General features: G+C 54.9%; 5 protein-coding genes and 1 non-coding gene across 12 annotated transcripts; 3 read left to right on the top strand and 3 right to left on the bottom strand.

Moving 5' to 3' along the window:
- The first annotated feature begins 2,673 nt into the window (after window positions 1-2,673).
- Window positions 2,674-58,447, top strand: SBNO2 (strawberry notch homolog 2). 6 transcript variants are annotated; one of them, XM_037042329.1, is made up of 33 exons: window positions 2,674-2,751; window positions 6,513-6,686; window positions 20,395-20,592; window positions 28,444-28,517; window positions 29,125-29,233; window positions 42,692-42,853; window positions 44,502-44,585; window positions 44,880-44,976; window positions 45,414-45,568; window positions 45,828-45,961; window positions 46,038-46,128; window positions 46,211-46,353; window positions 48,432-48,550; window positions 48,925-49,030; window positions 49,470-49,623; window positions 50,508-50,684; window positions 51,142-51,239; window positions 51,879-51,961; window positions 52,360-52,551; window positions 52,832-53,001; window positions 53,484-53,615; window positions 54,099-54,234; window positions 54,364-54,476; window positions 54,604-54,675; window positions 54,757-54,865; window positions 55,045-55,119; window positions 55,205-55,348; window positions 55,821-55,915; window positions 55,992-56,084; window positions 56,244-56,375; window positions 56,620-56,696; window positions 56,981-57,171; window positions 57,258-58,447. In XM_037042329.1, exons 3-33 carry the CDS (start codon window positions 20,473-20,475, stop codon window positions 57,761-57,763), a joined length of 4,143 nt encoding a protein of 1,380 aa, XP_036898224.1. In that variant the 5' UTR covers window positions 2,674-2,751; window positions 6,513-6,686; window positions 20,395-20,472; the 3' UTR covers window positions 57,764-58,447. The 6 variants fall into 6 exon arrangements, with proteins under 6 accessions (XP_036898224.1, XP_036898222.1, XP_036898221.1 ...); XM_037042327.1 differs by having other exon boundaries at window positions 2,679-2,751; window positions 6,513-6,679; window positions 55,788-55,915; XM_037042326.1 differs by having other exon boundaries at window positions 2,679-2,751; window positions 55,788-55,915.
- A 1,125-nt stretch (window positions 58,448-59,572) lies between these two features.
- Window positions 59,573-61,951, bottom strand: GPX4 (glutathione peroxidase 4). Of its 2 annotated transcripts, none has more exons than XM_037042334.1 (7): window positions 61,844-61,951; window positions 60,765-60,859; window positions 60,550-60,694; window positions 60,271-60,422; window positions 60,143-60,167; window positions 59,901-59,960; window positions 59,573-59,825 (listed from the first exon to the last, which is right to left on the bottom strand). In XM_037042334.1, exons 1-7 carry the CDS (start codon window positions 61,925-61,927, stop codon window positions 59,793-59,795), a joined length of 594 nt encoding a protein of 197 aa, XP_036898229.1. In that variant the 5' UTR covers window positions 61,928-61,951; the 3' UTR covers window positions 59,573-59,792. The 2 variants fall into 2 exon arrangements, with proteins under 2 accessions (XP_036898229.1, XP_036898228.1); XM_037042333.1 differs by lacking the exon at window positions 61,844-61,951 and adding an exon at window positions 61,140-61,462.
- Window positions 61,952-66,662: 4,711 nt separating this feature from the next.
- Window positions 66,663-72,850, top strand: POLR2E (RNA polymerase II, I and III subunit E). The gene is made up of 8 exons (XM_037042335.1): window positions 66,663-66,779; window positions 68,329-68,503; window positions 70,463-70,578; window positions 71,254-71,334; window positions 71,681-71,739; window positions 71,833-71,911; window positions 72,141-72,225; window positions 72,553-72,850. The coding sequence occupies exons 1-7, from the start codon at window positions 66,723-66,725 to the stop codon at window positions 72,204-72,206; spliced, it is 633 nt and encodes a 210-aa protein (XP_036898230.1). The 5' UTR covers window positions 66,663-66,722; the 3' UTR covers window positions 72,207-72,225; window positions 72,553-72,850.
- Window positions 72,851-75,665: 2,815 nt separating this feature from the next.
- LOC118984672 (small nucleolar RNA U13) lies at window positions 75,666-75,767 on the top strand. Its single transcript, XR_005065968.1, has one exon. It is a non-coding gene; the product is annotated as a small nucleolar RNA U13 (small nucleolar RNA).
- Window positions 75,768-83,213: 7,446 nt separating this feature from the next.
- On the bottom strand, window positions 83,214-94,954 carry ARHGAP45 (Rho GTPase activating protein 45). Its single transcript, XM_037042324.1, has 23 exons — window positions 94,619-94,954; window positions 93,416-93,746; window positions 90,926-91,069; window positions 90,642-90,726; window positions 90,487-90,559; window positions 90,310-90,376; window positions 90,061-90,198; window positions 89,892-89,956; window positions 89,612-89,722; window positions 89,457-89,537; window positions 87,825-88,013; window positions 87,479-87,616; window positions 87,193-87,383; window positions 86,972-87,078; window positions 86,779-86,862; window positions 86,531-86,638; window positions 86,250-86,422; window positions 85,889-86,077; window positions 85,660-85,797; window positions 85,183-85,409; window positions 84,884-85,094; window positions 84,181-84,286; window positions 83,214-84,058 (listed from the first exon to the last, which is right to left on the bottom strand). The coding sequence occupies exons 1-23, from the start codon at window positions 94,706-94,708 to the stop codon at window positions 83,856-83,858; spliced, it is 3,249 nt and encodes a 1,082-aa protein (XP_036898219.1). The 5' UTR covers window positions 94,709-94,954; the 3' UTR covers window positions 83,214-83,855.
- Window positions 94,955-95,594: 640 nt separating this feature from the next.
- Window positions 95,595-110,049, bottom strand: ABCA7 (ATP binding cassette subfamily A member 7). Its single transcript, XM_037042762.1, is given in 50 exon segments — window positions 95,595-96,460; window positions 96,463-96,507; window positions 96,580-96,694; window positions 96,696-96,788; window positions 96,790-96,865; window positions 97,537-97,561; window positions 97,564-97,600; window positions 99,032-99,151; window positions 99,237-99,495; window positions 101,108-101,187; window positions 101,241-101,361; window positions 101,413-101,482; window positions 101,485-101,527; window positions 101,922-102,029; window positions 102,092-102,162; window positions 102,165-102,229; window positions 102,536-102,587; window positions 102,590-102,656; window positions 102,889-103,066; window positions 103,409-103,550; window positions 103,553-103,582; window positions 103,585-103,597; window positions 103,684-103,864; window positions 103,984-104,013; window positions 104,151-104,154; window positions 104,223-104,323; window positions 104,325-104,588; window positions 104,643-104,698; window positions 104,800-104,959; window positions 105,098-105,184; window positions 105,186-105,218; window positions 105,303-105,405; window positions 105,595-105,935; window positions 105,937-105,968; window positions 105,970-106,049; window positions 106,420-106,452; window positions 106,531-106,713; window positions 106,938-107,042; window positions 107,147-107,166; window positions 107,213-107,375; window positions 107,378-107,388; window positions 107,735-107,828; window positions 107,831-107,942; window positions 108,103-108,275; window positions 108,510-108,630; window positions 108,823-109,048; window positions 109,198-109,372; window positions 109,553-109,603; window positions 109,606-109,639; window positions 109,737-110,049. Coding segments are annotated over 50 exon segments (4,920 nt in total). The 5' UTR covers window positions 109,809-110,049; the 3' UTR covers window positions 95,595-96,395.
- Window positions 110,050-110,709: the final 660 nt, after the last annotated feature.

The raw sequence follows: 110,709 nt of genomic DNA, 5'->3' as shown, positions 1-110,709 counted from the left end.
TACGGAAAAGTTCTAAAAAATATGGAAAAATATCTGGCACACCCTTTGCCCTGTTAACATCTCATGTCAGTGTGGACATCTGCCATCAGAACATTATTACTATTACCTGGAGTCCTCAGTGTTTTCAAATGTCTTCAGTCTTCCCTTAATGTCCCATTTCTGCCTCAGGACCCCACCCAACATTTCCTTGTTGTGTCACCTTAGGCCCCTCTGGGCTATCATGGTGTCTCAGACCGGCCTTGTTTTTGATGATCTGGACAGTCTTGAGGACTGCTTCAATAGTTTCTAGAAAGTCCCTCAGTTAAGATTTGTCTGTCGTTTGTCTTAGGGTTAGTTAGACGAGGTGATGAACTTTGAGGACAAGACCGCAGAGGTGAGGTGCCTTTCTCATTCCGTCAGAACCAAGGTCCCTGCTGTCCACATAGCTGATCACACATAGTCAATGGCCCCGGAACCTCGCGAGTGTGGAGCCTGCTGATCAGAGCCAGGACCACGACTTTGAACATTAGCAGGTCTGCAACTTTAGTCTTAGACGTGAGGAGGAACCGTCTGTGACATCTGTCACTCCTTTAATGCCCAGGGTTAATTTGTGTGTGTGTGTGTGTGAAATTCTCATACAATGAATCATTTTAAAGTATACAGTTTAGTGCCATTCAGCACATTCACAATGTTGTACAGCCAAAACCTCCCTCTACTTCCAGAACATTCCATCACCCTAAAAAGAACCCCACCCCCATTAGCAGTCATCCCAATTCCCGTCCCCCAGCTCCTGACAAACTCTAGCCCACTTTCTGTCTCTGTGGATGTGCCTGTTCTGGACATTTCACGTAAATGGAATCACACGCTCTGTGGCCTTTTGTGTCCGGCTTCTCTCACTTTGCATCATGTGTTCAAAGTCCATCCATGCTGTAGCGAGTGTCAGAGCTTTGCTCCTTTTCATGGCTGAGTAATATTTCCGTGTGTGGCTGGAAAGACTGTGTTTTTCTGTTCATCTCCTGAAGTGTATTTGGGTTGTTTGCACTCCTTGGCTGTTATGAATCCTGCTTCTCTTAACTTGTCTTTTTAAACATTTTACCATAAACTTCTCACTACATCCCAAGCCCCACTTCAAACACTTAACACATACTGGGTTAAGTATGTGTTAACAAAATTCTGACAAAAACCCTCCAAGGGAATTATTATAACTGTCCCCATTTTGTAGGTGGGAAAAAGAGAAGTTAAGTAACTTGCCTGGGTCACACAGCTACTAGGCGGCAGAGCCAGGATTTGAACCCCGGTGCTCTGATGCTGAAGCTCCACTTGGCTGGTCCTACTTGCAGCCCTGGGACACAGAGATGACCCATAGGGGAGCAAAAAAACCACTCCAGACCAACTCCAATTCTTGCCCCCAGTTTCTCCCCTGTTGAAACTCAGACTCTGGCCTTTGCTCTGCAGGCTGTGATGGGGATGCCCTAACTGCGGCTGGGGCGTCCAGTTTCCTCCACAGCCACTGGGACCTGACATGACTCACCCAGCTGCTGCCCTGGAAGTTCCCTGTGGGGCAGAGCAGATCCAAGGTGAAGGTTCAGGAAGTCCCAGTACAGGTGACATCAGTGCTCAAGGGGGAGGGGGTACAGCCTGGAGGAGGGTGGGGGCTCTATTCACCTTCTCAGACCCTCACCTGACAATCATTTATATAGACCAGTCAAGACATCAATGGAAGGTCCAGGAAGGACAAACACATGTGGCCCACTCCTTGTGGCCTGGGAGCATCATGGGGTAGGCTCTGTTCTCCATGGTTTCCCTGGGGCCTGGCCCCAAAGGTGTGCAGTAAAGCTTCTCAGATGGATGTGTAGCCTCCCCCCACCTTTCATCTCACCTCCTCCTGTGGTCACCTGTACCCCCACACACAACCCGCCCTAGCTGCATCTCCCCTGGTACTCTAAGTCTTCCAATAACTCTCCATCACTGAGGGACAAAGCCAAGCCAAGTCCCTCTCTGGCATGGGGTTGGGGCGAGGGGGCATCCTAAGGGTTCTCCCCCCTCCCTCACTTCAACTCTTCTCCACTTCTGTCCTGACTCACAACGGGCCCTTGACAGAAAGGAACCCAAAGTCTGACTCCTTTTCTTGGCTTCTGGCAGCAGATCAACCTCCATGGCCTCAGTCTGGCCCCCAGATGAGCTTCAGAGATGCGGCCCCTCGGCACAACCCTGTCCAGCCCATGTGGGCAGATCCAGTGACCTCCAGCTCCACACTTACCATACCACTCCATAGCTCCATCACCTTCTGTAACTCTCTACTGCCTCCAGGATAAATGCTCTGCCCTAGTTCTCTGGGGGTCCCTATGATTCCCACCACCTCCTCCCCAGTCTCTGCTTCCTGCTTCCTGATATTTCCCCCTATAACTCCCTGTTCCTAACAGTCCTTCCACTCTGGGCTTGACAGATGGACAGCTGGTCTTCCTTCTCTTTCATGCCAGCACCCCACCCTCAGGGACCAGCCCTGACCCAGCCTGGGGGTACTCTGTTAGGTGTCACACTTAATTTCCAGCAGCTTGAGTGCCTCAGCCTCAGCCAGAGGCAGGAAGGCCTGTCTGGGGCGGATCTCAAACCCGTCGGACAAGTTCAATGTTCCCTGAAGTTGCCCTGGCTCAGAGAGTTGGCCAGGCCCAGCAGAATCCTGCTCGGGCCTCAGGCCAGGCCAGGACGGTACCAAGGGAGCTGCAACCAGCCAGCCAGAACTACCTGAGGACACCTCGGGGCAAGTAGCAGGTGGGCCAAGATAAAGGAAGGGGAGGGTGGCTAACCGGAGACAGAGGTAGAGGTTTGGACAAACTGACAGAGATGGAAAGGGCCCGGTGGGCAGTGGGAGGAGGGAAAGGAGGAGAGTGACTGGGACAGTGAGGCCAGGGGTAAGGGAACGGATTGTGTAACCTGGGCAGACCCTGTTGCTGTTGTCTCAGTCCCCTCTCCTGCACCATGGGAAGGGCCTGATAGAGGTTAGAGAGGGAGAGAAAAGAGGGGCATGAGAGAAGGGATAGGAAAGAAGGGAGGAGAAAGAGAAGCAGGAAGAGCAAGGGCAGGAATGGAGCCACTAGCCTGGGTAAGGGGGGGCGCAGTGAGGGGAAGTGGGTGTGGAAAGGAGAAGTGGTGAGGGACCCAGGCCCGGGAGTGGCCAGGAGGGAGGTGCTCCAGCTGATCAGGAACGCCAGGGGCTTTCCAGAATGTGGAGAAACAGGAAGTGGCTTTGTCCCCGCCCCTGGTTGCTAGGGCTTTGCCCACCTGCCTGGCCTCACCTGCCCAGGTCTGAGAGTCCTGCCTCCCTGGGTGTGCCCTCTCCTTGCCTCTGTCTCCTTGACTGCAAAATGGGCATAGCCCGGAGACCTTCCCAGGAGGGAAACTGAGGCTGGAACCTCAGTGGCACCTCACAGATGGAAAACTGAGGATAGCCCCCAAATCTCCTGAGTTCACAGGGAAGACCCCAGGGGATGTCACCTCCTGGTCTGTTTTAAGTTCTCCGCTCTTCCAAGTAATTAAAAGAGCTGACCCTCACTTCGAGCTCACTGCACACCCTCTTTTGTCCGTGTGTTGGGTCTTATGACCATGTCCCTTTAGCAGGGGAGATGATGAGGCTCAGAGAGAGGCAGATGCCCCCCCCCAGGCCTCCCCTGGTCTTGCTCTGGGACCCCATTTCTGTCTGTGATCTCCCCTTATTGGGTCTCCCAATTTCAGTAATAAAAATATAGCACTCCTGGGATGTGTGAGTTTCAGATAGATATATGGAGGCTACTTCAATGTAAGTATGTTCCAAATATTGCCTGGGATGTACTTATGCTAAAAAAATTACTCTTTGTATACCTGTAATTCAAATGTAACTGGGCTTCTTGTATTTTATCTGGCAACCCCACTTCCACAAGTCTGGTCGTGGAGTCTGGGGGGAACCCTGGCCATGTGTGAGCACTGTCCCCACTGCAGAGGGGACCTGGGGAACATGTGACCATTGAATGTTCACTTAGGTGACCCTGTAGTCCAGAACTATCACCAACAGACATACTAATGGGTAAATACTAGGCACTGGTCATTTAGCTGTTTGAACAACTTAAAAGGCAGCCGCTATTTTCATCACCATCCTCACTTTACAGGTGGGGAAAAAGAGGCACAGAAAGGTTAAGTAACTTTGTAGGAGTTACATAGCACGCAGATACCGCTGGACTGGGGCTGGGTCTAGAGATCCAGAACCATGTCCCTTCTGCTCTCCCAGGCTGCCTCTTTTGGTTCCCTGGAAATCCCCAAATCTGACTAATTCCCTAGACATCTCCAGACTTGGCAGATTCCTCCATGCTGAGATGGCTGGACCTACCCTGGCCTGGGCAAACTGCCCCCACTTCAGGAGAAATTACCCATAAAGACCTTGTGGTTTCCTAAGGTGGACGTGGCAGAGGCTAAGTCCACATCTCCCCACCACTTGTGGTGACCTCAGGCCAGCTACTGACCAGTTCTGCGCCTTGGTTTCCCCACCAGAAAAATGCAGGTAACACTGGTCCCTGCCTCCAAGGACCATTGGGAGCAGGGCTGGCCTTGTGCATTGTGACTGGGGCTTCACCTAGGCCCCTTGCTCAGGGGTCAGGAAACTCTGCTTGTTTCTTTTCTTTTCTTTTTTTTAATTGATTTGCGAGGGAGAGAGGAAGGTAGGGGAAGAAAGGCAGAGAGAGACAGAAACATCGATTTGTTGTTTCACTTATTTATGGATTCATTGGTTGATATCGGTTGATTCTTGTACGTGCCCTCACTAGGAATCAAGTCTGCAATGTCGGCTTGTCAAGACAACACTTGTAGCTCAGGACTGCCCCAGAAATTGGTTCAATTTCTGCTGTCACCATCTTGAAATTCTGAACCCTTTTTAAACAAGGGGCCTCACATTGTCATTCCTCATTTTTCCCTGCAAATTGGGCGGCTGTTGGTGTGTGCAAGAAACTGGGAAAATGCCACCATAACTGGATACCAAGTTGGCTTTAAAAATTTTTTTTTAATTTATCTTTAGAGGGGAAGGGAAGGAGAGAGGGAGAGAAATATCAACGTATGGTTGCCTCTTGTGCGTCCCCTACCCCGAATGGGAATTGAACCGCGTTTGTCTGGTTCGCAGGCCCGTGCTCCGTCCACTGAGCTACACCAGCCAGGCCAAATTGGCTTTTTCAGCCTTTTGAATCTTCAGTGTCTGTTACTTAATTTGATTTCTTTTCATTAGTTCTGAAAAATAGTTTCAAAGTTAAGGTTATAACCCGGATTGCCAAAACAATACTCACTCTGGATAAAGCACTTCTCTCTGGATCTCAGTTTCCCTGTCTGCTGTCTTGTGCTTGTGGGTTTGGGTACAGGGGGTCTTTGGCCTGAATTTTGTAGGACAAGAAATTTCTAAACATGCTCTTTCCCTTACTAAATCAGTCCTTTGAACAGCTTTTATACTTTGCCTGGACTGCCTTTCCTATGCTTGTCTGGCAAATTCCTCTTAAACTTTAAAGCCCCAGTGTCAATATCCCCTCCTCCCTCCAGCCCTCCATGATGCCTTAGGTAGAGACATCACTCCTTCCTGGGACTCAGGCATGATCTTGCAGATGAGAGTGTGGTCCTGTTTTGTCTACCCTAGACTGGGGGCTTCCTGAGGGCAGGGCTGAGAACCGAGCTCTCTCTGGGGCCCCGGCTTTGCTCACTTCAAGGTCAGGAACAGAGTGGCACCCGTAAAAGTTCGCCAAATGAATAAATAAGCACGTGGGGAGATGACCTGTAATTTCCTGGGGTTGGAATGGGTGGCAGCACCTTCATTGTCGATAACCAGGCTGGGGAGGGAGTTGTGCCTCCTACACTGGATCTGTCCCTGAACCAGCCAACCCACCCCATGGTGGGTCCTGTGGGCCCAAGTCACAAGAAAACGGCTTTCTATGCCAGGCAGTTCCATGGCCCTGCCCTCTTCCTGGCAAGTGTTGCAAATCCAGTCTGCATCATGCTCCTGGAAGCCATAGTGGGGAAGAAGCCAGCAGGGATCCACACAGATCCCTGTGGCCCTGCACCCTGCAGGACAGGATACTGCTCTCTCTCCTGGTACTTACCAGGGCCCCCACCATGTGCCAGGCTCCATGTCGGGGGGCCCACGGTTCTAGAACTCCAGTCCTAGAACTCCAGTTCGTCTAGGATCCAGATTAATGAGCCAATTACTATTGGTGGAGAAGCAAGCAAGGGGGGAAGCGTGACCGAATGGGTGGTTAAAGACCACTTCAGATGGTTGCAAGAGTCTCTCTGAGGAGGGGGCTTTAGAGGCAAGATCCGGGTTTCACAAGAACCCTATAGTGGTTTATGGTCAAGGGTGAGAGTACACTAGGAGAGGGCACAGCCCGTGCAAAGGCCTGGAGGTCGAAGTGGTTTGTTCTATACTCATGTTGCAGAGGAGGAAACTGAGGTTAGCAAGAGTAAGCTACATGCCAGGGTCTCCACAGTAGGTGGTGGGATCAGAATGCAAATCCGAGCCCCTGGATTCCCAGCCCCTCACCCGGCTCTGGAACCCAAGTCGGTACCACGCCCACCGCCCGCCCACTGAGGCCCCGCCTCGAAGCATGACCGGAAGTGCGAGAGTTCCCAAGATGTCGCCCGAAACCCGGAAGTAGCGCGCCTGAAGAGAAACTCAGAGAAACGGAGGCGGCAGGACCGGGTACGAGGTGAGGCGCGTCCGGCCCGACCCCCGCCCCGACTCCGCTGCCCCCGCTGGGCCGGAGCCTCTCTCCCCGGCCCGCGTGGGCCCAGGTTCCCTGAGCCGGGGTTTCCGGGATTCCGGGGCCGCGGGCGGGGGGAGCGCGGCGGCTTGTCCCCGCCTTTCCCGGCGACCCCCGACCCTGGGCTGCGCTCTGACCCTTGTCCAACGCATCTAAGCGGCGAACCCTCATCCAGCTTGTCAGCGATTCCCTGACCCCTCCCTTCTCCGTGACCCCATATCCCGCGCTTTTTGCTGACCTGAAGAACTTTACTTTTTTGGTGACCCTTTACTCCGCTGTTCTCGGTGACACCTTGTGACACCCGCTACACACTTCCTAACAGCTCCTCCGCGATTTCTCCATCCCTCCCTTCAACCTTGTGAACCTCAACTTCTGTGACTCCTGCTCCTCCCCTTTTGGGGGGCTCCTGATTTCTCCTATGTTGGTGACTCTTGAACCCAGTCTTTTTAGGATTTCCTTCGCTTTTCTCCTCAGTGTCTCTCCGCCAGGACCCCTCCTTCCCTGGCTCCTGTCCCCAGCGCTTCAAGAAGGGCAGACACCCTTGGTTTTGGGATGGGGCCTTGCTGGTGTCAGCTGACCTAGGAGAGCATGTTGGGGTGGGAATGCCACCCAGAGTTGGCAATGCAACCTGGCAGCCAATTCGGGCTGGAGGTGGGATGGGGGTGGTGGTGCAGGGATGGCCCCCACCCCAGAAGTGGGCGGAGAAGCAGCCTGTGTGGGTGGATGGGGAAGGTAAGGCTGCCAGGCCGGTCCTGCCCACCAGAGCGTCTTTCTAGCACCCCAGAACCCTATAGCAGGAGACTGGAGGGCCCTGGAGGGACTGGGTGTGGACAGCCAGGCTGAAGCCAGGGAGATGGTGGAGCGTCATTATTAACATTAATAGCATTAATATTAATACATAACATTAACATTATTAAGATTCTAGAAAGGGAAAAAGAACTGAGTAAAAGGTGTGTCTGGGGCAACCCTGGCTTTTGCTTCCCTGAATGTGCCTTGGACCCACCTGCCCTAGTCCTTCCTGCCTGTCCATGGCCCCTCTAGGCTGGGTTTAGGGCCATGTGTTTGCATTGAGTATAGGAGAATGCCTTGTTGGAAGTCAGCTGTGATGAAGCTTCCTGGCAGTTGGGGGGGGGGGGCGGTGAGATTTCAGGGTGTGACAAGGGAACTGGTATTGGACTGAGTTTAGCTGGTAACCTGCCTGCCTGCTGCAGGGCATGGTTGCGTCTGCCCGGTAGGAGTTGGAAAGGTCCAAGGAAGTGGGGCTGTGGCCCCAGAGGCTGCAGACCCTGAGGGAAGAACGGCTACCTGTCACAGGCACTGAAGCCCCAGAGATGGTCAGAGACTGGCCCTTCCTCCAAGCTAGGTAGTCCAGGGCTGACCCTGACCCAGCAGTGGCTTTTCCCTGCCTTGGGCTCTGGGTGCCTGGCTGCTGGGTGGCACATGTTCTTGTGGTACCTGTGAGCAAAGGAATGGCCCCTTCTTCAAGGCTGAGACCTGGGGCCCAAGTGGCTAGCCCACCTGTGTCCTTTCTTCCATGTACCCTGGGTTTTCCCAGGAGAGGCCCCAGAGGAGGGTGATGGCTGCTCAGAGATGTCTGCTTGGGTGCCACCGTCTCTGTAGTGCCACCTCCCTTGAGTCCTCTTGGAGAACACTGAATGTGTAATCTGGGCCACTGGATGGGTGGGCCAGGGAAGGCAGGACAGGCTGTGGAGGGGAGGGCCCCTGTGGTGAGGGAAACACGTGGTTCCTGGCAGACCCTGAGGAGCCCTGTGAATGCTAGACGCTTTCCCCAGGGACAAGCCTGTGCTGGGACCCAGAGGAAGGCACTTTGGGGTTTTGGAAGGCATGAGGTTTTAACTCTTAAGTGTGTGAGCAGATGTCTGCCCACACCTGCTTGGAGCCAGGACCCACCTGGTGTGTGTGTGTATGTGTTGCAGGGAGATGTCTGTGCTCAGGCAGAGGGGTGAGGGAGTCCTGGGGCCAGAAGAGGGTTTCCAGTGGAGGCCCTTGCTTTTGAAATTGAGGCTGGCTAGACGGGCCACAGGTCCGTCCACGGGCAAGTGGGTAACCAGCTTTGTGACCTTGGATCAGTCACGCCTTCCCCNGGGACAAGCCTGTGCTGGGACCCAGAGGAAGGCACTTGGGGGTTTTGGAAGGCATGAGGTTTTAACTCTTAAGTGTGTGAGCAGATGTCTGCCCACACCTGCTTGGAGCCAGGACCCACCTGGTGTGTGTGTGTATGTGTTGCAGGGAGATGTCTGTGCTCAGGCAGAGGGGTGAGGGAGTCCTGGGGCCAGAAGAGGGTTTCCAATGGAGGCCCTTGCTTTTGAAATTGAGGCTGGCTAGACGGGCCACAGGTCCGTCCACGGGCAAGTGGGTAACCAGCTTTGTGACCTTGGATCAGTCACTGCCTTCCCCTGGGGGGAACTGCAGCCAGACCCCCGCATCCCACACTCCTGTTCTCCACCAGAGTGTGACCAACATGGACAGGCCCACTTTGGTTCTAGCAAAGTCTTAGATGCCCCTCCAGCTGGGCCGTCTGGAAACGCTGACCCAGCACAGGGCTCTGGCCACGTGAGCGAGCTTAGTTGGAATAAAGAAGCAACTGTGTCCAGTCCCCAGAGGCCACCTCCCCCCAGGATGGCCTCTCTCTGATGAAGCCTTTACTGCCAGCATAGGGGGTAATGTAATATCAGAGCGTAAACACAGCCTGAGGCCGACATGGCTGAGTGGGGAGGCAGCTTCCCATGGTATCCACACAGTCCCAGGGTCTGCATGTGTGTCTATGTATGCATGAGTGCAGGAATGCAGGGTTTGTGTGTAGATGTGTACAACATGTGTATGTGCCATGTTTGAGCATGTAGGAGTGTTTTGTACTCACAAGTGCATGCATGTTTGTGTCCATGTATCGAGTGTGTATATAGTAAGTGGGCTTCTGTGTATGTGACCATGAGTGTATTTACATGTGCATGTGGGATTCATGTGTACGTTTGAGAGTGTGATCATGTGTGTTATGTACCAGTGTGCACACACATATGTGTGTACCTGTCCTGTGTGTGCAGTTCATTGCGGACAGGCTTGGGGCATCTCCAGCCACTTTTTTCCGGGACAGGGCGTTGTGGTCAGCCTGCAGGGAGGCTGGGCATGGCAGGCTGCCAGAGAATGTGGTCACCCAGACCTGGTCCAGGCCTGGCCTGGTTACTGCTCTGTCCCTTCTTTTCGTTCTGCCTACGCCCAGGCGAGGCTTCAAGTCCTGGTGTCTCTGGGGTACTTGGCAAGCCTAAATCTCTTCTCTCCTGAGTGAACCCTCCAGTCCCTGTCCTTTGGAATCACCCTCTCTCTCCTCCTGCCATTGGCAGGTCTGTCCTACATGAGTGACCAGAGTAGGACTGAGACAGAAAGCAAACTTCCTTTATCATTCTGCTGATTGTGACAACTGCCCTGAGATCTTCTCTCACTGGGAGGTTTGGCTGCCCTGCCGGCAGGCAGGTGACTCAGGTGAGGGCCTGAACTATGGTTTCTGATGCTGGGGCTTCATCCCTAGCTGCCCTGAGGTTGCCAGGCCCCCTGGGGTGGCAGAGATAAGACCTGTTTGTTTATGTTCTAAAATGTGGGTGAATCTTCAAAATGGTGCTCAGTGAGAAGCCTACACAAAAGGCCACACAGTAGGAGATCTCATTAATGTGAAATGTCCAGAACAGGCAAGTCCACAGAGATAGGAAGTGGATTCATAGTTGTCAGGGACTGGGAAGGGGATGGGGGTGACTGCGGATGGGTTTACACTTCTTTTGGGAGTGATGGAATGTTCTGGAAATAGAAATGATGCCAGTTGCACAACCCTGTGAATGCACTAGAAAGTTCTGAAGTTTACACCATAATGGGTGAGGTGTGTGGCATGTGAATTTTATCTTCATAAAACAAAGTGTGAAAAGGGGAAAAGGAAGAAAGCAGGGCCTGTCCTTGCCCCTCCAGTGCCCGCATGCTGTGGCATGGAGGTGGGTTGAGTGTGGCTCCCTGCTGCCAGCTCACATGCAGGCGTTGGGTGGTTTGTCAGGTGTCTTTCCCTGTCCTCATGGGGAGGACAGAGGAAGTGCTATCTTCTGTTTTATGGAAGATGAACAAGGCTTCCCAGGTGCTCCTCACTAAGCCCCTGCTCTGCCCCAAACCAGTGCATCCCTTGAGAGGTGGTCCTGGGGGATCTGGACTCCTGGTGCAGAGATGCCTTGGGTGGGATGTGAGTAGGTAGGGGCCTGGGGGTGGGAGGCCCAGAGAACAGCTCCTCCCTAAAGTCAACTCAGTGGGAGGTGGTGCGCTGGGCGCTGGCACTTCCCTGGGCATCCTGCAGGTTCCCCTGATTGTCTGGGACTCCTTTGCAGTGAGGCAAGGTGACAGCGGGAAGGAGAGTGACCCCAGAGAGTGATGCAGAGCGTCCCTCCCCCAATTCACCCATTTACACATAACTCTTCCTGGGTCAGCTGTGGGCAGGAAGGTTCCCTCCTCCTGTGCTGCCCACAGGGCAGAAAGAGTGTCCGCAGTGTGTGTGACAGGGACACAGCCCAGGGAGGCCAATGAGGCTGTTAAGGAAAGGCCCACTCACAGTCTCTGATGTTTCTGATGCCTCCATTGAGCCTGTCACCTGCAGTGGGGGACCTCGCCAGGCTTGCTGTAGCTGCACAGGGTTCTCTCTACTCCCAAAACATGCTTGGGCGCTGACCTCCAGCCATGTTATGCTCTTCCCAGTCAGCATGCAGAGCAGGCCCCCAGGTTCCTGTCAAGACTGGCCTCCATCCCCTTAGAGGATAAATAACAAGTGAAACTGAAAGAGCCCTCGATCCTTTTGCTCCAAGGTCTCACAAACAGTGCCTGGAAGGCTGTCACCCATTTCCTGGGAGTCCACCCCAAGGGTGAAAGGCCAATGACACAGGATGCTGGGAAGGCAGGAAGGAGCGGGTGTCTGGTTGGGGTCCCAGCAGGCAGTAAACTTGTCTTTTAAAGATTTTATTTATTTATTTTTTAGAGAGAAGGCTAGGGAGGAAGTAAGAGAGGGAGAGAAGTGTGGATGCAAGAGAGAAACATCAATCAGTTACCTCTCACACATACCCCAACTGGGATGGAACCCACCACTCAGGCATGTGCCCTGACCAGGAATTGAACCGGTGCCCTTTCACTTTGTGGAACAACGCCCAACCAACTGAGCCACACCAGTCACAGCTGGGCAGTAAATTTTTATGACTCTAACTCACATGCAGAGATGGCCCCATAAGTGCAGGGCATGTGCTTTTCCTCCCAGCCTGTAGCCCTCTTGAGTCTGGCCATGGTGAGAAGGCATCTCCTTCCACACATGAGGTAAAGCGAGGAAAGGGTCACCCCCAGGACCTGGGGCAACACAGGGTTGGGTGGGGAAGCCATACTCATGCCACCTTGTGCCCTCGGCTCTTCCAGTGGCCAGGTCTGTATGGCCAGAGCTTAGCAGGGCTACTCCAGGGTCCAGGATGGTCTTGGCGGTTTGGGGGTATTATTCTGTCCTGTAGGCTGTGAAGTGGGGGCATAGGGCCACTTCCCACCCCCACCCAATCCAGGGTGGGTCTGAGCTTGGCACTGGTGACAAACTGTGAGAGCCTCTCATAGTGTCACTAGGGAATAAATGAGCTAGCCTGGCCAGTGGTATTTGACCCACTGTTTTGGGGGGACTCAGGGTTAATGAGATCTCAGGTGGATGTGGAAAACTATCAGGGACAGCCCTGAAGGGTGCTGGTTGGTAACGGGGGCTAAGCAGCTCTGTCCCCAGCACCTGGAGGAAGGCACCCCATAGGGAGGGTTGGGCATGTCGGCTGGACTGCCAGCTTTGAGAAATCAGGGACTGCCACCTCCAAATCCAGACCTGCCACTTCTCTTGAAAAACCAGCCCTTCTGGAAACCTGGACCACATTCTTGCACCTGCCAGCCCCCCACTGCCTGGCCCCTTCAAGGGCCCTGAAGAGGTTTCTAGGAGAGGAAGCTGTGTGGGCTTTGCTGGTCTAGGCATCTATGGGGAGCAGGACCTGTGTCCCCAGAGCCTGTCACTGAGTGAGGCCAGGGGTCCTCCCTGCCTGGTGCTCTACTTGCAAGCTGTGTCCTATTTCAGTAACAGCCCAGAGCGATCCCTGTCCTAGTCCTGGGACCTGTGGACATATCACCTCACATGGCAGAGGGGTTTTGCAGACAGAGAAGAATTTGGCAGACAGGGTTAAGCTGAGGATTCGGATATGGGGGGTGATCCTGGATTCCCAGGAGGCATGGTGTCATCACAGGGTCCCCATAGGCAGAGAACTTTCTTTACTGGAGGCTGAAGGGAAGTGAGAGACTTGAAGGTTGAAGAGGCACATGCACTTCTCTGGCTGTGAAGATGGGGAGCAGAACTTGATGGGGACATGGGCAGGCAGCCTCTAGAAGCCAAGGCCCAGCCCTGCTGGCATCTGTGTGAGCTTGGAAACAGCTTCTCCTCAGAGGACGCAGCACAGTGCCTGGCCTGGGAGCCTCAGGGCCGAGGTGGCAGGCTGGCCTGGACTTTCAGCCCACAAGACTATGGGACGGCACACTGTGCCATTTCAAGCTTCCAAGTTTGTAGTCACTTGTTACGGTAGGAGANGGGCAGGCAGCCTCTAGAAGCCAAGGCCCAGCCCTGCTGGCATCTGTGTGAGCTTGGAAACAGCTTCTCCTCAGAGGACGCAGCACAGTGCCTGGCCTGGGAGCCTCAGGGCTGAGGTGGCAGGCTGGCCTGGACTTTCAGCCCACAAGACTATGGGACGGCACACTGTGCCATTTCAAGCTTCCAAGTTTGTAGTCACTTGTTACGGTAGGAGAAATGGTTCCATGTTCTGTTGGTAGGTCTTAGGGTCCCTGCTGTCGTGATTTGGAGGCCTCCGCCTTTTTCTGAAACCAGGATGGGCCTCCTCTTCCTTTGTCCTTCAGGCTGGGGCAAAGGCCCCTTATGATGTTCTTGGCACCAGGCTGGACAGAAGGAGACCAAGGAGGTGCTGACTGCTCACGCCACTCAACTAGGACTAGCGTGGCCTGGCTGTGGGCAGCACCAGCCACTATCCTTCTTGCAATCCTCTGAGAGGTTGGGTAGGGAGAGCTGGCATGCTGTACCAGGAGGGACAGTCTACCCTCCACATGAACACCAGACAGACTATGGAAGTTCGTGTCAAAGGACCAAGAAGTCAGGGCCAGGGGGATTTGGCTTCACATTCACTCGGGGGAAGGAGACCTGAGGGTCAGAGACCACAAGCTCAGTGTGTCTAACGCTTTTTAAAGACCACAAGTAAACACAAGAACTGAGCAGGCACTTCCCAGAAAAGGACGCCTGCACAGAAGATGCTTGGCCTCCTGAAGGCTGCACAACTCTGCTGTGTCCTTACAAACTCAGAGGCTGCCCTGGGGTCCAAGTTGTTTTATAAAGCACCCACCTTCACCCTCACTGAATAGCTGTCAGAGCATTATCATTTTGCTATGTCCTGCTTGGAGGCATCACAGTGGCCCCCTGGTCTGTCCTGGACAAGTAGACTGGTCTGTGAGCATGCAGTTGGCAGATGCATTGGCCAGAGACAGCCAGCCAAGGTGACCCCTAATTGGTGCACCTGGAACCTATCCCACAGGGCCTCCCTTTCTGTTTGTTTCATCAAATATCACTCCCTGAATGTGGGCTCGGTTCTGTTTCCCCAGGTGTGGTTTCTCCTAATGGGCTTCCTTTCCCTCCTGGCAGTTGTCAGAGGTGTGTGTGCGGAGGGGGAGCACCAACACTCGCTGCACATTGTACCTGCTGTGGCCATCCTCAGGCATGTACCTCCCTCTCGTGCCAGGCTCCTACACCACTAGCATCGTCCCTCGGGTGGCATGTGGGGTCACCGTCTGTGCTCCCCTTTGTTGGCCCTGGGAGGCCCGGCTCTGCTGCTTTCACTCTAGGGAGTCAGGCTGAGGTGATAAACTGGGCGGTCACTACTGGCCAGGGCCTCTTCCATTCACTGTCTGCTGACTGGTCCCCCTGTCTGGCCAGGTGTTGACAAGTGCCAGGATCAGGGTATCAGTTGAACAACACCCCCTGCTTGGCCCTGCAGAGGAGCTGTGGGGTCCCTGTACAACCAGCTGGCCACCCGGTGCCTCAGCCTGGAGCACAGGGGCAGGGGCTTTGAGTCCAGCAGGTTGGAAGGTTTTGCAAAAGATGGCTTCATGAGTTCACACACCCTCTGTGGATGACAAGTGTGAGCTTGGTCCAGGTGGGGGACCTTGGGGTACTGTAGCCCACCTTTTACCTCACTGGGTACGGAACTGCAAGTTCAACCCCTGGCCACCTACACTCTCAGATGGGGCTTCCAAGTAGCCCATCTCGTCATCCTTGTCCCCACTCCTACCCTGCCCATTGTGTGCACGGGGCCCTTGCCATCTTTGGCTTTCCAGAGCCATTGAGTTCCAACGCCTCTTTGGGGCATTTTAGAAATTTGAGGTCACACACTTGGTGCCAGCCTGACCCATCAGTGGAGTTCCTGGTCACCCAGGCATCATAGGGATTCAGGCCAAGGGTCAGGGTGGCCCCAGCTGGGTTTTGCCTCCTGCTCCTGCCCAGGTGTCCTGGGACAACTATACTGACCACACACTGGGCAGCGGAAAGCACAGAGATTTCTGCCCTCCCAGTTCTGGAGACCAGAAGTCCAAGATCAAAGTGTTGCAGGGCTGTGCTCATACTGTAGCCCAGCCCTGGCCTCTCCCAGCTTCTAGGTGCTCCAGGGGTCCCTTGCTTGGGGCTGCATCACCCCAATCTCTGCCTCCATCTTCACGTGGCTTTTCTCCCCCATGTCTATCTGGGAAGGGGGTAAGATACCAGTTTTTATTAGGCCCACTCTGATCCAGCATGACTCCATCTTAACTAATTTCATCTACAAAGACCTGATTTCCAGATAAGGGCCCATTAACAGGTTCCCAGTGGATGTGAGTTTGGGGAACACCAGTTACCCCAATATGCCCCCTCTGTCCCCCATTTTCTTCTGAACCATGGGCCTTCTACCAAATCCTCCATCCTCCATTGCTCCCAGCTGGCGTCCATCCTCCTTTTGGCCCCTGGGCCCTGGGATCTCACCCTGGCCCTGTGGTCCTCCCCTCTTTGTTGCCTGTCCCCTTTGCATCCCACCCAAGTACCCCCATCCTCAGTAGTCAATAGAGGAGGAATGGACTCCTGAGGCTTTCAGGAAGGAAAGGGCCAGCACTGTCATGTCCTTCAGGAACCCCCACAGCTTCCTTTGGCCCTTGGTTCTAGCTCACCCAGGGAGGTGGCTCTCTAGGGGCAAGTACCCCCTTGGCGGTCCTAGAAGAGCTGAGCTGTGCCCATAAGCCCAGGAAGGACCTTAGTGCAGAGCTGGTGCCACCAAGAACAAGCTGTTCAGTCTCACCTAATGCTGAGCTCTGTCAGCTTGGCCTCTCCACCTGCAGCTGCCTATCTCTGTCCCCAACTCCAGCATGCCCTGTCTTGGCCCAGCACCTTCATCTAGGAGTAGAACAGCCTCTCCAGGATACCACTACTCCTTTCCCTTCTGGGTCCCTCACTGGGGACTTACCCAGACTGGCCCTGACCTGTAAGGTGAGGAGGGGGATCCCTACACGTGGCTCTGTGGACTTCACAGGTAGCCCTTCCCCCAGACAGTCCTGGTCAGCCAAGTCGGGCCTGGCCGGGCCTGAGGAACCATCCAGGGCCCCTCTCCTATTAGCTGAGCCTCATGGAGTCCCACTCCTCTCCCACCTGGATCCTGGGGCCCTCATTTGGAGCCTGAGGAAGGGCTGGCTGGAATGGCTGCCACCCACAGATGGTGCTCCAGGGGGCACAGCCTTGTCCTGGCCTGATGAGATATGGAAGAAGTAATGAGTAGCCAGCAGGGTCCAGACATCACCAGATGGAGGGTCCAGGTGGCTGGATCAGAGTTTGTTTGGGGGCTAAGCTGACAGAGGCCCATGTGGAGTGAGATCTATGGCCTGTCCCTGGGGATCAGGCTCCCTAAAACCTTTCAATCCCAGTGGTCCTGTCTGGACCACTGATTTCTTGATCTTTGTCTTTTGTGATGACTCATTTGAAAAAACTTGATCTCGAAAGGAAATCATGTGAAAATAAACCATGATGGTGACTGCAGGCCCTACCTGCCGAGAGCACCCACGCTTCTGTCATGAGACTCACATCTAAAAATACTCAGCAGGCCCACCCAGCTCTGACCTCCACGCCCTGTGGCTCCGTGCTGTGCCCCTCTGAGGTGAATCCCTTCTGGGCTGTGACGCATTCACCCTCTGGAGCTTGGGGCTGGCAGCTGGGTCCAGGAAGTGAGGGGATAATGATACATGCTGTGTATAGGGGGGTGGGAGAATATGAAGCCTGAGGCTGTGGAGGCACTGGGGCAGTGAGAGGTGATGTTGGACTTGGGTACTGGAGGAAGGGGCACCATAGGGGTGGCCTCTGGGGGCATTAACGATGGTAATGGCATAGTGCCCCTCCCTTTTTCCTAGTCTCCTCTCCCACAGCCTGGCGCCCTCTAAGCCACTTCCTGTTTCTGTGGGTTTCCCTGTTCTGGACATGTCACATAGATGGAATCACACACTCTGTGGCCGTCTGTGTCTGGCTTCTCTCCCTGAACATCGTGTGTTCCAGGCCCATCCATGTAGTAGCGAGTGTTGGTTGGTCCTTCACTCCTTTTGATGGCTGAGTGATATTCCAGTGCAGCGATTTTCAACCTATTCCCCCTCATAGCATACATAAACTAATTATTAAAATTCTGTGGTACACCAAAATAGAATTTTTATTGATCTGACAAAAAGTAGGTATAACTTTGATTCACACTGGATGGCTATTGTTGTGTTGGCTGTTGTCATTTTTTATTTGGCAGTCTAAGGGAGAAGAGGTTGGTGCCCCTGACTAAATAGACAGGTATTGCATGTTTTAAAAATCATTATGGCACCCTGGTCAAGTGGCTCAGTTGCTTGGAGCATTGTTCTATACACCAGAAGTTTGTGGATTTGGTCCCCAGTCAGGGTACATATCTAGGTTATGGGTTCAATCCCCTGTATGGGTGCGTATAGGAAATAACTGATTGATTTTTCTTCGTATCCTTGGGTAAGGAGTAGAAAAAAGTAAAAGTTCTTGTGGCACATTAATAGAAAATCACTGTTCTAGTGTGTGGATGGGTCATGTTGTATTTGTTCATTCATTAGCTGGTGGACACTTCAGTTTTGGCTGTTGTGAGTTGTGCTGCTGTGCACATCTGTGTACAAGTTTTGTGCGAACATGTGTTTTCCTTTCTTTCGGGCTGACACCAAGGAGCAAAATTGCTGGATCTGTGGCCATACCACATTACACTCCCACCTGCCTCACGTTCCATGCGCCCTAACCCTGGCTTCTAAGGCACAGCCTCTCCCCCATCACCATTCCATGTCTGTGAAAGAAGAGGGTGCACATGCTCCCCAGGGTGTCAGCCCTCTGGGTCTCAGCCCTCTGAGCCTTGACTCCCAGCAGGGTCTGAAGCCCTCCCTGTAGGTGACAAACCTCTTACTATGAAGGAATGTGATGGTTGGACCTTGGGTGAGGACACAGTGTCTGAGCCTTCTGGGGCTGCCACTCAGACAGGGGTGTTTGTGGACACAGTCAACCTTGGTTTCCGGGACAGGGACCATCAGGAATCCTTGGGAGTCACCCACAAGCTCTGAACAGTGCTTTCCAAGGGAGCAGCCAGGCCTTGTGGCTGCAGAGCCCAGAAGTACCCTGTGTTGGATGGGGTCTGCTTTGTTTGGGGACATGACTGCTGCGAAGGGGAGCTGGTGGGGGAGGGGCTCAGGCAGGGGTCATGTCCTGTTCTGAGTGTTTGCTGCAGAGAAGGGATGAGAGCGAGCCAACCAGTGCTCGCAGTCAGCTCTGTGACCCTTCTCGGTTGAGTAGAGGTGGTTTCCACTTGCTTGCTGTCCTGGGTGCTGGGAGTAGACCTTCTTCAAAGGATATCCCCCCAATTCATGGTGCTTCCTGGGGCCTTGGTGAAGACAGCAATCACTTAAATGGCTACTGGTTTGCAGAGGCCCCTGGCTCTACCAAGGCCTCACGAGCCTTGTCTATAAAGCCCCGACCAACTCATTCTCCAGATAAGCAAGCAAAGGCTCAAGGGGCTAAGGTACCCTAAGCTGACTGATTATCTAGTCATTTAAATCTTTGACCTGTCTTCCTGACCCCAAAATTTTCATGAGGACTGACCAAACCACATTCACAGAGTAAATATGTGTTCATCACGGGTGATCCCAGGGCCTCCCATTTGCAGTGTATAAGCCTGTGTTCAACCATGTCTGGCCTGTGGGAGCTTGGAGGTGCATTCAGGAAGTGACCAGCACCTCCAAGGGTCCAGGCCTCTGGGGGGCGTGGGAAGGGTTGTTCTACCAGCAGGCACGAGCCTGATAAGTAGATGGGTGGAGACTGGAGTGGGTTGTAGAATGAGGGGTGCATGGCCAGTAGGGCGCAGAGTGAAGCCACCCCACACCCCCCGAGTATTGCACAAGCAGCTCTTGCAACTGTGATTACTGGAAGTCCTGAGAATTTCTTCACTCAGGGCTTGGCTGGGAGTGGCGGCTGCCTCCCCTTCCTGCCTCCCTGGGTGATTAACGTCCTTGGGTGGTCCCTTTCCTGAGGAGCATGCTAGCCTGCTTGGGGTCCCTGCTCATAGTGGGGGGGTGGGGCACAGGGTGGGGATGCTCAGTCACAGGCCACAGGGCAGATGGAAGGCATGGGGGGCTGCAGGCACCCTGGTGACTTTTTCCTGGAGAACAAGGACATTCTCAGTGGGAATGCTGTGTGTCCCTGTTCCAAACCAGGTCTGGGAACTTTTCCTGGCTCTGCTAGGCCCTGACTCCCCCAGATACCCTCTGGTAAGCCTCTCCTAGGTGGGTACCTCCAACTCAGAGGGGCCAGCTGATTGAACTCTGCCTTCCAGCCAGATGCCCTGGTCACAGAACCAGGTGCCCACAGGTCACCCCTCACACCAGGGGTCCTAGAGCTTATGGCTCTCTTGAGGGTATCAGGAGCACCCTTTGAGATCCACATATTTACCACTTCTCGGTCTTTTGGCTAAGATCAAGTAAGACCCACATATTTGTTATTTGTTGAGCCAGGCAGCCTGAGACACTGCTGTGACCTGCAGGGAGGTGGGGTTAGCCAGCCATGCTGATAGGCTGCCCTTATCCTGGAGGTCCAGGCCCATAGTTCCCAGGAGGGGGCCCGGGCAGTGGGTGGGACCTCCTGTGGACTTGGAGCATGGAGACCAAGTAGGAGTGCTCCCCTGGGGCCTGAAGGGCCCCCTCCCCAAAATAGCTGCTGAAGAGAGGCCCAGGAACTTAGAGGGGCCCCTGGCAGCGCTGTGGAGTTTGGGGAGCCTCAGCTTATATTCCCCACATTGAGGTGGTACAGTCAGGGTGGGTGGGGGGCATGTGGTACGTGTCCATGGGGTCCTGCAGTTGAGGCAGAGCCTGTTGGGGGGTGCCCTGACCCTCTTCCCTTTGTGTAAGCCCAGCCTAGCTTTCCCTCACCACCTGTCCCCTGCCCCCAAGGAGAGGGTCTTTGCCCATTGGGTCAGAGGGTGACCTTAGGACATTTCTTATCTCTTCCCAGGTCATGATGCCTCCACCTCGTAGCAAGAAGCCCAGATAGACACAGACATCCCCGTGGCCCGGGTCAAGGAGCTGCCTGATGCTGGCAGTGGGGCCCGCCATGGACGGGGAGTTCCCACAACATGAGGCCCCACCAGCTGGCAGTATCCTGTACAGTGCCCCACCGCTACCAAGCCCGCATAGCGGACTCGGTGTCCAGGTGAGCCCGGCCCACAAAGTTGGCCCTGGGGTGGGTTGGTGCCCTCATGGGGGAAACCTACCTGCCACCAAGATCCTCAGCTATGAGCCACTAGGTTTTTTTGCAAAGGCCATAACTGGCCCTCAGGGAGCCACCTGGGCCTAGCCGCCGCCTTCACCTGGAAGCTGGGACCCCTGTAATGGGTCGTGGTTGTTTACTTTTCTTCGGTATTTCTTCCTTTGTCATTTAATATACTTTTTTCTTTTTAATGAAAATACGCAAAACTTTTTTTAAATTTACTGATTTTTAGAGAGAGACAGGAAGGGGGAGAGAGGAAGAGAAAGTAAAACACCTATTTGTTGTTCTCATTGTTTAGCATTCATTGGTTGCTTCTTGTGTGGGATCGAATCCACACCCTTGGTGTATTGGGACAATGTTTTAACCAACTGAGCTACCTGGCTAGGGCCAACAGACGTAATTTCTTAAAGATTTATAGGAAAATTGCACAGAAAGTTCCCATATATCCCTCCCCCACATCCTTGTGTTGTCAATGTCTTGGTTAATGAGTGAGCTACATTGTTACAACAGGGGAGCCAGTATTGATATGTTGTTAGTCACTGAAGTTCAGTGGACATCAGGGTTCTCATCTCTCCATGCCAGACACTGTGGGTTTATACAAATGCACCGTGACATGTACCCACCACTACAGCACCACAGCATCATACAGAGTTGTGTCACTGTCCTGATACCTTCTGTGCTCTGCCTGTGTACCCCTCCCCAAGTCTGGGACCCACAGATCCTTTTCCCGTCTCCACAGTTTTGCTTTTTCAAAATGTCCTAGAATTAGGATCATACAGTATGCAGCTTTTCACATTGGCTTCCTTCACTCAGTAACATGCATTTAAGGTTCCTCCATGACTTTTTGTGGCAGGGTAGTTCATTCTTTTTTACTTTTTAAGGTTTTTTTTTTTTTAGATTTTAAATTTACTTTTAGAGAGAAGGGAAAGGAGGGAGAGAGAAAGAGAGAGAAACAGCAATATGCAAGAGATACATCATTTGATTGCCTCTCACACACCCCCAGCTGGGGACATGGCCCGCAACCTAGGCAGGTGTCCCAACCTGGAATCAAACCAGGGACCTTTCAGTTTGCAGGCCGGCACTCATTCCACTGAGCCACAGCAGCCAGGACTGGATAGTTCATCCTTTTTAGCACTGAGTAACATCCCATAGTCTGGATGGACCACAGTTTATCCATCACCTCCTGAAGGGTGTCTTGGTTGCTCCCAGGTTTTGATGACAGTAATGAGTATCATAAGTAACAAAACCACCATAGGAGCCAGCCTCATGTGAAAGAGGCACAAGTAGCCCCAGGAGAAGTGTCAGAATTCTCCAGTGAGTCAGCCCGGCACCTCCTGTCCTGGGTAGAAGCAGGGCTCCTCTTCCACTGTAGAAAGAAAAACTGCATTTTTCAGTGGGCAGACTGGAGCTTCTGGGGGCCCGGGGGAGAGCAGGTGGGGTGTTGGGTACCAGAAAAGAGCTTGGGAAGCAGCAGGGATGCGTGGAAGGCCAGGTGGGCAGAGGGAGGGAGAATCAAGATCAGGGTTAAGAGGAGTTGGGATATGGGCCCCAGGTCAGGTGGAGCTCAGCTTCCAGTGCTGGGAACCACCCATGAGGCACCAACCCATAACCAGAGCATCAAAAGGGCTAGGAGGATTCAGACTCTATTCTCTCCATGCCCACCTGTGCCTACATGGTGTCCTAACATGACAGGGCACGAGATCTGAACTTACTCACAGTCAGCCTCGAGCACTGGCTAGGCAGCGAGTCAGCTCTGAGTTGAGATCACCACCTGCAGCACAAAGCCTGCCTAAGGTCTGGCTGAGGTCCAGCAGGGCCTCTAGCAGGTCCAGGCACCGCCATGCATTGGTTCAGCCTCCTTTCTCTTTCCTATTGAAACTATGTCCATACATCCCCTGACCTACCCAAGCCTCTGCTCGTGTCGTCACGGCTGATACCTTCCCATTCCCCCTCTAGTCCCCTTCATGTCCCTGTGTGCTGTCCCACAAGTGGCAGCATGATTGTTCCTGTGGTTCCAGTATGCCTTGTTTCACAGGCTCAGAGTGTGAACTTGCTGTTCTTACAATGCACAGGATTCTTCCTTCTCAGCATCCTGTAATTTCCCTAATTATTTCCGTAATGTTGGGCCTTTGGGGTGGTTCCAATTTTCCGCTGCTATAAATAAGGTTCTGTGTTTTCCTCCCTCTTGTGGATTTGTCCCCCAGCTGTTTCTGGAATAAATTCCTGGGTCAGAACATGCGCTGAGAGAGTAGCCAAGGACTACTTCCCCCTTATGGTGACCTAGGAAGCCAGTGGAGGGCCAGGATGGAGCTCCTCCTGAACAGCTTGTAAAGACCTGAGGGGCTCAGAAACTGGGACATTGGGCAGCGACAGGGGACCCTGATACAAGGAAGGTGCCAGTCAAGCCCTGGCTTTGGATCAGGCTCCCCTGTGGGTAGTCGGAGCCCAGCTGACCAAGGCTGAGCTGCCCCTCCCCAGGCTGTGCACTCAGCCTGTTTCTGTAGGGCCACAGATTGTGGGGGTCACCCCTCAGGCCACACCAGATCTGGCCAGGGAGCTGTGGGCAGCCCCTGTAGTCCGCGCAGGCTGAGTCTGTGCTGGTCAATGTGGGCGCCATGCTCCTTCTGCCTTCCAGCTGGGCAGAACCAAGCCCAGGAAGGGGAACCAGAGTGGACCAGGCAGGAGGTGGAACTGAATCCAGGATTTTCAGTGTCACTGAAGTGGCTGGATTTAGCAAATAAAAACATAGCCGTCCAGTGAAATTTAAGTTTCTCATAAGATTTTTAAAGATTTTTTATTTATTTATCTTTAGAAGGGAAGGGAAGGGAAGGGAAGGAGAGAGGGAGAGAAATATCAATGTGTGGTTGCCTCTCATGCATCCCCTGCTAGGAACTGGCCTGCAGCCCAGGTGTGTGCCCTGACTAGGAATCAAACTGTGATCCTCTGGTTCACAGGTCTGCACTCAATCCACTGAGCTATACCAGCCAGGGAAGGTTCTCATCTCATAGATTTTATTTTACCATGTGTGTCCCATGTAATACTTACACTAAAAATTATTTTTGCCCAGCAGAAATTCCAGTTTCACTAGATGGTCCTATATGTGTGTGTGTGTGTTTGTTTTTGTTTTTAGAGACAGAGGGGAAGGGAAGGAGAAAGAGTGGGAGAGAAACATCAATATGTGGTTGCCTCTCATGTGTCCCCTACTGGGGACCTGGCCTGCAACCCAGGCATGCCCTGACTGGGAATCGAACCAGCAACCCTTTGCTTCACAGGCCTGTGCTCAATCCACTGAGCTACACCAACCAGGGGTCCTGTGTTTTATCTGCTTCTCTAGCAGGAGTGTTATCTTCCTCATCAGCTTACAGGTGGCCTAGGCAGCCAGGGCTGATGTCCCAGGGCCTGCCACTCCCCAGAGGGCTAGCCTCTGTCTCCAGGTGGAGAATCCCCAGGCAGGGTGCAGTCAGTTTCCTGTCTCTGGACCAATCACATCCCAGGGCCCTGCCCTCTAGATGTGAGGGCAAATAGAGCCACCATTTCTGGCTACACTGGAAAATCCCAGGGAAGGCTCTGACTGGCTGACTTTATGGTGCCACCTCTATGGGGAAGGACTGGGGTATTCTTTTTTTTTTTTTTTAATATCAGTGTATGGTTGCCTCTCATGAGTCCCCTGCTGGGAACTGGCCTGCAACCCAGGCATGTGCCCTGATGGAATCAAACCATGGTCATGTGGTTCACAGGCCCGCGCTCAATCCACTGAGCTAAACCAGCCAGGGCTAGGACTTGGGGTATTCTTTTTTTTTTTAAGTTGTTTAACATTTTATTTCACGGTTATAGTCAACTATTTTACAAAATAATTTTTTTGAACAAAAGTTAGTTGTTATTAAATACATTTCTACATATCAACTATTGATTCTTGACAATCAGTAATGATTTATTGATGACCCAATAAATATTTTATCTGACTGCACCCTGCCTGGGGATTCTCCACCTGGAGACAGAGGCTAGCCCTCTGGGGAGTGGCAGGCCCTGGGACATCAGCCCTGGCTGCCTAGGCCACCTGTAAGCTGATGAGGAAGATAACACTCCTGCTAGAGAAGCAGATAAAACACAGGACCCCTGGTTGGTGTAGCTCAGTGGATTGATTTATTATTGTTACTATTATTATTATTATTATTGGGCTATTTCTTCCTTACTCTAGTCCAGGCTCTGAGTAGAGGTGAGTACAAATATAGCAATATGTTGGAATATTAATAGGACCATCTGGTTGGAAACTTAACAGAAACCAACTCTCACTGCCATAAGCAGAAAAAGAATAAACATTTTAAAATAATATAGGAGTGTCTTACGTAATTTAAAAGTAGGAATTCAGCAAAAATTTGCAAATATACTTAAGGCACAGATAAACAAGTAGTCCAAAATTTCTTTATGCTTCTCACCACATCTTCTCTCTGTGTAATTGTTTCTCATGTTTCACTTGCTTTCTGCTGACTCATTTCCCTCGATTTTCCAGAACATAGGAAAACCCAGGCTCTCAAGCTTAAATTCTATTTGGCCAGCTACCTAAAGAAATTTCAATCTCTGTGTTGGATCCAATTCCAAATTTCTAAAAGCAGGATTCTGATTGCATAGCCCAGATCAGAGGTCCCGCTATTTGGTCCAATCAGAATGGCTTAGGTCAGGTTGGCTTCCGTTGCGTAAATCAGGAAGAGTACACATCCATTTTTCAGGTCGCTGGCACTGTGAGCTGTGTCGCCTGTCCAGGCAGGATCTCCAATTAATCCAAAGTCATGCGGCACCTTCCACTGGCAAGAGTTTTTTGTACTAAGTTCCAGTCAAAGTCTCTCCTGCTTTCCAGGCCACTCGGCCAAAGGGAGTGCCCCAAAGCCATGTGGGCCTCTTCTACCAAAGCTGCAGGGGTCCGCACTCCACCAAAAGCGCATGTCTTTCTTCTTCACCTGGTTGCAGGGATCTCCATTCTGGCAAAGCTGAGTGGTCTTCTCTTTCACCTGGGAAAGAGGAGATCTGCACTCCGCCAAAACCAAATGGCTCTCTCTTTCATGACTGCAGGGGTCCTAACTCCGCTGAAACCGCATGGCTCTCCCTCTTTCACCTGGGCAAGAGGAGGTCTTAACTCTGTCGAAACCTTGTGGCTCTCTCTCTTTCACCTGGGCAAGAGGGGATCCTCACTAAAGGCACATGGCTCTGTCTTTCTAGCTGCAGGGGTCTACATACATACTTCCAAAACAGCGTGGCTCTCCGGACTGGGGTATTCTTTTTTTTTTTAAATATTTTATTTATTTATTTTTAGAGAGAGGGGAAGGGAAGGAGAGATGGAGAGAAACATCAATGTATGGTTGCCTCTGGTGTGTCCCCTGCTGGGAACTGGCCTGCAACCCAGGCATGTGCCCTGACTGGGAATCGAACCGCGATTGTGTGGTTCACAGGCCTGTGCTCAATCCACTGAGCTACACCAGCCAGGGCCAGGACTGGGGTATTCTTGAGAGCTTGTTTGGAGGTTCTAGCAGGGGAGCGCAGCTACTCGTATACCCTTGACCGAAGACCGGTCCTCTCCTCTAGTTGGGAAGGTCGTCCTCTTCGACCAAGCGCGCAGCTTCGGGAGGGATGCACATGGATCGGTGAGGGAGGAAGGGGACACCCGCCTAGCCAGCCAGATCAGCCGAATCAACCCTGGTGATCAATGGGGTGACAGATGTTGCAGCCAGATCACCCTCACATCCTGGGGTATTCTTGATAAGCAGCCTTATTAGAGCGGAGTGCTCAGGGAGGGGGTTGAAGTTGCTGGGTAGATAAAGCCAGGAGTGACCCCTACCATCCTGCTTCTCCAGCTGAGGCCTTGAGGTCCTTCAGGACCTAGGGATCCCCATATCTGGTCTAGGTATAGGCAGAGAAAGTCAGGTGAGTGAACAGCCCCCTGAGTCCTCCCCACTCCAGATACCACAGAGTCCAGGCTGGCAACTGTGTCCCTTGTGGGCCTGCAGCATAGGCACCTATTCCCCGGACTGGCCTGGTTCACATGCTTTACATGTTGTGCTAGTTCATCTAAAGAAGCTGAACATGGTATGGAGTAGAATGTTCTAGAAGTGCCTTTGACCTCGAGAAGTTCATGTCCCTCAGGAGCTGGATTTCTCTTCTCAAATGGGGCCACAGTGGGAAGTGACCTTGAACCAGACCAATAGGGAGAAGTGGGATTCCTGGGGGATCCCGTTCTGTTCCCTGGGCCATGGCATGAATTCCTTCCAGAGGGTTCCACAGCAGATTCCTTGTAAGAGTTTTTGTACCTCTGGCCTTCATGCTGGGAAGAGGCCCTTTGCTTCTTTTCCCCCTAATTCTTTTTTTTTTTCATTTATAAAAATTTTGCAGCCTGTACAAAAAACTGAGAACAAGCAGGCCCCCCTGGGGCTTCTGCCAATCAATAATGTCTCAACATGTCTCTCTCCCCTTCTTCCTTGCACTGATTCTCTGGGACTGGACATCTGGACACTGACAGGCCCTGTCAGGGGTCAGAGGTGGGGCACAGTGTTGGGAATTCATGGCTGGCTCCTCCCCTTGGCATGGAGGAGGCACAGGAGAAGGGTGCCATGGTAGTTTTGGCCATCTGGGCTGCTTCTGGGCCAGTTCTAGGTTAGGGTCTCAGAGAGGGAGTACACAATAGCCTGGGGAGTTGCATCCAGCTGCCTTAACCAAGACCAAGACCTTCATGGGCTGGGGGTGGGAAGCTGCTGGCTGCTGGGCTCCTACCTTATACTCACCATCCAGCTGGGCCAGCTGGGAGAAGCTGTGATGGCAGCCAGTAAGCCTCTCCCCAGGGAACAGCCTCTCTGATGGGGTCCTATGTGGGCTTCGTTGCTGATGTGACTGTGACTTGTTTTAGGGGAGGGGACCTCTACTGAATTGACCTGTGTGTCAAGGTAGGACATGCCACTCCAGTTGTACAGAGGGGCTGGAGTATTCACGGTCCCACACCTCCAGGCTGATCCTGTCAAATCCCAGTATAAGGCCCCTTCTGCTCCCACTGACCTCAAGCTCACTCTTCCAGCCACTCACTGGTGTTTCCCAAAGCAGGTTTCTTGCAATCCCCAGGCATTCTTGGGCCAGACAGAGTTGGCTGCTACTGGTAGCCCCCTTGGTCCATGGGAGCTCTGGGTTGAGTGACCTCCCAACCTGCCTAGGAATGGTTGGGCCATGAGGGCCTTGCTAGGGAAGGGGCCAGTTCATGGTGTTGGTGGAAGCCCCTTCCCTGGCCTTGGCCCTTGCCCCTCTGAGAAGTTCCCTTTCCCTGGGCAGGCCACACATCTCCTCCTTGGGGCCTGGCTCTGCAGGGACTTGCGCCATCTTGCTTTGCATCTGGTTTTATTCTTTGCTATATAGAATGGGGGTGGGGAGACTCCAAGCAGAGTCCTGGGCCACCAGTACATGGGTCCTTATGAAACGCAGTTTCATAAGGGTGCCTCACAGTCTGGCTACCCAGGCCTCTGGGATTCTGGGACCACACCCACGCACCCCCCCCCAACCCCCCGCCGGTCCTGCACATGTATTGATCAATACCTTCATTTTCACTGCAACCTTCTCAGTAGTTTTGCCCATGCATGTGGGAAACTAAGGCACACAGAGGTTAAGTGATTCCCAGATGACCCAGCTAGGAGCCAGGGGCGGAGCTCATATCCTAACCTCAGAGCTCCTGGCCCTGGACCACTGGAACCCTACCCAGTGAGTGGGGGAGGGTCCCTTTTCTCCCATCCCCTCTGTTCTTCTGACACTCCCGCTCTGTTGCAGAGCGCTGTGCTACACTACCCCTGGTGGAACACCTTCCCTCCTGCACCATATCCAGCCTTCTCCAGTGAAAGCCAGTAAGTACTGCAGTGCTGGTTCAGCCACACCACCCTCAGGGGCTTTATTCTGCCTTCCCCTACTGTAGTCACAAATTAAACAAAACTAGAACTTGCAGCCGGAGGGTTTCGACTTCCTGCCAAGTGGACCATGGGCCTGGCCTTGGCTGCTCAGAAGCAGTTCAGATCATCTAGCTATGATCTTAGAACTCACCAGGGAAAAGGGCAAAGTAGTGGGGACAGGAACCAGGGAGGGCTCCACTGTGGGGAATGACAGTAGGTGTGGAGGGGTGAGAAGCTTTGGGGGCAAAAGGGACCAGGAGGGCATCTTCCTAGAGAAGGCTACAGGACCTGGGTTTTGTAGAGTAAGTAGAAGTTTGCAGGGTAGCACACCTGGAACTAGGCCAAGGAATGGCCTGTTCACAGGGCCTAGAAGCATGTGTAGTTTGACCCTCTTTTTCTGGGGTGCTTGTCCCGGGATGTGGGTGTGTGGGTCCCTCCCCTGAGTTTCTGAGAGGCTATAGTTTTTCCTTTTAGCAGGTGGCCCCACTCCTGTCTGCCATCAGGGTGAGGTGGACAGTGCCCCCACCACACCTGGTAGCTCACATTGTTCCCTGTCTCTCTCTAGCCCATTTGTGAATTCTGCCTCCTTCCTTGTGGGCCAATCCTGTGCGGACACTGGCTACGGCCCCTCAGCCACCACCCCCAGCTTCCTGCCAAAGAGCGACTTTCCTCAGGTAGGACACTCAAGTCGGAGCAGCCCCTGGAGCCCCCAGTGACCCAGCACCTGCCCACAAGTTCCCTGCTGCATTTCAGGTTGGCATCAACAATTTCTGGGCCAGGTGCCCTGTGGAAATGTGGCTCATTCTGGGAAATAGCAGTGCCCCTCAGCCCCGCCAGCCTGAACCGTGTGGCCCTGACGTTCGGGTCTGTTAGAGACTATTTCACCACGGTGGAGATCTGGTGAAGATCATGTGGAGAAGGAGGGGGCTGCCCCCGTCACCCCTTTGCTCATGTCCTGTGTGTGGGTGGTGGGGCAGCCTCTCAGAGTGCCTGAATCTTTTCCCTCAAACCTTGGTGCCTTCCTCCCTCTCCCAGCAGAGACCCTGTGCTCACCATAGTGTCTAGCAGAGGGTCTGGGGTCCCCATGCCCCGGCCAGAGCAGCGCCCGTCAGGTGCAAACACCACAGTCAGTGTCTGTGTCCCCAAACTCTGCAGCCATTTGAAAACGTCACCCACACCAGTCAAAGGAAGATAATGTTTGATTTATTCTCTCGGGGGACATGAGACATGTCCCTGCAGGAATCAGGTGGACCTTGCCCTTGCAGCCTCACCCTCAGGGTTCTTCTGCAGCGCCCCTGTCTCCTCATGGCAGCTCTGGAAAACCAAGCTCTGTGGAGATGATTTGTGGGAAGGAACCCACGCTTGGTCTAATGCTGGCGCCTTTGTTGAAATGTGATTACCCGGGGCTGTTAGAACCTCAGCACTGCATTTCCCTCAGAAACTTCAAATACTTGGCCCAAGCCTATTCTCTGTGACCTGGAGAGGGGTGGTTTGGCTCGGCATACAGTTGGGAACCACCCACATATGACAGTGCCAAGCCAATCAAGGAGGGAGGAAGCAGTAGGCACTCAGCTTGTGGCCTCAGTCTCCCCACTATGAAGTGGGAGCACATGTGGCCCATGAGGGGATGGGCTATGGAGGGATGCAGCACAAACCAGCCAGTTCAAACCCACTAGACTCACTTGGGTCCACATAGGCTGTTCAGCTGGCTCACACCCACTGTAGCCCGCTGTTCTCTGTACTTAGGGCTTCAGCAGGACTGGGCAGAGAGCTTGACCAAAGGGTGTGTATTGTGGTGCCCAGTATGCTCCCCAAATCCACATCCACCTGGATCCTTCCAATGGGTCCTTCTTTGGCAGGAGGGTCTTTGCAGGAGTGATCAGCCAAACCTGGAGGTGAGAGGACGCTGGTTATTTCGGCCCGTCCTAAACTCAGCGAATTCTTAGAGAGACAGAAGAGGAGACACCGACACAGAGGACAAATCACGTGACCATGGAGGGAGAGACCGGGCCATGGGGCTTTAGCCAAGGATACTGGGAACTGGGAGAGGTGGGAGGGACCCTCCTGGGACATTCGCCCCCTGGGGCTGTGGGAGCACATGTCCATTGTTTAAGCTGCTCCTCAGTGATCCTTGTGACTGCGTGGGAACAGATGAGGCTGGGCCTCATGGAGATGGGAGCAGAGGCCTCACCTGCCCCTTAGGGGCCATGCAGGAGAAAGTTGGGACCCCAAGTCCCCCAGGATAAGGGCCGAGATGTTAGAGATGAGAGACCTTGTGGACACGTCCCTGTAGCCTTTCTAGGCACGTTCACAGTTCCTTCCTTCAGCTGTAGCACACAAGGAAACCCCGGCCTTTGTGGCTGGGCAGGTGCCATTGCCAGGCCTCGGGAGGTGTCAGTGTCCAACGGTGGTCAGCCTCTCAGGGTGCCCTGGCTGTTGGCTGGAGACCCTTCCCTGTCTGCTGCATCTCTGGATGTTGGCTTATCCTGCAGTGCTGGGGACTTCTCAGAGCTCTGATGAAGTTCCTCTCCACCCATCTCAGACTCGACTCTATATCCAGACTTGTTACCTCTTGACACTTTCCCCAGCTGGGGCATCATCTAATGTGCAAATGAGCAAACTAAGGAATGGGGTATGAGGAGCCCAGGGACCTTGGAAGCCTCCTGACCCCTGTGGCCACCCACCCCGCCTTACTCCCCCATCTCTCTCTCTCTAATGCATTTGGCTCCCACCACCTCCCTTGCTCTGCCAAGAATCGACGCAGTTTCTCAGCCGAGAACCCCTTGGGGCGCCACACTGCCTTTCCTAGCACTCGGAGTTCATGAATCCATCCTACAGATGTTTATTGAGCGCCTGCTGAACGTATAATGGCCCATCACCCCTTCCAGCTGCCTTGCTGGGGCACCTTGGACCCAGATCTCCCTTTTAAAGCAGCAGAACCTTCCAGCAAAATCTCACCCCAGTTCTGAGCGTGAGATCAGATGGACATGAAACCAGAGTTTGCTGAGGGGTCCTGAGGCCCTGTTGGTCAGCATCCTGCAATTTGCTCATGACCCTTGGGCCTGTGGGCCAAGCCAGGGGGTCCAGACTGAGCCTAGTATTTGAGACCCTTTATAGCCAAGCCTGGCTGGCCCACCAGGCCCACCACAGGCACCCTCTTCTCCTGATTCAGATTAAGTGACATCTCCATGGTGGCTGGCTCCAGGACAGCTTCAAAGATGTCCTTATCCTGGTCCTGGGACCTGTGAACACATCACCTCATGTGGCATGGGAACTTTGCAGATAAGATTAAGTCAAGAATCCTGAGATGGCATTGAGCCTGGATTATACAGGGGGCCCAGGACTCTCCCCTCTGAAGCACCCGAGCCTCTGGGTCCATGGAGGAGGCTTAGGGCTGGAAAGCTTCTCTTTGTCTGTCCCCTGGCCAAGCCAAGTGTTCCCCAGACCTTTCTGACACCTGGCTCTAAGAAACCTGTTTATACAGGTTGCTTTAGAGCCCTGAACATGGGAGCTGGAGGAGCCTAAAAGAAAGAAAAAAATGCATTTCACTGAGTGGATGTGTCAGAACACAACCCCAAAGATGTCCCTATCCTGGTCCTGGGATCTGTGGATATCACTTCACATGGTAAAGGGATTTTACAGGTGGGATTAAGTCAAGGACCCTCAGGTGGAGGCAACCCTGGTTTCCCCGGGGGGCCCAGGATCATCATAGCACCGTCACAAGAGGGAGGTGGGAGGGTCAGAGTCAGAGATGGAAGAGGCTGCACTGGTGGCTGTGAAGACAGAGAAGGGGCCACGAGCCAGGGATGTGGACCCTCTAGAAGCTGGAAAAGGCCAGAAACGATTCTCCCCTGGAGCTTCCGGAAGGACCTGCCCTGCCTACACGTGGGTTTAGTCCTGTGAGATTCATGTTGAACTCTTCACCTCCAGAAGCATAAGGTAATAAACGTGTGCTATTTAAGCCAGGAAGTTTGCCGTAATTTATTATAGCAGTGAAAAGAAAACGATACACCGTGCAAATCCCTTGCGTGGCCCATGTACACTCTGGAAGTGTTCCCCACTGCTGTGTAAATCAGGAGGAATTGGAGTGAAAAATCTAGAGCTGGGCTGAGGGCAAGGGGTGAGTATGAACCCATAGTCTCTAATATACCTCCTGGTAACTAAACTCAATTCCCAAGTTTCCTCCTGGCAGCCAAAACAAAAAGAACAAGGAGATGAGCTATGTGACTCCTGTTACCTGCAAGGAGAAAGCTTCTCCTAGTTCCCCTTTGGGGGACAGAGCAATTCCCCCAGGGTCAGTCAGCATCTCACCCCCACCTCCACAGGGAATGCATCCAGACCTGTGGTTCCCCAGCCTGTGGTTGGCCTCAGCCCTGGCTTTGCTGTGTGAAGTCTTTGCTCTTCTCCTGTCTCTTGGGATGAATTATGGAACCCCAGGCATATTAGGTTTCTCCCTCAATTCCACGAATGAGCCTACCCAGGCCCAGGAACACTGGGGACAGGTTGGCTGTGCCTCCATGGGCCCTCACCCTTCACAGGTCCCAGCCTGGAGGATCCTGCAGTTCAGCTGCCTCTGAAGGCAGCTGTGCTGGATGTAGCCCCCATCACCCTGTCCCCTGCCCAGGGCCCGAGACCAGGTTCCAATGTGGTGAGGGCTCATGTACCCAGGCTGTCTGGAAAGTTGAGCTCTGATGCTTTTTACTGTACATTTGAATGTTTTCACAACAAAACAAATTTTAAAATATTTTAGAGCCCTGGCTGGTATGGCTCAGTTGGTTGGACATCATCTGCAAAGCAAAAGGTTTTCAGTTTGATTCCCAGTCAGGGCACATGCCTAGGTTGCAGGTTTGGTTCCCAGTCCAGAACTCATGTGGTCAGGGACTCGTATGAGAGGCAACTGATTGATATTTCTCTCCCATACTGAAGTTTCTCTCCCTCTTTCCCTCCCTTAGTCCCCAAAAAAGAAATAAATATTTTAAAAATATTTCAGATGTTCAGAAAAATGGCAAAAACACTATTGAGAGTTCCCAGCTGCCCTCGTTCACCCAGCTCCCATGCATGTCACCATCCTGTATAACCGTGACCTGTATCTCACAGAGCAGAAATGAGCCTGACTCAGCGCTTGTGACAGACACGAGTGCCAGGTGAACACTGAGGTCTCTGAAGAGCATTGGTCGGTCGTGGGTTTGTCGTGGTTTTGCCTCACTGGCTGAGCCTGGGGCTTTGTGCTTAGGGCAGGAGCCCCACCGACCAGCCCCTGCGTCTGCCTCAGTACATTGTCTCTGAGGCCTTGCTATTGATGTACCTCATTGCCAACAGTATTGACCTTGATCCCTGATGGGGCAGCCTCCCCCAGATCCCTCCAGTGCCTGCTCTGAAGCTGCTACTTCTCCACCTCGTCCTGAGACAGACACACAAGGTTGTGCAGGTGTGCTGGCCCCTTGTGGTGGGGGCAGGGATGGCCTTATCATTTGTCAATGGGTGTCGGCTATAGCGCTTGTGACTGAGGCATCCATCTGGCAGAGAGTGTTTTCCTCATTGCTCTGCTGACCAGCTGGCATTCTGTAGGGACAGCTGCCCCCTCCCTTTAGCTATTCAGTCATTCATTTATATCAATGTGGGCTATGATCAGCTGCCATCAGGATTGTCTGCTTGGGATTTCCTGTGTTCATGTGTGTCCCCAGTGGAGCACTTCCTCCCTTGCAACCACTTGGGCTGGCCCAGATTCGGGCTGTTCCTTCCCTGACTTGGCCCTTGCATCGCTTACCTCCCCAAGGAAGGGCCTCCTCTTCTTCTGACACTGGTTGGCATGGAGCCACTCAGGCCCCCAAGTCTCTGGTTGGAGATCTGATCAGCTCAAGGGGCTCACACTGGGGTATGTGAGCATGCAGCTTTTCTTTGTAGTTTATTTTTCATTGAGATACAACCTGCATATCAAAGGATTCAGTGACTGTTAGTATACTCACTGTGTTGGGCACCCTGGACCTCTGTCTTTAGTCGGAACATTTCATCACCTCCAAAAGAAATCCCATCCCCTATCAGCAGAGGAAAATCCCTTCCCCATTTCCCTCCCCCAGTTCCTGACAATCTCAAGTCTACTTCGTGTCTCTGGATGTGCCTGTACTGGCCAACTCACATAAGTGGAACCACACACTGTGGCCTTTTGTGTCTGGCTTCTCTCCCCTAGCATCATGTTTCTGGGGTTCATCCACACTGTAGCAAGTGTTGGTGCTTCACTCCTTTTCATGGCTGAGTAATGTTCTACTGTGTGGATGGACCACATCGTGTTTCTCCATTCATCCATCACTGGGCATGTGGGCTGTGTCTACCTTTCGGCTGTTGTGAATTCTGCTGCTATGAATATCATGCACAGGCCTTTGTGTGGACATGTGTTCCAAATGTGGCTGAATGTGGGGGAATGCTTGGGGACATGTCAGGTCAGGGTTGGTGGTGAGGGACTCAGCATCTCAGCATTCTGTCTCCCCTACCCTGCCACATGCTCACTTCCTAGAGCAGGCGCTGCCCTGACATCTCCCAAGGCCACCTGGACCCCTAACATCTTGGCCAGGCTCTGGGGATGACTCTCCCGTGTGCTAAGCACCCCTCACACAGACAGCATGGCATCTCAGGGCTTCTGGGAAGACAAGATGAGGTCATGGCTCAGAAAAATACTTCACAAACTCTCGGCAGCTCCCTCCTTGGCATGGAGCAGGTGGCATTGACTGCTTGGCATGTGGATTTCATGGGGTCAGAGGTCTTGGCTCACCAGTGCGTTCTTAGCAGTTACCAAGATTGGCAAAAAGACAGCATGAGATTCCTTCTCACAGGAGCCTGTTGGTTCATACCCGGCCACAGCCAGGAACCCCTCCAAGGTCTGCGCTGAGGGCCACCAGCCAGAACACCCCCACTGTGGTCTGTGCCAAGGGCCAGGACCCTGTGGGGGCAGGAGTGTGGGTGTATCCTGAGGGTCTCTGTGTGGAAGTTGGGCCACCCAGACACCAGAGAAGAAGGAGGTGAGGGAGGTTTTAGAGGCCCGGGGGTGTCCCACAGGTTCTTCCGAAGTCCCTGGTCAGGGTCCAGCCCCTCCTGATTGCAATGCCGAAAAGCATTCAGGGGTGGCATGCAGCTGAGACCACTCGGCCCACACCAGGCAGCTGGCTCTGTGATGGGCTGAGAGCAGAGCTGTCTGAGGGGGAGTTTTAGGAGCATCGTGAGACTACTCCCCAAAGTATCTCAAACTGGGCAACTTAAAACCATAGAGATGAGTGCCTTCCCAGTTCTGAGGCTAGGTGGCTGAGATCAAGGTATTGCAGGGCTGCCCTCCCTCCAGAGGTTTCACAGGGCGGGGCGGCGTCCTTCTTGCCTCTCCCAGCTTCTAGGTGCTCTGGACATCCTGGACTTGGGGCCGCATCGCTGTAGTGCCTGCCTTTGTCTTCATGTTGTTTCTCCCTGTGTGTCTGTGTCCATACTTCTCTCTTCTTAGAAGGACAGCAGTCACTGCCCTAGGGCCACCCCACTCCAGTGTGACCCCATTTTCCTGATTATACCTGCACAGGCCGTATTTCCAAATAAGGATTAGTTCACAGGTTAGGACTCAAACCTGTCATTTTGGGGGACACAACTGAGCCCTCAACAGGGACATCCTAGCAGTGAGATGTGCCTGAGGGGCCCTGTAGTGCCCTCCCTACCCCTCTGCCCAGCGAGTACTGCTCACTCCCTGGCTTTAATTTAACATGCTGTAACTTGAGGACAGACAGGCTACCTGTGGCCCAGGTCAGTGGTGGCCTGAGACTTTGAGTGTGTATGAAGAAACTGATAAGGCAGGTGGAGAAGGTAAGGGATGAGACCCCCAAACAGAGGGGGGGATCTCAGGAAACTGGGGCCTCTGGGCAGCCCCACAGGGCCTGGCTGCACTTAGAGGGCTGGAGCCACCAGCCTTGGGTGCGGCTCCCACCCACACTGGAACCCGAGGCACCCGTCTCACTTCAACCAGGGCCTCTGCCCAGACCTGACTTGGTGCCTTCCTACCTTCCCATCCAGGCCCTTTGCAGACCCGCAGCCCATGGTCACCAGGGCGGCGGGGCCACTGGCCAGCCAGTCGGGGTGGATGAGGTGGCCAGGTGCCCAGCGGGTGACGACTTCCCCAAGCAGTGTCCCCTCCTTTTCTATAGACCCCCAGCCACATCTTGGCTTCCCTGTCTTCTTGGGATCACCTTTGCCAGTCGGCCAACCATCTGGTGATAATATACAAGGGACAGAGTCAGAGTTTACAAATGTGACTGGCAACTTGACAAATTTTATGTCCAGTAAACCTAGTAATAAGTTTGTTTTTTTAAATTATTTTGTTATTATGTTTTCCTGTCATTAAAGATTCCAAGAAATTATTTTTTAAATGGTGACAAAATTTGCATACCTTAAATTCACCCTCTTAAAGTATATTCACAATGTTATGCAACTGTCACCGCTGTCTTGTTCTAGATTGTTTCTTAACCCCCAAAAGAAGCCTTGTCCCCCTTAGCAGTCATGCCCATCCCCTGACAACCATTAACCCATGTCCTGTCTTTGTGGATTTGCCTGTTTTGGACATGTCACATAAATTAAATCACATCATGTGGTCTTTTGGTATCTGGCTTCGCCTACTGAGCATGATGATTTCAAAGTCCACCCATGTTGTGGCGAGTATCAGAGCTTCACTCATTTTCATGGCTGAGTGATACTCTGGCGTGTGGGTGGACCACATTTGTCCACTGACAGACATTTGGGTTGTTCCTGCCTTGTGGCTGTTGTGAATCCAGCCTCAGTGGACGTGCGCACACAGGTTTCCTCTAGGCATGCTTGCATTTCTCTTGGCTGGACACCTAGCAGTGGCATTGCAGGGTCTCGTGGAAACTGTGTGGGCTTTGGAGGAACCTCTCGCTGTTTTGCAGAGACACAGACGCCTGTTGTACATTCTTACCAGTGTGCTGAAGATTCCTACTCTTCTCTGTCCTTGCCAGCACTTGTCACTGTCATCTGTTTCAGCCTAGCAGTCCCTCAGGTGTACAGTTTGTCTCACTTACAACCTGCCTTTTCCAGTATCCTTGTGGTGTCAAGTGTCTTCATGAGCTCTCTGCCATGTGTGCACTTTTCCTCCCACCCGTGGTGACTACAGCCTGGCAGGGCACATTGTCAGGGTCCCTGTTGCCCCCGGCTGTGTGGGGGGACAGGACAGGGACCGCTTCAGTGGCCTCATTGGACTGCAGAGTTGGATCCCGTGACCACCCATTCATTCCCACGGGGTGGGTTCCTGTGCCTAGGGTCCTCAACCTGCAGGGCATGATGGTTTTACATACCCTGTCCACCATCCATTCCTGGTCCTAGCCCTGTGCGGTAGTGAGGGGAGGCAGGGGCCGGTGGGGTGGGGAGGAACAGGGCTTCAGGGGCAGGCAGAGTCCTTGGCAAGTATGGAGGATAAAGAGCTGGGTGGGTCTGAGTGCCCGAGAAGAGGACTTCCAGGGGGAGCTCAGCGTGGGCAAAGGCCCTCTGGTGCCCAGGAGGCACTGGAGACAGCCCCAGGATGGTAGGTGAAGGCCATGGAGCTGGGTTCAGGCTGAGGAGCTAGGGGCTGGGCCCAGGAGAGTGTAGGGAGACATGGAGTAGTGGGAGGGACCTTAGTTTCCTCCCTGTGTCCTGGGGCCTGTGCCCCTTAGAATCACTGCTGCAGGCATCTCAGGAACAGCAGAAGGTCCCCACCAGGCCCAGCCAACAAGGGGTGGGGGCCAGGTAGAATAGAACCCAGCCGTCTGGGGAAACTGAAGCAGGGCTGGGAGGAGCTGCCCAGCATCCCAGTTTGCCCCCCCTGCATCCCATCTGAACCCTGAGCGCCTGCAGAGGGGCCTGGCCACTGTGGATGGGGCACCCAGGGATGGGCAGGGTACGACCTGGCGGACTGGTGCGTTGTTGACAGCCTCTGTGGCTAGATTCCGCCCTGTACAGTAATTGTCCCTGCATTGCCAGTAATCACCCTGACTTACCAGGCAGGCATCATTTCCTGAAAGTCAGCGGCCTTAGGGGAAGTAGGCGCTGGTGGTGACTAAACCAACATGCAAATGCAGCCTGGCTGGGGCTGAGAGCAGAGCTAGGAGCTGGCTGCTGTCTGCCGGCCCAGCGCCCAAGGTCATGAGGGAGCGCTCCTTCGAGGGGACCCACCGGCGGCCACGCCATGTCCCAGCTACAGTTCTGGTTGCAGTTTGCAGAACTCAACAAGGTAACACTCCCTCTGAGCCTCAGGGTAATCTGGCTCCCTCCCACCTGGCAGGGACCTTCTGAGGGCTGCCTGGACCCACCAGACCCGGGGCCCCTCCCCTCCTCCTGGCTCCTGTTGGCTTTTTGGCAGCAATGGTGAATTTGCAGGAGTTTTCTGAGAACTGGTGGGGACGAGGGGAGGGACCACGGAGGCGCCACAAAATGAAAGTGCCTGTAGCCAGCAGGAGGTGGGAGGGGCTGTGTCTGAGTGCTTGCAGTCCTTGCTCTGGTACCGGTGGCCCTAGTGTTGGACTTGGGAGTCTCATGGGCTCTGGGGTGTCCGGGGGCACCCATCAGAGTCTCTGCCAGCAGTGGCAGACCCGGTTTGGGATTGGTGGGAATGGATCCCTGTAACTCCTCATTTCCCCAGGGACCCAGGTAAGCATCAAGCCCCTGCCTGGAACAGTGAAAGAACCCATTTGAAGGTCATTTCTGGGGGTCTGCTTTGGCTAGGAGGGGGGTGCTAAGCTGCTGCAGCTTCCCTGGGGGAGGCCCTGAGCTAGGTCAGGGGTGGAGGGCCATCCTGTCCCGTGCTGGGCTGTGGCACGGGGGAGGGGCACTGTGTAGCAGCTCCAACATGTCCTGCCATCCCCTCACCTAATCCCGGGGTCCCTGAAATGCTGTAGAAATGGTAACTGCAGCAGATGACCCCATGTTCTCCTGGCTCCTCAGAGCTGTTAGCCGGCTCCCTCCCCACTCAGGGGCTGCAGCAGGGAGAGCAGTGTGGGGGTCTGGGGTCTGGGGAGAGATGCTTTAGGTGGGAACCCCAGGAGGACAGTTCTGGGTTTGAGTGGTCTTGGGGGTCTGCTGATATCTGCTGGGAATCAGGTCCCCACCAGGAAGGGTTCCGTCCTCACCTCCGTCCAGCTCCCCACCCTGCACAGGGGGTGCAGCTGGAAGGATCCCTGGGAGCTTCACCTCCCCTGAACCCTGATGACCCATGTGAGGCCCCTCCTTCCTTTGCCCAAGAATTTAGGGGCCCCCACTTTGCTAGCAGCTGGTCGGGGTGTCTGGAGGCAGTGTCCCCAGAGTGGGTGGGGGACAAGAGCACCTACTTTCTTAACATATGATATATTTTAGAACAGATTTAGATTTCACAGAATCATTGTGGATGGTGTATATTCTCATGTCCCCCTATCCAGCCCTCTGTTCACACCTTGTATCACTGCAGTGCCTTTGTCACAGCTGATGAGCCAGGACTGAGACGTCATTAATAACTGAGGTCCATATTTACTTGATTTCCTCAGTTTCCCCTTCAGCCCCTCCGACTAAGTCAGTTTCCCTTTTTTCTTACGTGGACACCTGGACTGTGTCTTTTCAGGATGTCCCCAGTCAGGATTTTCTGGTGTCTTTCTCATGATTGAACTGAGGGATGTGCCCTGCTCATTTGTCACATCACTGTCCCTGTTGTCCCCAGGCCTCCTCCTGGCTCATGTCGATCCTCATCTCCTAGCTGTGGTGCTAGTCAGACTTCTCCACTGGGAAGTCCCCTTCCCATCTGCCGTCCCCTTGGGTAGGGGTACCTCTGTGCAGCCACTTGCTGCCAGGGCCATTCTCCCTCCTCTGCCCCCAGGCTCTGCCCACCACTCAGGGACCATTTGGCCTCCGAAAGCAGAACCACCTATCAGCCACCCAGGAGCTAGTCTGTCTAGGCTCAGGTGGTGCCCACCAGGGCATACTCAGCTGTGGCCCCAGAGGGATTTCACCAAAGACGTGGCTACCTCCATCTGCACCCAGACCACACCCTGCCCAGCCTGCAGGCATTTCTGGGGTCTCTGCCTCTGTCACTTTACAGGGACCAGGTAGCAAGACTTAGAGCCTGGCCTTCCTTGGCATCATCCACCAGACTTGGGCTGAGCCACCTCTGAGCCCCACTGCCCTGGGAGAGGTAGAACCCAGGGGAGGTCCGGCCTTGGGGTCGGCAGGGCCAGACTTGCCCATGGTTGCCTCGGGTTGCCTCAGTTCCTCCTGAGATAGCTGCACTGGCCTTTTGAATCACCTGGCTCTTGCGTAAGTGGGCTGGGCACCCAGGAGTGTCAAGGTGTGCTCCCTCCAGCTCCTGCCTCTGTCTTTTATAAACCTAGGAACTCTGGACTTTTATAAACCTACACAAGCCACCACCTGTGCCTGGTGCCTGAGCTGCTCCTGCATTCCATTAGGTAGCCTAAGGCCCCGCCGCCTCCCCTGGACCTATCCAGATCACAGAGTCTTGCCTGCTGGAAGCAGTGGGGTAGTCTGGGTCTGCCCTACCCCTGCCCCCACATGGGTCCAGGCTGCTCGCTGTCAGGGGCAAGGGTGAGGACAGGCCTGGTAGTCTGAGCTCCCTCCTTGCACACCACAGGAGTGTGCGGCTGGCCCCTATGGCTCCCTATGTACCTGGATAACCAGGGCTCTGGGGGGGAGCGGGTAGGAGACTCACCCAAGGCCCCTAGCCTTATACCAGCTAGCTGACTTGGCCAAGGCTGGTCTTTCCTGCATGTCCCCTGACCCCCGGCTGGCACCAGGACAGATGTTGTCCAGGTGGGCAAGACTGAGGCTCCTGCATGCACCCGTCCCTGGAGAGGCCACTGGGTGGACCCTAGGCCCGTCTCCTTCTCCATTCCCTTGGAGCCTGCCTCTTTCTGGGGCTCTGTATATGCCGATGTCAGAGTCAGAGCTTTGGGAAAACTGATGGGGTCATCTGCAGCTCCCCTCACCCCCAGGAATAGGGATCTGATTCTGACTCAGATTGCTGAGAGGGGAGCTCCAGAAATATGGGCCTCACAGGGCCATGGGGTAGGCCTGGGTGCTGGCTGAGACTTGGGCCTGCTAGCTATGGCATTACAGGCACATCAGAGTGGGTTCTGGGGTACCCTTCCTCCCTGGAGTCCACTGAACTGAGCCCACAAGGCCCCAGACCCCCACCCTTCAGCCCATTCTCCTTTTCTTCCCGTACTGGTTGGTGGGACACAAGTGCAGCATGTCCCCCAGCACACCTGGCCATGGCTCTTCAATGCCTCTGATGTGTAAGTGGTGCACAAGGTCTGGGGCTCCAGGAGGGTAGCCCTGCCTGGACCCTAGGGGTGGCCTCTGCCAAGACCACTGCCAAGGCCACTGGCCCCACTTGCTCAGGAAATGCTTCCACAGACGGACTGAAATGCTTGGGGCCTGGTGTCAATGTGACCGGGACTCTGTGGCCTCAAAGGGCAGGCTGGAGGAGAGGTGCTCATCTGGGAGGGCTTGTGGGCCTTCCTCTCAGTAGTGTTGGCTGAAGGTAACTCCCATGCACCCTACCCAGCTCCTGGGCTTTCGGGGCCCCTGTCTGCAAAACAGGTGGCGGGTGCCGCAGGGCAGTCTGGTTGGTGGCTCTCTCCCCACCAGTCCAGTACCCCTGAGTGGCCAGGCCTCACATGTCCCTATGTCCAGTGCAGGCTAGGCACATGCAGGCATTCAGTGCCTCTGCCTGAGGGGTAGGGGCGTGGGGGCAGCACCAGTGCCCCTGGTGTCGTGCCGATTTTCTTTAAATTTAGGTCTATACACTGTGTGTAACCTCTGTGAAGCAGGCCCACAGGTGTGGGGCCCCTGAGTCCTGACAAATTTTTACCTGGTGTCACCTCCTCCACAGGAATGGGCCAGGAAAGGCACAGAGCAGGTGTCACCTTCTTCTGGTGTCACCTCAGTGGAGTCAGTGCACAGCTTGTGGGGTCCGGTCTCTCTCATGAGTGTTGTGTTTTCAGGGCTCGTCCATACCATGGCCAACATCAGAGCTTTGTTGCACTCACGGCTGGGCAGCATCTGCCCCATGGCCAGCCCCTGTGTGCCTGTCACAAAGCTGCCCCAGCTGCGCCCTCACCTGGTCTGTCTTCTAGGAATCCTCGTACCTCGATGACCTCTCCAATGCCTCCATCTTCTCCTCATCTGTGGACTCCCTCTCGGACATCCCAGACACCCCTGACTTCCTGCCTGCCGACAGCCTCAGTCAGGTGCCCACCATCTGGGACGTGAGCACCGGCTCCTCCACCCATGACAAGGTCAGTTTACCTTGAAGCCTCTGGGCTGGCAGGAGGATCAGGACAGTTCAGACATCAATGAGGCTGTTGGTCCAAGGCCCTCACGTTTCCTCTGTGGCCCAGAAAACACTAGGGTTTGTGGGCGAAGCTCCTGTGTTGGGCACCCTCCTCCTCCTCCTGTGTAAGTGGTGTCACAGCCAGACACCCCTGCCCCGTGCCTTCAGTGGCTCGGTCTCCACACCCTGCTCTGTGCTGGACCTGTTGGGGAGACGGAGGTCCCCAGGATATGAGCGAAATGTCATATCTCATGGTTCTCACCCAGGGTGGTCCCGCTCCCAGGGACACCTGGCCATATCTAGGGATATCCGTGGATGTCACAACTGGGGGTGCTGTTGGCGTTGAGTGCCTGGGGACCAGGGGTGCTGCTCAGCCCTCCATAGTATTCAGGACGCACCCCCCCCCCACACACACACACAGAGTGACCTGGTCTTGGTTTCAGCTGTGTCAAGGGGGAGAGATCTTAAGCTAACTAAACGTGAAGTCACGTGATAGCTTAGAAAGGCAGTGGAAATCCCTATGTAGAGGTCACTTTGGGGCTGGGGGCTGGAGGAGGAGTTGTTGGCCAGGTCAGGTGGCAAGAACAGCTTGTGCAAAGAACCCTGTGACAGGAGCTGGTCTGGTGTGCCCTAAGGTCAGTGGTGGGCCCTGTACCTGGCCAGATAGGAGCCAGGAAGTGAGGCCAGTCCAGGAGAGTCATAAGGGAGCAGGTTCCGTAAGTATGCCAGGCCCAGACTCTAGCACATGCCCAGGACCAGGCAGTAGGGGCACCCAGCATGGGCCTGGCAGGGGGACAGGTACTGCCCTCCAGGGCAGCCCAGCGAGGGCCCTGCCTTTACCAGCCTTGGTGGACAATCCAGGCCCATCTCAGCATCTAGGCAGAGTAGCCAAATGGACATTGGCATCCCCCACACCTCCCAGGGTGCTCAGGAAGCTCCCAGTCCCTGGGAGGAGGAAGTAAGGGCAGCTGAATCCCAACGCTCGCTCATACTGTGCAGTACTGTGCAGCGGCCAGCCCACGCGCCGGGAACCCTGACTCAGCCTTCTGGGAACCTGGCTGAGGCTATTTGTTTTTGTTAATTCAAAAAAAAAAAATGGAGAGGGACTTGAGCATAGGTTTCTGACTTCCCTTTTATTTTCTTTAAAAAAAAAAAAAAACTTTGACCATGTTCTTAGCCTTGGGAAACAGCTAGAGTCATAAAACCAACTTGGTTTGCGTGACTAAATCCCCTGGTGACCCTCGTCCCTCTGAGACCATAAATGGCACCTCTGGTCTGGGATACCCAGCACATACAGTCATTGGTCTGGGACAGTGGGTCTGCATGGGGCTGAGGAGGATGAGGATGGCCACATGTTACTTTCATGAAGCATGTTTCGGAATCATACAGTAGGTCTTGGCCACCAGACCCCCCGGAAGAAGGCTTGTGCTTGACTTATACCTCAAGGGGAGGGGTCTTTCACCAGAACCACCTGGCAGGCAACAGGAAGGAAGCAGAGGGGCATGAGGATGGCCTGGAAAGCCTGACTCCAGGCCGGTGGTTCTACCAAGGTGCTTCCTTGGCACGTCCAGCCTGCAGGCTCATGTCCACCCACCCCTTCATCTCTCTTCCAGTTGTTCTTACCCAGTGGTCCATTTACTGGCCTTGAGGACCCTGTGTCCTCCCTTCCCAGCACCCCACTTCTTGTCAGCTACCAGGTGAGCTGGGCCCCTTTCCTAGCTCTGCCCCTTTCCTTTCCTAGGACTAAGGAAAGCCATTCACACTCAGGCACCTACTGTGTGTTAGACCCTGGGCTGGCTTAGAAGGGTGTGCCCATTTTACAGGTGGGGAAACTGAGGTCCTGGGAGGCATCATGTTGGGGATGGTAGGTGGGCTCTCTCCTCACCACCCCCATCACTGGGCTGGCTGGTGGATCAGGTCCCTGCCCTTTGGGAGAGGCTGGCCTTACTGGGCAACAGGGCTGTCCCCACCATGAGGACATTGGTCTTTAGTCTCAGAATCAGCCAGAGGAGGAGGAGGAGGCAGAGGAGGATGAAGCAGAGGAGCTGGGCCACACAGAGATCTATGCGGACTACGTGCCATCCAAGTGTGAGTGCATGGCCTCCCCTGGCCCCCGGCATGTGGGAGGAGACCCCTGAAGGACACCCCCAGCAGGTGACCACAATTGTGCACATCCCCACTGGGCCTCAGGGCTTTTGCAGGTGGGCACCCACTTCTGGGGTCCCTGAAGCAGTGAAGGTGGGCCTGGTAGGGGTGGAGGGAGGTACAGTTCTGTAATTCTGGTAGTAATCCAAACTTTGCCCCAAACCAAGGTGGAGGTGGCTCAGAGGGTATGATGGAAAGTAAGCCCACTTCCTCCAGGCCCAGCCTCCTCCCTGCCCAGGGAGGGTTTTATGGGTCTGCCCCTCAATGTCTGTGCAAAGTACTGATGGGCCCCCTCTACCAACTCTGCTCTGCTGGGCCCCATCCTAGTCCCACCCCCATCCTGGTCCTACCCGGCTGAGACCCTGATTCTGCCCCTCTAGCCAAGGTCGGGAAGCAGCACCCAGACCGTGTTGTGGAGACCAGCACGCTGTCCAGCGTCCCTCCACCAGACATCACCTACACCCTTATCCTGCCCGCCTCAGACAGCGGGGTCCTTTCTGCCTTGCAGCTGGAGGCCATCACCTATGCCTGCCAGGTAAACCTGGAGTCTCCCACCTGACCCTGTCCTCTGTCCGGGTGTCTCAATACCTTACTTGACTCTGTACCTCATGGGGGATGTTCAGTGTACAGTGGCCACCCTACCTTTCCCACGTGGAGGTGTCCTGGTGCCCACCTGACCACACACTGCATGGGGGCAGTCTCAGTGCACCACCCACCTCCGTACCCATGAGATTTCCAGTGCCCACCTAACCCCATCCCACATGGGAGTTCTGATCACTGCCCCACACCCACAGCAACATGAGATCCTGCTTCCCAGCGGGCAGCGGGCAGGCTTCCTCATTGGCGACGGTGCAGGTGTGGGCAAAGGGCGCACGGTGGCTGGCATCATCCTTGAGAACTACCTGCGGGGCCGCAAGAAGTCTTTGTGGTGCGTGTTCCCCTGGCACGTGGGTTGGGTGGGGTTGGTGGGGGATAGCTGACACCCATCAGCCCTCATCCCTTAGGTTCAGTGTCTCCAATGATCTCAAGTATGATGCGGAGCGTGACCTGCGTGATATCGATGCCCCTGAAATTGCGGTGCACGCGCTGAGCAAGGTGGGTGGGCAGCCCCCTCCCTGTCGCCCAGTGAAGGGTCCTGGTGACCCACAAGCATGCCCATGCCCACCTCTCTCTCCAGATCAAGTATGGTGACAACACTACCTCAGAGGGCGTCCTGTTCGCCACCTACTCAGCCCTCATCGGGGAGAGCCAGGCTGGCGGGCAGCATCGCACGCGCATCCGGCAGATCCTTGAATGGTGCGGGGAGGCCTTTGATGGTGTGGTATCCTGGCCCGTGGGAGGGGTGGGAAGGGAGGAGGAGGCAGGGTAGACACAAAGGAGAGGCGGGTGGAGGGGACAGGAGCAGCAGAGCACCAGGGGTGGGAGGAGGAGGGAACTGGAGCAGTCGGAGAAGGGGGAGGAGTGGGCACCTAGGGTAGATCTGGGCTGGAGGAGGTGGGCTGAGGTGGGGAGGAGTGGCTGCATGGATGGGGTTCAGGGGCGGGATTAAAGGAGGGGCTTGAGGGGCTCCTGGATCCAAGGAGGCTGGGAACATCCTGGTGTGGGAGGACTTCCTGTTAGAGGTCACAGGACTTGGGAGACTCACCCTCAGGGGAAGCTCTCCCTCTCGGTGACCGCTGCTCTCCAGCCCTTGCAGTCTGGCCAGGCCTCCTGTCTCCAGCTGGCAGGACTGTGACCACAGACTCTGGGTGGTGTTCGCTGGTGAGAAGATGCCACTTGGGCAGAGGCATGGGGTGCAGAGCCCTTCTTCCTCCTCCTGTACCCACCCCAAGATTTTGGGGTTCCTCTACCTTTTCTTCCTTGTCTCTCAAAACTTAGATACTTAGATAACTTTGTCTTCTTCTACTAGACTGGAAAAGCAAAGAATGGGAAAGTGGCAGCAACAGCACAGTTTAACACGTCTTTGTTTACTTTTGCAAATTCCAGCCCCCTAGGCTCACCCCTCAAGTGAGGCACTGGGTGGGAGGCCCTCAGCTTCTGGGGATTTGTGCAGCCCCCCCCCCCCCCCGCCGCCAAAATCCCAGGATCTGCCCTGGGCATGGATGTTGCTCCCCACATCCCCCCTGTGCAACGCTGGATCTGCTGAGTGCTGTGGGCACCTGCAGGGCTCATCCTCCTGTGCGCCCCCTCCCGGGGTGTGCCTCATGTGCCATCTCACACTAGTGTTCTCCCCACCTGAGCCAAGGCAGGTTTGCTTGTCACTGTGTACCATGCTGCTCTGTTCTGTTCTTAGCCATTTCCCCGTCATGGGCATTCCTGGGGTTTCCAGTCTGTGTGGTACATAGCCCGATGTGAGCCCATCACCCCTTCTCATTGTGTCCTTGGGGCCATTCCAGAAGTGGGGTGGCCGGCTCTGGAGCTCCTGGTCACAGTCAGATACGAAGAGGGACATGGGCCCAGTGTACCCAAAGAAGAAACAAGGTTATTGGTGTGGCCTGGGCATGCATAGGACACCTTGCACAGCCCGGGGAAGGATAGTGTGAAAGAATACAACATTGATGTCTAACCCTGAGGAGTGACTGCTCAGCCCCAGACTCACTTTTTCATTTGAATTGTGCAAATCCTCTGTCAGCCCTTTACATGCATTTCACATGTACATGTGCACATCTGTGTAGACACATGCCTTGTTTTTAAAATAGGCCCATGATAAGTATACTTGCCTGTAACTTTTTTTTTCAAATTATAAGAGAAAGTTGATGTAGAAAGTTACAGAGGTAGCAGAAGTGAGCCAGCTGGGCTGCGTTGCCTCAGGAAGCAAGTTACAGAAACAAAAGAAGGGCCCATGGAACTTGACAGAGGGAAAGGCAAAGGTAACTCACCTGAAGGGAAGAAGAAAGGGGCTTGAAAGACAAGGGCAGGTGTGCTTCCCAGAGGGAGAGGCACACCTGTAACTTTTTCCCCTTAAAATATTAAGAACTTCCTACATCTTACAATTTGTTTCTTCAATATCTTTTTTTAATGGGATGAGTGTAGCTTTGTACGAAGTCCTAGAGAGAGACCCCCATCTCCCCATGGGAAGTCACAGCCCACCTCTCTTACTCAGAGGCTCCCATCTCTTCATGTTCATTGTCACATGTCTGTATCAGTGTCATCTGTAAGGTCTTCGCAAGGCCATCACATGCTACGTTTCCTTTAGTAGTCATGTGGGGGCCTAGAGGTTGTTTCCCACTTGCCCTGGTGACCTTGCACACCCTAAGGCCCCCACCCATGGTCAAACACCCCGCCCCCCAGCACATTGCTGAGCTCACCAATGAAAGGTGTAGGCTGGGATGGTCACCAGAAAGGGGTAGGCTTGGATGGTCACCTTCTAGAACAGTCCTTAACCCATGCCTGCCAACGATCGTGTTTGATGAGTGTCACAAAGCTAAGAATGCCAGCTCCACCAAGATGGGCAAGGCCGTGCTGGACCTGCAGAACAAGCTGCCTCTGGCCAGGGTGGTGTACGCCAGCGCCACAGGTGAGTGGGGAGCTGCTAGGGGCAGGGAAGAAGCCTGATAACAGGTGCAGTCATTGATTAACAATCACTGATTGCAGCCATGGCGGGGTGGGCAGTATCACAAGTGCCATGTATTCAGTGACCTCACAGCCTGGCCCAAAGATGGAGCTCGCTCCCCCCAGGCCAGCAATAACTTCCACACTTTGTGCATGCCAGCCCCTATCAGGGGCTTCCCTCTGCCAACTAGCTCCAACTCCTTGGCTGTGGGCACTTTCCTAGGACCTTCAGGTCCCCACACCTGGCCCTTGGGTCATTACCTGTGCTTTCTCCATGATCCTCCCCCAATCTTGCTGGGTAAGAAGAACTGATGCTGACTCCCATCCCTTCCCCTCCAGGTGCCTCTGAGCCCCGAAACATGATCTACATGAGCCGCCTGGGCATCTGGGGTGAGGGTACACCCTTTCGGACCTTTGAGGAGTTTCTGCATGCCATTGAGAAAAGGTGAATGCCCCTCCCTGTCCATGACGGGTGGCTGGGGAGCCACAAGGGCCCTGCTCATCATATGCAGAGGACTGGTGTCAGTGTGCCCAGTCCTCACCCTGGCCCATACTCCTTCAGCAACCAGATGGATCTTAAAACACAAATCCTGCCCTTCCTTTATTGTCCAGTACTTTCTATTGTTCTAGGGACAAGAGCCCCTTCCTACTCTTCCTGCATCCCCCACAGCCCCTTCTCAGCCCAGGAAAATCAGGCAGATGGGAGCAAAGGGTCTTTGCACCTGCTGTCTGCATTCCCTCTGTGTACTTGGCCCTTCCTTGCCCTTCAGGGCTCAGCTCTGGGCATCAGCCCCTCCATGGAGTGGCTCCATCACTCAGTGGGACTCAGCATGTGGTCAGCCAGGGCCCTACCAGTGCTCAGGCATCCCTGTCTCCATCCACAGGGGTGTGGGCGCCATGGAGATCGTTGCCATGGACATGAAGGTCAGTGGCATGTACATTGCACGCCAGCTCAGCTTCAGTGGTGTCACCTTCCGAATTGAGGAAATCCCACTGGACCCAACCTTCGAGCGTGTCTACAACCAAGCAGCCCTGTTGGTGAGCAGGGTGGCCAGGGGTCTCTGACTGCATGAACACACTGTGTATTTCCTCTTGAAATTACACCCATCACCTTCAGCATCTGTCTTTAAAGACACTACATGCATTTGTCAGGTTACAGAAAGGAAGAAGCAGCCAGCACACCTGCGGAGGACTTGGCTGGAGCCATAGACTCGTTTCTGTTCAAGGCAGGGATTCTTAAGTGGCTATAGTGATGTGGGCTCCACCACCCTCCTCATGATGTCACGAGCACTTTTCCCCTCAGCTGTTTTCAGCGTCCACATCTCTGTGTGATGTGGCCTGGCCCTAATCTTCACCATCTCCTTCGTGTGTGGTGGGTTCCCATGTCCTCACTGTCAGATCACACCCGCACGCGACAGACCCTGAGCATCGGGTCTGGCCGTGCTGTACCCTAGCCTCAGACCAAGACAGGGTCTTCTCCTTGGCACGGCTGCCATCAGGACCAGGTCATTCAACGTGGGGGTCTACCCCGGGTGCTGCCGGCTGCTGAGCAGCATCACTGGCTCCTACCCACTCAATGCCAGGAACATCCCCCAGGCCCCAGTTGTGACAGTCGCAGATGTCCTAGACCTGGCCTAGTGTCCCCAGGTAACAGGATCATCCTGGGCAAGTCTTTTGTCTAAAGTGTTGAGAATCAAGTGACTGTTGGTCATAGTCACTGCAGATGCCTCTTTTCTGAAATCATGCCCACACATGGCATCACAGATTTTGGGTTTTTACTGTTTCTGACTGCTCAGGTATTTGCAGAACCTCTATGTTGCTCTATGTATGGTCCCTCACCCCCAATCCCATGTTCCAGCAGGGTGGGGCTAGGGGACAGCTGGGCAGTAGTGAGTTCGGCCTCATGTGGCATATCATTGCAGTGGGCCGAGGCCCTGGGCGTGTTCCAGCAGGCAGCCGACTGGATTGGCCTGGAGTCCCGCAAGTCCCTGTGGGGTCAGTTCTGGTCAGCCCACCAGCGCTTTTTCAAGTACTTGTGCATTGCTGCCAAAGTGCGCCGGCTCGTGGAGCTGGCCCAGGAGGAGTTGGCCAAGGACAAGGTGAGCTGGCGGCAGTGGTGGCTAGGCCTCTCCCCTACGTTTGTGCATTGGGGGGCGAGTGGGTGGATCTGGCACTAATGTCACAATCACAAACAAGCCCAAGTGTGACTGGGCTAAGTCCAGGAGGACAAGGGTGGGGACAGTGAACTGAGGTCTGGAAGGTTCTGGTCCTGCCTGACCCCAGCTCCCTGCAGCAGGCGGCAGGTGTGGCCTTGCCCTGGGCTCTCCACATCCAGGGCTACCGGGTCCCCAGAAGGAACCACAGTAGTGAGGGGGTCTGGAGAGCTGAGGCCGGATGGCAGCTGCCGTGCAGAGTTCCCCGGTGGGTCTGGTTGTGTGGGGGCCTGGCAGCCAGCCGGGACCCAGGGGAGGAAGGAGGGAGACACTGAGGCAAACAGGGTGCTCTAGAGCTGTTGAGGGGGTTCCAAGTGGCTCACTCCCACCTCACCCCCCACAGTGCGTGGTCATTGGCCTGCAGTCCACAGGCGAGGCACGGACTCGGGAGGTGCTGGATGAGAAGGATGGGCAGCTTGACTGCTTCGTCTCAGCCGCTGAGTGAGTGATGCACGTGGGGACAGGTTGGGTGGCCACTCCAGAGACCCCCTCACACTATGGCTTCCTCAGCCTCCCCAGCAGTAACCTGTTGCTGGGCCCTGCCCTGTGACTTCACCCATGGGAGGCTAGGGCACATTTGCTGAGCCTCATCCTCAGGGACCTTAGACCCAGCTTAGTGTTAAAGCCACAAAGGTTAACTGTGGGAGTTCAGGGGTTGGAGGGTCATTGGAGTGTCCCAAGACTTCAGAATGAGCCCGTCGCACATGGGGATGGCGCCGTTTTAAGGAAGACCTCTCAAAGTTTAGGGACTGACCCTCAAGGTCCCCAAAACCCCTTCCTAGCCCATTGTGAGCAAGGGTTCAGCATGGCAGCTCTTCCTTATGGCTCAGCCCCCAGGTCCCTGCACCCACCCTACCTGCCCTCATCTTGGGAGTCACCAAATGTGTCCAGTCCCTTGTCTCTCAGAGTTGGTCAGCTCCACCCAGCACCCCAGGCCACACCCAGTGCCTCACAGCAAAACCACTCCCTTGAGACTGTCCTTCAGACCTTACTGCACACATGTTGGCACCCCCTCCAGGTCTCCTGGCAGACAGCATGCTCATTCTCATAGTAAGGATAAACTATGCTTTTCTCTTTCAGGGGCGTCTTTTTGTCACTAATTCAGAAGCACTTTCCTTCAACGAAAAGAAAGCGAGACAGAGGAACAGGCAGTAAGAGAAAACGTAAGTGCCCATCCTGCCTGCATTCTTGGCTTGTGGCCCTCCTGGGGCTCCCTTCTGTCCTCTCTCCTGCTGCCTCTCTCAGTCCCTCCTTTCTGAGCATCATCCCAGGTCAGCCAGTCACTCCTGCTGCTCCCTCTGCTTTAAGGGGTGCCCCTTTCCCACCGTCCACTTGCAAAGGAGGGCTAGGGAGGAGTGAAACCACATACTACCTGCAGGGAGGCATCCAGGGGTCAACAGGCACAGGGTGCCCTGACTGCAGTTTCCCAAGAGAGCTGCTGAGGGCAGCCTCCAGCTGCAATGCCCACTTGTGAGTTGCCATGAACTGGCCCCCAAGTCAGACCCATATAGGGCAAAGGAACAGGGCTGGGCCCAGGTGACCTCTGGCTCCTCCCCTTTAGGGCGGCCTAGGGGCCGAGGGGCCAAGGCATCCAGGCCAGCATACGATATGGCAGGCGTGATCCGAATCAGTGATGACAGCAGCACCGAGTCAGATGCCGGCCTGGACAGCGACTTCCACTCTTCCCCCGAGTCCCTGGTGGACGATGATGTGGTTATTGTGGATGCTGTGGGGCTCCCTGCTGACAACCGTGGTGAGGCCCGTGACCCAGGGTTTCCCCTCTTTACAACTGGGGAATAAGCTCAGAGAGGGGAGGTCAGTGCCCCATGGCTGGTCAGCAGCAGAGCTGGGTACACACAGGCAGTCTGGGGCTAGGGAGAATGTCCAGGCCCCTATACTTCCCCTGTACCTGGCTGTCGCTGAGGCTAGAGGGAACCCTTCATCCTCAAGGACCCAAGGCTGAGTTCTGCTGTGGGTTAAGTTTTAGTCAGGTCACCTGGCTGGTCACCCCCCTGACCCTGCGGCCCCCACAGGCCTCCTGTGTCCCCCACAGCGAGACCCCCATGGACCTGGTATCCTGGAGCGAGTGGAGCGGCTGAAGCAGGACCTGCTGGCCAAGGTGCAGGTGTTGGGCCGAGAGCTGCCAGTCAACACCCTGGACGAGCTCATCAACCAGCTAGGGGGCCCTGAACATGTGGCAGAGGTGAGCTCCAGAAGGGCTCCCATTAGGACTCAGACTCTGGTGCCCCCTGGTGGCCAATCCAAGTCCTTACTAGCACTGTGAGGTTGGGAGGCCAACTGCAGGGTCCAGCATCCAGTTGTAGGAGGTATGCCCTCCTCCCACAACACCCCATGTGCCCCTGGGCCTATGGGTTCTCGGTGCAGTCTCAGGCCCCAGGCTGGACCCCCATACTCCCAGTTTTCTCTGCCTGTCCTCTCTTCCCACCCACACACACTATACTCTTTCTTGTATGGGATGTTCCTGTGGTGCCACCTCAGATCTTCTGTAGCCTCATGTGGCTGCTTCCAGGGCAGAGGTCATGCTCTGGCCCAGGGCCCACAGCCCTTCTCCTCACCCAGGGCAGAGGTTGGATGGGGGAGACACAGAAACTAAGGCACAGGGGGACCAGCCTCTGTGCAGCCACACGGGCTGACAGCATGTCCCTTGCTCCTGCCCTGCCACAGATGACTGGTAGGAAGGGCCGAGTGGTGTCCAGGTCAGACGGGACTGTGGCCTTCGAGTCTCGGGCGGAGCAGGGCCTCTCCATCGACCACGTGAACCTCAGGGAGAAGGAACGCTTCATGAGAGGGGAAAAGGTGGGGGACATGGAGGTGGGGTACCCCTGTGTGCCAGTGTATGTGGGTGGGGAGGAAAAGCTTGTGAAGGCCTGCTGGGTAGGAGATGCAGGAGTTCTAGTCTTAAGGAGCTGGCCCCGGACCACTGATCGCTCCAGCCCCATGTGGCTGTGTGCACATGAGTGCTTTGCTTGGGTGTATGTGTCCAAGGTGGGGGACACAGGCCTCCCTGGCTGCCTTAACTTTACCCCCTGGTGAAACCTGCCCAAAGAAACAGCGGGAAAGCAGGAAGGGTGGGGCTGCCACTCCTTCCAGGGGTGACCTTGGGATGGTCCACACTTCATTCAAAGCCTACATGGCCCCCACCCCATAGAGTATGCCTCAACCTTCTGTGTGGTTCACCTTGAACAACACATCAGGGTGACCCAGGGTATATGAGGTATGTGGGCAAGGAAGAGCAGGCACCACCTGCCCCACCACCCTGACCCATCCACATCCCCCTAGCTTGTGGCCATCATCTCTGAGGCTTCCAGCTCTGGAGTCTCTCTCCAAGCCGATCGTCGGGTCCAGAACCAGCGGCGCCGGGTCCACATGACACTTGAGCTGCCCTGGAGTGCTGACCGTGCCATCCAGCAATTTGGTGAGCCCTGCCACTCCCCTGGACACCCTACCCCAGGATACCCAGGCCTTGCCCCTGTCCTGCCCCAGGAATGCCCTCGCCTTGTCCCCGCCCCATCAGTTTGGCCCCTGAGAGCCCTTGTGTCTCTAGGCCGGACCCATCGGTCCAATCAAGTCTCTGCACCAGAATACATCTTCCTCATCTCAGAGTTGGCTGGAGAGCGCAGGTTTGCCTCCATTGTTGCCAAGCGACTAGAGAGCCTGGTGAGTGGTCAGACTGAGCCCAAGTGAGATGGGCAGGGGTTGGTCATGGGAGTTGTTGGGGGGCCACCTGAAGATGGGAGTGGGGAAGAGTGTGGGCAGTGTGTGAAGGCTCCCCCATCCCCAACAGGGGGCTCTGACACACGGGGACCGTAGAGCCACTGAGTCCCGAGACCTGAGCAAGTACAACTTTGAGAACAAGGTACCAGAGAGGTTGGGGGTTCTGGAGAGGAGGGGGTCCCAGGTGCCTGAACCCAGCTTCTGACCTGGCCCTTCTGCTCAGTATGGCGCCCGGGCCCTCAGCTGCGTCCTCACCACCATCCTGAGCCAGACAGAGAACAAGGTGCCCCTGCCCCAGGGCTACCCAGGAGGGGACGCCGCTTTCTTCCGGGGTGAGCTGAGAGTGTGGCACATGGGGGTCTCACTGGGGGACCAATTTGGGGCACTGGGATTGGTAGACTGGATTTGTGTCTAAAGATCCCTCCAACGCCCACCAAAGGGATTGTAGTGGCAGAGGGACCAGGGGCAGGCTGGGGCAAAGGGCACATGCAAAAGCCCTCTCCTCCTGCAGACATGAAGCAGGGCCTGCTGTCAGTTGGCATCGGTGGGCGGGAGTCCAGGTCCGGCTGCCTGGATGTGGAGAAGGGTGAGTCCCCCTTACCCTCCAGGTGGGCTGGGTGAGGAGTGGGCAGGTGGTGCAGACACAGCCTGAGGCCCTCCTGCCCCAACAGACTGCTCCATCACCAAGTTCCTCAACCGAATCCTGGGGCTGGAGGTACACAAGCAGAATGCGCTGTTCCAGTACTTCTCTGACACCTTTGACCACCTCATTGAGGTGGACAAGAAGGAGGGAAAATATGACATGGGCATCCTGGGTGAGTGCCACCAGGGAAGAAGGAACTGATCACCAGCAGCCCACATACCAGGCCCTCACCAAGTACACCAAGGGCCGAGGGGTCTCTTACCAATAAAGCTTTATTCATAACTCTGCAGAGGGTGTAGACTCCTACCTTACTGTCCCCAGGATAGCCATGCAGAGAGGAACCCCAAGAGGCAGGCAGGCTGGTCACACCTGGTGTGAGTGTGACCAGGTGTCCCTGCATGTTGTGGTTGGGACCCCAGGCCACCAGACTGGAGGAGCTGCTCACACTCAAGGGTGTGGGTGAGGTTAGGATGAGGCTGATTCTTCTGGGGGAACCTCCTCTTCTACGGCCACCTGAAAACTTGAGATTGACACCCCCGCCAAACCTCAGAAGCTGGAGCTAGCTGAGCAACACTGGGCCTCATTTGATTGAGGAGACATATGGCCCCCAGGTGGGACCCTGCTTACCCTGGTGTCTTCTCCAGACCTGGCTCCGGGCATCGAGGAGATCTACGAAGAGAGCCAGCAGGTGTTCCTGGCCCCCGGGCACCCGCAGGATGGGCAGGTGGTCTTGTACAAGGTGAGAGGGCAGTGGCCTGCCCTGACCTCTGCCCCAGGCACCCGCCCCTGCCCCTAATGCCTGAATGCTGTGGCAGATCACTGTGGACCGTGGCCTGAAGTGGGAGGAGGCGTACACCAGGTCATTGGAGCTGACAGGCCCCCATGATGGCTTCTACCTCTCCTATAAGGTGGGCAACCCTGGGGGCCAGCTTGGGGAAGGGCAGACAGTGCTGGAAGGATAGAGGTCCAGCTTCCAGCCTCATGCCCTCCCCAGCACAACTGCATTGGGGACCCCCATCTGGGACATGCGGCTGCCTGTCCCAACCTCACAAGACCCCCCTGCCTAGGCTCGTGGCAACAAGCCGAGCTGCCTCTTGGCTGAGCAGAACCACAACAAGCTCTTCACCGTGTACAAGCCCAATATTGGCCGGCAGAGCCAACTGGAGACCTTCGACAGCCTGTGCCGGAAGTTCCACCGGGTAGGGGCAGGGGCAAGGGAGGAGACGGGCAGGGAGGCCCCAGGATGCCCATGTCCCCAGGTTTATGTATCTCTGTTACTCTGGTTGCCCTGCTGTGACCCCCTCCCTGATAGGGCTACCAGCTGGCCACCAAGAGGGTGCAGCCAGGTGTGAGGTGAGTCGGCCAGGGGCATGCTGAGCCTCAGGGTACTAGAAGTGTGGATCGGCCTTTCATTCAGGGTCTAGCGTGACTATGTGTCCCTAGGTGACAGCAGAGGAGGCCAGGGAGTCCTGGGAGAGTAACTACACCTTGTCACTGAAGCACTGCAGCCATACCTCATGGTGAGGACTAGGGTTGGATTGGGTTGGGGGTGCACTGCATTGGATGGTACTGTCCCATTGTCTCTGGGCAGCTCTACTAGTTAGGGTCTGCACATGCTACACAGGGCAAAAGGGTACTTTGGGCATCTGGGGCATCCCAGGACCTTCAGGAGGTGGCACTTAATAAAGAGATAAGCGGTGCTAGAATGGGGGAGAAATCTATGGGGCTTGGGGAGGAGCTGCAGGGTCATTGGGGGTAGGTGCGTGGGGCACTGTGTGTCTGAGCCTCCCTGCCTGCCACGCAGGAACCGGCAATGCCGGCTGGTGCAGGAGGGCAAGGACTGTGTGCAGGGCTTGAGGCTGCGGCACCACTACATGCTGTGCGGGGCACTATTGCGTGTGTGGGGCCGCATCGCCGCCGTCATGGCTGATGTTACCAGCAGCAGCTACCTGCAGATCGTTCGCCTTAAGACCAAGGACAAGAAGAAGCAAGTTGGTGAGCGTGCCAGCTGGAACGGGGTGTGGGGGTGGGTGGGTGCTGCACTGGAGACCTTGACCCACCATCCTCCTTGTGTCCTGCAGGCATCAAGATCCCTGAGAGCTGCATCCCCCGAGTGCTACAGGAGCTACAACTCATGGATGCAGATGTGAAGCGCAAGAATGTGCAGGGCCAGGGCTATCCACTGCCACTGCCGCTGCCACCGCCGCCGCCAGCCCTGCGCCCACTCTCACTGCCCTGCGGCCCTGGTGAGGTCCTGGACCTCACGTACAGCCCACCAGCCCAGGTCTTCCCACCACCCTCACCCTTTGCCTTTCCATTTCCCCCAGACCCTACTCCCACCCCCAGCGGACTGCTGCTGGGCTCCCCCAATGCCCCAGCTGACCCTGCAGCTCTCATGCACCAGGGCTGCAACATCAACTTCAAAGAGGTGCTAGAGGACATGATGCGTTCCTTCAATGCTGTGCCACCTCCAGAGCCCCCTGGGGCACTGGGCATCGGTGCAGGGATTGTGGGTGTACCAGGGGGTGGTGGGGGCCCTGAGCGGCAGAGCGTTATCCAGTTCAGCCCCCCTTTCCCCAACTCCTAGGCCTGGGCTCCAGCACACAGCCTGGTGTTCTCCCTGGACAAAACTTATTTATCTGTAATATGCCACAGACATGGTCTTGTACCAAAGTGGGTGGTGAGCAGGGCAGGTCCCCCTGCCAACTACTGAGAGGAAGCGGGGCTATCCGCTACCCGCCCCTCATCCAGCCAACCAAGGCCTCCACTGCAGTGCCTTCCCCGGCCGGTGCCTGGGCAGACCCCTCAACATGCTGCCGCCCTGCCCGGTGGAGCAGCAAGTGTGCACGTCCCATTCAGACTCAGGTGGGGCCTGGGGGCGGAGGGTGCCCCTCACCTCTTCACTCCTGCCTTCCAGGCCTGGGTGGGACTCCCCTCCCCAGCCTACCCCATCAGGCCTGGAAAGACCAGAACCCCTGAAATACACAAAACTGGGTGGCCCCAAGAGCTGGAAACTCAGGAAACCCCCAGTTCGGTTCTCAGGGCCTTCGTCTCTGGGAGGCTGTGTGGGGCAGACCCCCCATTAATATATGCAATTCCCCTACCTGCTCTCTGCTCCCTAAATTATTGCCCAAGTGCCTCTTCCAGGCCCCAGAATCTACCTGTGGAACTGGAGGGGTGGTGGGCGGTCCCTGGTTTCTATGTGTATTTATAATTCAAGTGTATATATGTAAAAAGATCTTTTTTAAATATATGTGTCTTTTCACTACTCCCCAGGCTGTCTGCTCCTTTGGACTGCAGGGGAAGTGAGGAGGGAGGGTGGGGGTGCCACTACATGTCCCCTCCACAAGGGGCATATAGATGCCTGGCCTGTGGGGAGTGTGGGAGTGTGAAACTCATTCTTTGCCCATTGCTTTCGGTCACAAGGACTGGACTCACTCACTGGCCCTGTGGATGACAAGCCAGGATGGGAGAGATAGGTCCACTGGGTAGGACCCTTGTCTACTGCGTGGTCCCAGTATCAGCATACAGGGCAGCTGCCTCTGAACTGAGATGGTATCTGGGACCAGACACTGTCTGTGCAGTCTGCCTTCTGCCCCCTAGAGACAAAGCCCATCTGAGACCCTTGTGGTGAGACCAGTTCATTTGTCATATCACCCTCCCCACATTGTGTAGGGCTTTGGCCTGAGTTTCCTCCCAAGGCTTCCACAGGTACTGGCTCAGGAATGGGAAGGCCCAAGAGTTGGATCTGGTATGGGAGGCAGGAGTGGACTCCAAGCCCCTCCTGGGAGCCATGGGAGGCACACCAGAAGCCGGGCGTGTCTTCAGTCAGAAAGCTGAGTAGTAGGCGGGAGCTACCTCTCTCTGCAGATCCCCACCCCTTGCTTGCTGGCTTTCCCTGGGGGCGCAGGGGGGTGGGAACATAGCTACTCTCCAGCTATGTCACTCCCCACTCTTCTGGGGAGGACTGTGAACTACTACTCCTGTTTACAAGTGAGGACCGTGAGGAGGCTTGGGTGTCCTGGCTCAATGTCCAAACAATGAAGCCAGTCTGTTGAGCAGGCCCTGCCCAGCATGGCTGTGTGCCAGGAGCAGCTTGGCAGCTGCTCAGCCCCAGATGCCTGGCTCCCCTGACGCTCCCACTTCTTCCTACTGGGGAAGACCACCACTCGGGGCAGGCCCCAAACAGCTGCATGGGGTCAGGTTAAGGCCCCGGGCCAGGAATAGTACCAGGAATTAGGAGAAATTAGTACCTGGAGGATCAGCTCTTACCATTGCCCAAGAGGTGGGGCTGCCAAAACTAGAAGCAGGGCTGTAGAGTAGGTACAGCCCTCTGAACTCTAAGGGAACTCCACCCCCATGTTTACCCCCCAGGGAAACAGAAGTACCCAGCAGGCCAATTTTTATGTTTTATTCCCACAAGACAGCTAGGGGGTGGGGATGCCGAGCTACAATCCAGGCCGGGCTGAGGGCCTTCCTCCGGCAGGGGTGCACGCCAGGTTCTCAGGTCTGCCCCACCAGCGGGCTGGTTTTTAGACAGACTGTCATGGGTGCCGGGTGGAAAGCTCTGAGGAGCACGGGTGGTGGGCTCGGATGGAGGGTACACACTTGTGGAGTTACAGGTAGCAGGGCAGGTCCTTCTCTATGACCTGTGGGGAAAGCAGGATCAGGGATACCTCTTTTGGTGAACCCATCCCCAGCAGGCTCCCTGGAAAGGCACTTACCAGGGGCTCTTCCATGGGACCATACCGCTTCACTACACAACCGTTCTTGTCAATGAGGAACTGCCAGGACAGGTATCATTAGCATAAGGCCACTGCTAGGGGGCCCCTGCAAGGGGGCTGGGGGCAAGCAAGCAGCCTCCACCTGCCCCATTAAAGCCAGTCTATGGCCTCTTGGGGTGGGGGCACTGAGCTGGCCTCAGACACAGTCCTGGCCCATTCTGTCCCCCAAAGCCCTTCCTTACCTTGGTGAAGTTCCATTTGATGGCACTACAAAAGAAGTGACAAATCATGAGAAATCCCATGGCAAATGCAGTACCATCCCCGGGGGGAGTCATCCTGCCCTGCCCTGCCCTCCCCTCCCCCTACTCACTTTCCAAGGATACCCTTTCCCTTGGGCTGGACTTTCATCCACTTCCACAATGGGTGGGCGTCATCCCCATTCACACAGATCTTGCTATACATATCGAATTTGACATTATAGCCGGCAGCGAACTCTTTGATCTCTGCATTAGTCCCTGGCTCCTATGGCAAGCAGAGGTGCTTGGGTCAGTGGGAAGAAATATGTATCCCATTTTGGTCCCCACTTCCACAGACCCAGACCCTCTCCCTACGTCCACACACAGGACAACCAGGAACACAAGGCACGCACCTGTCTCCCGAACTGGTTGCAAGGGAAAGCCAGGATCCGTAAACCGCACTCAGCATATCGGGCGTGCAGGTCAACAAGCTGAGTGTAGTTTACTGGTGTTTTGCCTCATTGTGAGGCCACGTTGGTGACGATGCACACGAAGCCCCTGGAGATGGAATGGGGTCAAAGCCGCTGAACTTCCCTCTGCCTCCCCCACCAGGTTGGCAGGTACGTACCGGTACTTGTCCAGGTTAATCATGTGCCCGTCAATGTCCTTGGCTGAGAACTCGTGCATGGACTGAGCACAGCGCCAGTCGTCACGGGAGGCGCACTGCAAGGCAAGGGTGCCCTGAGCGGCTGGTGGACCTCGGGGACGTGGAGACACCAACTCGTCCAGCCCGCGCGGTCCCCAAGGGAGGAAGAGATCCCAAGTGGAAAAGGGCCCTGAAGCAAGTAAAAAGTGAGGGCTCCTCCTCCTCAAAGGTGCACGCACCCTGCGCGGTGGGGCGTGTTTAACCGCAGACACCGAGGCCCAGGAAAGGTTGGGGATCCTGCCAGGTGCCCCAGCGGGCGGGGGGCGTCTCTGGCGGGTGTGGGGGCCCCGCGCGCACCGGATCCTGATACTTGACACAACAGCCACTCTCCCAAGCCGCGGGCTGTGCCTGTTCCAGGCATTCGGGACAGGGTTCCTTCCGGCGGGAGCGCGCCCTCCGGCGCCCTCCGGCTGGTGCCTTCCGCCGCCTGGGGGATCGGCGGCGGCGGCGGCGGCGGCGGCGGCGGTGGCGCCGCCGTTTGCAGCGACCCCGGGAGCAGGCAGCTGCGCGGCCCATGCCAATCCTTCTCCAGATGCGCCGGTGCCCACCGAGTGCCGCGCCCGGGGAACCAAGGACCGGTAACCAGGGCTCCCGGCCGCCCATCTGTGACGCCACTGCGCAGAGTCCCAGGGCGTACAGGGCAGGGGAGGGGCGGCGGATTAACCAGCCCAAGGGGCACCCTCACTCTGCGTGCTCCGACCTGGGCGCCAGCAGCCGAAGGCCCCCCCCCCAGTTGCCCCGATGCAGCAGCCCCTGCGCGGTCCGAAAGACCCAACCGCTTAGCTTTCCGCTTAGCTTTGTCCGCCGATCCCCGGACACCGCCCCCAGCCATGACCCCACCCGTACCCCGGCCCTTGCGCTACCCACCACCCGGACAGCCGCCTCGCGTGTGCGCGGGACGGCGCCCTCCCACCCAAGGTCACTGAGGCCCCGGGCGTCGCGGTGGAGGCCGCGCGTCCGCCCCAACCGCCCGCCGGCCCAGCAGCCAGCGTTGCGCTCACCATGGTGCTGGTCAGGCCTGGCGCTGCCAGAGCCCCGCACAGAAGGGCTGGCTTCACCAGACGGCACAAGCGGCTTAAGTTCATCGCAGCGGAGGGGGCACCTGAAAAGTAGCGGCTCCACCCCACGCCGAGCGGACCAATGGACGCGTGCCGGCACGCCTACCCTCTCCGCCCTCGGCCACGCCCACCAGAGTCCTCATTGGCCGGCCGCTCGGGCGCTGTGACGCGTGGTAGAAATAGCCAATAGGAGGTGGGAATGAAGGGCGTGCGTGAGTGGGGACGCGGGCTGTGGTTTTGTTTTTGTCTGTGACTGCGCCTGCTCGTAGGCGGGTGGGCGGCCGCGTGTACGCATGCTGCTCGTTGGTGGCGGTGAGACAGTTATCCGGGTGATAGACCAGAGCCCCTCAGGGTACCTGACACGCTGAACTGGAAACCCAAGAGGAGATAGCTCGAACTCGCAGAGAAATCGCCCCAGCTCGTTGAAAACTGGGGAGTTTGTTTTTAACGTCAATAAAAACCAAACGGGGCCAGACTCTATCTCTCTCGGGGCTGTGGGGGCACCTCGACCCCATCTGTAGGCGCCCAGGGATTGCGTGGGGGTCACCTAGTGGCGGGTGCTCTTGCTGAAGTCGTCTGCTGACGCAGTGTCCGCCATAGAGCACAGTGGCCGAAGCATTACCGTCTTAGAGGAACCGTCGCTTTAGCCGCTTATATAGGTCACACCTGAGGGAGGGGGGGTTGTTAAAGGAGACTCCCTGGTATTCTATCCTCCAGGGAGGACACTCGGGGATGCCCAGGTGTGTGCTTACAAGGAAAGACTTCTCCAGAGCGACGTCTCCACTTCTATCTAGCATTACAGGCAGGTGCGCACACAGAACCAGAAAGGCCCCATTAAAACCTTAGACACTTGGCCACAGCGGTCAGAAAAATGACCCACCCCATTCTTGGGACCTGAGTCGTGGAATTCCACAGCAGGCCTGGCTGACCCCACCCCCATGCCCCAGCCATTACTGGACCTTGACTTTGGGACAGCAGGGTAGTTTCAGCCTTTTTGTGCTTTTGTCTCCCATTCCTAACTTCCTGCCAGTTACATAGAGGAGACAAGCCTGGTGCGGGGCTGGGGCAGCTGCCCAGTGGGGAAAGTGGGGAAGTACACCCCAGGCTCTGCAAAGGGTTTGCCTTTGGAGTTTCACAGCTTTTGCCAGAGTGATCCCATTTTACAGATGGGGTAATGGGGTCTTGGGGCAGTCTCAGGGCTCCAGGAAGGCTCCCCTGTGGTGGCTGGCAGGAAGTGGGGAAGGTAGTGGGGAAGGTGAGTTGCCCACTGACCAGAGAGAGGCCTTTCCAGAGTGCCAACCAGCTCCAGGAAGGACTGGACAGAGTCTTTCCTGTGGTCTGATTTTCTTTTTTTAAAAAGATAAAATTTACATAACACAAAATTCACCATTTTAATCAACACTTTAAAGCATAGAATTAAAGTGATTTTTGTATATTTGCAACATTGATCATCACCCCTATTTAATTACAAAATATTCATCACCTCAAAAGAAACCCAGTCCTGCCCTGGCTGGAGTAGCTCAGTGGATTGAGCGCGAGCCTGCGAATCACACCATCGAGGTTCGATTCCCAGTCAGGGCACATGCCTGGGTTGCAGGCCAGTTCCCGGTTCCCGGCAGGGGACGCACAAGAGGCAACCATACATTGATGTTTCTCTCCCTCTCTCCTTCCCTTCCCCTCTAAAGGTAAATAAATAAAATCTTAAAAAAAAAGAAAAGAAAAGAAAAGAAACCCAGTCCTGCCCTGGCTGGTATGGCTCATTGCTTTGAGTGCCAGCCTGCAAGGTCTCGGGTTTGATTCCCAGTCAGGGCACATGCCAGAGTTTCCAGCCACGTACCCACCCCCGACACCCGTTGGTTGTGTGTGAGAGGCAAGGCAAGTGCTATATCTCTCACACCTCAATGTTTCTCTCCCTCTTTTCCAATCTTTAAAAAATAATAGAAATAAAAGAAACCCAGTCCTGGTTAGCAGTCACTCCCCATCCCCCACAGCCCCGGACATACGTTAACTCACTTCCTAGTTCTGTGGGTTTTCCTATCCTGACACTCTGTGGCCTTTTGTGTCTGGCTTCCCTCTCTGAGCATTATGTATTCAAGGTCCATCTGTAGTAGAAAATGTCAGAGCTTCGCTCCTTTTCGTGACTAAGTGGTATTCCAGTGTGTGGATGGACCATTCTCTGTACCCATTCACCCTCTGATGTACGTCTGGGTTGTTTTCACCTTTAGGTTTTGTAATCCTGCCCAAGTTGTGGTGTGGGCATGTATTTTCATTTCTCCTTATGTATGTAGGAGTGGAACTGCTGGAGCACACAGTAACTTAAGTCTGTGACTGTTTGAGGAGCTGCTGGCCTGTTTTCCACAGTGGCTGACCCATTTTACGTGTCCACCCACAAGTGTGTGGGTGGGGGCCTTATCTCTGGGCCTCAGGCTCTGTCAGGTGGCATATCATGGTGGGGGGTGTGAAGGAGTAAGTTGCCATGCTGTGTCCTGGTACTGAGGCCACATGGTCACTGGCAGGACTCTGAGTTATCTGCATTGTGGTCAGGCCCTGCTAGCCTCTCTGGGGCCCTGAGGCCTACTTGCTCTTGTGAGCCCTTTCTCCTGTCAAAACCTAACCTGGTCCTCTCACTCTTGTCCCCACTGCTCCCCTTTGCATCAAGTCATATCTCCAATTCCTTCCTTCCTGCAAACCTGCCCCGTACAGGCATTCACCCCCTCCTTGGATCTGTCCTCCTCACGGTCACAAACAATGTCAACTCGGCTAAACCTCTGCCCAATCCTTAGGCTTGCTCAGACTCACAGCTTGATGAGTTGTTGTTGTTTTTAAGATTTTATTTATTTTTAGAGAGAGAGGAAGAAAAGGAGAAAGAGAGGGAGAACAATATCAATGTGTGGTTGCCTCTTGCATGCCTACTACTGGGAATCTGGCCCACAACCCAGGCATGTGGCCTGACTGGGAGTCAAACCAGCGACCCTTTGGTTCATAGCCCACATTCAATCCACTGAGCTACACCAGCCAGGGTCAGCTTGGTGGTTTTGATGGCTGCTCCCTCCTCCTCCAGACACTTTCTTCACCTGGTCCAGGATACCTAGCAACCTCCTACGTCCTTTATTATATGTAAGAGCACTTATATAACGTCAGTGCCAGGCACTCAGTCCTTAGCCAGGTCACCCTAGGAAGTGGGTACTGTTTTTGGCACGGAGAAGGAGGCACTGAGGCGCAGAAAGTTTAAATGGATTGGTCCAGGGTCAGTGAACACCTGTTTCTTCTACTGCTTGCTCCTTTCCCTTCTCCTGACCTCTGGGCTGGATCTGCTGGTGACCTCATTCAGGCTCCCAGCTCTAATCCCCACCATGTGCCCATGGTGCATACACGTCTGTCTCCACTTGGCCTTTGCCCTGAATTCCACACTCGTATCCTCCCTGCTTCATCAGTGTCTGCCCTTGGGGTCTCACTGGAGTCCCCCAAACTCTACCCTCTGGGTCTTCTCATCCCAGTCAGGGCAACTCTGTTCTCCCTCATCTCCAAACCCTGCCCTGCAAATCCTGTGGGTGCTTCTTTCATGGCACCTAGACCTGGATCACTGCTCCCCACTCTCAGGGTAGGACATCCTCTGCAGCCTCTCCTTCGTCTCTCTGAAAATGGCTGAAAAGAAAACCCAAACTTTTCAACATTATCAACAATGCCTCCTACATCTGCCCCACCCCACCCTCTGACCTTCTCTCCTACCCTCCCCACACACACCTCATGCTGCCAACCAGGCAAGGTACAGCCTCAGAGCCTTGGCATGGACTGTGCCCTGGTACACCTTCCTCCTGACAGTCCCACCTCCCTCCATCTCCCCCTTTGGGTCTTTGCTGGAACCTTTCCTGGCCTCCCATCTGACACTGCAAACTTCCCATTTCCCATAGCTGGCCAAGTTCTCACAAAATATCGTCACCTTCTCACATAATTGTCTGTTATTTCACTGTGTCTATCCCGTCTTTCCCCAGAATGTCAGGTGTGCTTGTCCTGTACATATCTGTTCAGTACATATATATCTGATTGAATAAATGTGTTACTGAATGAGAAGTTACTGATGGCCTCCACGTGGCAGAGGCTGAGTTGGGCTTGGTGAGCCTCCTGCATGAACTCAGGGAAATATCCAGGCGGAGACAAGGCTGGGGTTCGGAGGACAGGGTAGGGTTAAGGACAGAAGTGGGAGCACGTCAGAAGCACCAGATGCTCTGCCAACCTCATCCCAGGTATGGCTGTCCCTTCAGATTCTTGGCTAGTCCTTTCAAATGGGGACACTTTATTATTTCCATTCTACAGATGGGAAAACTGAGGCTGGGGCCACTAGGTTGCACGTGGCCCAGAGCCAACTGAAAGGACTTCCATATAGTTGGATGCACAAATATTTATGGAGCGACTACTAGTCGGCCCGACTGTTCATGGGAGGACCCCTGGCCCTATTTTCTCCCTTCTCAGTTTTCTCATTTCAGCCTGTTGGGGTTCTAAACTGCCACCCTGAGGCTGGTGTTGAAAAGAAACTGTGTTGCTGGAGATGCCGTGCAATCAAAAACCCGCGTGAACTTCCAAGGCGAGGGTGGACAGCGTCGTCTGCACGCCACTGGCGCAGCCAAATGCCGCAGCCAAATGCCGCTCGCAGAAGGGTTGGGCTGCCTTTTGCACTGCCTCTCCGGAAGGTAGGTGCATTCAGGCGTCCGCTGAAGACAGCCTTACGCTGGGAGGCTGAGGGGGCCTGACCGGGACTCGGCGCAGGCGCAGTCGGCTCGGGTCCTGCGGGGCGCAGGCGCTGGGAGTGCCAGCGGCGGCAGGCATGGACGACGAGGAGGAGACTTACCGGCTGTGGAAGATCCGCAAGACCATTATGCAGGTGAGTCCCCGTGGGGCCCCCTACTTGGCGCGCCCGGTGAAGGCGGGCCTCAGTTGCCCAGTCGTGAGTCCGAGGGAGTCTAGGATCTGTCTTCCCAGGATGTTTGCTGTGTCTTCGTGGCAGGGATTTGTCTACGTAAAGAACGACCAAACCGGTAAATAACTTGTACAACAGTTTATTTTAAGCAAAACTGACGACATTCCGGGAAGCAAGATGTCAAATACCCTTTAGGGGAATGACAAGGTACTAGTTCCTTTTATGCCTTTGGAATTGAGGGAATGTAAGGAAGATTGCGCGAGGGCGGGAGAAAACAATGCGGGGATTTGGATTACAGGGTAGATAACAAAAGTACGAGCTCTCCTGAGGGCAACTCTCCTAACTGGCTTGGCCAGTTACGCGTATTTCAAAGGTGTGTTAACTTGGTTGGTTGCGGAAGAACAATGGACAGGGCTTACTTAAGGCAAAGGTAAACCTTTTGCTAAAAAAAGTAATAGATCCAGGACGTGGCTACCCACTATGATCTGACCAGTTAGGGATTTATGATCAGATCCTCCTTTGAGGTTTCTTTCCATAGAATCCTTTTCTGTTCACAGTCTCTTGTTTACTTCCTGGAAGGCCCCAGCACTACCCCAAGTGCATAAGACAGAATTCTAAGATTGTGGGGCTAGAAGGAACCTAGCTCCTATGGCAGGAATGACCCGCCATCATCCACTGCAGACATTTCTCTGATCTCTGGTGGCTACTTCTGTGTTTCAGCCACCAGCTTTGAATTACCTGGGATAGAGTGATAGCAAGCTGGCTGAGTAGTCACTATGTGCAATGTGCTTCAAGCCACCCCATGGGAGGGGGCCATGGTGATCCCCTGAGACTACAGAGATGTGGGGTCTTGACCAAGACCTTGGCCTTTGCACTTGCCTCACAGTAATCCTGCTGCGACAAAGGGTGGGCAGCCAAACTCAGCCTCTTCACTGCTTTGCAAAGCTACGCCAAAGGCAGGGACTGAAACAGTTGTGCTACAGACTGACAGTGTTGGGATTCTGAGAGAGCATCAGGCTGTGGGGACTTCTCAGAGGAAAGGGGGTGGGAGGCCAGGCTGAGTAGCAGCTCTGACCTCCCCCTTCTCCATTTGGGTCTTCTTCTAGTCGGCCTACTCAAAGAACCCTGGTGTCCAAGACAAGACCTAACACTGCTTGCCCTCAAACTGTTGCCCGGTTTCCCAACCAGAGTCTGCCTAGCCAGTTTAGCAACGCTCCCCTCCCCCAACTGGGCCCCAACCCCAAATCCCAGCCCTGTAGCTACTTCCCAATCACAGTCTCTCCCCAAGGTTCAGGATAAAATGACAACACCCATGGCACCCGGTTAACTGGAGTAGTGCAGTGGTTGTCTTGGGGTGTGCCCCATCCTTGTCCCCACCTTCCCCATTCCTCTTCTTTGGCCTCTTCACACACCTGCCACTCTGAGCCGCATACTGTGTTGCCCTCAGAGTGGCTCGAGCTCTTGCTGCTATCCTTCCTCCACCCTGACATTACTTAGCTCTTTCTGCCCACAGCTGTGTCATGACCGAGGCTACTTGGTGACTCAGGATGAGCTAGACCAGACACTAGAGGAATTCAAGGCCCAGTTTGGGGACAAGCCCAGTGAAGGACGGCCACGGCGCACAGACCTCACAGTGCTGGTAGCCCACAATGATGACCCTACCGACCAGATGTTTGTCTTTTTCCCAGGTCAGTGCCTTGCTGGTGCCTGAGGGGTCACGGTTCTGATGGAGCCATCTGAGGGCCTGCTCAGGATCCATCTTGTAACAACCTCCTGCTGTGTGACCCAGAGTAGAGAGCTTCCCCTTGCCCCATGTGCTATGGGCAATGCCATTGATCTCTGACCCCTCTGGGTGCCTTTTCAGTGTCCTTCTCGGTCCCCTTTCCCATTCTTTTCCTAGGCTGTTTTCTTCAACCAGGATTATCATAGGCCTTCCAGGCAAGCCCTCAGCCTCTCCTGACCTCAGACCCACTGTGTCCTTCCCAACCAACCCAGCTTCCATTCTTAGCACCTGCATTTCCTGCACTGTTGCAGGGTTATCGCCTCTTCACTGCCAATCCCCCCACCTCACCACACCCTTTCCTCCTCCTTCTGCCTGGTCAGTGTCCAGTCATCGTCCCTGGAGACTTTGCTCAAGTGCTTCCTTTACTAGGACCCCCGCTGAGCCCCAGGTTGAGTGAAGAGTCATTTAGGGGTGCCCTGAGACTCCCATTTTCCTCCATCTTAACATCTACGCCACTGCAGCAGCCTGGTTCTGAGGCCTGTGAAAGGTGGGCTAGGCTTGGGAACCAACTCTGCTCAGAATTGAAGGGGTGGAAAGAAAACATTTGCAGACCAGAACCTGGTGGCACTTAAGAAACAAACAAAGAAACAAACCAAAAAACCATCCATTCATGCATTCATTTATTTTTAGAGAGACAGGAAGAGAGGGAGAGAAAGAAAGATGTGAGAAACATTGATTGGTTGCCTCTCGCATACCTCCAGCTAGGGACCTGGCCTACAGACAAGGCACGTGCCCTGGCTGGAAATTGAACTGGTGACCTTTTGGTTCACAGTCCAGAGCTTAATGCACTGAGCCACACCAGCCCAGGTGCTGGTGGCACTAAGAAAAGTGTTCCCACATTATTTCAGACCTTGGTGCATATCAGGCTTCCCATGGAACTGTCTCCAGACCTGGTCTTGCCACTTCCTGGTCTTTGGTGCTACTGGGGGCATCACTGCTCCTCTGGGACATGCTTCAGGTCAGGGCTGAGCTTTCTGCCTGTGTTGATTTGCTGGGGCTGCTGTAACAAAACTCTCCACATGAGGAACTTAAAGAACAAACATGTATTATGTCTAGCCTCCAGCTCTGGAGGCTAGAAGTCCAAGTTCAAGGTGTTCTCTGGGTTGCTTCCTCCTCAGGCCTCTGTCCTAAATACATAGATGGTGACCATCTCCTTCCTGCTTCCACACAGGGTCCCTAAAGTCTGTGTCTTAATCTCTTAGTAGGACACCAGTCAGATTGGATGAGGGCTCACACGTGATCTCATGTTGCCTTAGTCATCTCCTTGAAGGCCCCATTACCAAGCACAATCACCTTCTTCTGAGATCCTGGTGGTTAGGATTCAAACATGGGGATTTTAGCGGGGGGCATGACTCAGCCCGTCGTGTGGAGTGATACACATTGCACGGAGACAGGCCCAGCTGGGAGTCTTGCACGAATCTTGGTGGCTGGCGCCCAGACACTGACCTGGTAGGCTTGTGGAATCCAGCACTTCTCCAGTGACAAAACCCCACGATGAATGTTGCTGAGGATGTAAGGACTTCGGGGAGGGTGGTCTGGCTTCATGGCAGATCAGCCAACCTCATCTCAGCACAGCTGTGCACCTTATGGGCTCCCAGACTAAACAGGCCACTTAACCCAGGGGTTCTGAAACCTCAGAACCAGTGAGACACCCAACCAAACCCAGACTCCCAGACCCACTTCTAGATAGGGACCCTTTAAGGTCCAGGGGCACAGACACCTTTCAGAAGCTCAGTGACCTGGAGGCAGCTAGCCCCATGTTCTGCAAACTGGAAACTGAAGCCCCAGAAAGGAGTGCCACACATACTGAGAAGGGGTGGGCGGGGGACCTGCCTTTGTGGACCAGCATACACTCTGCCTGCAGAGGAGCCCAAGGTGGGGATCAAGACCATCAAGGTGTACTGCCAGCGCATGCAGGAGGAGAACATCACCCGAGCCCTCATCGTGGTGCAGCAGGGCATGACGCCCTCTGCCAAGCAGGTAGGTGCCCGGCAGCCATGAGCCTGACCACTCCTCTTACTGTTCTGTCCTGAGCCCCACTTTTCCTTCCTGCAGCACCTCCTGTGAGGCCCCGCTGCTGTTTTCACCCAGGGCGCCTGCTGCACCTGGGCGACATTCAACTCTAGCCCCTCGGTGCATGGGCCCCACATCCTGGTGCAGGAGCTCAGGGTCTGAGAAGGAGCTACTGCCCTATGTGGGCTGCGTGGGGCATCCCCAGAGCAGACCCAGCATCCACCCCTGGTTGGACAGGCCTGAGTGGGGCCTGAAGGAGCAGCAGGCACCCTCTTCTCTGTGCCTTTGGGAGCTGCAGAGTCCTAGCCATCATGATCCTCTCCTGGGGAGGGGGTGCCACTCCAGGGACAACCCCTGGGCTCATGTGATGGAAACTCCCCTGACACCAAGCCAAGGCCTAGAGAAGTGCTGAGGGTGGGGTAGCAGGAAGAAACCCATACGTGGGATGGGAATTCCCAGCTCTGATGCCTGGTTTTTTGTTGCACACAAGATCAAATCCATTCACCTTCCTGCCTGCCCTGGCCTCTGGGGAAGAAACAGACCAGATCCAGCCATATAAGGGTTGTCTCCAGCCATATAAGGGTGGGTCGGTAAGGCCCTGCGGGGGAGCTGTGGCTGAGCCTGAGGGTCTGTCTCTTTTAGTCCCTTGTTGACATGGCCCCCAAGTACATACTGGAGCAGTTTCTGCAACAGGAGTTGCTCATCAACATCACGGAACATGAGGTGGGCCCTAGGGATGGTGGGAGGTGTGGGGTGGTAGGAGGGGTGGGACAGCGAAGGAAGCGGAGCTGAGCTCTCAAAGTGGGCGGCCTCCCCAGAGCAGTAGCATCACCTGAGGCCTTGCTAGCAGTGCAGGTTCCGCCCTCCAGGACCACCCCACTGACCTGGAGGGAGACCTGTTCTCCTGGGAGCTGCAAGGGACCTCAGGTTGTGATCCAAGGCCTCTGTATGACAGTCACAGAGTGGGGTGCAGACTCCCTGAGGAGCACACTGTACCCGTCTCCCATGTAGGGGTGTGGGACACAGTGGGGTCTGTCATGGCCCCCTGGACACTTGGGTTCTCTTGCAGCTGGTCCCAGAGCATGTCGTCATGACCAAGGAGGAAGTGACAGAGCTACTGGCCCGATAGTATCCTTTCTGGTCTCCCCAATCCTCTTCTCCGTGATTCTCCATCCCTCCCAGTCAGCCCTGCATGGCTTTTTTCCTGACTGAGCTTCCCAGTAAACTCCGAGAGAACCAGCTGCCCAGGATCCAGGCTGGAGACCCTGTGGCTCGCTACTTTGGGATAAAGCGAGGGCAGGTGAGAGTCCTGGCAGGAGACTGCTGCCCTCAGCACCTTTCCTCCTGGGCGGGACCCTCAGGATCTACCCCTTCCGACTCCAGCTCTTTTTAGAGCCAGGGCAGCCCCAGATTTCCTGGGACCACCCACCCTGCTGCACCCCCCCCCCCCCGCCCACACACACACACACCCCCACCTGGGTCCCTGGTAAGGCTGGGCTCCTCCCATCCTTGCTCGTACCCTGACACAGGTGGTGAAGATTATCCGGCCCAGTGAAACCGCAGGCAGGTACATCACCTATCGGCTGGTGCAGTAGCCACCCTACTGCTCAACAGGTGAGACAGATGGGGTGCCAGCCGGGGGGCCTGGGCAAGGGTGGGAGTGTGTCTGCATGCAGTGTGAGGGTGCAGGAAGCCCCCAACTCTTTGCCTAAGTGAGCTGCATCTGTTACCTACCCTGCTGGTGGTCTGACCTGGAACATAAAGCTCAGACCCTCCTTCCTTGACCTCTTTTCCTCTGTGCTGCCCCATTCCCTCTCCCAGATTCTGTGACAGCCGGTCACTGTCTACCTGTAGGGCCAAGAGGCAGTGGCATCTGCAGCATGGGTGTGTGTAGAAACATGACAGGCGTATCACATAATGGGCCTTTCCTCTCTTCCCCAGCCCCTGGGAGTTGGACAGTTGGACTGTGACCACTCCACCCTGGACAGTTGGTGGCTTGCCCTGCGGGAATCTGCTCCACCCTGGAAACCTACTCTTTGCTCTCTGGACCCCAAGGCAGGCTGCTTGTTTTCCTTTCCTGGGCTGAGGGCCCTCATGGCCTCACCTCAACACTGAGCCCCACCTGGGGTCCCGTGTAATGGTGCCTCAGGAGGGGAAAGGATCCCGAGGGGAGGCCAGGGGGCCGGCCAGCAACCCAGACAGTCTTAGGTTCTTGCCTGCCCCCCAGGGACCCTGAGCTGGTTCCCCACAAAAGACCTGGGTCCGAGTCTCTCATCAGCCCTCGCTTCCTTCCACTTCCCAGCTCTGTGCTGCCCTTGCAGTGGTCCAGTCCCTGACCAACTGTGAGCACTCTGAGGGCAGCAGGCAGGGAGGTTAACACAAATCTGGATTTTGAGTTGGCATTGAATGGCAGTGTTTTAAAATTAAAGATAGTTTTGAGTAAACAATTTGACTTGTCTGAAAAACCAAGGTGGGAGAACAGGTTTTCTGTGGCTTCAAAGCGAGTCTCCACAGCTGCCCTCTGCCCCCCTTTCAAACTGCCAGTCGTGCCTGGTTCGCTGTGTGCACCTGCCCTCCCAGAGGGCAGGGTTAATGTCTAGTGTTCACGTCCAGCTGTGATCTCCTGAGCTGTTCTCATATAAGTTTGGGTCCTTGCCCGGCCTGGTGTGGCTCAGTGGATTGAACACTGGCCTGCAAACCAAAAGGAGGCACTGTTCATGGCCCAGGGCACATGCCTGGGTTGTGGGCCAGGTCCCCAGTAGGGGGCGCATGAGAGGCAACCATATATTGATGTTTCTTTCCCTCTTCTTCCCTCCCTCTGTAAAAGTAAATAAATAAAATATTTGTTTAAAAAAAAAGTTTGGGGGCCAGTGAGCCTGTTTCCCCATTTAGTGTCTGGTTCCAGAAGGCCTTCTTCCCCATTAAAAGCAATCATGTATGTATATTTTAATACCTTTTTTGAGACATAATCACATACCATACAATTCACCCATTTACAGTTCACAGTTTGGTGGCTTTTAGTTGTCCCCCACTGTGCACCCACCACCATCACTTCTGGAACATTTTATCCCCCGAAAGCAACCCCGACACTCAACAACCACCCCTTCTTCCCCACTTCACCTGTGCTAGCACTTTGGGCAGCATGCAGGTTGCGTTTCTTTTTGTTTTTTAATTGAATTTATTGGGGTGACATTGGTTAATACGGGTTTCAGGTGTACAATTCTATAATACATTTTCAGTGTATTCTGTTGTGTGTGCTCACTACCGCAAGCCAAGTCTTCTTCCATCATCCAGGTTACTGTCCTGCAGCACAGGCAGGCCACTCCCATCTTTGTTTTCCCGGTGGGTGGATGTGTCCACCCTTGGGAGAGACTAGACATTCCACCTTGCTCCGCATTAATCACAAACGTGGCCCTTGGAGGCAGAGGAGACTCCCGGCTGCACCAAATTGGAACAGTCTGCTGCATTGCTGCATTTATTTCTGGAAATATGTGATCTTTCGATCCTGCTTTCTTTTGACGGTGGTTTGGGTTCTTCCCTGGCTGGGTACAAAGGCCTGGGTGATGGTGGCCTGGGCCTGCCGATTTCAAGCAGTACTTTCCTCCTACCATTTGGAACTGAGGTTTTGCGGCCCAGCTGGAGTGCAGATGTGCTGACAGGCAGAGTGCCATTCCTCTCAGGACATGGGAAGTGACTCCTCCCGTGGTTCTCCGTCATGTTTACATGTGCGAATGAAAAGGGAGCTCATCTGCAGGTGAAAGGCACGGTGGGGGGGGGGTGAGTGTAACAGTATGGATGTGAAGGCTGCATGCAGTGGGCTGTGGCGCTGCCCAGGCAGGACTTCTGTCCCTGCTGTTCCTCTGCCAGTCTCTAAGTGTCCACATAGCCAGTTCCCTTACCCTCAGGACTGCTCAGATGTCACCAGGGCTTCTGTGACTACTCTGAAAGCTCCTCTTGCCCAGTTGATCCTCCAGGCATCCTGCGCATCTTACATGCTTATTTTCATCCTGTCTTCCCCAGCAGAGCACAAGCTTCTGGGGAGCAAGAGGTCTGTTTTTCTCCCCTGGTGTTAATGTAGGAATGGTGTCTGACACATAGATGCTTAGTGTTTGGTTAATGAATGATGGTGATAAGGGCTATGACCTCCCACACTCTGATTTCTGAACTCTGTCCCTTAATCCTTACATGCTACAGAGACTTTATGAAAGATACAAAAACTAGAAAAAGTCTAAGGATGAAAAACAAGTTAGTGACAGTTCTAGAAAAACACTACCTGTCATTGTAAAGCCTTCCATGTACTGGGCACCCACACACTCGGCGTAATTATTTTGGGGGTTTCTGTAAATGGGCTTCTAGAGGACAGTTGCTTAGTAGGTGCCATGGTCATAGTGATACTGGGCCATTTAGCTTGGCTCTTCCTGAATCAGTTGCCTCTTTCACCCTGACATGCGTGTTCCTGATGCTTTATGTAAGGACCGTATATGGCTGCTTTGGTGACCGCTCATTATGCTTCAAGCAAAACATGCCCTGGGATTGATTTGTGCACTTTCTTCTGAAGAAAATCCTCATTCAAGCTGAGGTCAGGCTTAATTCACCTTCTAGTGCACACTTTAATTCACCTTCTAGTTACTGTTCACTTATACTTAATAATAGTGCTAAGTACACCGATAAATTGATGTTTGAAAGCAAATTGAGAATTTTTACTTTCTGGTGGCTGGAGAACTAGGACTTTACAATAAGAATAACAGTAAACCAGAAACTACGTATTAAGCTTTGGGTTATAATGTGACAAATCATTTGTTTGGAATTTGTGAACAAGAAAAGATAGTGTTGGTGATTTTATAGTCATTAATACAATTGATTAGACAAATACTGGGAATGTGGTTTCCATTCAGTTTCAAAATACTAATATTTCCATTTGCTCAAGGAGGCACAGCTATCTTCCTATATACTTTCTTAAATGTTACTGCTAAATTAATAATTTTGCATGTCCCAGGGGTGAAAGTCTTGGCATTATTATAGCATTTAATTTAAAATTTTAGATGTGTTTTGCTATTTCTGTAGTTCACAAGCCACGTGACTGGGTGTTCCCACCCTTCTGTGAGACACACCTCCCTTCAGCCTGGTTACGACGTTGGCACGTCACCTGTCTGACACGAGAAGAGTTTTGTGGGTGTTCTGGTTTTTAGTCTCTTCCCTCGTTCACTTACAGAGGACTCACCTCTGGTCATGAGGGTTAGGCTGGGCACCCCTACACAGTAGCGCCTGAAAATTGAAATGGTTTTAATGTGCACATAGCCCATGCCAGTCTTTTTTCCAGATTGTAGAAGTAAAGAAATGGTGTCTTTTTAAAAATAACTTCAAATTATAAAAGAAAGCTTATTTAGAAAGTCACAGAGGTAGTAGAAGTGAGCCAGCTGGGCTGCAGAGGCTCAGGGAACAAGTTACAGAAGCCAAAGGAGGGCCCTTGCAGCTTAGAAAAGGGAAAGGTAAAGGGAACACGCCTGTGGGGGGGGAGGGAGAAGCCAAGGAATGGTTTCAGTGCCTACCAGTATTCATTCAAGTAGTGTTTTGCCTGCCTAAATAAGGATCGAAGTCGAGATCTTGTGCAGAATCTATTAATGTAATGTTAGTGTTCCTTTAAAAAAATTTTAAGACCTTTATTATATTTTTTCCATCACCAGTTAGTCTTTTTGCACCCCTTCTCCCCCAGCCATCACCACACTGTTGTCTGTGTCCATGAGTCATTTTTCCTTTTTGTTCAATCCCTCTGCCCCCTCATCCCAACCGCTAGCTGCCATCCTGCTCTCCATCTATAAGTCTGTCCCCCTTTTCCATGTTAGTGCAGTTTGTTCATTAGATTCCACATGTATGAGTGAAATCATATGGTATTTGCCTTTCTCTTACTGGCTTATTATTTCACTTAGCATAATGTTCTCCAGGTCCACCCATACCATCACAAAGGGTAAAACTTTCTTCTTTTTTTCAGCTGAGTAGTATTCCATTGTGTAAATGTCCCATAGTTGTTTTATCCACTCATCTGATGGACACCCGAGCAGCTTCCATATCTGGGCGATTGTAGGTAACGCTGCAGTGAACATAGGGCTGCTTATGTTCTTTCGAATTAGTGTTTTGGGTTCCTTTGGATGTGTTGCCAGAAGTGGGATCGCTGGGTTGAAAGGCAGATGCATTTAAATTTTTTTTTCTGTTCCAGGACTTTATTTTATCAAAAGGTTTTTTATTACATTTTTTATTTTTTGAAGTGTCTCAGTACTGCTTTCCACAGTGGTTACATCAGTCTGCATTCCCAACAGTGCACAGGGTTCCTTTCTCCACACCCTCACCAGCACTTGCTGTTTGTTTGATATGTTGATGATATCCATTCTGACAGATGTGAGATGATGTCTCCTTGTGGTTTTAATTTGCATTTCTTTGATGATTAGTAAATTGAGCATCTTTTTATGTTATGTCTTAGCCATCTGTATGTCCACTTTGAAGAAGTGTCTATTCAGGTCCTTTGCCCATTTTTTAATTGGGTTGGGGTTTTTTGTTGTTTTTGGTGTTGAGATTTGTAAGTTCTTGATAAATTTTGGGTATTAACCCATTATCAGATATATCAGTGAATATGTTGTCTTTGGGTTGTCTTTTTATTTTGATGATTTCCTTTGTTGTGCAAAAACTTTCTTAGTTTGATGTCCATTTGTTTATTTTTTCTTTTGTTTCCCTTCCCTGGGGAGATAGATACGATAAAATACTGCTATGAGTCCTGGCTGGTGTAGCTCAGTGGATTGAGCACAGGCCTGCAAACCAGAGGATCACGGTTCAATTCCCAGTCAGGGCACATGCCTGGGTTGCAGGCCAGTTTACTGCAGGCCAACTCCCAGCAGGGGACACACAAAAGGCAACCATACATTGATGTTTCTCTCCCTCTCCCCTTCCCCTCTAAAGGTAAATAAATAAAATTAAAAAAAGAATACTGCTATGAGCAATGTCCGAGGTTTTGCTGCCTATGTTTTCTTCTAAGATTTTTATCATTTTGTTTTTTGTGGTTTTTTTAAAGATTTTATTTATTTATCTTTAGAGAGGAAGGGAAGGAGAGAAGAAGAGAAACATCTGTATGGTTGCCTCTCGTGAGTCCCCTGCTGGGAACTGGCCCACAACCCAGGCATGTGCCCTGACTGGGAATCGAACTGCGATCATGTGGTTCGCAGGCCCGTGCTCAATCCACTGAGCTACACCAGCCAGGGCTAAGATTTTTATGGTTTTGGGTCTAACATTTAAGTCTATGATCCATTTTGAACCTATTCTCGTATGTGTGGTTTCATTTTTCTGTACTTTTTTGTTTGTTTTCTTGATTTCATTGTTGTTTCTCTGTTTTTGTCTTTTTAGGGGGAGTTTTTTGCTTAATTATTTTCCTCAACATTATTTACTTTGTCTTTACATTTTAAAATCTTTATGTCTCAGACGATCGCGGTTCGATTCCCAGTCAGGGCACATACCTGGGTTGCAGGCCAGTTCCCAGCAGGGGACTCACGAGAGGCAACCATACATTGATATTTCTCTCCCTCTCTCCTTCCCTCCTCCTCTAAAGATAAATAAATAAAATCTTTATGTCTAAAATCAGTTGGTTCGTGGCAGGATATAACTTCATTGTTATATCCTGGGTTTGTCAATTCTTCATTTGTGGGGTAGCCCAGTAAACCTTTCATCTGACCTGGTATTGCCCTTTTGCTGGAACTAGAGTTGCACTACTCATTTATTTGCCAAGTATATTCTTGGACATGGCTGTGTGCATTCTTGATCAGTAAACTGCAGAAGATTTAATAAAATAGCCCTGGCTGGTGTGGCTCAGTGGATTGAGCACTGGCCAGCTAATCAGAAGGTTGCTTGTTTGATTCCTGGTCAGGGCACATGCCTGGGTTGCTGGCAAAGTTACCAGTTGGGGCTATGTGAGAGGCAACAGACTGATGTTTCTCTGACACATCAACATTTCTCTCCCTCTCTTTCTCCTTCCCTTCACCTTTCTCTAAAAATAAAATCTTTAAAAAAAGATTTAATAAAATATTTTGAAATGGAAAAAAGAAAACTTCCTCAGTAGTCACCCTGCCTCTGCTCCCAGCTCCTCACAACCTCTGACCCATTTTTTGTTGTGGATATGCCTGTTCTGGACGTGTCACATACATGGAATCACACACTGTGTGGCCTTCTGTGTCTGGCTTTTCTCACTGAGGGTCACATGTTCAAGGTTCATCCACGTTGTATCGAGTCAGTGCGTTACTCCTTTTCATGGCTGTGTAGTATTCCCCTGTGTGGGTGGGCACATTGTGTTGGTCATTTCATTAGCTGGACACTTTTGGGTAGTGTCTACTTTTTGGCTGTTGTGAGTGTGCCACTGTGAACAGGTTTTGTGGGGATGTGTGTTCAGTACCCTGGGTGTGCACCTACGAAGGGAATTGCAGGGCCATGTGAAAATGCTGGATACCATTTCTAGAAACTGCAAGATTGTTTTCCAAAGCAGCTGCCCCATTTTGCATTCCTATAAGCCCTGTAAAAAGAGTCCAGCTTCTCCACATCTGTGGGACCCTTGTCCATCTCACTGAGGGTGAGCAAGGCTATTGAGCTATAAAAATTCTTTTTTCTAGTTAGGCAGACAATTTGCAAAAATTATCCTGTTTATTTATTATTTCTTGTATTTCTTAAACACCCAGTTAGGTGTGGTGCTTATACACAGGCCTTCAATCCTGGGGTTTGCTTCTGAGCACCCTGTGACCCAGGGGTGCCCCTTCCCCCTAACCCCCACAATGGTCTTGAATTGGTGAGTATCTGGCAGGTCCTTGGGCAGCCACCCTGGATTGCCTCTCTCCCATGTGGACTCACAGAGGGTTTGTTACAGGATTCTTCTATTAGTCAATGTAGGCTTTAAAAGTGTTTTACAGTATGTGTAATGGTTGAATTGGTCTCCCCCTTTTTTTCACCCTGGCCAGAATGAGCCAGGCCCAAAACATTGTGGGATTCCACTCAGAAGGGCCATGGAAGAGTCAGGCTTAGAGACAGGAAGTAGATGGAGAGGGGCCAGGGCCTGGGGGAGGGGGAGAGGGAGGAAGTATTAAGTGGGGACAGAGTTCCAGTTTGGGAAGGTTAAAAAATGGACAGTGGGGCCCTGGCTGGTGTGGCTCAGTGGATTGAGCACCAGCCTATGAACCAGGGGGTTGGGTCGCCAGTTCAATTCCTGGTCAGGGAACATGCCTGGGTTGCTGGCCAGGTCCCCAGTAGGGGGTACATGAGAAGCAACCATTTGATGTTCCTCTCCCTCTCTTTCTCCTTCCCTTCCCCTTTTTATTTAAAAGTAAATAAAATCTTAAAAACAAAATGGACAGAGGACTTCCGCCAAGATGGAGGCATAGGTGGAAACACTGTGCCTTCTCCCACAACCAAGTTTGAATACAACAAAGGTTTGGAGAACAAAGACACAGCCAAAGAACAGAAAACTGAATTATACGGAAGTCCGACAACAACGAACAGGTAGCCTGGAACCAGTCGGAGTGCGGGGCAGACTGACCACGGTCGCACATTCATGCACAGTGAGACGGACCATGCAGGCCCCAGGGGGCGAACCCAGTGGTGGAGGGCTGATGGCGGTGGCACACTCGCGTGCAGTGGGACGAAATGCGCGGACCCCGGTGACGGTGGCAGCTGCAGCGGGAGGCAGTAGACGGGACGCCATTGCTCCTCTTTGACACCGCCCCCCCCATACAGCGTCACAACCCAGAGACTGAGTTGCCCTGCTCTGGTGAACACCTAGGGCTCCGATCCTGCTACGTAACAGGCACGAACAGCCCAAAAGATGGCGCAAGAAGAGCTCAAAGTCCAAGAGCCGATAACTCTAAGTGACCAACAGATTGCCAGCCTCTCAGACGCACAGTTCAAGACACTGTTTATCAGGATGCTCACAGAACTGGTTGATTATAGTCACAAATTAGAGGAACATATGAAGGCTAAAGTAATTGAAATGAAGGGAGATGCACAGGAAACCAATAGTGATGGAAAGGAAACTGGGACTCAAATCAATGAAGTGGACCAGAAGGAAGAACAAAACATCCAACCAGAAAGGAATGAAGAAATGAGAATTCAAAAAAATGAGGAGAGGCTTAGGAACCTCCAGGATATCTTTAAACGTTCCAGCATCCGGATTTATAGGGGTACCAGAAGGGGGAAAGAAACAGCCATGAGTGGAAAACTTATTTGAACAAATAATAAAGGAGAACTTCCCCAGTCTGGCAAAGAAAATAGACTTCCAGGAAACCCAGGAAGCTCAGAGAGTGCCAAAAAAGTTGAACCCAAGAAGGAACACACCAAGGCACATCATAATTACATTAGCCAAGATTAAAATGAAGGAGAGAATCCTAGAAGCAGCAAGAGATAAGGGGACAGTCACCTATAAAGAAGTACCCATCCACTGTCAGCAGATTTCTCAAAAGAGACCTTACAGGCAAGAAGGGGCTGGAAAGAAGTATTCCAAGTCATGAAATCCAAAGACCTACAGCCAAGATTTCTTTATCCAGCAAAACTTTCATTTAGGATGGAAGGACAGATAAAGTGCTTCTCAGATAAGGTCAAGTTAAAGGAGTTCCTCATCACCAAGCCCTTATTATATGAAATGCTAAAGGGACTTGTATAAGAAAAAGAAGATGAAAAATATGAACAGTGAAAGGACAGCGAACTCAGTTATTAACAACCATACCTAAAACAAAAGCAAACCAAGAGGACAGCTAGATCAGGAGTGGAACCATAGAAATAAAGAACACATGGAGGGTTAGCAACAGGGGAGTGGGAGGAGGAGAAGTGGGGAGAAGGTACAGAAAATAGTATAGACAATAGGTAGAAAATAGGGGAAGGGCAAGAACAGTAGGGGAAATATAGAATCTAAACTTGAGACACGTGGTTATAAACTAAGGTGGGGAGAGTGGTGGGGGAGGGAGTTTGCGGGTGGAGGGGAATGAAGGGGGGAATAGAACAACTGTAATGGTATAATCAATAAAAAAATTTTGCTTTTCTTCCTGTAAACAAACAAACAAAAATGGACAGTGGGGATGCCTACACAACAGTGTGAGTGTGCTTACACCGCTGAGCTGCACACACCTAAAAATGGTTAAGGTGGTAAATTTTATGTATGTTTTGCCACAAAATGTTTTGGCTATTTGTGGACATTTACTGTTTGAATGACTAGAATCAGCTCAGCAGCATCCGCGGTAAGTCCTTCGCTGTGGCTGGGTTTGCTCTGTCTCTGAAGCTGGTGTTAACCTGCCCTTGGGTAGGCTTCCGGCCACAGAGGGCATGGACATGGCTGTCAACCTGTGGGGGAGTTTGCTGTGCCCCTCCTCCCAGCAGCATCTGGCTCACCTTTGTGCCTTGGGGACCAGATTCTGTGTCTGCCTCTGAGCATGGCCTGTTCCCAAGTCCCAAGATTGGCTCAGGGTCTTGCGTGGAATGAGGTGGGGGCCTGGCACTAACTCAGTCCTCTGCCACCAGGACATACTGTGGGGCTGAAGGTGGCCCACCCTGTGAGGGCACCTCTGACAGGTTGGGGCTGTTGTTTACCCACCCACCAGATTCTGGACGTGCTTTTGCATCTGAGAATGGGGTGCTTTTCATGTCCTTTGCCATCTGACCAACACTGAGGGAGTAGAAAGCTGTTGTCCAGATGAATTCCGGACTATTAGTTTTATCTGTTCTTTTGTCCTTTTAAAAATGTGGATCAGAGGTCAGCATGTTTGTCGTGTGAAGGGCCAGACAGTTAATGTTTTCAGAGCTGTGGTGACCCGGCTGCATGCAAGGGCGGCAAGGCTGAGTGTGGCTTCGTGGCAGCCAGTCTTGCTTGTGGAACACAGCCCCGGGCTGCAGCCTACTGGCATGTGGTCTACTTTCCGGCTCTTTGAAAGTTTCTGCAGGGATGAGGCCTGCCGTTGCAAAGTGTTCTGACTGGCTTGTCACGGCTGCTGGGGCGTGCTGTGGTTTGGGGGGCCTGTTCCGTATAGGGAAGGAAGGCCCCTGCCCTCCTGGTGGCCTTTGTCACAACTGGGTATGGATTCTGCCTCATTCTTATGGACAAAATGAAAAATTGGGGCTAATCTCTGCTGAGCTGCTCTACCCCCTCCAACCCTCTGGCTGTGAGGTGGTCTCCGAGCTACAGGAGGGTAACATGCATTGGGGTGGGTCCTTGCCTGTCCCCTCTGCGCTGTCCCAGATGGTGGCCACCACCCTCCTGAGGCTCTTCAATCTAAACAAATTAAATGAAATGTAGAGTTCCTCAGGTCAGTCTGGCCTCATTTCAGGTGCTGAGCACCAGTAGGAAATGCAGCGGGCAGCGGGCAGCCAGACCACACGGAGGGAGAGCGTCTCATCTTCCTCTGGAAGCCTCTGCAGGACAGTGCTGAGTGGGACGTTTCTGTGAAGTGGTGGTTGTCTGACATCTGCGGATTCACACAGCCCACCTCAGGGGCCCCTGGGTCCTCCGACCTTAGCAGGCTTTGGGGTGAGAATTTCCTTCCTCACAACCTCCCAAGCAAGGAAGCAAAGGGCCCTCTATGTCCCTGTCCCCAAGCTGCCACTCAGAGTAACAAACTTTATTTTAAGCAAAATACACGCATGTGAAGGAGAGACCCCACCATGTACCTAAACCCCAGGTGTCCAAACGCAGTTCTGCCGCCCGGCCGGCTGCCAGAGTGGCCTTCCTCAGCCTGGCAACCAGAGATCATACACAGCTCAGGACAGGTCCGAGGAGGGGCCAGCCCTGAGCAGAGGGCAGGGGCCACTCGGGGTTCCTCTGTCCACACAGCCCCACGGTGATTCTTCAGAGCAGAGCCCCTGGCTCAGCCAGGCTGGTCATGCGGAGAGGCACAGGGTGGACCGTGGACTTGCCCACATTCCTAGAAGCTTGTAGAAAAGGAAGCCAGCGATGCCCTTACCACTGTGGGCCGGAGGGGCCTCCCATTGAGTGGACATTGCAACCTAGGCACTCTGGGCAAAGAGCCTGACACAGTGTGGCTAGTCCCAGGGATATCCACAGTGATAGGAGCCAGGAATGGGGTGATGCTTGGCCCTCAGCCATGGCCCCAGCCAGACAAATTCTGGCTGCCTCTTCCAACCAGTGCCCACTGTGACCTGTCTACCATGGTGCCTCATGGCAGGCAGTCAGCCCCCAGCGGCATTGTTGCACTGGTTGTGGTGTGCTGGGACAGCCCCTCCTAGTCACCGTCCTCCCCAGCCGAGGGCTCCAGAAGCTCCTCACTGCCGCTGTCCTGGGCCTCCTCCACGCTGGCCTCACTGCTCTGCTTCTCCAGGAAGCTGAGACGGTGCAGGGCACCTCTCTCCTCTGAGGACAGCAGCTCCGGGGCCTCCTCCAGCTCCGAGTCAGAGTCATTGGAGGTGACATGAGATTCTAGTAGGTCTGTGAGACGGGGAGAGACAGGGAGGGAGAGACGGAAGGACAGAGGAGAGAGGTGCAGAGATGGATGAGATGGAGAGACTGGGAGAGGTCTGCCACTGAATACTCTTGACCCAAATGCTCACCTGGGCCCCCGTCCTCAGCCTCCTGCAGGGGGAAGGCAGCCCCCTCACTGGCCTCCGAGTAGGGCACCTGGAGCAGCACCTCAGCCCTCTGGGTGGGCATCCCATACTGCAGAGGTGACAGGGAGGTCAGGCAAGGACCTAGAACCCAGCCCATCCAAGCTCTGTTTCCTGTCTGGTATGTTAGCCACATTTTAAAAAAATCCCAAAGAATTGTCACCACCCACTGCATATGTGGTGGGGGCCCAGCTCTCACGTCATGAAGGGCTGAGCTCCTCCACCAGAGGCCGCAGGCTCTGGCCCACAAGGGACTGCTGTCCTGAGGCCACACCCAGTACTCCCTCTGGAGACCAGGGACCAGCCCCAGGAGATGCCTGAAGATGGTTGAAGACACAAAGCCAAGGCACTGACTACTGGAGTGGGGCGCTGCTTGGACACAAAACACGGGCAGAAACAAACACTGCTGGCGTGAAATTAAAGCCCAGCAGCAGGTGAAGTAGCAGACTGGACCCAGCTGAGGGGCGGGCTGGAGGCCACAGGCTGAGCCAAAGTCTCTGCACCCAGCAGGGTCTCTTCCAGATTTGAGCCCACATATCAGCGGTTCTTTGCTTAAAAGACCCCTTAGAAGCTGCCCAGTCCTTTCCATCCATACCCTGCCACGGGCAGAACTGTACAACCCCCAGCCCCAGGAGACCTGCCACCTCACCTGGCCCATGGCCTCCTCTTCAGGCTTCTCTTCAAAGACCGCACCGTAGTGAGTGATGAGGGTCTCCACGATGCGGGCTTGGTGCGGGTAATCGACCAGGGAGGAGAGGGACACGGTGGCCTCGGTGGGCCGAGGCCGCAGCAGTGTGGGCCCAAACACAATGCCTAGGTTCCCGGGGGTCATCTTGTTGTCCTGCTCCACCTCTACAATCCTGGGGGGTGGGATGGGGGGTGCAGGAGTGGGTGAGAGCGGCTCCTCGGACCCAAACATCCTGGAACCCCAGCCCGGCTGGCCCTCACCTGCGCAGGTGCCGCAGCAGGTACTGAAGTGAGGCACAGTTCTCGGATGGCAGGTCACTCAGGAGCTCCCGCAGCCGGCCCACCATAGCCATGTCCACTGCCTCGCTCTTGGCCAGATCCGTACAGCTCCGGGATGCAGCCTTTGCCTCAGCCTCTGCCTTCAGGCTCTCCTTGGCCAGTCCCATAAGCTCGTGGTAGAGGCGGAAGCAGATGAGTGGCTCTGGCAGCTAGAAGCAATGGGTGGGGTGGGGTGGGGTGGGGTCAGGCCCAGTCCCCTCCTGTCCTGCCCTGGCCGCCTGGCCACGCCCCTAGCATCAGCCCTGCCCCTGTCAAGTGGTGGCCCCACCACCATCCCATAATCAGACCTGCTCTCACCCTGGCCACATCCCAGTCTAGCAGTCCACTGCCCCCAGAAACCCCGGCCCCTGCCAGCCAAGGGTCCTGGCCTAGCATCTGCTCTGTCCCCATGGGGCTCACCTGGCGCAGGTAGAGTTTGAGGACATTGCTGATGTCATGAGGTGAGGCCTGCGACAGCTCCACCAGCTCCTTGCCGTTCTCAAAGGCCTGGCACAGCTTCTCCACGCGCGTCTTCACCCCATTCACCCGGTATATGCCCTGTGGCAGCCCGCAGTCAGCTTCAGCCCATGCCTGCCTCCCCTCTGCACTCCCAGGACAGAGCCCCTGCTGCCATCCCCGTAATTGTCACCTTTGTGCGCAGTGCCCGTCGCTCAATCTCACAGACGCACTTCTTGATGATAAAGGGCACGCCATCGGGAGTGCCCTGGGCTGCCTGGCCGAAGTCCTGGCCGAAGAGCTGCAGGCGGCCCTGAAGCTTCTTATGTCCACACTGGATGGCCAGGGTCTCCAGACACTTCTTGTGGCAGGCCAGGCAGCACTGGGGGCAGCACTCAGTGAGCAGAGAGCCTGGCTTCCTGTCCTCCTCTCTGAAGCCCTCACAACCCACACCCCCATAAGGCAGCTTCTGAAAGCACAGGTCCGATCTTTGCTCCCAGAGCCCCCTGTGCGCTGCATGGGACCTTCCAGCAATCCCTGGGGTCCCCACACACCTCCTCACACTCAGCGCCCTGGAAGTAGACATAGCTGTTGCACTCCCGGCACTTGGCTGGCGAGCGGAGCTTTCGGAGCCGGTGAGTGCGGGCTGCCTTGGACATCCCCACATGGCGGAAGGGCCTACTGGACACGGCCACTGGCAACTCAGGGGCCATGCCATTGAGGTCAGCTGGGAGGCAGGACAGGTGCTCATTGTCACCAAGGAAGGTCAGGCCCAGGCCCACAAGCCAAGTCTAAACCCTCCTCCCCCTACTGCCTGAGTCGGAGCCCCTCTCACCCTGCTCAAAGGCTGATGGCGCCCCTGCACTGCCTTCCTGGTCCACCAGCTCCTCACTGGATGACATGGTGCCACTGGACGACGTCCGCTCAAACTTCTTCAAGTCCCCTAAGCAGGAAGCAGGGGTGTCAGTTACCCCAAGCCAGGAGGGAGCAGGCATTTTGTTGGCCAGACACTGTCCCAAGGGCCCTCCATCACCCTGGCCCCATGTTGAGCTCTGTCCTCAGCTGGCAGGGCAGGCCCTTCACCTGAGCCTTGGCTGGGGTCCAGGTTGCCATCAGAGTCTGGGATGGAGATTGGCCATGACTTATGCACCTGGTGTCCACGTCCACCTGTGGAACACGCCACCTAGTGAAGCGCTGAGTGTGGCTGAGAAGGGCTGGAGGGAGGCTCCACCCACTTCTCTATCCTACTGGGCACTTACATCCCCCAGGAACTCACCCCTGCGCACCCCATCGCTGGGGCCACCTTCCTCTGGAGGGCTGCTGGCAGCCTCCGCAGCATCGCCAACACTGAAGCTGCCTTTCCGGGTGCGCATGACAGGGGACCTGGTGGGACCAAAAGCCAAGAGGAGGAGCCATGATGGGGGTCACAGAGACACAGTCATGCTTGCCCCCACCGCAGGTGGAAAACCTGTTCCCAGGGTGCACACGCAGCTGTACCAGTTGTTTGTGGGGATGTGGGGCTCGAAGTCATAGTGCACGTCAGGCTCCTCGTCACGCTGCAGCTGGCGCACATGGGAGGCATACTGCTGGCCCGGGTCATACAGCTTGCTGCTCTCACACAGCATCTGGAAGTGCACGGGCAGCGGGGCCGTCTGCATGTGCATCATCTGGTAGTAGGAGATGGTGGCCTGGAGACAGCAGAGTGCACGTGGTGAGGTCAGGAGGTTGATGGGCAGGTGCCCAGCCTGCCCATGGCTAGAGCATGGGAGCCCCTGGCACCCACCGACTTGATGGTCTGGTCGCTCTGCCGGATGACCTCCTGGATCTGCCGGAGTGCCGTCACCTTGGTGTCCTCCAGCTCCTGCTTCTGTGTCTTAGCATCCGCCACACACGTACGGTATGTGGCCATGGCTTCCTCTGCCTGGGAAGGCGCAGAGGGGGTGCACTGAGAGGCCTTTGCCTAGGGTTCAAGCCCCACACAGAACTCCAGCCAGAAAATCATGGTTGGAAGGCTTTCCGGCAGGATGTACAGCCCAGGCAAAGGCCTGGAGGCGGGAAACTTCGCATAGTGTGTCAGATGCTGTCCCCACTGGGTCCCTCCCTCACTGCTCTATCCAGCCCGGCCTTACCTTGTTCTTGGCCTCCTCTTCCAAGCGCCGCCGTTTGTCCAGGGTCTTGGAGACTGTGCCACCCGCTCCAGGCCCAGCTCCCGCCTGGTCCTCCTCCGCCTTGTTTACCAGCAGGCGGGCCTTGTCGTGGTCCTCACAGCGCTGCATGTAGCACTGTTTGGCCTTGCGAAGGTTGGACTCTGCCTCTTGCTGTGGGTGTGGGAGCCAGGAGACCAGTTTCAAACTGTCCTTCAACTGGGCTCAGTGTCCTGGCTTCACCCACTTCCTACCCCAACAGCAAGACACCAAGTCAGGCATCTCCACCACCTATGTCTCTTGTGCTGATATCCCATGGCCCAGTGGGAAAAAGGCCCCGGCACAAGAACTGACAGTAGGAGAATAGGAGGTGACTCCTACAACGGGACCCCAGAAGGAAGTGACACCTGGTGTGTCTACTTAAAAGCCTAGGTGGCCTAGGCTGGTGTAGCTCAGTGGATTGGGCGTGGGCTACGAGCCAAAGGGCTGCCGGTTCAGTTCCCAGTCAGGGCACATGCCTGGGTTGCAAGCCAGGTCTGTGGTGGGGACCACGTGAGAGGCAACCATGCATTGGTGTTTCTCTCCCTCTCTTTCTCCCTCCCTTCCCATATCTCTAGAAACAAATAAATAAGGTCTTTGGGGTGGGGAAAGCCTGGGGGGCTGAGGCATAGCTAAGCTCTGAACGAGGCACAGCCTACACCAGTCCCTGACACCCACCCCCACCGCCACTCGAATGGCTGGTGACGCACGTTCTCTTTCACTTCCCCTCTCACAGAGAACAGTGCAGCCGCCCAGACAGGAAGTCAAGCACTCTCTGGGTGAGCACGAAGGCACTTAGTTGAAACCCATGGGCCTCCAGGGCTGCATCTTGCTGCCTGCACCATCCGAGGCTTAAACATAAAGAATGCATGCAGGTAGTGGGAGAAACCATGGGGGCACTTTTTAAATAAAAAATTATGATGCAACACAAAACCCAGAAGCCATAAAAGGAAAGACTACTGCTGACAATAGTGGTCTCTACCTGGCAAAATAGGCCATAGGTAAGTTCAAAAGTCAAAACAATAAACTGGGCAGGGGGAGTCTTGTAACACACACCTTCAGGGGCTGAGCTCTCTAATATGTAAAGAGCTCTGACAAATCAATAAGAAATAGGTCACGGTCCAATCCAGAGGATATGGACCAAGCCTCACAGAAGGGGAGAAGTGTGGCTCTGGCTCAGGAGGGGAGTTCATACACTCACACCCCGTCCCAGCCATCCCCTTTCAGGCACAGATGGGAAATGCTCGATCATGTGTCCAAAAGACAGCGCACAGGCTCGTCACAGCAGTGGCATTTGAAACAGCTCAACTACCCAGCGACAGCTCAGGAACAACTAAAATTAATAGGGATTTAGTGAAATAAGCCATGTGGCCACCACAGCTGAACCTATAAAGGGCTGAGGAAAAGGAAGGAGGGTGGCCTGAGTTGGGGAGAGCCTCTGGATGCGGGGTGAGTGTAGGAGGCCAGGAGCGGAACAGGGTGCTTGGTAAGCTGCCATCAAGTGCATAAGAGCACAGCATGGGTCCATGCCAGAGGCCACCCATCCCGTCCCCACCCACCCGCCTGCCCCGGAGGTACCAGCTTCCTCTGGGCACGGTGCCAGGACTCCTTGATCTCCTTCCTGCGCTTCTCATGCTCAAGTCGCCGCAGATTCAGGGGCTGAGGTGAGATGGACCATAAGTAGGAAACCCTGGAAACCCCACTCCTAGCCCACCCTCCAGGGTGTAGCCCACCTGCATGAAGGTCTGGGTTTGCAGAGTGCTCGCTGCCTGCACCATGCCATGGCCAAATTCCAGGTCCTGCTCCAGGGCCAGTGAGTAGATGGACAGGAGGGGCATGTGGGGCTTTTGGGGGGGGAGGAGTAGTCAGAGGGGTGGGACAGCATCCAGGCCCTCCTGGAAGCCCTCCCTAGTCCCCTCAGGTGCCCTCAACCACCACCATAGCATAGGTGGGGAGCCTCTTCCTTTGGCCCTTCTCAGCTACAGAGACTCACGCCCAGGCCCATGGCCCCACCTCCTGCATGACGCTCTGTCTGCAGTTGTGGACAATCTTCTGCAGGCCTTTGGCAAAGTCCATCTCTGCAGGGCAGGAAAGGGGAGTCAGTGCAGGGGGGGAGGGAGTGTGCAGGGAAGATGTGAGGGGAGGGGCCCCTTGGTAGACCTCATCCAGGGTCAGTGCTCACCCAGTACGGTCCGCTTCTCCAAGTAGCCAATGAGGTCTTTCATGTACTTGGCCATGTTCTTGGCATAGTTTAGGGCCACGTCTACACCTCCCTCACAGCGCTGCAGCAGCATGTCCACCTCTTCGGGCAGCAGGCAGCCTGCAGAGTGGCCTCTCAGCCCAGGCTCCACCCCCAAGCACACCCTCCATCCCAGTCTTCCGCCCACCGTTCGTGCAAGCGCCCACCCACGTGTGCAGCTCAGGGACTCACCTGTTTCACAGTCCTCAGCGCTGGGGGGGCCACCCTCGCTCCCCTGTCCGTACAGGTTCTCCATGGACTGTGTAGGGGGAGACCCAGGTGAGTCCAGCTCTGTGATAGGTCCTGTCTGAGGCACCCCCCACAGGAGACCACCCCTGCCCCTGGACAGAGGAGGCCACCTCTGCTCACCTGGCTTGAGTCCCCAGGGGGCACGGACAGGAGAGTGCTGCTGTCTACTTCACCCATGAGGAACTCAGACACACTGCAAGGTGGGGGGTGCGGTCAGCATCTAGAGATACAGGGCCCCACACACCCCTGCTCCTGCCCACAGGCCCTGCGCTCACGTGCTGCTGAAGGAGACAGCGATGGTCTCCAAGGCCTTCTCAAACTCCTGCTTCTCTGCCTCATTGTTACATTCATAGTGGAAGGCTGGCGGGCAGAGACAAGGATGAAGGGGGTTGGCCCACTTTCGGATGCGACCACCCCTGCAGCTAACTGAAGGGAAGTCACTAGAACAAATGTGCCCATCAAACTCCTATATGTCCTTCAGAGTCCACTTCAAACATCCCCTCCTCCAGAAAGCCCTTCCAGGCAGACAGCCCTTGCTGTTCTGTCCTGGCCAGCTGACCTTTGACCTTGGCAATGAGGGTGCCAGCAGCTGTGAGTGTCTCCACGGTGTTCAGCAGTGGGTACTTGCAGATGATCTGGCGCATCACTCGTAGGGCCTCCCCCAGGGACTCATGAGCCTGGGGCCGGCGGGCCTCCAGGAGGTCTGCTGGGCAGAACGGGTATGAGCAGGGAGGGATGGGCCTTGCCCCAGGGAAAACCTGCTCCTCATTCCTCAAAGATCCTGTCCCCAGGTGAGAAAACTGATGCAGACGTGGGAGACAGCAGCGCCCGGGGCTTGCTATGGGGCCTCAGGTAGAGGGCTGCTGGTCAGGGCAACAAAGACCAGACCTTGGCATAAGCAGTCCCTTCTGCTCAGAGCACTTTCCTCGTCCCTCCAGAAAGCAAACTCCTGCTTGTCCTTCAAGTTGCGGTCCTGGTACCTCCTCCTCCATGGAGCCCCCCTGGCCCCTTCCCTGCCCCAACCACTCAGGGTTACTCAAGACTCTATGCAGCTCTCTCCCTTCCCTGCCTGCCTGGGCACTGGGCCCCAAGCACCGTGTTATCCCATAGTCTCCTAACAGCCACCCCATAAGACAGACACTTGTCATCATCCCCATTTTGCAGAGGAAGAACCAAAGCACAATGCTAAAGTCTTTTCTCAAGGACTATGCAGCTTTTCCACCTACGCTGCGTTTGAAGGCACAAGAACAGCAGGCAGCATACACACTATCCAACAGAAATGAAACTGTAGCAGTGCGTATAAAGGGAAGGGACAACCAGGCACGAAGACCCCGGAGGGCCTGACAGCCAGCGGCGGGGACAGCTTTGACAGGTGGGGCCTTCTGATTCTGTACCTGGCAGGCCTGCTCAGCAAAGCAAGTGGAGACTGAAAATGGGCGCCTCGCCTTCTTCAGCACAGAGGACCCCTTTGGATGGCTCCTGTGCCTTGAAACTTGGAAACCCTGAAACTGAGGCCAGCTCAAACAGGCAGAAAGGGGCTTCAGGAATCCAGGGAAGATACTGGGGAATGGTCAGGCCAGGCCCCTTCCTAGGACATTGATTCCACACACCAGCTCTTCGCCCCTTGTGTTGCTTGGCCTCAGCCCACTGGGTCCCTGCAGCACCCCAACCCAGAAGCTGACTCCAGCGAAGCCCAGATATCCCTAGCTTGGCATGGCCAAGCCAAGCGCTGAAGCTCTACCTGCTCCCAGAGGGCTGGGGACCCCGCATTCTGCTCTGTCCCTTCACCTTGGGCCCCATGCAGCAGCACACCGGTCTCCAAGACAACAGTCACAGTGTGTTGAGAACTCCTGGTAGACCACTAAGCCCAGGGCACACTGCTGCCCTGGTTCATGGATAGGACACCCGGGGCTGGGAAAAGGAGGCCGCTGGTCCAGGGTTCACAACTGGACAGCAGACACAGCACCAGGACTCACACCCACATCCGCGCTGCTCCAGTCTCTTCCCCAGGCCCAGATGCCCCAGGCAGCAAGAAGGGTGTCCCCAACTCCATCCAAACTGCCTGCAGGACTCAGCCCCACCCAAGCCTGACCTCCAAGGAAGTACCAGAATAGGATAGGAACCGAGATTAGAGTTTCCCCAGGAAACAGTGCAGGCCCTGCCCTGGGGACTAGATAACTGGGGGCTCCGGTGGGGCTGGGCCTCTGCACAGAGCTCCTCATCAGCGCCCTGAAGGCATGGGGGCCACTGCAGGCTGAGGTCTGATCTGGCTCTAGTCCCTCCTTGGCTTGGAGAGCTGGGGGTCAGGGCCCCACTCCTGGCCTTGGTTTTTCTACCTGTGAAATGGATGCTTTGGGCGAGTAGGTCAGAGCACTTGGCGTGGCCCTGGCACTGTGGTTTCCGGGAGAAGCAGGCAGCGCACAAGGTGCTGTGCCTGCCTCATTTGAGGTGGCTGCCAGGGTTGCCAGGGACAAACAGGAAACAGATGAAAATAACTCAGCAGGAAGCCAGGCTGTCAGTCTCGTGGAGGAGAAAACGGAACCGCCATCCCACAGGCTGCTGCCTCCTGCAGCTCACACACCGGCCCGCCCCTTGTCCCTCCTGACTCTCCATCGGACCTCACCCTACCTCGAGCCTACAACCTCAGCCACACGCACAAATTCCACTTCAGCCTACCTCTGTTTAACACCTCTGTGGCTCCCCACTGACCTCAGGAAAACGTCCAAGATCCTTCTGCCTAACGTCTTCAATACCTTGAGCCTCATGCACTCCAGCAACACCCAAACTTTGCTCCCTGAATACAACACTGTGTCCTGTTTCTGACCTGTCCACGTGACACCCCTCTGCCTCAACGCCTTTCCTTCCTAGTTCCCACCAAACTCGTACACATTCCTCAAAGCCTTAGCTGCAGTGGCTTCTTCCGCAAAGCTGTCCCTGGGATGCCCTTCCCAAGTCCTTCCCTCTACCCTGCCTTGGCCCCACAGGGTTTGGGACATCTCTGTCCACCACGGCCTTCCACTCAGGCCTCGCCGTCCCTGCTGGCTCTCACCGTCACGTAGAACACAGTCTTTGAGCTTCTCCAGGCCTTCAGCAAAGCGGGCCACGTCGATCAGGAGGTGGGAGATGTCCTCCACGGCATCGGGGAAGGGCCCCTCAACCGGTGGTTCGGCGGGGCTGGCTGCTGTCAGTGGGCTTCGGTGGCCCCGGCCTAGAGTCCAGGAACCGGCCCCGGACAGAGGGAAGCCAGCAGCACTGGCATGGCGGCTCAGGCTTGTGGGCCTCTTGAGTGTGCCTGTGGCCTTGGCATTGGAGGCCACACTCAGTGGGTCCAGGGTGGGTCCCAGGTACAGACCTTCAGCCCCATCTTTCCTGGGCAGCTCCTGGGGAATGAGAGGCGGGTGGAGTGTGTGGTGGGTAGGGCAGGCACTCTAGTCCAAGTACTACCTCAGTTTCCCTAGAAGTGAAATGGGGCTCTGGGGGGGTTTCAGCCTGACCCCATGGGGGTCAAAGCCCAGAGGTCAGAGGGCTGAGATTTGGGGCTGTACCCCTCTCATACCTGTTACCCAACATCCTCTTCCCCAGAGCTTTCACAAACAACCGTCAGCCCAAACCACAAGCCAGGGGCGGGGCCTGCGGGGGCGCGGGTACCCCACTTCCTGGTGAGGAAGGGAGAGCTAGGAGAAGGTCCGGGGCTCTGTAGCCCCCCTCAGGCTGCAGCAGATAGACCTATTCCCTGTAAAGACACCCCTGTCGATTCCTATACCCTAAGGGTCCTGGAGACCTCTGAGTTCCACAGACCATGGGACACTCCCAAACTGTGTACATCCCCGGGGCCCTGGAGACCCTACACCCAAGGACCCTCTCAGATACTCTGCTGCCCTCTAAACCTTCTGCCCAGTGATGTGCCAAAGTTCACTGCGCCCATCCCACAGAGCCCCAGCCAAATGCTGCCCCCACCCTAGCACCCTACCCACTCCCTGGGTCCTGCAGCAAGTCCTGGAGGAGACAGGGGAAGCAGTGGCCATCCCAATAAACTCCTACCATGAGCTGAATGCCAGGGTCCTGGCTGATCCTGCGTGGCCCCCGCAGTCCCGCCTGGTGGGGGCTGTAGCTGGCTTGAGCCGCCCACTGCAGGCCCAGCATGTTGTTGCTGCTGGGCCCCTACCCCACTGCCCAGGCAAAGGGCGCACCCTTGTCCCACTGTGGCTCCAAGGTCCCCACCCTCTCCTCCCACCAGAAGAGGGTAACTTACCCCCGAGGGCTGCGGGCTGGGGCTTCCCGCCCGGTTCTTTTTCGAGATGGAAGGGGTTTTCATGAGTTCGCGCTTCTTCCTGGAGAACATGGTGGGGCAGCAGAGCCGCCCAGGCAGGCAGGCTGAGGTAGAGCAGGCCCCGGGGTCTCAGTGATGCAGCTCCAGGAGCTGACCACCTTAGGACCACATAATCACCAGCCACCCCCTCCCCAGCTGTCAGGCCCACGTGACAGGCTCAGCCCTCATTGGCGGGCCCTCCCCCCACAGGAAAAGGCCTCCGGAGGTGGTGACGCAGACCCACACCCCAACCCTCCAATGCCTCAGCCTGCCACTCCACAGAGTGGGCTTGAAGGTGGGGTCCCAGACCCCGCCCCCAGCCCAGGCCCCACCTCCCGCTTCCACTTTCAGGAGCTCTGCACGTGCACTGGAGGGAGCACCCGCCCCCTTCTGGCTGGCGGGCATAGAGGTCCATGGCTGGCTGCACGGACGCTGACCTTCGTTCAGACACACCCAAATGCCAGCAGGCGCCCACGTAAACACGCACAGGGACACCGACACGCAGGCACGATGACGCGGGGACAGAGACACAGGGCGGGGGGGGGCGCGACACTGAAATGTAGGGACACTGATGTGCAAGGACGGAGCCACACACATGCTCAGACACCGCGAAGCTCTGCGGATAACCAGATAACCTGAGCCCCGGACGTGGGACACAGGCACCCTCCCTTCCAGTACCCGTTCCTCTCACAGGCGTGCCCGCCCTACCTCTACATCCTCTGGCAGGCCCTCACCATTGCAGACCCCAGGGCCTGGGCTACGCAGGGCACAGCAGGTCTCCCTTCAGCCTGGCATTTGCCAGCTCCCTAGCCTTCCAGGGACACACAGAGTGACCAAGAACATGCTAGGCAGCAGGGCTGATAATACTTGTGAGGCCACCATGCACCTCCCCACATCCCGGTATAAGCTGGGTGTACAGATCCCCACCTCCCTCCACCTTCCCTTGACCCCCGTTTTCTCTCCCATGACCACCTGTTCACTTGGAGCCCTCACAGTCTGGGACCCCTCCTCCAATTCCAAAATCCCACCCCCCAATCTCCAACCCCTCTACCCAAGACCAGCCCTCACCAACCTTAGGTGGGAACAGTAGATCTCCAGGGCACAGGGTACACTGGCTGCAGCCCCTCATGCCAAACCCAGCTCTCCAGGCCCAGGTCCACCTGCAAACCCAGTCCATAAGTTCCTTGGGAGTCTTCCACCCACTACTCACTGCTCCAGGCACCAGGACCAGGTGGTGAGGGCAGGCTGGCTGGTGGCGGGCTCCTGGCTGGGTTGGGAAGCCTGAGGTCTCTGGGTCCCAACCACCCTCACTGGGCTCCTCCAAAGCGGCCCTGGACCTTCCCAAGCCCTGACCTCATGCTCCCTTCATGGCCAAGCACTCACTGGTCCTGCCCTCAGGCTTTGTGGACACTCTTATGAAGCCCGCGCTTGCATGCAAACCTTCCACTTCCCAGGCCCACCAGAGGCCCTCACAGCTGGGGGTCATGCACTCACTCAAGCTGGATCCAGACAGGAGCACAGAGCCACCTGTGGACACACCTGTGGCCTGGCACACAGACACACGTGCACGCAGTTTCGAGGGAGGGCTTCTTTTTATTTCCTCCAGGACGGTGCCCCTCTGGGAGTCTAGGAGACAGCTCCAGGCCTCCTGTCCTGCCTTTGTCACTGCTAGGGACTCCCGCCAGCCCCACAGAGGAGGGATTCTCACAACGCCACACGGTCATGCCAGGATCACCCAGGAACAGGGTTTGGGAATCCAAGGGCCTAGCACGGGGCCCACCCCGCTCCTGCCTTCTGGTGATCCTCCTCCTCCTTCCCTTGGTCCTCAGAGACTATAGGAATCCTTAGCAGGCCAGAGGGAATAGGAGGGGAAGTCAGCCTCAGGGCCTGGCCCCTAGCCCCACATTGCCCCCAGCCCCTTCCTGGTGCTTCCTCCTCCAGGGAAGTCTGGCTCACTGAGAAGTCCTCCACGCCTTGCTCTGCCCCTGGAGCAGCCAGCTCTCCAAAGATGGACGCTAGGGGTGCAGCACCCTCCTGGCAGCAACTGGAAGTGCAGGCCACTCCCATGCGCCTCCTACAGGCCAGTCTCTGGGAATGCAGCTGGCTGCCTCAAAGGCTACCTCAAAGGCTGCCATGGGCTCAGACCTCCCCAGGGGCATCCACAAGGTCAGTATGTGGTCAGAACTGAATCTGATGGTGAAGGGGGTGGGGGCGGAGAGGGAGCTACCTGACATGCCCAGAGCCCAGCCCAGCCATACTACCTTCCTGTTCTGGCCCCACCCTCAACACCAGGCCCCTCTTGACTCCCTACCCAGTACAGGTGACCCCACCTCCTTGTCCTTTAAAAGGTTCATCCCTGCCCTGGCTGGTGTAGCTCAGTGGATTGAGTGTGGGCCTGCAAACCCCACAATTGCGGTTCGATTCCCAGTCAGGGCACATGCCTGGGTTGCAGGTCAGTTCCCAGCAGGGGATCCACGAGAGGCAACCACACATTGATATTTCTCTCCCTCTCTCCTTCCCTTCCTCTCTAAAGATAAATAAATAAAATCTTTAAAAACAAACAAAAGGTTTATCCCTTCTCCAAACCCTCCTCTCTCCCAAGGCCCTGCCCACTCACCTGACCCTCCTCTACCTCTACCCATGGACCTACCCACCCACCCTCACCCAAGAGACTCTAGCCCCTTCTGGTACTGGCCGGCCCCTCAACATCTCTCCTGGACAGTCCACGATCCTCCTTCCTCACTGGTTAGAGCCAAGCCAACCCTGCACCTGGTCTCTTCTTTGGCCCCACTACACCCCTACCCTCTTCGAGCCCATTCCTCCTGCCCCAACACCAGCCCTTGAGACCCTCCCCAGGTCACCTGCTCTTGAGGTGCTGCGGCTCCACAGGGAGCGGAAGCGCCCATTCACCACAATGGCCAGGCATGTGGAGTGCGTTCATCCCTCCATACTGCCAGGGCTGAGTGCTGTGTGCTCCAGCCAGGCCCAGACCACCTACCCTCCAGGCCTGGACCACCCTACTGTAACACTGTGCAGCAAGGGGACCCCCAAATAGGGATTTGTAATGGGGTCCAGAACTCAGGGTGTCCAGGAAATATTAAAAGTATATATAGGATGTCCTCACCCACATAAGTCTGAACTGGGGCATTGGGACACATGGAGCAGGGCCATTGAGACCTGTTGCACAGCAACAGGTTTGCAACTAACCTCAGGCATGGTACCTCAGGCATGGTCATTTAACATATCTCCAACTTTTTAAAAAATACTTTATTTATTTACTTTTAGAGAGACGGGAAGGGAAGGAGAAAGAGTGGGAGAGAAACACCAATGTGTGGCTGCCTCTCATATGTCCCCTACTGGGGACCTGGCCTGCAACCCAGGCGTGTGTCCTGACTGGGAATCGAACCAGCAACCCTTTGCTTCACAGGCCCGTGCTCAATCCACTGAGCTACACCAGCCAGGGCACATATCTCCAACTTTTAACTGGTTTAATGGATATGTTAAATAGCTGTGGCTATGCTTTGAGCCAGGAAGATGAGAATGACTTCCACACAGGCTGTAACTGGGAAGCAGCTCCCCCAGGTTACAGAGCCTGCACTAAGGCTTGGAGTAAGAGGTTGGAACCACATGGCTTTGGGGCTCCCTTTGCCCCGTAGTTTAGGGAGCTGGGAAGCAAGCTGTAGCAGCAATGCAGAGCTCTCTCTTAGCAGTTTGGAAGAAGGCAGGAGAGACGCTGCAGGAAGGAAAGGGGTGAAAGGACTCTTGCTGGTGGGCCAGGAGAAGGTGCCACACGGGTTTGGGCTGAGAACTGGAGACTGCAGCGACACAGCTGATGGTGCTGGGAACAAGAGAGGCCTGACAGCTGAGCACAGATTACTGGAAAGAACCGGGGGAGATATGGTACCCAAGACTGGGCAAGGGGCGGAAGGAAGGACTGTGTGCATTTGTGGGTATTTTAAGGGACTTTAGGATCTCAATGAAGACATTAAGTCATTACTCTAAGTCTGTGTAACCTTTGAATAAATAATTCCTTTCCTTTTCACCAATCTCTGGCATTGAAAGACGTCATTCCCTGGCGGTGGGCAAGGTGAACCTAGTACAAGGGGACCCTGGGAGAAGAAGGGGGTCCATCAGTAATAGTATTTTATCCCCCACCCTGCACGGGTCTGTTCAGTAACACTACTAGTCTGAACACGTCCAACCAGGCCCCTGACCACTCAGTTCCCAGGTTTGCCCTGTGTCCTCACACTCAGGCCTGGCATTGTCCTCCAGGGTCCGGGCCACCCATCCCATGTGTCCCTATGCTCTGTCCGACAGCCTCTCCTGGGCTCTGCTTCTCCTGAGAGTCTGGGTCACTTTGACCACAGCCCTAGGGTTGGGCACAGGGCCCTGCTGGATGAGGTGAGCACCACCGAAGGCCCTTTTGCACCGAAGTTCCAGAGGGAGCGCCTCGTCCACACTGGTGGTCAGCTCATCCTGGGAGGGGCAGGAGTAAGCCCCAGTAAGGCTGGCACTGTCCTTCCCAGGCCCCGCCCTCACCCAGGCCGTGGCACGCATGCACTAGAAAGAGCACTGCTGGGTCCTCCACTAGTGCCTCAGCTGTTGCAAGTTTCTGTTTATTGCCACCGCTGTTGGTGCCCGCGGGCTGGTCCGCATGCTGCTGGAGCCCCAGGTTCTCCAGGCCCAAGCTCACGTCTGTGGACGGGCCAGGCGGGAGGGGAGCAGAGTGAGTGCGGGAGGACCAGTGAAAGTACGCAGAGGGGAGCAGAGTGAATGGGCAAGGGGGGCTGTTCAGAATGAGTATTGGGGGTCCAGAGTGACTTTTGGGGGATCAGAGTGACCTTTAGGGGACCACAGTGAACTGTTGGATGACTGGAGTGAGGGTAGGACCAGGTGTGGGAGGCACAGGGAATGGGCAGAACCTCACACAGGGTGAGATCAGAAAGAAGACAGGAATGGAGGGGCTTTTGGAGGGTAAGGATGGGGTGAAGGTAAACGAAGGGGGCAGGGCCACGGCAAATGAAAAGTGGGACCTGGCCCAGGGGCAGAAAGGCTCAGTCCTTGGCCAGAGGTGGACTCATGGAGAATGGATACAGCCACGGTCGGAGAGAAGGAGCAGGGGCAGCTTGGGTAACAGTAGAAAGCATGGCAGCCCCTGTGAGTATAGGACCTGGGAAAGGGCAGGCTGGGGCCCAGAGAACAGAGGTGGCCGCGGGCCTGGGCTGCAGGCATCGCCAACCAGAGCGAGCGTGGGCTGGGATCCAGAGGCCCCAGGGCAGAAAGGGGCATCAGGTCACCTGGACAGTCTTGGCTTCAGGAATGTCATGCGGGCATGCAAACTGCTCTAGATTTGCAAACTGCTTGCAAACTGCACCTGGCCAGTCAGCAGCTCCAAGGTGGCATCCAGCCAAGGACAGTAGCCCATGTCACAGAGTGTTGTGGCCAGGTCCTGGGTCATGCTGCAGACTGGTGACAAGGTGTTCGGGGAACTAGCTAGACCTTGGGTGTGCTGGGGTAAACGGCAGGGTCTCAGGGCTTACCTACCACACCAGACCACTCTGTTAAGGGACAGGGGTGTCTCAGGGCCCACCCTGTTCATGTGTGGGTGTGAAGGTGTGAGGGCTCCAAGGCTCCCTCCCCATCCAGAGGCCCCCCACTTGTGGCCTGTTACTATGGCCTCACCCCCACTGGGCAATATGTCCCAGTCACCACGTGAAACTGCACCTGCTCCTTCTCTCCTGAGTGTGGCTGTATCCAACCCCTGTTCTATTCGTGCCCAGGAGCTCAAAACACTGTGATGACACCCACAGGGGGCATTGCACAAGGCCTCAGATCCCCTTGTTCCGGCACTTTTGATTCTGGGTGAATTTCTAAGTTTCTGGGAGTTAGGCTGTGGGCAAGGGAAATCCCTGGGGCAAATACAGGGGTGTGTGGGGAGGCAGAAGCCTGTCACTTAGTAATGAATGGTTGTTGGCACATGGTATGGGTTTAACCAGTGCTGGCACACAGTAGGTATCCTACAGAGGCAATATACAGCAAGTGGCCCTTACATATAGGGATGTGAGATTTCTGAATATTTCCTACCACATGGGAGGTACTCAGCCAGCCCAAGGTGGAGAGGTCAGAGAGCACACAGTACTTGATAAAGGTTACTGGCACATGTGTGGGTACCCAACAGGTGCTCAATAATAAATACGCTTGTCTTCGGTAGGGGTTTACTAATACTTTATTACATATAGTAGGGTCAATAAATGTAAGTGTGCAATAGATGCTTAATAAGACTTTGTTGGCTCAAAATAGGAGCTCAGATGTTGAAAACCAGTAGGTGCTAAATAAAGGGCAGCAGGCACACAGGTGTTCAGTAAAGGGCAGTGGACACACAGTAGGGCAACCTCTCACTGCCGCTGCACCAGGACCTCTATCCTGGCTCACCTCACTGGGATGCTCCCCAGGCATTGGCGATTAACGGCTGTGTCTTCTGCCAGGTGGACATCTGGGAGGAGTGCAGGACCCTGAGAAGAGTGGGTGGGCCACTGGGAGCCCCCACCCAGCACTCAGCACCCACCTCGACTAGGTCCTACAGCACAGACATGGACCCCTGGGTGGCCCCTTCCACCACCCGTTCCTACTCACAAACCACATCCTCATCTTCCTTTTCCAGAGAGTGCAGTGGCCTCAGTTTGGGTCTAAGGACAGAGGTACGAGTGGGCCCAAAGCTGGGCCACAGTCCCTGCCACCCTGCCCTGGTCCCCGCTGATTGTGGCAGGAGGTGGGTACGGTGCTGTAGCAGAAATGTGAAGAGGAGAGGAGGGGCCCCTGTACCACCATGGCCAAGAGGTTCTTGCCAACCACCTGCCCACATGGGGGCAATTGGAACTGCCTGTGCCCTGTAGAAGTAGGAAGAAGAGACTGGGCCCTTGGAGGGGCTTGATTTCTGTATCCCTCCCCATCGAAGTCACCTTGGGTTCTTAAGAGAACAAGAACTGCATAGGCCACTCAACTGGGGTCTAACTGATACAGAAAAGGAAGGTGGTAGTATCACCACCTTCCTTATTTAGGGCTTTAGACTTCTTGTGATATGACCCCAGATGGAATTAGCTATTTATGGCTGCTTTTCTGCACCTAACTTTACCCAAACTTGGGGCCCCCTAAAACCTCCAGTTCTCTTTCCAGGGTCTGCTATTTGTCCCTTCCCTTGGCTGGCACCTCCCCACCTGGAGGAAAATTCCCACCAAAGCACTCAAAGGCATAGCCATAGCCTGGTTCTGAACTGTGTCAACAAGCCCCCACCTAACCCCAGCAGAAGTGGGAAAAGAAAAACTTGTTTCAGGATCTGGCTCACCTTCTGCCCCTTCTGTGCAGGGGAAGGGACAGGAGGTGGGTCACAGACCAAGGCCCAGCCTTGCAGGGTCCCACCTGATCAGAGACGAGTTCGAGCATGAAGGCAGCCATGCTGCCACTGATGCCAATAAAGAGATCGAAGCAGGGAGCACCCCATAGGCCATGCTGGGCACGGAGCAGGAGGAGGAGGCTGGGTAGGTGAGTGGCATGATCAAGCAGCTCAGGGGGAACAGGAGTCACCTGTAACCACTCAGAGAGGGGGGCTGAGAAGCCCTAAGAGGAATACAGATCTCCTCTCCCACATTCCGCACTGTAGACCCCTATTAATGTGAGCTGGGACAAGATCAGTTTTCAAGGCCACCTTGACATACCATTGACTTAGACCTCAGTTGGAGTCGCCTCAGACCCCACATTCTCTTCCTGTCCTTGGGGACCACTGCAGATTCCCATCCCCCTCAACAGGACCCGTTGCAGTGGCAGTGGGGTGGTCAGTAAGAACAGGCCCTAGGGATTTGGGGGCCTCTCCCATACAGTAGTAACAAGAGCAGGAGGGCAGTCAGGTTGACAGGGCCATGTACGCCCTCTGTTGAATGGCCAGAAAGATGAGTGCCACGATGCATGCTAACACCAAGCAGTTACGCTGCATAGCAAATGGCAGTTACCCCCATCAGTGTGCAGGGATGAGGGCTGCCACCCTCAGCCCTGTAACCCATCCTGACTTCCCTGCATTTTGGAGAGCAAAACACAAGGTCCCACAGTCCCCAGAACTTCACCCCAGCCATCCTGGACAAGTCCCTGCCCGGAAGAGGCCAGAAGGGGCAGTGGCAAGTGGCAGCGGCTGGGCATCCCATCCATCCAGGCAGTCCCCGCACCATGTCCCAGAGAAAGTAGATGAGCCAGCAGAGAGTGGGAAGCAGGCCCCCCATGAACTGAAGCTGTTTGGCTTGGGTGACATGCTCCTCAATGAGGGCAAGAGTCAAGTTGGCTGGGATGAAGGACATGGTGAAGACCCCACAGGTGGAGAAAAGTACATCTACCCAGGAGGCCATCCTGAGGGTGGGAGCAGATGAACTGCTCAGGGCAGAGCTGTGCATTCCATTGATGGGACCAAGGTCCACAGAGCTGGTCACTGGTAGGGAAAATAGCTCAAGCCATTTCAGAATGAAGGTGGCTGGGTCATTTGGCAAGGAGAAGCTGTACAAGATTGATGTGATGAGGACATGTGGACCACCAGGGGAGACTGGAGCCTGCTGAGCCTGACAGTGTCCCATTACCCTGGCCTAGGAAGGAGACAGGGGCATTTCTATTCACCATTTATACAGCAAGAGTGTACAGAATCGAAATCCAGCTCCTACCACCCAAAATAACAGGGAGACCAAGATGGGGGAGGACATGCAGGGCAGAGGGAGTCATAGGGTGGCCTCAGGCAGTTGCTCCTTGGTGAGGTTCAGAGGGTGGTTGAGCATGGGGATACTGCGGGCATGGTAATTGGGGCCTGGTGGCAGGCGGGCATGTAGGAGTGCATTGTTGGCTCCTTGACAAAGGCCACCACAGCATGCCAGCCCAGTTGTTAAACCAGGTCTGGGGTGGGGTCAGGGCCGAGGGGTAAGGGTGGTGAAGTCAGCCCTGCTCCCACCAGCCACCTGTCCACTACCCTCAGGTCCCACCTTGACACTGTGCCGAGCATCCAGGCCATGAGCCTATGCCATAAGGTTGTTCAGGATGCAGTCAAGAGCCCCACCAGATTTGGGGCTCAGCAGCACAAGGAGCTCTTCCTGTAAGCTCCCTATCACATGCCCCGAGGGCAGTCCCACATCTTGGCCCCCCAGGGAGAAGCCCCCATACCTTTGGGACAGTGGGGGCAGGAAGGTGTAGCTGAGAACCAGGGAGGATGGGGTGGGAAAGCCCACCGTGGGTGGGCAGAGGGGCGTGGAAGGAAACCCAAGGCAGGGGATCCTCCTTCTCTGACCTCATTCATTCATTTCTTAGTCCTCAGGCTGTGAGAGAGGCAGACAGAAAGTCAGAGATGTGAGTGAGACAGAAGACAAGATGCTGGGGGTCAGGTGAGACAAACCAAAAGTGGTTAGGCACAGAGGGCACTCTGGAGGCCTCTAGCCCAGGCGGCCATCCCAACCTCCCTGGGGGCCAGACCACCTCCTCCATCTGAGGACCCACACAACAGCTGGGCACACGAAGCCTGATCAGCCCTGGCACACCACGTGCAGGTAGGTCTTGACCAGGAAGTCGGACACAGTCCAGCCTGTTGGGTTCTGTACAATTTCGCCTGAGGCAGTTGGCGCCTGGGGTAGTGGGGCAGTTGGGAAGCAGGTGGTGGGTGCCAGCCCAGCTGCCCTGGCAGGCAGGGAATGAAGACTCCAGGGTCCAGTTTCCACTGGCCAAGACCTCGGCCATGTCTGAAGTGCCCAACTGGCAGGTAATGGGCTGCATGCACTTGCATGCATTGCAGGAGTGGGGCAGGGCTGTGGGCACCCAGCTTACGGGGAGGCCGGAAGTGGAGGCTCCCAAACCGCAAGCAGGTGTGGGGGGTGCTCTGGGAACCCCTGAGACCCAACGGCCAGAACCCAGTTAGCGAAGAGAAGGGTCAGGGCCAGCCTAAGGGACTCACCTATAGGGGCTGTTCTGCAAGTAGTGGTTCTCCAATCCCAGCTCCTCCAGCAGTGCCTGCAGCAGGCAGACACATTTGGGATCCTCTGGGGCATCTCACTGTGCAGGGTACAGGGTCAGGGCTGTGCCCATGGGTCACTGGTCCTCTTGCCACCAGCCCTTCTCCCCTGCACCCACCTGAAGAAGGATACCTGAGTACTGTATATGCTGGGATACAGAGCTGGGTAGTGCCCAAAGGGAGGCACAATGAAGCTGAATGCCAGTGCCAGGCCCACAGATAGGGTGGGCAGCAGGATCTGAAGGACTGGCCATCATCTGCTCTCCCCACCTAACCTCCAGGCTCATCACACCTTTCCTTCCTTGCTTCAACTCTACAATTATCCATGGCTCCCCAGTGCTTTCAATAAAGGTGTATAGGATGGAGGGTATGCCTGGGGTCAGGCAGTTAAATTAGGCCACAGTGAAGCAAGCAAAAAGCGGTTGAGAAGCAGGGCCCAGAGCCCCTGGCAAGTCAGTGTCCACTCCTGTACCTGGCCCACAGCCCCGCAGGGCCTGTGTGTCTGAGGCAGCCCCAGCTTTGAGGGATGGAAGAGTCAGTGCTCACAGTGGGGGGACTGGGAGGGGCCAGGGGGTGACAGGGTTGGGGTGGGGCAACTCATGCAGCTCCCGGTCCTTGAGGGCTGACCCCTCTGGCAGAATCCTGAGCTCCATGGTTATGTTCGGGTGAATAATGCCTACACACAGGTGTTGTCTGAGGTTACCATTTGTGGGGTCACCAGGGGTCAGTGTCAGGGGTTAGTTCTCAGCTTGGGGTCAAAAGGCACAAATGAAGGGGTTGGAGAGTCAGAGACCGAAGTCAGGGCAATGCCTTGGGCCAGACTTAGCCAAAAATTGGGACTTGGTAAAAAGTGAGGTCCAACTCTGGACCAGGGTTAGGGGCAAAGCTCAGAGACCTGCGGCTGTACCCTCTGGGTCTATGTCCATAGCACAGTCTTCTAGCACCTTCAGGAAGACTCGGAGAGACAGAGCAGGGGGCTCAAAGCCTGGGGACCCACAAGAGGGAGCCACGGACTCCAGATCCTCCTGCCCCAGGCCTCTCCAAGGGCCTCCAAGCCTCCAGACTACCATGCGGCCTCCTCTCTGGGGTGCCCTGCTATAGATAAACAGACTCCTTCTCCTTCCAAGCACTACTTCCTCCAGGCAGTCCTCCCTCAACATCCACACCTCCCCGAGGCTGGTGTCAGAAATGGCGCACTCAGCCAGCCCCAGCTTCCTCAGTCGAAGGTCCAGCTTGCCTGCCCCCCAGGGTACCCTCATAGGGTGGAAGGAACCAGCACCAGCTCACGCAACCACTCCCGGACAAGCTGTGCCCCCGGCATATAGCGCTGCACCCCTGCCAGCAGCTGGGCTGTACCCGGATGGCCAGAGATGGATCACGTCAGGGGCCCTGGCAAGGTGGGTGGCCTTGGCTCCTACCTCACCCCTCTCAGCCCAGCCTCCCTGGGGGAAGAGGGTTGGGTGACTCACAAGGGGCCTGTCCCTGTGGACAGAGGAGGTTAGAGTTAAGCACCAGAGGACAGAACTTGACCTGGAATTAGAGCTGGAGTCCACCCAGGGTCAGAGGTCAGGAGTAGGTTTCTATCTGGGCTCAGCCCAGGGTTGGGAGTGTAGTCTGGAGTCGTGAAGCCCTGTGGCCCTGAACCAATCCACTGCCACCTGCCGACTCCTTCCTTTGTCTTTTCCACCCCAGCCCTGACTTGTCCTGCTACTCTGGCTACCTGGTTCTCTTTCCTTCAAGTCAGTGTCACCCTACAGGCAGAGTGGCACCAACTGACATGGCCATCAGGGATGCACAGAGAAATCGGGGATCAGAGGCTCCAGACCTCCCCTTGTGCTGGTGGCCAGGGACTGGAGACTTTTCTCCAGCATCTGGAAGTAGACAGATCCCAAGTGATGACGCGGGAAGAGTGGGGAGCCACAGCAGCATAAGCGGCCACCTGTTACCACTGCCCCACGGTCTCCCAATAGCTCCGCCTCATCCAAGTGGTAGGGGAAAAGGGCCAGTATGCAACCTGGGCATAGGATCCCAACACACGTGTATCATCAGGCTGCCGGATCGTTGCCTAAGCTGTGGCCTGAGCCAGGAATTGCTTATCCCGTGTGGCAAACTCCCATTCATTCCTCACAACCCTATTCCCAGCATTTAATCATTAGAAACCTTTTCTCCATGTTAGAAACTTTTTTCTGGCCCCTCAAGGAGAGTCCAGGAGAACCCCAGGCTGTTCCCAACTCTTACCTTCCTGGTATTTGAGCAGCAGCTCCCACATATTGTGACAGGAAACGGGGTCCACACCAGCTGCAGGCTCATCCAGGATAGTGACGCAGGAGCCACCCAGGAGACCTCATATCCTCCCTCTACAGGTCACAGGGGTGACCTGAACCCACCTAAACCAGCCATTCACAGTCCTGACTGCATGAATGTTCCAAATGGAGTCCCAGTCCCACCTAAGATCTGGGATTTGCAGCTAGGGGAATGAGTGTGTGTGGGGGGAGGGGGGGTGCGGTGCTCACACGTCATCCATGTAGCAAGTGTAGGGCACCTGCTGCAGATAGAAGCTGGTGAAGGACACACTGCCGCTGATCACAGGCACCGCTGCATGCTCCAGCAGGTGCTGCAGGTACCCGAAATCACCCCGCACACAGTGCAGATCTGTCAGGGGGTCAGTGGCTGGGCTGGGTCCCAAAACCTGTGAGGGGCATGAAGGTCCTCTTCAGGGACCAGCTGGAAACTCCAAGAGCCCTGTCCATCACAGTCTGAGCTCCATCCTCACCCACAGGCTCACCCACAGGCCTAGACAGGCCTGCCACACAACCGTCTCACACCCACGCCCACTTGCCAGGGAAACCAAAGTGTTGAGCTCATACATCAAGCCCTTGAGCAGGCCCCTTCGGCAACCTAGGCGGGGTGCCCACCACAGGCCCTAATTAGTCTAAGGAATCAATCAGGCTCTGCCTGCTGGTCTCCATTAGCAGGATGTCCTGACCTCACCCATTCATGCTCCTGGCCTTGCTACCATGTGGCCACACTCCCACCTGTCCCTGGTCTTATTGGTTCTGATCACATTGTCATTGTCCTTACAGATCTTGACATATAGGTGGCTTGGGCCTGGGAGATGCTCTGGGTGCAGGGATCCAGGGAGGTGATGCCTGCCCAGAAGCCATGCTGGGCAAGCAGCTCCAGAGCTGGCTTCACCGGGGCTGCCTCCAAAGGTGCTGCCTCCAGCTTGTCCAGGGCTATGCACTGGGGAGGGTCAGAGGCACCCCAGTACCGTCCTGGACCTCGGGGCTCAGCCAAACTTAGGAGCCTAGGAGCCCCAGGGCAGGGTGCTCTTCTCCAGCAGACCTCCCACAGGACAGGCTGTATCTCCACTCAAAAGTTTCCCCAGTGGAAGGCCCCTCACCTCCACAGAATGGCCCAGTTTGCCCACCAGATGTTCCACATCTGCACGGGCCTCGTGTCAGCTGTAGCTGCCACTGTGGGGGTCCAGAAAGGCTCAAAGGGCCTCTACCTGATGCTGGCCTCTGGGTCCTGGCTGCCTTTTTGTCCCAAATTTGCAGGACAAAAGGAATGAGACTGAAGGAATGGTTCCTCTGAGGAATGGGAGGAGGAACATAGGGGTCTACATGGGTCATTCATTGCCTTGTCACCCCTCTTCCCATCCCTGGGACCTGTCCTCAATGTGGAGGCCACATCTTACCTCCACACTCTTGCCCAGGAGGCTCTGATCTGCCCTTTGCCCTACTTCTCAGCAGGGGGGTAAGGTGACCAGGGAGGCTCTGGGTAAATCTGCAGCCCTCCATCCTGGGCCCACCTGCAGTATGACTACATTTGCACTGTCATTCATGAAGTTGAAGAGCTGGGGTCCCAGCACACCCGACACCTCCTGGATATTCTTCAACAGGGCCAGATCCTGGAAGGTTTGGTTCACCTGGTGCAGGCAGGAACCCAGATCAATGCCAGGCTCACCCCTCTTCTGTGGACCCCTGTTCACTTCTTTATCCTCCACTTTGTTCCATCCTGTGCCTCTGAGCAATAGCACAGGCCTCTCAGAGCCTTCTCCCAGCCCTCACCTCCTGAGCCGAGGGAGGGACTAGAGACTGGGGACCCCTCCCACCCTCACCTATGCCATGAGCTGCCGAGTCAGGAGTGGGTCAGGTGCAAACAGCAGTTTCCCCAGGACCAGTGGCTTTGGGCACCTCCAGAGGAGGTGGGGCAGTGGGTGCATGTCCAGGACCCCCCTCAGCTTAGCACAGGCAGGGCATGGATTGGAGATGCCATGAGGCCATGCCTCCACACCTACCACCCCAATTCCCAAACTGGGAAATTGAAGGACAAAAAAAAAGTCCCTTTCAGGACCTCTTTACCAGGGCTAGCTGTCTCTTTCCTTAAGTCTGTCAGGCATAATTAACTGTTGTTTCTCTGAGCCTCTATTCTCAACATGGCCTCTGCCAGGAGCCAGGAGACTGCGGACAGAGAGCAGAAGGCAAGGGCTCACTGTGCACCCCTGAGTCCCCAGCAGCGCTTGCTCACAGAGTACTTAAAGGTGCTGAGGTTGCCTGGCTCCTCACTGGGCATGCTCTGTGGGCAGCAGGTGTTGTTCACTTTGCAGATGAGGCCCTGGAGCCAGGGTATGGTGCCTGAAGAGGGCAGTGGCTCATTGAGAAAATGGCCTGCGGGAATGCCAGGTGTTACAGGCCTGACAGTCTTCACCGTGAGCCCACCCTCTGCCCACTCTCAGCCATTTATTGGATGCTGGGGACTGTGCTGTCTGGCATTTGCTCACTGGATAGGGTGGATAGGGTGAAGGCCTCCCCAGCTACAGAAAGTACCTGGACCCTGCAGGGGCTTACTTTCATACTGCCCCAATGCGGGGTGGTGTGAATGGGCTGACAGCCACCAGGATAGAGAAAGAGAGGCCACAACAACTCCACAGGGAGCTGGATTTGGGAGAGATAGAACAAGCAGAATAGTGGGGAAGAGTTGGGGTGGGGGTGTGTGCCTGGGCCGGGCCCACCCTGTCCCCAAAACCCAGGCATTTACCAGCTGTCTCCTACGATGCAGGAAATTGTTCCAAAGCAGCAGCGCCAGCTGTGCCCAGAAGGCCATTATGGGAATAGACAGGAGACAGCACAGAGGGGCCAGGCTGAGAAAGTGCTGTGCAGCTGCGGGTAACTCCCTCTCGGAACTTCATTCCCTTATCCCATTGCTCAGAATTCCTGAACACTCTGCTTAGAGCCTAACTTTAGGCACTTAAAGTGCTTACTCATGATGCAGTAAGCCAATGGGAGCCCTTCCTGAAGCTGTCCTTGAATCCCTTGGATCTGATTGGATGCTGGGCTTCGTTTAATGCCGTACTAGCAATAAGTTTTTTCGGGGTGGGGGCCTCAGCTTAACTCTTATCAGCAGGCTTTACTCTAAGCCCTCTCAGGGGCCTCCTGACCCCAGTCCCCTTCCTCATCCCAGGCCAAGGGAAAGATCTTCCTTTCCTCTCGTCACTGCTCTTCCCCAATAATAATAAAGTATTAACTTCGCCGAACATTTTAAACGCCGAACCAAGGAGCCCAAAGAGACAGGCAGTCATCCAGCAGGAGGCTGGACCTCAGCTCTGCCTAACCGTCGATTATTATTTACCATTCAGAAGCTGCCCCCCCGCCTCCCCCAACCAAGATCCAGAAAATAGGTTAGGAAAAAGGACAGTGATGGAGGTTCCTGGAACCAGTGATTCCTGATCCTGTCCCTTGCTTGTAATTGTTCAGCTGTGACCTACTAAATTATCGTACAGATGGGAAAACTGAGGCCACCAGAAGGGCGGGGAGTTGCCACACTCACAAAGGGAGACTCTGGACCCGCGACTTCCACTCCAGAACTCTCCTTTACATAAAGTGGGATCTGGGAAGAGGCCTCAGTTTCTCCATTGGTAAAACTGGGGTGGGTTTTGGAGGGGTTCAAACGAGGAAAGGGGCTGCAGGTGTACATTGGCAAAGCCCCTCTCAGGTGAGTCCAAACT

This window comes from Sturnira hondurensis, unplaced genomic scaffold (genome assembly GCF_014824575.4).
Source record: "Sturnira hondurensis isolate 20B ecotype Veracruz unplaced genomic scaffold, ASM1482457v3 Scaffold0003693, whole genome shotgun sequence".
NCBI lineage: Eukaryota > Metazoa > Chordata > Mammalia > Chiroptera > Phyllostomidae > Sturnira > Sturnira hondurensis.
This window is presented reverse-complemented; position numbering and strand designations above follow the sequence as displayed.

What these genes read in the sequence shown, in the direction of transcription:
- SBNO2 (XM_037042327.1), top strand. Translation starts at nt 20,473, where the DNA reads ATGCTGGCAGTGGGGCCCGCCATGGACGGGGAGTTCCCACAACATGAG. An exon ending in AGGAGTTGGCCAAGGACAAG is followed by an intron (nt 50,685 to 51,141) that starts GTGAGCTGGCGG and finishes CACCCCCCACAG; the next exon opens with TGCGTGGTCATTGGCCTGCA. An exon ending in GCTCCCTGCTGACAACCGTG is followed by an intron (nt 52,552 to 52,831) that starts GTGAGGCCCGTG and finishes CGGCCCCCACAG; the next exon opens with GCCTCCTGTGTCCCCCACAG.
- POLR2E (XM_037042335.1), top strand. Translation starts at nt 66,723, where the DNA reads ATGGACGACGAGGAGGAGACTTACCGGCTGTGGAAGATCCGCAAGACC. An exon ending in TCCGCAAGACCATTATGCAG is followed by an intron (nt 66,780 to 68,328) that starts GTGAGTCCCCGT and finishes TTCTGCCCACAG; the next exon opens with CTGTGTCATGACCGAGGCTA. An exon ending in TCAACATCACGGAACATGAG is followed by an intron (nt 71,335 to 71,680) that starts GTGGGCCCTAGG and finishes GTTCTCTTGCAG; the next exon opens with CTGGTCCCAGAGCATGTCGT.
- ARHGAP45 (XM_037042324.1), bottom strand. Translation starts at nt 94,708, where the DNA reads ATGTTCTCCAGGAAGAAGCGCGAACTCATGAAAACCCCTTCCATCTCG. An exon ending in GGAGAAGCGGACCGTACTGG is followed by an intron (nt 89,957 to 90,060) that starts GTGAGCACTGAC and finishes CCTGCCCTGCAG; the next exon opens with AGATGGACTTTGCCAAAGGC. An exon ending in CAGCGATGGGGTGCGCAGGG is followed by an intron (nt 86,863 to 86,971) that starts GTGAGTTCCTGG and finishes CGTGTTCCACAG; the next exon opens with GTGGACGTGGACACCAGGTG.